This window comes from Malus sylvestris, chromosome 15 (assembly GCF_916048215.2).
Source record: "Malus sylvestris chromosome 15, drMalSylv7.2, whole genome shotgun sequence".
Taxonomy (NCBI): Eukaryota; Viridiplantae; Streptophyta; class Magnoliopsida; order Rosales; family Rosaceae; genus Malus; species Malus sylvestris.
Genome location: NC_062274.1, coordinates 45,877,958 through 45,999,853, shown reverse-complemented (window position 1 = coordinate 45,999,853; position 121,896 = coordinate 45,877,958). Strand labels below are relative to the sequence as shown.

Genomic DNA, 121,896 nt, shown 5'->3' with positions numbered 1-121,896 from the left:
ATCTCACAAACAAACTTGTATCAGAGAGAGAAGTTTTGAAACCCAGAGATGGCAAATAACTTGTGAATTTAGAATTACAAGCTCTTGGAGCTTGTTTGAGACCATATAAAGACTTGACTAATTTGCAAACGTAGTTTGGATACTTTGAATCAACAAACCCTTGAGGTTGTTTCATATAGAACTCTTCTTCCAAATCACCATGCAGAAAAGCGTTTTTAACATCCAATTGTCGTAGTGACCATCCAAATTGAGCAGCTAGAGTTAGAATTAATCTGACAGTTGTATGTCGAACCACGGGACTAAAGGTCTTTGAGTAATCCAAACTCAGTTCTTGAGTAAAGCCTTGTGCTACTAACCGAGCTTTTTATCTTGAAATAGTCCCATCAGGATTCTTCTTAACCTTATACACCCATTTGCTACCAATAACACGTCTGTCATTTGGTGGAGGCACCAGATTCCAAGTGCCTTGTGCTGTCAAAGCATCGAACACCTCTTGCATGGCTAACTGCCATCGTTGATGAGAAGATGCTTGCTTAAAAGTTTTAGGTTCCTCAGAATCTATTATATCAACTAGGAATGAAAAACCTCCAGAGAAATCATTGTCAATATTCAGATACTGTAATTCAGGCAAATCAGCATAATATGCAGCATAATTCTTCCTAGAAATTGCTCCAGTTTGAAGCCTAGTTTGTATACTAGTGTTTGTAGGTAATACATGTACACCAGAGTGATGTGATGTTGGAGAAATAGGTAAAATTACCTGAAGTTGTGTAGGATCTAGGACAGGGAGCAAAAAAGTTATATCAGTTGAAGAAGAAAGAGTAGGACTTGAAGATGTTGAATGAACTGACAAGCCTTCACTATCCAATCCTTGTATGCTTCCATCATTATGATGCAATTTGTCATTACTGTACTCTTTCACAAAAGATAGCTGTGTAAATTCCAATGGAGATACCTCAGATGAACTCATAAATTGTTGACCAGATGATTAAGACATAGGTGCAAAAATAGGTACTAGTATAAGAACATAAGAAGTTTGCACTTGATTTGAATTATCTTGAAGTATAGGCATATTTTGAAGAACTAGTTTATATGGAAAAGTACTCTCATCATGAAACACATGCCTGGAGATAATGCATTTCCTTGAATTTAAATGAAAACATATAGCCCCCTTATATCCCCCTGAGTATCCTAAGAAAACACACATCACAGATCGTGGTTGAAGTTTATTTGCAGTGTAGGGTCTAATCCATGGATAAACTGAACTGCATTGCTAAAGATTTTTAAACCCTGTAAGTCTGGAAGTTTCTTGTATAATAGGTAAAATGGAGATACCATATTCAAAGTCTTGCATGGCATCCTATTTATGAGAAACACTGAGTGAGCACATGAAAAATACCAAAACTCAGATGGTAATCCAGCTTGTGTAAGCAAAGTAATTCCAGTCTCTACAATATGTCTATGTTTCCTCTCAGCAATCCCATTTTGCTGAGGTGTATAAGGACATGACACCATATGCATTATACCTTTTTTAGCAAGAAAATTCTTGAACCGTGTACTTACATATTCTCCTCCTCCATCAGTTTGCAAACATTTAACAGATATTCCAAACTGATTTAGTACAAATGCATAAAATTTGATAAAGACAGAGAACACATCTGACTTATTCACCAAAGGAAATATCCAAACATATCTTGTATATTCATCAACAAACAATACATAATACCTGTAACCATCTAGAGACTTTACAAGTGAAGGACCCCACACATCACTATGTATATTTTCAAATAGTGAGGTACATTTATTAGTTCTAGATGGAAATGGTAATTTGGACATCTTTCCATGAGTACAATGCACACATATACTTTGACTATAGTCTATACTAACTGGAACCTGAGACTGTTTCAGCATAGAAAACAATATGTCATTGGCGGGATGACCTAGCTTTTGGTGCCAAAGCTGAGACTTCACTACTTGACCCACTAAAGCTACTGGAAATGAAACTGCAGATTGTAAACCCTTGCTCTTTTGAAAAACTGGAATCTGGAACAATTTTCTTGGCCTACTCTTTTCTTGATACAGTATCTCCTTTGTCCGCTTGTCCTGCACAAAGAAATTAGTTTCATCACAAATAAACCAAGATTTATTATCAGCACATAGTTGCTTGACAGATAATAAACTTCGAGCAATATGAGGCACATGTAAAACATGTTTGAGGACAAGAGAACGATTATCAGTCTCTATAGTAGTATGACCAACACTCTGAATTGATAAATTAGCACCATTTCCTATTGTAATCTTTTCAAATCCCTCAAATGGCATGACTTGTGACAATCCAGTCATATCTGCCGTCATATGATGAGATGCTCCAGAATCAACAATCCAAGAGTCTGCAGGTCCATATTGAGTTGTTTGTTGTGCACTCATAGCATTGAAAGATGGTGATGGAGGATGGCCCTGAAATGAATAGTTTCTTCTATGAAAGCACTCAAGAGCTGAATGACCCCGCTTACCACAAATTTGACATTCAACCTGAAATCTAGTTGTAGAAACATTGTTGTTATTTCTGTGATAGCAGTTTGTAGCTGTATGCCCTCTTTTATTGCAAATGTGACACTCAATGATCACATTAGTTCTTGTATATGTGTTCCCAGACCAGGTAGAGTTGCCATTATGTCTGACATTCTTTCCCTTGAACCCACCATTATTTCTATAATTGTACTGTCCTTTTGAACCCTGAAAGGTTTTAGAACCATACTGACCTCCATTGATGTTAGACTGCTGAGAGTTAGATCCAGAAGGTGGAAAACCTCCCATATTACCAGCAAGACCATAACCAAACTATGGTGGATAAAACGGAACCTGTTGTTGAGGCAAAGGATAAAACGGAGGTGGGACAGGATATTCTAGTTGCTGTGGAGCTAGGTATGGAACTTGAGTAATGACACCTACTGTAGTTGTTGGAATATGACTATGATTATGAGGATTTGAAGTAGAACCAGATATAGTAGATCCAAAAGTCCCAGAATTAGAACTATAACCAGAACCATTCATATACAAGGCAGACAAATTTTGAGACAAGATAGTAGTGTCCCCTTCAATTTCTTTATCAGCACCAAGCAATTGAGCACGAAAATCTTTTAGTGTAATGGAAGATTCCCTAGCCAAGATGATTGTTCGAATAATAGCATACACTTTAGGTAGACCAGCTAATCCATGGATAATAACATCATTATCTGAAATGAATTCCCCTGCTGCATTAAGCTGATCTCTAATATTCTTTAACCTCAATAGGAACTTATCAATCATATCTATCCCTTTTTGGATTGTATGCAACTCAGTTTTTAGGTGATTCACCCTTGACTTAGACACCGAAGCAAATCTATCTACTAGATTGGTCCAAGCATCAGCAGCAGTCTTACAACCAAGAACATATTCCATAGCTTCATCAGAAAATGTAGCCAAAAGAAGACTAAGTAAAGCTATATCTGTAGATTCCCAATCTATAAATGCCTGTGTAACCTCCTTAGTTATGCCTAAATCTGTATGAGTGACAAATTTAGGAGGACATACATATGTGCCATCGAAATGACCAAAGAGCTTGTAACCTTTAATCACTGACACAAATTGAAAGGACCATTTTGCAAAATTGTCATCTTTCAACTTAATGGTAAGCATACCAAGAAGACTATCCACTTTCGGTGGAGCCATGATTGACTACAGACCAACTAAGTCACACTGCTTTCTATACAAAAATAATTATGCCTTTCACCAAGTGATTGACACTCTTCGATTTCTTCCGTTTACCAAGAAATTGACACTCTTCGAATTTTATCAACAAGAAAGAAAGACTGATACTTTCTGTTTGAACAAGAAAGACTGATACTTTCTTGAATTCACCCAACACCAAAGAAAGATTGATACTTTCTTGAAATCACACAAACTCTACCAAGAAAGACTGATACTTTCTGGAACACACAAGATTCAACAAAATTATTGAACACAAGTACAATTTAGAACACATAACAAATCCCCAAACTTCATCACGAATACAATCATCATCAAACACATCATATTTCTTCAACAAATCAATTACTCATAGATCAATCATAGAAATCGCAACAGAAATTTATCTCAAGAACCAATTAGATATCACCTGAGAGTAGCAGATTCACCAAGAACGCTTCGCAAAACCCAGATCGAAAACAAATCGTCGAGCAACCCTATGAGGCAATGATGAACCCAGATCTTTCAATGATTGCAGCGGAAGAACCTTTAGGACCGACTACGGCAGCAAGCCAAATACGGCGATGATACCATATTAATCTCTGAGGAAACAGAATGCTAGCAACAATGGAAGAACTATGGAACTGAGAGATGATATCGAAGAAAGGAAGAACAGAGAGAAAGACTTATTATATTTCTTTATCAACAACATACTAAAGCTTAGAGCAATACATTTCAAGTTATATAGTATTCTCATCTTCTATACTATTACAAAATTACCCTTCAACTACCTCTACTTATCACAACAATACTAACTAACTCATTATCTCTAAGCTTGACAATTGTCAGCTATTAGCTATGTGACATGTGTACAAGGGAAGAAAAAAAAAGTAAAGCATTAGTTTGTGTAAAATTATATTACTGTCAATGATTGAAGACCAAATTATTTTTTCATCTTTTTTTATTGATAAACAGAATTTTGAAGAGCTAGAACCTTACTTTGGGGTAAAAAAGCTTTCCCAAAATAGTTGGACATAAAAGCCCCTGAAAAAGAATTCAAAACTGGCTTGAAATTGATGATAAATAGTTTAAAAGGATATTTCGTAAGCAAAACGCAAAATAGAAGTAAAATGGAGAAAGAGAAATCAATTAGAACTTGGAAACTGAAGAAAACTCCCCACTACCATGTTCGACACAAAAGAATTCTCTCAAACAAAACTGTCGTACGATTTCTAAAAAATCCTATTTCAGTACAAAAGTTATTCAATTTGAGAATCAAACTTCCTTTCTCAACCCCCTCCAAGCAAAAAGGTAATTCTTGTTTTCTTAATGAAATTCTTTAGTTTCTGCAATGAGTTTTGTGCGTTTCTTTTGAAATTATTCAATTGCTTATGAATGTCAGTCTTGCATACAATTGGTGATTTTGTTTCCCATTTATTTTGCCTTATTAGTATGTGATTTTTTAGGAAGTCTACTACTATATTTTCTTTGTGTGCAGGGCTACATGTAGAGTTCCATTCAAGCAACCAAGTTTTTATCATCCTTCTTTGATCTATTTTTGAGTAAAATTCTTCACTTAATTGCTTGAATTTGACTGCAGTTTGAATATTTATTTCGCGTCTTCCTTTTCTTTTTTACCTCCGTTTTATTGTCAATTGCATTGCTCAAATTTCATGCAGGGTTATGGTTAGAGTCCCCATCACGCGAAACTCCATGGATATGGTCTTCCGAAGAAGCAGAGTTGGTCATAATGCAGTCAAGGAAGCATTTTTGGTTCTTAGTAATCTGTTATTTGCTATTGCATTTTAAGTTGATATCGTTGTTTTTATTTCAAATTTGATAATGTTCGTTTTGTAATTTTTTATGTATGAACCAATTTTTTCCTTTCAGTGACATATAGTAATTAGGTTTTGATTAGCTCCATCTTCACCATGACCAAAGGCAGTGTTCAATCAACATAAGCATAAAAAATGATGTTTGTCAATTAATAATCTCAACCAGATATATTCTCATTGTGTTCTGTCTTTATTGAGTTTCTCATAACCTTAAAATAAGGTGACTAATTGCTTTGAAGGCGATAAGCCTTTTTCTCTTCTTTGATTCTACTCATCAAGCAATTTGTCTTGCATGTTTGTAAACTTAGCACAGACTTGCCAACCTTAAATTTGTTGCAAACTCAAGATACTACCACAAATAAATTTTATCCTTTTCATTTCTGTTTCACTTTTTGTTTCTTTTTTTTTCCTCTATTTGTGTTCAATTAGTCATCATATTGTAGAGTGTAGGAGGCATTGATAGATTGTGAAAAAAAAAAAAAAAGGTGATATTGAAACATCAAATTGTTTTATGGTGTTTTTGTTGATTTCGAATGGGTTTAAAGCAATTTGATCTATAAGATATTTTATTTTGGAAAAACCAACACAAATCATTTTCCTTTTTTCGGCTAACTAAACAAGCAGTTTTTGTGGTTCCACTTCTATAATCTCTAAAGCAGCAAGATTCGAAAATCAATACAAGATGTTGGCTGCTAGTGCACGCTGAATGTGAGTGTTAAAAGGATGAGGCTTCTATAATTGTCTAGGCAAAAGGTACGTGCTAAAAGTAAGATTGGCCAATGTATTTGAGCGTGATTTTGTTATGCAATGTATTGCACATGCCTCTCTCTCTCTCTCTCTCTCTCTCTCTCTCTCTCTCTCTCTCTCTCTCTCTCTCTCTCTATATATATATATATATATATATATATATATATATATTTATAAAATACTATGAGATGGTTGAGTTTAGATTTCATCATGATATATCCATATGCGTATTACTATAAATGATTATTGTGAACTACGAATGTCTTAATCCCTATTTAGGGTACGTAGGCAGTCTAACAAGACGTTAGATGCAGCCATATAATAAATGAGACTAAATAATCGGGACAATAGCCTTGTTTGGGGAATTGAACAATGTGAGTGACATTGGTGGGAAATGTGAGAATTAACCTTATGATTTGGTAGTAATTGTTGTTCATAAATCAATGTGTGAAGAATCAAGGAATTGAAGTAAGAAAAGGTAAGTAATGTTGATTAATTAAACTAGTGTCTAATTGGGCTTATCACCGATAATTATTCCCAAAAGTAAATGGTTCGAGAGTGGGGCGTTACAGTTATTACATTTTAAGCCATTTGTTATGTGTTTATATATCTGGAAATATTATGATATGGTTGAAATTTAGATTTACATCCTGATATATCCATATGTATATTCCTTGCACATAATTATTGTGAACGCTCTGGAGTGCAAGAATGAACGCAGAGCACATCAGGTAAGTTCAGGTAAGTATACGGTATTAGTTGAATTGATGGGGTTATAGTATGACTACATTTATGTTTAAGTAACTCCGACACGGTCGTACAGGTTGCAATAGTAGGCAACTCCAGCATTGTCGTATAGGTTGCTTAGGAGTCGTACATGTGGTAATAGATGTATTTAAAGCTCATAAACCTGCACTCCGGTGTTAGTGCTCCCGCCTGTGGCCAGGGCACAATCCTTCACGTAATATTCACCTCCTGTACCATACGCTCACCTTGAATTCAAGGTAGGTGCACAGGCCTGTCGTACAGACTACTATAGGTGGTTTCGACTCGTAGGTGACTCTTCACGTGATCGTAGCACTTGAGCGTATTCATTTACACCTAGTCCTGTCGTACAGACCACTACAGTCGTTCTGACTCGTGTGCAGGCGTTATGCCGTATAGGTCATTATATGTGACTCCGGCTAGATTGATTGATAAGATATGAATATGCCGTATAGGTCACTATATGTGACTCCGGCTAGATTGATTGATGAGATATGAATATGTCGTACAGGTCACTACAGGTGACTCCGACTTATATGCTAGCAATGATTGATGAGATATGGATAAGTCGTACAGGTCACTGGAGGTGACTCCCCGACTTATGAGCTAGCATATGTGATGAGCTAGCATATGTGATGAGCTAGGTAATGAACTAGTATATGTGATGAGATATGGGTAAGTCGTACAGGTCACCCTAGGTGACTCCGACTTGCGTACTAGTATGAGTTATTAATCGTCTGATTATTTGATATTACTTATGAGATGCTGTGTTGTGGTATATTATGATTTTCTATAAATTATACAGGTGTTGCAGCGATGGGTTATAATGTTCTATATGGTTTTTATTAAAATCTTATTTACAGGGCCACTCACCCTTGTCTTGTCTTCACCCTCCAAGTGTTATCAGCTGAGCTTTCTTATCGTCGAAGATTGGTGGTGATTCTTAGTATTGAAGATTATTTCGAAGGTACGATTCTTAATTCACTCTTCTGTACTTACTTATGCTCTAACGTCATGTGTGAAGTGGGTTTATTCTCGCTCACCAGTGCACTCTGGTATTTAGGCACTCCTAGGTTTAAATTTATTCACAATTTTTCCACATTACCACACTTTATGGCTTCATCACCTTCCAAGTGTCGGCCAACACAGCTCGATTTGGAGTCCTAGTGGATATTCCGGGTCGGAGTGTGTCAGTTTAACTCTTGATGGGTACCAGGTCTTGTTTGAAATTAGTGACACGAACATATTTAGTTAAGAACAAATCACACTTACAAACGAAATTTAAATGATACAAGAGTAAATTATACAATTTGCATAAACTAAAAAATATAAGAAAACCGACATGATGAACGTGATAGAGGCTTGTCGTTTCGCAGTTACCTTATAGACGAATTTAGCCTATACTTTCGTTCTTTGTAGTTTTTGTAGGTGTCGTCTGTCAAGATACAACCATCAATATTCAAAGTCCTAGCACAAAGGCTTTTAATTTGAAGAACTCAAGTGTATCCTTATTTCCAAAATATTACAGTAGAATAAGTTCTTTATCAGAGCAAAATTCAATGGTTTGCAAAGATCACGTTGAGGGAGTTTTAAGTGTTAAGTGTCCATTCAGATGAGGCATACCTTCGTAGCAAAGTTGCAACCACTGAATTTCAAATTTCGTAAGTCGTTATAATCCAAAAAATCATCCAAATTTAAAAATAAAAACCACACATTAATAAAGAAAATAAAAAAATTTCAAAGGAGCCCAAGAGCCCTAAGGCTGAAGGCCCAATTTCTCATAACTCCAAGTCCACAATCCACTCAACAATACATAAACTAGCTTGGTTTTGTAAATTGACACTTAAAACTGTGGTAAGACTTATGTTAACTATGATTTTGCTCCACCTTATCCGTTTTAGATCCTGTAGATTTGGAAAGAGAATGATAGACGGTTAGACGAGTTGAGATTGTGTTAGATGAGAAAGATAATAGTTAAATACTTTGTTTTTTTTTTTTTTTTCTACAAGAGCCTGTGTGGTTCAAGGCGGTTTAAGGTGATTATACCACAATTCCATTGAAAACGTAAATATGGACAAGCAAGTTTTAGGAAAAACTGGCATTTGGCTTGCGGATATTAGGGAATATTTAATCCCATTGGTTTATTTGCGCATGGTGGTAAAAATCAAATTTTTTTTTTAACAAACGATAGCGTTAGCTGATTAAATAGTTAGTTATTACTTGTTAGAGGGGAAGGGAATCGATGGGGATCAAACATGCATCATGATGCATAGACATGACTGTTACTTGTTAGAGGGGAGGGGAATTGATGGGGATCAAACCTGCACCATGGTGCGTAGACGTTATTGTTTTCCATCATTGCGGTAAAACATCATTTGCAAAGAGAAATTCATTTATTTAGAAGGTTTATGTCATCGACCACTCCAGCTAGTTAATTTTTTTTTTGAACAATCTATATAATCTACACTAAGAGGGAATGATGAACTTAGCCTTACAATGAACTTTCAATATTGTGGTTCAAATTTGCTTTTGATCAGAATCAAACCTAAGATTTCTCACTTACAAATAAAGATGAATATCACTAGATCGTAATACTAAGTGACAATATTTTTTTTATTTCCTCATATACAATATTATAGAAGATAAACTTATCAAACAATTCCACCAAATCGAGTAGTACATATATGCTGATTGCAGGCCTACTGAGTTAGAAATGTTGACGGATTAAGTTCGTTCCATATGTAACCTGACAAATGTTCGAGCCTCTTCCAAATGGGTCATTCCCTTTAGGTATGTCATTTAAGAAACGGGTCAAGAAAAAATAACGTTGAATGTTAACTGGGTTTTTGTCAACAATCCTATATATGTTAGGTTTGTTGGATAAATATCAACAATTAATGATAAATTTATATACGCTAATAAATAATAAATGCAAATAGATAAATTAACAGAGTATGAACAAAACAAAAATACTAAAAACAACTTGAAGATCGAGGTTTGCCCGCAATGTCCTTGAAACAGAAATTTCGTCCCTACTCAGTGCTTGTAATTCTAGGGACGTCTACTTCACCAGGATTCAACGATCTAAGTCAAAATTTCAGAACCACAAAATTGTGATCTATATATAGTAGGTTTATACTTGTTCGCAACAGGTATGAGAATGGGGTGCGTTTGTTGGAAGACATTTTTTTCAAAGTGGTGCTTTGCTCTGCTTTCTTTTATCAGTTCAGACTTCATCTGAAAAGATGAGTCTGTTGATAAAAAATAATTAATTAATTAAATTCGAAATTAATTAAAAATAATTAATTAAATTTTTTAATTTTTAGAGCCAAAGAGTCCCAAGGCCCAAATTGCATTCTTTTATTCTTCTGTAATTGTTGTTGGAGCAAATGATTAATGGACAAATAGCATGCATTTATCCTAAACCATTTTCAATGAGGAGTGATCCCCGTAAATGGGAATCAAACTTGGACCAGACATTTTTATCGTTTTCCTCAAGTTTCTTCTGCAAAAGAAGGATTCGAAATTCCACCCAAATAGTTTCGAATTTCTGTAGAAATTAAACCGAAAGTTCCATCATAATCTCTAAAATTTTGAAGATATTCCGCCGAAGCATCGATAGCAAACCGCTGAGGTTTGGCTGAAATGTTGTGAAAATGTTGGTTCAAATAATCAAATATACATTGACACCCCCCTTCGATTAGACCTGGCATTCGTGTTGTGTTTTTCGTGTTCGTGTTGTTTTCATGTCATACCCGATATCATAATGGGTCGTGTCGTGTAACACCCGTTAAAATAAACAGATAAAATGAGCCGACCCGATAATATTAACAGGTTGAAAGATCCCACATCGCCCATGGGTGAGGATCCTGTAAGCTTTATATGTATATTCCTATCTCTACCTAGCACGAGGCCTTTTGGGAGCTCACTTGCTTATGGTTTCATCGGAACTTCGAAGTTAAGCGAGTTTGCGCGAGAGCAATCCCATGATGGGTGATCCACTGGGAAGTTCTCGTATGAGTTCCTAGAAACAAAACCATGAGGGCGTGGTTGAGGCCCAAAACGGACAATATCGTGCTACAGCGAAGTCGAGCCCGAGATGTGGTAGGTGTCTGAGCTGGGATGTGACAATTTGGTATCAGAGCCAATCTCTGGCCGGAAGTGTGCCGACGAGGACGTCGGGCCCCTAAGGGGGGTGGATTGTAAGATCCCACATCGTCAGGGGTGAGAATCATGTAAGCCTTATATGTATATTCTCATCTCTACCTAGCACAAGGCTTTTTGGGAGCTCACTAGCTTCAAGTTCCATCGGAATTCCAAAGTTAAGCGAGTTCTCGCGAGAGCAATCCCATGATGGGTGGCCCACTGAGAAATTCTCGTGTGAGTTCCTAGAAACAAAACTGTGAGGGCGTGGTTGAGATCCAAAGCGGACAATATCATGTTATGGCGGAGTCAAGCCCGAGATGTGGTGAGGGCCTGGGCCGGGATGTGACACAGGTAATATGACTCGACCCGTTACCCGTTAAGAAAAATATATTTTAAACCAATAAATAATCAAATGAAAAACATAATACTAAGTATGTACATACCATATTGTCACATTCAAAACATAAAAACGTATTTTTCTTTTAAGTATATATTTACATACCCAAAATAAGAAAATAATAATAAAATAAAATAAACATTAGAATATTACAAAATATCAAATGTTCAAAAGATTTTCAAAATTAAGGACATTGGAACATTAGAACATTGGAACCTTGCACATTTTCTTTAATAGTTTCTTAATTAATGTAGAAGTGTAAAAAATATAGAAAAAAATATATAAACGCTCGTAATCACAAGCTTTACAACTTTCGTGAAGAGCTTAACTTCGAAATTCGCCACTATAATCATATAAATTATAGATCAAAATTTAACCGTTGATTGTTGTTTACATGTACACTTTATTTTTCTCATCAAATTTTGTTATTTCGGATTTTCCTTTTTTGAAAACATGATCCATTAGAGGATGCAGGAAGATGAACAGTTTGGATCGTTGATATTATGTTCAAAGTTTTACGTTAGTAAAAATATTGCTTGATGTTTATAAAGTTTCTACAAACTATATGACATCGACTCATATTTCAGTTAACCGTAAATATCGAAACGTGATATCAAAGATCTGAACCGTTCATCTTCTTACATCCGCTAGATGATCATGTTTTCAAAAAAGAGATTCAGTAAGAAGAATAAAGCGTAAATGACAATCGACGGTTAAATATAAATTTAAGGTTTATGGATTATAGTGTTGGATTTCAAAGCTAACCCCTTCATGAAAGTTGTAAAGTTTGTCATTATTAATTTTGCACTCAAATAAAAAACATTATTCATTAGGGTTTGGAGGATTTTAAAAATCTAAATAATGTAAGTGTAATCATTATCTACTCGTGGATGAATAATGATGAATCACGAGTGATACACCTTAACTAGGAATGTCTGTTAGGACTTCAAATCGAGCTGTGATGGCCGACACCTGGAAGGTGACGAAGCCATAAAGTATAGTGATGTGGAAAATATGAATAAATTTAAACCTAAAAGTGCCTAAGTATAAGAGTGCGCTGTGAGCGGTAATGAACCCATTTCACACGTGATTACAGAGCATAAGTAAAGTACAACAAGGTTAGATAAGGATTATACCATCAGAGGTAGCCACCTACACTGGGATATGCCAAGAATCGTCATCGATATGAAAGCTCAGCTACAAAAACATGGAGGGGCGAAAAACAGAAGGGTGAGTGGGTAAAAACAAAGCTTTAGAAAACGCATTTCTCTTTTTTGAAAGTACTAACCCCTCTCTGTAAAACCCGTATAGTTTCAAAAAAAATAAAAAAAATACTACATAAGTACGAAAACGAATGTATGAGTGCAGTGAAAATAGAAGTATGACATGCCACGATATCTTAGCAATAATAAATGTAAGCAGGTGAAATAAATCAATGTAAACTGATATATCAGCTGGAGTCACCTAACGTGACATGTACAGCTGAGCCTATAGCTCATCTACCAATTCCTGCACACAAGTTGGAACCACCTAATGTGGTCTGTACGACAGGTTGGATGTAAATAGATACACTTAAGTACTACGATCACGTGAAGGTTATGCGAAGTATCGCAAGTCACCTACGAATCGAAACTACCTAATGTGTTATGTACGACAGGCTGGCATCTGCCTTTGATCCAAGGTGAGCATGGGGTGCGGGAGGTGAACGATCACGTGAAGGCTAGGCCATGGCCTCGGACAGAGCACTAACACCGGGGTGCAGGATAATGAGCACTAAATGCATCTAAACATAACCATACACACTTCAATCACTATCATCAATATGCACTCACCTAAAGCTTACCTGGGCATCCGCATCGTCATGCAATAATATGCATATCTATACTAATGCACATGCAATTGACATGGCATTTAAAAACGTAAATCCATTTAAAACAATTTCTAGGGAAATGGAAAACATATATACATATATATAGAAAACCAAAAGCCCACTCACAGAACATGACGTCGGGTCGAACCCGCCTCGTAGCCTTCGAAGATCCTTGCAATGCGTTTCACCTAGAAACGAAACCATTATGTATTAACGTATTAACGTATAAATGAGTTTTCCAGATTTCTTTCCGTGTTTTTTCCCTAACTTTAGGAGCTCATTTCAAGCTCAATTTTCAATCAAATTCAATGATTCAAAAGCCAACTAGAAGCTAGGAATGTGGGAAACATGTTTGTACCAGCTTGAAGTCGAATAGTAGCCAGAGTTGACCGGGGAAATGGTCAGAAAGTGGCCAAATGGCCATGGGTCCAAGTTTTCCAGAATCTGGGAAATTTCATCCCAACTTTCAGAGCTAATTTCTAGCTCGATTATCAATCAAATTCGATGATTCAAGAGCCATATTAAAGCTAGAAGTGTAGAGAACAAGTCCATACTAAATTGGAGCCGATTTTATGTCGGTGTTGGCTGGAAAAATGACCTAAAAATGGTCAAATGGTCACGGCCAAAATTTCTAGAAATCTGGAAATTTCTTCCCAACTTTCATAACTAATTTCTAGTTCGATACTTAACCAAACTTGATGATTCAAAGGCCATTTTGAAGTTACAAATATAGAGAACAAGATCATACCAAAGTGGGGCCGAGATATAGTCCAAGTTGGCCGGAAAAATGTTTTGAAAGTGGCCGGATGGCCACTGTTCCTTGCTCAAAATCTGGGGATACTTTCCCGAGAGGTTTTTCTGCATTAACTCTACCAAATCGCATTTTGAAGGTTAAAGACTGTATCAGGAGTTCAAAAACGATAAGATTTGAGATTGAGGGCTCCTGAGGCTTACCTCTCCCAACCGAGATAGGTTGATGAGAGCTGGGAGGGTGGTTTTACGTGTTTGTTTTGGTTGCACAGAGAAGGAGGAATGAAAATTGGAGTGAGGGGATGGTCACGGCAGAAAAGAAGATGATGAGGGAGATTGAGGGTGAGGTGATGTCGGCTAAGAAGGGAAAAAGGGTGATGTGTGTGTTTGAATGACAGAAAAATGGAGTAAATAATACAGAGAAGGGAAGTCACGGTTCAACCAAAGAAACCTCCAGAAAATGGGGGAGAAATCTACCACGTGGCAGCCCGTGAGTGGTCCAAGGGTGGGATAAAAAAATCTCCACTTGTGAAATTACTACAATGCCCTTACATTCAAAAATTTGTAAAAGCTTCGTAATAACTCTGAATTCGATTCCAATTGCATCTACGCATCCATACCATCAAGTACTTCAAGAATACGTTAAAAAAATATTTCATACGTCTCACTATACGTTGTTCAACGAAAGTCAATACCCTCGCCTCTAGGGCATTTTTGTAAATTCACATTTTTTAAATTTTATAAAATCGTAGAACTAGGGACAGGTTGTCATAACGAGTGTTTATATATTCTTTCACATTTTTCATACTTATATGTATGTCTTCTTAGTTATTGCCTAAACAAATACTATACTAGTTTATTTTAATTTTAGACAACAACATGTTAAGTAAAATTTATCCTAGTAATGATTATAAGGAACTCTCATAATAAAAATAAATAATGACTAAAACTTTTGTTTTTTAAACTTATATAGAATAATAATACAAAACTATATATTTAATATAGAATATATTGTATATATTAATATGGCTATTGTATTTTATAATAAATCTTTTAGTAATTAAACTTTAAAATTATCCAAATATTTTTTTTCTTAATGGGTCGAAACGGGTTATCCGCGTGTTACCCGCATGTATACCTGTTAAGAACCTGTTATTAACGGATTCTTAACGGGTAACCCGATAATGACCCGATTAGTTATCATGTTGACCCGAAACTCGTTATTTTCGTGTTGTTTTCTTATTGTGTCAAAAATTGCCGGGCCTACTTTCGATTGTCCATTACATTATTTTTTCGAAATATTGAAAAAATCAGTAACATTTTAATCCTTGTGTACACTCATATTCATTTCCTAGTCATTGGGTTGAAAAGTTAAAGTAGAATCAAGCAACTATTGAAAAATATTAGTATTTTATTATTTGAGTTTTACTTGTTCATTCAGGATTTGGACCTAATCCATTCGAATTAAGGTTTTTAAGTCTTGCTCTCTATAAATATAGTTTATGGTGTGATATGAATAACAAGTTAATCACGATGTAGCATTTTGGAATTCTATAGGCTTTCGGCATTCTTTGTTTAATAATATTCTTATTATTTTGTAATCTTATCTATCTCGTACTTTGATATTCAACTTGGTATTAGAGTAGGTTTGATCCTTCGGGATTTAATCTGCTTCTGCTCTGTTCATGTCAGTTTGTTGGTCTCCGTTTGTACGTCTCTGTTCCTCGTTAGTTTATAGTTAGAAGAAAAAGAAAAAAAAACCCTTTGAAACCGAAGCCGGTTCGCGCGATACCCATACCAGTTTCTGATTGCCGTTGCCATCCCCGACTCCAGATGCTTCATTCCCTGACTTGCTGCTGCACATTTGTCGCTATGCCCACTAGGCTCGCCTGACTAGATTTGCTGAACCCACCAACCCGTATTGCATCTGCATCAGACCCGCACCACTCATAGCTGCCGCATCAGGTCACTACTGCATCATGCCGCATTCGTTTTGTCTGCCCCACTGTTGCTGCCTAACCACCCTACTAACAGAACCACAACTGCGATATGATAAACCCACGATTTCACTCGCAATGTGACGATCGATTGCTGCATTCATGCAATCTGGAAAGGACCCAAGGAAGAAGGAGGAGAATGAAAAAAAATAAAAGAAAATAAAAAGGGAAATTGGGCCACTGTTTTTTAGGCCTTTGTTTTTATTTGGTTCCGGTTTATATTCATCTGCCATCTGTCTGTCTGTCCGCCTAACGGAGCAAGTCTGCATTTTCTTGTTTGGAAACTCATGTTGTTTACCACCATGAGTTTGATGAGGGTGTTGGAAAATATTAGTATTTTATTATTTGGATTTTACTTGTTAGTTTAGGATTTGGGTCTAACCCATTCGAATTAGGGTTTCTAGGTCTTACTATCTATAAATATAGTTTATGGTGTAGTATGAATAACAAGTTAGCCACGATATGGCCTCTTGAGATTCTGTAGTCATTTCGGCATTCTATTTGATAATATTCTTATTGTAACAACCAGTCCCTAATTTTACGATTTTATTAATTTTAAAAGAGTGAATTGACGAAAATGCCCCAAGAGGCAAGGATTTTGACTTCCGTTGACCATCGTATAGAGAGACGTATGACCTATTCCTTTAGTATATTTGTGTAGTACTCGACGAGATGAACGCGTGGGCACAAGCATAATCGAATTTGGAGCTACGATGGAGATTTTATGGACTTGCGAACGCATCTCGAAAGATATTTTTATGTTTCGTACTTTTGTGTCTTTGGGATGTGTGCCATGTGGGGCCCACACCCTATTTCTCCCTCTCTCCCATGTCTCCCACCTTCCCGTCCCTTCTCTCATTTGTCACACACACTCTCTCTCTCTCTCTCTCTCTCTTCCTCTCTCTCTCTCTCTCTCTCTCTCTCACTTTGACTCTCAAACTCTACACCTTCCCTTTCCTTTCATCTCTCCCAGCCCTCCAACCTGTCTTAACTGCAAACACAGGAACGATCAACGGCGAAGCCTCTGTTCCCATTGAAGTTAACCATACCAGAGCACCACCACCGATCCCTTTTTGGTTTTCTAAACCCCCTCATTCTCACACTCTCAACTATGTGCCCACTGTACATAAACATGAATGGTGATCACCTGCCATCGCCAACTCCGACGAGGTTGATATACCACGAGGCCACCATCACTTCTCTTCTGTGAAAACCCAAGAATCAGAGGCCACACCCTAGACTCTTTGTCTCAGCTCTTTGTCTTCCCCATTACACAGAACGGCTGAGTCGAGACTAGCATCACCATTTTCTGAGGTGACTTAACATAGAACCCAACGAAACCAAGGTGACTTGACTAAATAGGATTTACCTCAGCTTTTGGTGACATTTTCTAGTTATATAAGTGGATTTTGGGTTGATGATTGAGGGTTTTAACCCTGTTCGTGTCTGTCATTTGTTTTCCACTTTTTCAACAAATGAGGTACTATAGTTCCAGGCTATTTTCCAACCTTCTCCGCCACTCCTGGGTCTCATCTTAGGTATAAACCAATCCCTAACATTCCTAGCTTCAAGTACATATTTAGAACATTGAAAATGACTGAGATTTGAGCTTGTTTGGAGCTTTAGAAGTCGGACCAAAAACCTACAAAACTGCAGGAACTTGCGAGGAAGGTGAGTACAGTCGTACTTGCAAGCACGTGGGCGTGCATGGACATGTGAGGGTGGTCGGCGCATGCGGCACATGGCTGCCAGTGCAGCCACTTTGTGGCAGCATGTGGAGGAGCCTAAGGTCCCTCCTTAGGTTTCTCGACGTGCCGAACCCGAATCCGCCCTTCGTTTTTTGAAATTCGACCATTTTAAAATAGCTCGTTTATTAACCGTACTTTGTACGAATAGGCAAATTTTCATTAGTACGTTATATATTTACGTAAATGGTTTCATTTCTAGGTGAAACATATCACAAGGATTTTCGATGCTTGGGTGGTGATCATGACCCGGCGACATGATCTGTGAGTGGGTCTTTGGTTTTAAATATTATATATTTATTTAGTTTCCATTTATATATTTGATAAAGAATTTTCTACATTACGCTTAGATTAGACTAACGTTTTTAAGAATTAGCGGTAGTATGATCATATATATAAATATGATCATACTACGGAAAATTATTTATGAGAATTTCATAAATATATTTTGACGTGATGCCATGAATATATTTACGGTCACAAATATTATTATTTTATTGTGGTGAATTACAAAGTTTCCGTAGTATGATCATATTTATATTACTACTCATCATGCATGCTACACTAGTGTTTGTACTCGCCCAGGCCAGGGCTAGGCTTCACGTGTATGTTCACATTGGACCGTACACTCATTTTGGATCCATTGTAGGTGCCAATCCTGTCCTAGATTGCTATAGGCAATTAGGACTCATATATGACTCGCATAGTGCCAGTCTGCACGTGATTGTAGTACTAGAGCGTAAATCATTATTACACCCAGTCTTGTTCATGTCAGAATACCTTTGCATGAACTCATGCATCAGCATACGTCGATGAACACCTGGTAGTATATGTTGTTTATTCGATACCGGTTGTAATGTGTTATTTACGAAGTATTATGAAGTATTGCATTCTCGACGATTTTATTGTTTACAGTAAGTATTTCATTCTATACGTAATATGTTATATTTGGAAACTGTACTTGTTTTACGGCGATGAGTTATTACGTTTTAAAAAGATTTTACAAAGCTTTACTTTTAGGCCCACTGACCCTTGGTTTTTGCCCCTCCAAGTTTTAGTAGCAGAGTTTTCGTATTGACGAGGATTCTTGGCAAATCTTGGTATTGGAGATTACCTTCGATGGTATAATTCTCATTCTACTTTTAATGTACTTTACTTATGCTCTGACATCATGTGTGAAATGGATTCATTCCCGCTCACATGTGCACTCTTCCATTTAGGCACTTTTAGGTTTAAATTTACTCACATGTTCCACACCACTACACTTTATGGCTTCGTCACCCTATGGGTGTCGGCCAGCGTAGCACAATTCGGAGTCCAGGGGGACATTCCGAGTCGGGGTGTGTCACTTATTATTTTGTAGTCTTGTTTGTTACGCACTCTGATCTTCAATTGGAACATAATCAAGAGAGGATGCATATAGGTAAAACAGGAGTTTAGAAAACACTAGCGAAAGTGCCCCCGCGTGATGTTGCGGGTTTTAGAACCGTATAAAACATATAGAAAGTTATAAATATATATACACCCAACTCCTAATTGAAATATGCACGCAACATTAAGAAAGTTTGAAAGAGTATTATTTGTATTCTTGTCAATCTTCTCATAGTAAACCTTCATTTTGAACACATAAATTATTAAGAAGCACAACCCAAGAATGGTAAATGGATTTAAGTTTATTTGTATTCTTGTCAATCTTCTCATAGTAAACTTTTAGGCCAAAATCAGCTTCTCATAGTAAACTTTTAGGCCAAAATTAGCTCTAATTATATAAGTTAGAGTTTCTATGTGAGTTAGGAATATGCTGGTGTGTAGATGATGAAGGCAAAGCACAATCCAATTAACATCAAAACAAAGGGAATTAATATTTAAAAAGTAGAACCAACAGATGAGTGAAAACTTGTGAATTTACAATGGTATGGTAGGCGAGTGAAAACTTGTGCAGCAAGTCTACATGGTTGGAGGGCAGTGAAAACTTGATCTAAAATGCAGCTATGGATGATGACTCTTCGAAACTGGACGACGCACAGAACGCAGATAATTGGAGTGACTCGGTGAGTTTGGAAACTTCACTTCTTAAATGAAGTGACTATTATGCAAAATTTAATTAATCTAACAATGATTGCCAAAAGAATCAGCGAAAAACACTTGAGAATAAGCAAAGATCTACTGAATAATAACAGAAGTTGTCTCTACAAAAACCAACAATTTGGTAAGCAAAAACACATTCTTTAACCCTAACTCTTCTTTTGACAGTAGTGTTCACAAACCACAATCAGTGTCACTATCTCCACGTGATGTTACATTCAATGGGATAATCAAACACTCACGTAAACCCATTTCTTTGACTCACACAGTGTATCGTTTGTTATCGACATACACAATTTGACCTCACTGCGAACTGTACAAACTTCTGCAATATTCTTTTCCCCTTCGTCCTGGAAAATATGGGTGCGAAATATATGCATCTTTTAAACAAAAACTCTAAATTGCAACTAATTAGAGACTTGAAGGCTAATATGCCATTGCAGGTGGAATTGTGATTAAGGAGAAAAGCTGCACCAAAATGCATGGACTGTTCTTGGAATTGTGCCCAACGTACTGGATCAAACCAAAAGTTGATAATACTAACAATTATTTCGATTTATCTTATGATAGTACAGTTAGGTATGAATTTTAATTAGTAATATTAATTTCATATTTATTACAGCAGATGTAAACTCCAGTAAAACTCTCTTAAACCCCTCGGAGACTGACTCTGACATCATTTATAGAGCAAAATTCGATGAATCAAATCAAGATTGTCAAAAGTTTATAATTTTAACATCAATTACAACATGCAGACCCAAAAATGATCCAAATATAAGCTGAAGAATCTATTAACCCCAAATTCCGACATCAATCACAATATACAGACCCAAAATCACCTATAAGACTCAGATGGTCAAATAAACCCCAAGAGCTATAGAATCGAAATATACTTATGATTTGGTGATTGGATGACTGTGAGGCCTTCAAAAAGACGGAAGCTAGCGGATTCGCCGGAAAATCTCGCCGGAATCTGGGTTACAGATTGAGCTTCAGCCTTCTTCAAACCTTCACCAAATCGTACATGCAAGCCATGAAATCTTGCCCTAGAAAGTAAGACTGGGCTCAAACTTGAGTTCATGAGGTCGAAAGGATGAGAATGGTGATTGTTTTAGGTTATCGCAGTGTTAGAGAAAAAATGATGTTCAGCAGAGAGTGGACAAGAAGATAAAAAAGGACGGACTGATTTCTTACGACATGGCCGAAAAATAATGAACGGTCCATATTCAATCAGATTTAAATTGGAATAACATCGAATTACACAATTAAGGTAGGAGCATTTTCGAAAGTATAGATTAAACTAGCAAGCTTGCCCGCGCGGTGCTGCGGGCTTTGAAACTGTATAAAACATGTAGAAAGAGGCAAAGAGGCAAGTGTAATTCATTTGATCTCACAAAGACTGATATTATTGCAACACATTCCAACTGGAATTTAAAAAATACATAAACCTTCACTTCCTATGAAACATCACCAGAATTCTTCTCTGAACAATCATCAAAGGAACATCCTTTCTACTTTTTTCATAACTTCCTAACCATGCTCAGAAAGATTAGGATTCAACTAATTATTAAAATCCCATATTAAAATGGTTCATCCTATAGTGCAAGTCCTTCAGATGATACAAATATTTAAGCATGAGCACACACCTCATCTTCATATTCATAGCTCTTTTTAGATCCAGAGCTGCTAGTGTCTGCCTTCTTAACAGCCACTGATGAGCCTTTCTTTGCAACTGAGCAGACTTTTTACGCAGTAACCTTTGCAGGGGTTTCCTGTGGACACAAAAGTTGAGGATCATTATCGACCAAAATGTATCTTTCCCAATCTAACAAAGAATAGGGAAGGTAAATTCCTTACCCCAATACGATTGCAACTCTAATAGGATAATATCTAAGCTAAGAGATATGGTAGAATCTCATAAGGATATCGCAGATATGATAGAATTTACAAGATCACATTCCTAATCTAATAGGATTGTAAGAAAACCGAAATTAATAAAAATAAAAAATTTCCAAAGGAGCCTAATAGCCCCAAGGCTGAAGGCCCAAAATCTCACAACTCCAAGTCCACAATCCACTCAACAAGCACAATCACACATGCATAATGTTCGGGGCGGGAATTTCCGTGGGGAATGCTTCCTGGCCGACGAGCACACAGCTCCCCGAGAGGTTGGCGTCGGTTGATGCTTTCTGTCGGGCTTCTGCTTTACTGGTGGGCTTGTCGGGCAAAGCCTGTCGGGTAAGGCTCGTCGGGCAAGGATGAAAGAGAAGGACAGAGTTAACTTTGAAAGGTGCCTTTGTGAGGCCTTAGGTGTAGGCCTTGAGGCTCACGATCAAGATTAACTTTGAATTGCTCAGGCGTGCCACTACCATCTTCAGCATTGCAGATGTAGAACAGATGTTTGAGTTATTATTATATATATTCGAGAGACTATGTTAGTTATTGACAGGTGCCTTTGTGGGGCCTTAGGTGTAGGCCTTGAGGTTTCCCATAAATAACTAACTTAGTACTCAAACACATAAGGTTCCTTTTGTTGGTTATATGGGTCTTATAACCATCATACTTCTGATTACCTGAGCTCAAAGAGCAGAATGAATCCAAATAGGTGCCTTTGTGGGGCCTTGAATAGGCCTTGAGGCTTCCCATCAGAACCCCTTCTGTACTCAATGTTCTTGCCCAAAAAATAGGATGAATCCAAATAGGTGCCTTTGTGGGGCCTTGAATAGGCCTTGAGGCTTCCCATCAGAATTCATCCCGTACTCGAACGTTATATGGTCATCATAATATAACAGAAATAAAACTAAGTGGCAGGTCGATTACTTGCGCCCCAAGTAACTTCGGACTTCTTGTTTATCAAAGCTTGTGGTGGATGGGTTAAGTCCACATCAGGTTCTTTTTTATGCCTTGAGGCCAAGGACTTTTTAGGGTGATCAAATCTTATATGCCCGAAGGCTTAGAGCTTAGATCTGGCTTGAACTATGAAGACATATTCAAATCAGGTTCAAGCGCTGAGAGAGTCTTTTAATAGCCATTTTACTAGAAATAACTTGGATACAACTTGAAGTATACAACATATTGCTAGGCTAATGAATGAAAAGACAAAAAAAAAAAAGGTCGGGCAAGGCTGATCGTCTTGCAACTTCCTATCTTTGTGGGTTAACAGAAGGTTTGAAAGCTTAGAAAAGGGTTTAGGAGGTGATTTTGTAGAAAGAAAATTGATACTACAGCAGGCGTTGAACAGGGTAGCAGAGCTATTACAAAGGGTTTGTCCCGAAAGGGATGAAGGCTTGGGCTGACTACAGCTTCGTTTTGAAGGCAAATCTGGCTTTGAGCAGAGTTTGTGCTTTTGTTTGTTTGTTTGTTTGAGTGTCCTTGATTCTGACTTCTCTTTCTCCTTTTATAGCCACCTTGACTTGGCCTCCTGTAGCAATAATCTTGCCGGAATGCAGTTTGAAGAATAGTGACTAATTAGCTATTTACTTGTACTGCCATCATAAAGTACTTTTGGGTTGATTAGCTGGCTGGTCTATACCACTTGGCCCTTGGGTAGGTGAGCAAGTGGTGCAAATGATCTGCACCTAGTCAGGAAAGGCCCTTTCTGCTTTCTAGGTCTTGGCTGAGCTTCGGGCTTTTCCTTCTCTTTTTGGGCTAACTCCCTTCTAAGCCCAAAGTTTAAGTTTCAACCCAAACACATAAACTAGATTGGTTTTGTAAGTTGACACTAAAAACTGTAGTAAGACTTATGTTAATTGTGATTTTGCTCTACCTTTTCCATTTTAGATCGTGTAGATTTGGAAAGAGAACGACAGACGGTTATACCAGTTGAGATTGTGTTACATGAGAAAGATAATAGTTATATAATTTTTATTTTTTGTACAGGAGCCTGTGTGGTTCAAGGCAGTTTAAGATGATTATACCACAATTCCATTGAAAACGTAAATATCGACAAGCAAGTTTTAGGAAAAACTGGCATTTGGCTTGCGGATGCTAGGGACAATGTTTAATCCCAATGGTTTATTTGCGCATGGTGGTAAAAATCAAAGGAACTCTTTTTTTTTTTTTTGACAAACGATAGTGTTAGTGGGTTAAATAGTTAGCTATTACTTGTTAGAGGAGAGGGGAATTGATGGGGATTGAACCTGCACTATGGTGCATAGACGTGATTATTTTCCATCAGTGCGGTAAAACGTCATCTGCAAAGAGAAATTCATTTATTCAGAAGGTTTAAGTTAACGACCAATCTTAGCTAGTTAATATTCTCCTTTTTTTTTATTATTGAGCAATCTATCTTATCTACACTAAGAATGAGGGGGTAGACGTAGTTTCACAATGTGCTAGCAATAATGTGGTTCAAATTCGCTTTTGGCGAAAATCGAATATAAGACCTCTCACTTACAAGTGAAGAGAAATATCATTATACCGTAATACTAAGTGACAATATTCTTTTTATTTCCTCACTTACAATATTATAGAAGATTGTTATAAATAGGCAAAAGTAGAGAAATAACCTTTGCTAAGAGCGAGGACGAAGTGGTGCAAAATATCACACTAACAAAAGTATTGCAGATATTAAAAAATGAGTGATACTGAGAGTATTATATTTCTTCCTTTTCTCTTCTTGATGTTCTCTCTTATTTGAACAATCTAAGTGCTCTATTTATAGAGCCACTTCAATGGAAAATTACAAAATGATTACTATTTAGCTTGTGAGTTTATACTATACACATGTGATACTTTACTATACACATTACTATACACATGTGGGCAAACATACCCACTATTTACAACACTCCCCCTTGGATGCCCACATATCAGTATCAGTTGCCTCATTAAAACCTTGCTTGGAAAAACCCATTGGGAAAAAACCATAGCGAAGGAAAAAGAGTATAACTTTACCTGGATGGTGTTGAGCATGCTTATGTTGCCTCATTAAAACCTTGATAGGAGAAATCCAGTGGGAAAAATCCTAATCGAAGGAAAAAAAGTACAACATACATGTATCATGGATGCTCCCCCTAAATTGTATCTCCTTCTGATTCCGCATTCTTCAAATTTGTAAGCCGACGTAATCCAATTCCCTGCACCAACTTCTGAAATGTGAACTTTGGTACAAATTTGGTGAACAAGTCTGCTAAATTTTCATTGGAATGCATTTGTCTAACTTTAATAACTTTACCCTTCTGAAGTTCATGTGCACTGAAAAATCTTGGAGATATGTGTTTAGTCTTATCACCTTTGATGAATCCTTCCTTCATCTGGGCGACACAGGCTGCATTATCTTCATGGATGATAGTTGGAGTGTTTGTCTTTGAAGGTAGACCACATGAATTTCGGATGTGATGGATCATTGATCTTAACCAAGAACATTCACGACTTGCTTCATGTAAAACAATTATTTCCGAGTGATTGGAAGATGTAGCAACTAGTGTTTGCTTCGTTAATCGCCATGAAATTGCAGTATCTCCATAAGTGAACACATATCCATTTTGTGAGCGGGCTTTATGCGGATCGAAGAAAAAACCAACATCTGCGTATCCAACAAGGATCTGATCATTTTTTAGCTTGTCTGAGTAGAAGTGACCCATATCTATTGTCCCACGAAGGTATCGTAGAACATCTTTCACTCATTTCCAATGACGAATTGTTGGAGCAGAGCTGTACCTGGCTAACAAGTTAATTGAAAAAGCTATATCTGGTCTAGTACATTGTGCTAAATACAATAAAGCACCTATTGCGCTCAAATATGGTACTTCTAGACCAAGGACCAGTTCATCATCTTCTTTTGGACGGAATGGATCTTTCTTAATGTCCAAAGAACGAACGACCATTGGGGTGCTAAGTGGATAAGCCTTGTCCATGCCAAATCACTTCAGTATCTTTTCAATGTAAGCTGATTGATGGACCAAAATTCCATTAGCACAATGCTTGATCTGCAGGCCGCAATATTTTGTTTTCCTAAGGTCTTTCATTTCAAATTCGCTTTTCAGATATTCAGCAGTTTTATTGAGCTCTTCAGGGGTTCCAACTAGGTTCATATCATCGACGTATACTGCCACTATAGCAAATCCAGTATTTGATTTCTTAATGAACACACAAGGGCAGATGACTTTATTGGCATATCCTTCTTTAATCAAATACTCGCTGAGACGATTATACCACATTCGCCCAGATTGTTTCAGCCCATATAGTGATCGCCTTAATTTGATTGAGAACATACCTCGTGGTTTGTTAGTTGCTTCAGGCAACTTAAGTCTTTATGGGACTTTCATATATATGTCATTATCTAATTCTCCATATAGATACGCGGTGATGACATCCATAAGTCGCATGTCAAGTTTTTTTGAAATCACCAAACTTATTAAGTAATGGAATGTAATTGCGTCCATTATAGGAGAGTATGTCTCTTCTTAATCAATTCCAGGTCTTTGTGAAAAACCTTGTGCAACGAGTCTTGCTTTATATCTTGCAATCTCGTGTTTCTCGTTGTGTTTCCTTGTGAATACCCATTTGTAACCCACAGGGTTTACACCAAACGGGGTTTAGACTACTGGTCCAAAAACATTTCGCCTTTCCAAGGAATTTAATTCTGCCTGGATTGCATCTTTCCACTTAGGCCAATCTTGTCTCTGTTTGCATTCTTCAACTATGCCCTCATCTTTCTCTTTCAAGGGGCTGAATCTTTTGAACCTAGGGTTCTACCACGCTTCAGGCGTGCACTAGAGGAATCATTCGCTGCCATTTTATTTTGTCCAACAGGGACATCAATTCTTGCAGGTGCATTTGTAGCTGGTATATGTGACTTTGTCACTTTCGAAGCATCATTAAATGCATTTGGCATTTGATTAGCAATACCTTGAAGATGAACGATCATTTTCACTTCATTTTCACATTGAGTGCTTCGTGGATCAAAATGAGATAAGGTGGGAACAATCCATGCTAGCTCTTGCCGTTCTTCTGGAACGGTCTTTTCTCCCCCTAACGACGGGAAGACTGTCTCATCAAAATGACAATCCGCAAAACGAGCTGTAAATATATCACCTGTCAAGGGTTCCAAATATCTAATGATAGATTGTGAATCAAAACCCACATAAATTCCCAGTCTGCGCTGAGGTCCCATTTTAGTTCGTTGTGGCGGTGCAATAGGCACATAAACAGCACAACCAAAAACTCGTAAATGTGAAATGTTTGGCTGATGTCCAAACACGAGTTGTATTGATGAGTATTGGTGGTTGGCTATGGGTCTTAGTCGAACCAATGATGCTACATGTAAGATGGCATGTCCCCATGTAGAGACTGGCAATTTCGTTTTCATGAGCAGAGTGCGGGCTATTAATTAAAGTCGCTTGATGAATGTCTCTACTAAACCATTTTGAATATGGACATGAGGAACATGATATTCAACATCAATGCCCAGTGTCATGTAGTAATTATCAAAGGTTTAAGACGTAAATTCACCAGCGTTATCAAGTCGAATTGACTTAATAGGATGATCTAGGAACTGTGCTCGCAACTTAATTATCTGAGCAAGAAGTCTCGCAAAAGCTGCATTTCGAGTAGACAATAGGCAAACATGTGACCATCGGGTAGATGCATAACCAAAACCATAAAATATCGAAATGGTCCACAAGGTGGTTGAATAGGTCCACAAATATCCCCTTGAATTCTTTGCAAAAATGATGGGGATTCATCATCAACCTTTAGTTGTGAGGGTCTAATTACAAACTTCCCTTGGGAACAAGCCTTGTAAGGGTTATCATTTGAGACAGCAATGTGTCTACTCAATAATGGATGTCCATTAGAGTTGGTAATGATTATACACATCATGGTAGATCCTGGATGACCCAAACGGTCATGCCAAAGCATGTAAACCTTTGAATTAATGAACTTCTGGTTCATGACAGTATATGTCTCAACTGTATTTATGTATGTATAATACAATCCACTCGATAAACCATGCAACTTCTCCAATATACGCTTCTGGGTATCATTGGAGGTAATGCATAAATATTACACATTTTCTACACTTTTCGTTTCAATGTGGTATCCATTTAGACGTATGTCTTTAAAACTCAACAAATTTCGAATGGATCGAGTAGCATATAATGCATTCTTTATGGATAATATTGTTCCATTTGGTAACATAATCTGGGCTTTTCCTAAGCCATCAATTACATCTGATTACCCTGATATTGTTGTTACCTTTACTTTTGCAAGTACCAATTTTGAGAAATACTTCCGATCTCGAAGTATTGAATGCGTGGTTACGCTGTCTGCAAGACAAAAGTCTTCGCCATTGCTCTTGTTTTGAGAATAACCATAATTTTTATCCATGTTCTCTGAGTAAAGAAAAAGCAGTTTATTCATACTGGAATACTACTTTTATTGAATTGAAAATGCGAGCATTAAACCACAAGTACAAATAACAAGAGTACATTATACATAAATAATTCAATCGGACCCATATACTTCATTCCCTCTTTCATTAATAAAGTCTGTAGCATCCAAATGGGTTGTGTTTAACTGTCCTGATAAATTGGTCACTGGATCAAGGGTTTCCATTGGTTGAGTCTGGTTGAAGAAATTGATCTCGATGCCCTTCTCCTTGAAGGAGGCTTGATACAGCTCCACCAGATGCTTTGGGGTGCGACAAGTACGCGCCCAATGTCCGTTGCGACCACACCTATGGCAAACTCCTTCAGGATTTCTAGGAGCGTTTGTATGAGCTTTTCCTTTCTGACGATTTGCATTTTTAAAGCTCGTGCCTGGATTATACCTTGGAACCTGGTTGTGAAACTGGACACCATGGTTCTTGCTTTTCCCGTTCCACCGACCTCGCTTGTGGCCACGTCCTCATTTGAAATTATTGCCACGGGAGTATATGGTATTCCTTTCAAGGGAAGCAGCATTCACTTCTAGGAACAATGTTGATCCAGTAGGTCGGGAATTATGGTTTTTCATCAGGAGCTCATTGTTCTGTTCAGCTACCAGGAGCACAGATATCAGCTGGTTGTATTCAGTGAAGCCTCGCGCTCTATACTGCTGTTGCAGGACCATGTTAGAGCCATGGAATGTGCTGAAAGTCTTTTCCAATAACATCTCCTCAGTAATAGTATCCCCACAGAGCTTCATCTAAGAGGTAATTCTGAACAACGCCGAATTGTACTCAGCCACTGACTTGAAATCCTGGATCCTTAGGTGAGTCCAATCATAACGAGCTCTTGGAAGAATCACCGTTGTCTAGTGATTGTATCTGCTTCTCAAGGCATTCCAAAGGGCTAACGGATCTTCAACCGTTAAGTATTCGCTCTTTAGTGCCTCATCAAGATGGCGACGAATAAAAATCATGGCCTTCACCCGATCTTGAGATGATGAGCTGCTCTCTTCCCTGATGGTATCTCCAAGATTCGCTGCTTCCAGATGGATCTTGGTATCCAGTACCCAGGTAAGGTAATTCTTTCCAGTAATGTCCTGGGCAGCGAAATCAAGTTTTGCCAAGTTTGCCATTTTCTTTTCTGAAAGAAAAATGAGGTGTGTAAGAACTTGCAATAATATGTATTTTGGAGGAATATATTGTTAGAACTTTTGGTTCTTACAAATTTTGATCTTCAGGCCAAAATGATAAGTACTCGAAACTTCAGGCTCGAGATTTTCATGATTAATGAGAAGGGCGATTTTTCCACACCACTTTAAACAACAGGAAAATTTAAATATACATAGCAGGGTGGACGATTATACCGCACCACCTAAAAATTGCGATAAAATTTAAATATACAGAGCATGGTGGACGATTATACCGCACCACCTAAAATTGCGATAAAATTTAAATATACAGAGCAGAGTGGGTGATTATTCCACACCACCTAAAAATTGTGATAAAATTAAATATGCAGAGCAGAGTGGGTGATTATTCCACACCACCTAAAATTGCAATAAAATTAAATAGCAGGTAAATTTAAATATGCAGGTTAGGGTGGGCGATTATACCGCTCCACTTAAAATTTGCAGTAAAATTAGATCTGCAGTCCAAGATAGGCGATAGAACCGCACAATCTTGGATTGCATAAATAATTAGTGGGTTAGTAGTCAATATCTACACCAAACAAGAAATCAAAGATATAAGTAACTGTTAGTTTGAGAACTAGAAGTAAACATGGTGCAAACAGTTCTTCGCGAGGGTATATCCAGCAATTGAGGCAGAGGAAGAAGAAGAACATTAAAAACCTTAGAGGAAACATTTTTTTTTCTTTCGGTGAAGGGAAAAGAGAAATGATTAGAGAGTCGTGTTGATAAAGTGTTATAAATAGGCAAAAGTAAAGAAATAACCTTTGCTAACAACGAGGACGAAGTGGTGTAAAATATCATACTGACAAAAGTATTGCAGATATTAGAAAATCAGTGATACCGAGAGTATTATATTTCTTCCTTTTCTCTTCTTAATGTTCTCTCTTATTTGAACAATCTAAGTGCTCTATTTATAGAGTCACTTCAATGGAAAATTACAAAATGATTACTATTTAGCTTGTGAGTTTATACTATACACATGTAATACTTTACTATACACATGTGGGCAAACATACCCACTATTTACAACAAAGATAAACTTATCAAACAATTCTACCAAATTGAGTAGTATATATATGCTGATTGCAGGCCTGTTGACTTAGGAATATTGACGGATTAAGTTCGTTCCATATGTAACCTGACAAATGTTCGAGCTTCCAAATGGGTCATTCCCTTTGGGTATGTTATTTAAGGAACGGGTCAAGAAAAATAGCGTTGAATGTTAGCTGGGCTTTTGTCAACAATCCTATATATGTTAGGTTTGCATTCTTTTATTCTTCTGTAATTGTTGTTGAAGCAAATGATTAATGGACAAATAGCATGCCTTTAGAGCACTTCCAGTATGAGAGCCATCTTCCCAGGCTATTCACTATTTAATTCACCCAGTGAACAGTAAGTGCCCTTAATGAACAGTAATCGTCTTTTGCATCTCCACCGTTGCACTTAAATATCCCTGACAATTAACAACAAAATATTACTATTTCTGTCTCCTCAATCACCCACCCAAACCTCTCTCTCTCTAAAAACCACAACTTTTTTCTTCCTCTCTCTCTCTAGAAAACCACAACCTCCAAATTTCTTCCTTTCCATCCATCTATATCTCTGAAAAAAAAACAGAAAAAAAGAGAGAAGATGACAGAGATCCATCTCTCGATTGTTCAAAATTTGAATGAAAAAAATGGCACAGAGAGCGGAGAAGGAAGAGACGGAGTTCAAGGTCCCCAAAACGCTAACGCATTGCGTCAACAACTGTGGCATCACCGGCAATCCTTCCAACAACAACATGTGCCAGAAGTGCTTCAACACCGCATCGGCCGCCGCCACCGCCACTTCATCGTCGTCGTCAACGGCGATTGTTTGAGACAAAATAAAGGAGGATGGAGAAGCAAACGGAGACAAAGAAAGAGGAGATGGAGGGATGCCAACGTCGGTGAGAAGATCGGAAGTGGTGGTGTCAAGGCTGGTGGGTGCCTTAATAACGTGGTTGACGTCGTCCTGACGTCAGCCCACGTCAGACAGCCTTCGGGCGCTCGGTCCGGCACAAATTCACGGGCCTGCTCAGGCTCGCTCGCCAGCCAATGCTGAACTTCCTCCCTCGGGCAATCAGGCCCTGTTCCGCAGCTTGTCCCTGGAGCAATTGCTCCCGTTGGAGCTGCTCTTATCCCAATCTATTTCAATGAAGAGTGATCCCCGTAAATGGGATTCCAACTTGGACCAGACATTTCTATCGTTTTCCTCAAGTTTCTTCTGCAAAAAGAGTCGAAATTCCACCCAAATAGTTTCGAAATTCTGTAGAAATTAAACCGATATTTCCATCATAATCTCTAAAATTTTGAAGTTATTCCGCCGAACATTATTTTTCACATAATGTTGAAATTAAACCAAAATTATGGTGGTTTTTCAATGTTGAAATTAAACCGATATTTCCATCATAATCTCTAAACATTGAAAAACCACCATAATTTCAACATTATTGTTTTGCCAATTTGCACATAACTATAACCAACCTTGTATTTGGTTGGTAATTTTCACCATGTAACTGTTTTTAAATGTCTTTTTCTTTGTTGATAAATTTAGTAATAAGTTGTATATGGGATCCTAGTTTTTTTCCACGAAGAAAAACAATTACCCAAAGAAGAGAGAATGCTAAAACTAAATTTATAGGAGTGTTCACAAAAGCAAAAATGCTATTCTTATTACATTTTTTATGTCATTAGCATCCATATTTACGTATTGGGACCAATCGTTGTCACTAGCAATCATATTTACGTTTTCAAGCTATTTAGTATTATGGTCTAGTGATATTCTCTTTCACTTGTAAGTAAGAGGTCTTATATTCGATTCTCACGCAAGAGCAAATTTAAACCACATTATTACTAACCCTTAATATAAATAATATCATTTGTTAAAAAAAAATATTTACGTTTTCAAGGCAAGTATTCAAAGGAATTGCCACTCTTTAATTTTTATTTTTATCTGCTGTCACTTACCAGTAAAAAAAACCTCCATTATATAAAAAGTCGAAAAAGCAGTGACGTCAACCGCCTTAAGGCCCTCAAGAGAAATGTGAAACGTAGAAGGCTCTGGAGTCATTCAGATTTTCCAGCACACCAACTTTTTCAAACAAGAATCCAATTTGGCAACAACTTCTTTGAGAAAGAATTGGTCAATCCTACTCTTTTGGTAACAGTACACCACCTAGCTATACCATTATCTAATAGGATACTACTTGCATTCGGTTTGGAGTTCAAATTTCATAGTCGTACATGTGTCTTCATTTATTTCTACATAAAAATCATCTGAATTGGATATTGTTTAGTTATTCAAATGGTAAGTAATAATTAATAGTGAATCTTCCATTGTTTTGAATGATTTTTTATAAAGATAATATTTAAAAGAAGGTTAAGACATTAAAAGATTCCAATTATGAAATTTTTATAGTATCTAGGGAGGCAGATTCTCTGCCCTCCTGTTTTGTGTGATCACGGTTAAGTCACGTCAATATTTTATATTATTATTTTTTTTATAGAGATAATAAAACAAAAAAAAAATAGTAATAAAATGTTAACGTGATTTAACCTTGACCACACAATGAAGCGGGCACAGGAAATGGAACCTCCCTCTTCTAGACGTCTTTAATGTTTCTGATAGACAACTAAGCGCCGTACGACATTAAAAAACTACCTTATTTCTCTAAAATGGATGGCAGCAACAACAGAGATGAAAACAATGATCTTGCTCTATCCCTATTGCCAGAATCGGTACTGCCCCGGAATGGTGCGGAGGACAAAGATGAGAAACAAGACCTTTCAATAAGAGTCTGGATAGAGACCAAGAAGCTATGGCAAATAGTTGGTCCTGCAATCTTCAGCCGTCTCGCTTCTTACACCATGAACGTCATTACCCAAGCCTTCGCCGGCCACCTCGGCGAGGTTGAACTAGCTGCCATTTCTATTGCCAACACTGTGATTGTCGGCTTCATTTTCGGACTTTTGGTACGGAACACTCACTCTCTGTTTCAGTGGATTGAATATGTCATCAGACTATTAATCTAAAAACAATTGATAATTAAATTCAAAACCCTAATTTGAGTTTGTGATCTCTGACTGTTTCATAATTTAATTATGTGCCTATTAGTTAGGCATGGCAAGCGCACTAGAAACGCTTTGTGGGCAGGCCTTTGGAGCCAAAAGGTACCACATGCTTGGGATATACTTGCAGAGGTCATGGATCGTGTTGTTTCTATGCTGCTTAGCCCTTTTACCTGTTTACATATTCACCACTCCAATACTTAAACTGCTCGGGCAGACCGACGAGGTGGCGGAGCGGTCAGGAGTGGTGGCGCTGTGGCTCATACCCCTCCACTTCAGCTTTGCTTTTCAGTTCCCATTGCAGAGGTTTTTGCAATGCCAGCTCCAGAACATGGTTATTGCTTGGGTTTCTTTTGTGGGGTTGTTGATTAATGCATTCACAAGCTGGCTTTTAATCTATGCGTTGGACTTTGGGGTTGTCGGTGCGGCCATTGCTTTGGATATTTCTTGGTGGTTTTTGGCTTTGGGGCTCTACGTGTATGCTGCTTGTGGTTGGTGTCCTCAGACTTGGACTGGTTTCTCTATGCAAGCATTTTCTGGGCTTTGGGAATTTATCAAGCTTTCTGCTGCCTCTGGTGTTATGCTCTGGTACTTTTTTTTAGCACTTTATGTACATTTTTTCAATTGTAATCTTTTCATAGTTCGGGTTTTTATTGATGCTTTGCAGGTTTTGTTATGTATGATTTATATGTGCAGTTTGGAGAACTGGTACTACAGAATATTGATATTGATGACTGGTTACTTGAAGGATGCCACTATTGCTGTGGATGCCTTGTCAGTTTGGTATGAGATTCTATTTTGTACTATTGCAACTCTCTTATTAATTTGTTTAAACCAACTTTAATTACTCAAATTTAGCTTTCAAAAATTACAATTTAAGTTAATACGTATGATCTGCTCTAATTATGCAGCATGACTATAAATGGGTGGGAGCTCATGATTCCTCTAGCCTTCTTTGCTGGAACAGGGTACCATATTCTTTAAACTCCTCCTATTTTTATTCTTTATTTTTTTTAACAGAAAAATTAAGTTAGAAAATAGTTTTGTGGAATGATTTCGAACCATACATATCAAAATTGATTATAGATACAACTTCTTTAGGAAAATTCCCAAAAAACCAATAAAAAAGTTATTACAAAAATATTCTGAGTTCACAAAAGGGTCAGCTGCCCCTAACCTCTTTCAATACGTACCTTTCACACTTTTACAAAAACAATTATAAAAAAATAAGTAGAGAGGATAAAAAACTGTAATTTTAATTTCTTAAACACTGCATGAATTTGAGTGATACGAAAAATATATGATTAATTGAAAATAAAAAATCAAATAATTGTGGAAATCTAATATCATGTAAAGTTTTGAGTTGAGGAAGCTCATCTTCATGTTGTGGATAATTAATGACCATCACTTCACAGTCATAAATGCCTTTTGGTGTATTAGAAAAAATTGTCGGGACCCTTGTTTGTCCTTTTCATAAAACCACTTGTCAATCGAACTTTGCCAAGATATAAAACCATGTTGACCGTTAGGTTGCAGAAAACCTTGTTTTCAGCCAAGTTACCATTTGCATACTTTAACACGTCCTGCCAAAAAGGACAAATAATGCAACTATAAAGCATCGCAAACAATTAAGTTTTTCATTTGTCACGAAAAATCAACGTTTGCGGCCCGAGAAATGTTAGCAATTTTTGTATTGACTTTGCGTATGAATAATATGAATTTCAAGAAGAATAATCATCAAAAAATCACAACACTAATTATGTCCTGCCAAAAAGGATAAATAATGCAACCAAAAAGCATGGAAAACAATTAAGTGTTTCATTTGTCACGTAAAATCATCGTTTACAGCACGAGAAATGTTAATCTTATTCTCATTTTAAAAAAAAATTACGAATATGCTTCAACATGAATTCGATTCTGGCTTCTCTCTGTTTCACTTCCTCCCTAATTCAATTTGTCTCATTCTACCTATGGATTAGCAAATCAACCATAAATGGGTACAAGACGCTAAATTAAGAATGGATTCTCCCAGCATAATCCAAACCCTATCACAAAGACTCCTTCAAAAGTTAAGGGCATGTGTTGGTATCGTATTAAAAAAAATTCATAATTTTTCATAACATTTCTTAAGATCCAAAAACTTGTATGGTAAGAGATTCAAAATTGTTTTTGAATTTTAATAGTTAAACGAAAGCAAAATATCTTACAACAATTGACACGTCCCAACCCAGATATCCAAATGACACCTAGATGGCACGTGATGGTCGACACCTAAGGGTGACGAAAGCCATGAGTATGTGAAACGGTGGGGATATAAAGGAATAAACAATTCAAAAACTATGCAAGCAATAACATTCACAAGCAGATGCAACACAAAACAAAACAGAAGTAACTGTAATCCCATTTAAACAATAAAAGAAACAGAGTATTCAACGTTCACAAATCTGAATAAAGATGTACAAATATGTCCAGAGCATACCACTACACGGAGGTGCTAGAGAAAGTAAGACATCAAGTAACAAATGATAAAAAAAAATAAAAAAAAATAAAAGAAAAAAAAGCCATACTCAAAAGGAAGGATGCAAGTCACTGGTAGGGAAACGCCTCGATGCTCGGGTCGTACTTTTCATCACTATGTCCTGAGGGGGTGCAAAACAAAAAAAGGTGAGTAGACCATAATTTATATTAATACTAATATTATGAAAAACCGATTTCTTACTGAACATACTAATCCCCTGTTTTGAAAACATATATAATTCTACATATAAGTTTTCTGAAACGCTAACATGCCATAAAATCATTCGTAAAACAAGTACGAGTAAAACCATGCTCAATAATTGTGCTACCATCGCCTAAAGGCAAATCCATAAACCTCATCAATATTGTACTCTCTAGGGGAATCATAGTCGCCTGAAGGCAGTACAGGTCCATCACCAAAGGTGAAGTTGTACGACACTGGGTTATGCCAATGAAGAAACATGGTAGGCCCCATCACCCGAAGGTGAAGTTGTACGACTCTAAGTTACGCCGGAGAAGAAATGCATAACATCACACACACCGACACTAGCCCCGAGCTAGTGAAGCTAGGGGTATATCATCAATATCATCAACTCCTCATTCGCCTAAAGGCAATACATGTCCATCACTCGAAGGTGAAGCTATACAACACTAGGTTACGCCAGTGAAGAAACATGGCAGGCCCCATCACCCGAAGGTGAAGTTATACAACTCCGGGTTACACCGAAGAAGAAATATATACATAAATATCCTCAACTGTGTCTTATGGCCATAGACATCTACATACCTGTGTTGTGTGGATGTGTTGTATGATAACCAGCTAGATAAGCACTGAAAACATACCTCAAAAGCTCATATCAAATCCGGAGTTCACAAGCTCAAAACCTTATTTCATAAATCGAAGATAATTCACATTCATAAATCCAAATAAATCACAATCGTAAATCCATAGAATTTCATAAGCGAAAACCCAATATTTCATAACCTTTAGTAAAATGTAAATTTGATAAATCATGATTATCTCATAAACTATAAATGTAGAAATCCAGAAAATATAATATAAAACATATTTGATGCATGAAATATGAAATGCATGCAAGCCTAACATTTTATAAACACATGCAAGTTTAGAAGGGGTCCACTTATAAGTATTCCACTACTAGAGAGCCACTGGAACTAGAGAGGAATGGATCGCTTCCAATCGATGCACCTAAATACAAAGAGAGTACATTTAATAAAACTCTACTAAAACGATGGAATTTCAGAATATGGACAGCGGATTCGGATTCGGCACGTCGAAAAACATAAGTGAAGATCTCGGGTTCCCCCACACTTTGCCACGCATCGAGTTGAGTTGCCGAAAAGTTTGCCGGAAAAGTCGTCGGCGCCACCATGGACGGCGGCGGAGCACAGTACATTCGACGGAGGTGCATGTGCTCCACACACCGGTCATAATGCGCACCCACGCTCAGGCCACGTGCTGACCCAATAGACTGGGTTAGATTCGAGTCGGATCTGGGTTTGGGCATGGGTTCTAGGTAACTGGATTAAACCGGTTATCAATTTGGGTTTTAGGCTTGGGTTATTAGGTTTGGGCTTGGGTTTAAGCCTAATGGATTGGGCCTGGTTCTGGTTTGGGCTGGGTTTAGAGTTGGGTTGTGGGTCACGGGTCGGGTTGACCCAATTTCAGGTAGTGGGTTCAACCACAATCTGGGCAGACTTTCCGAGCTCTGTTTGAGCTCGATTATACATCATTTGCATTGATTCAAAAGTAGAAAAAAAAGATACAAAGATAAGGAACAAGAGTATACCAAGATGAGATCAAGTTGAGGTCAGGATCGGCTGGAAAATGGCCTACAACTTATGATCCTTCGTCGAAAAACTGGGAAAATGATTCCTGAGTTGGTTTCTGCGTCAAATGTCACCAAAATGTTTCAAAAACTACGTAAACTTACTCCTAAACACGATCTAAGAATATTTAGAGTTGTTATCAAGCTCACCTCATCGAAAAATGAGAAGAACTCGCCGAATTTACTTTTTGCACAGTGAAGGTAATGTGCAACAAATGAGAGAGAGAAGTGAGGGTTTCTCCTAGTTATGGGCTCATAGAATTCGTAAGGGAAGAAATGGTGGTGGTGTGAAGGTCGCCGGAGGGAGAAAGGCCGGTGAGGGTGTTCTCTAAGAGGGTTTAGGGTGTAAGTGAAAGAGAGACATGGAGAGAGTGAGAGTGTTCTAAAGAGAGAGGGTTCATGGGTGGGGAAGAAAACACCCAGAAATGGGGTGGGAAAATGCCACGTGTCAGCCATGTAGAGGCCTAAAATGGAGAAATATCTCCACTGGTAAAATTATCAAAATGCCCTTGTCGTTCAAAAATCATAAAAGTTTCATTTTAACTCCAAATTCGATTCTAGTCACGCCTACATGCTTATATCGATGAGAACTACAAAAATAAAATAAACAAAAAAAATTAATACATCAACGGACGAAAGTCAATGAAGGTCAACCTTTCCGTCATTAAGGGTATTTTCATAATTTTAACTAAGAATATTAAACTTTCAAAACGAGTTGTTACAACAACTCCCCATTGATTCAAGAAGTACTATATCATAAGGCAGACATAAATATTAAATAGAAGATCAGATGAGAGAGAGATTAGATAGAAAGAAGAGAGAAAATGAGAGATGATAGAAAGAACAAAGAGATTCAGGGGGAGGAGGGGAAGAAAGACAAATGTGAGAGAAAAAGCAAATAGAGGAGAGAGAAATATAAGAGAGATTCGAGGGATGGGGGAGGAGAGAAAAAGAAAGGAGAGAGGAAGAGAGAAAGGAAAGCAAGAGCATCGATGAGTTTCGTCAGATGTGGGGAGAAGATAGAGAAATGAGAGAAAATTAGGAGACAGGAGAGAGAAATAGGAGGGAGATATGGAGAGGAGGAAATAGTAAGAATAAGATAGGATAGAGAGAAAAATCAGAAGAGGAGATGAGAGAGAAAAATAGTGGGCTTAGAGTTTAAAAACTCTAAAACTCACTTTTTGTGTTTTTTAGTAATAGACTAATTTTCAAGTTAGTTTTTGAGTTTAATTTTTTGAAAACAATCATACCAAACAAGTATTTAAGTTGTAAAACTTAAAAAGTGTTATTGAGTCTAAAAAGTTGAATTCAAGTAAAATACTAAACATACCCTAAAGTTTTTGTTGCCTAAATCCTGAGAGACAGAAGTTGAATCCTCTCACCCTTTTTTTGTTTATTCATCTACGAATAATATGTAAGAGACTTGAATCTAAAAAACTAGATAAAACTAGTTTGGTATTGCTATGTTAAAAAAATAAAAATAAAAAAAAACCCTACTTCTTCTGTGTTAAGAGAATAAACAACTGTAAAATAAAGTTGATGAGTGTTTGGTAAACTTTTTTTGTAAAAGTACTTTAACAAAAAAAATAGTGTTAAGAGTATTGGTATTTAATGTGATATAATAATTGCCAAAGAGAAAAATGTAGGGGCAAAGATTGTAATTTTGTAAAATATGCATGGGTATTCTTTTCATCAGTGGCGAAGCCAAGAATTGGCGGGGGGAGGGGCGGGTTTAAATGGGTGCAAGGTTAAAAAAATGTAGACAATCAAATCCTTTTAAATAGTAGACAATAATAATGACGTTCATAATTTATTAATGTTAATTACAAACTACCACACTATGACGAACTTAGTGAAAATAAAAGAAATTCTTGTACTCTATGACGAATTTAATAATTGGGTACATACATGTGGTTTGGTCGATTGTACATATGTAATGGGTGCATAAGTACGTCGAATGTGTTAGTATAAACATATTGATGATGCGCAATTGTTTAAAATTGAGACACATAATGAATTGAAAAAAAAAAAAAAAAAAACTTTATCTACTAAAGCATGAACCAATATTTATCTAGCTAGCATACATAGTTCCAATTCCATATCGAAATTATTTGGAAAAATCTAGCCTTGAAATCATTCAAAAATTCCACGAGAAAGAAGAATAGAAGGATGTTAACACTAAGGCTTCGACGATCACGTGCTACTAAACGACAAAACAACGCATGGTCCCTGCTATCACACCTTTTATTAGAAACCAAAACGCACCGTTCTACTAAATTGTTTTTTCTTTACCCAGGTCTAAATGACGGCGTTTTGGCCTAGATTTTGAAAAATAGAAAACAGAAATGCAACAACGCTGTTGTTGTTGCAGAGCACCAAAAACCAGAGAACCAGATGGGATTGCTCACTTCCGACAGGACCAGAGGGGCGGAACCACCACTCCTGGGCTTGATTTCAATCGAGGGGAGAGGCGGCCGCCCCTCTTTGCTTCTCTGTAGCTTCGCCACTATTTGTCATTTGAAAATTTCACTAAATGGGCAATGATCACTATGCTTTGAAATAAATAAATAAAACACTTTTATCAGAAGCAATACTTTACTTCTACTTTTCTATGTTTTTCTGCTATCATTGACAGCAGTTTTTTAAAAAAGCATTTTTTTCTTGGCTTTTTATATTAGCACCCCACAAAATGTTGAATGCTCCCCACATTAAAATTTAATATTAATGACTTATTTACTCTACTATGCAATGACAATTTTGACCTTATTAGGTTTAAAATAATAATAAAATTAACTTTTAACATATTATTTATCTCCTTCAACTATCAAAACTCATCACACCGTCCATTGTTGAATAAAACTCTAAGCAATGAAACTACAAAAATGTTGATTAAGAAAAATTATTTTTGACGAATGAAACACGAAATTGGTGTTTCGAAACTTTGAAATCATTATTATTGTTATTGACAAACATTCAAATGAACCTAAACATTTTTTCAAATTATTTAGTTTGAAATCATTCGGCAAACTAAAGTTTAGATGGTTTGAAATCATTCGGAAAAATTAAAAAAGATTGTTATAAGATTTGAGAAATGTGGGGTGTATAAAAAATGTGGGGTGTGTATAGAAAATGTAAGGTGTATATTAAGAATGTCGGGTGTGAGGATATTATGGGCAAGGAAGTGTGGTGTATTAAGTATGTGAGGTTTATTCAATAATTTGTGGGGTGCTAATATAATAAACCTTTTTTTTTTTACCAAATACATTTGATGTTCTAAATTTTTTTTAAAACTACTTTTTATAATACATCACAATCTCAAACTAACCCATAATTAGAAAAATGAAAAGTCGTCAAATGTAATCGGACGTGAAACGTCAATGATAGCTCATTAATTCTTTTGGGTCTCCTTCACCAAGAGATTCAGCTCATTTATTTTTACTCCCACTTTTATCTTCACCTTTATTGCATGTCTCTCAGTCTTTAATTTTCTCCGTTCTTTTTTATTTATTTATATTTTTTTAATATAAAAACAGCATTATTATTGGAGACCCATTCAAATACAATGGATGTAAACGGAAGGATTAGGCAAGTTGAACTCCACATATGTTTGTGTTTGGGATAAAATCTGAACTTTGGGCCAGAGAGAAAGTCGGCCCAAACCCAAGGCCCAGAGGAAAACTTAGGAGGCAGGAAAGAGGCTTTCGGCTAGGCACAAGTTACAAAGGCCACCTGCTTACCTGCTCAAAGACCACAGGGGGTAGGCTATTCAGTCACTACACAGCCCAATAAAGTACTTTATTGGTGGCATTCATGTAAAAAAGCTAGTGAGTCATCACCAAACCGCATTCGGGCACCGCTATTGCTACAGGAACCCAAGCTGAAGTCGTCTATAAAAGGAGGAAGAGAAGACAGAATTAGGGACACTCAAACAAACAAACAAAAGCCAAAACTCTGCTCAAGCCAGATTTGCCTTCAACGAAGCTGTAGTCAGCACAAGCCTTCATCCCATTCGGGATAAACCTTCCCAAACCCCTGTAATAGCTCTGCTACCTTGTTCATGGTGGTATCGATTCATTTTGTATCCTCTTCTCCCCCGTCAACCCCTCTAAAAGCTTTCAGACCTCTGACAAAGCCACAAAGATAGATTTTGTAAGAAGTTCAGCCTTGGCCGATAAGGTTCAAACTTACCCGACTATCTTTGCTCTGTCTTTGTCTTTTCTTTCTTTTAAAAGCACAATAACATGTTATATATTCCCAGTTATATACAAGTTATTTCTAGCAAAGTCATAATGAAAATGAGTCTTCAGCACTTGAATCCGATCTGAATCGCGTCAGAGTTCAAATCAGATCTAAGTCTTAAGCCCGGCGGGCATGTAATTTAAAGATCAGTTTAAAAGTCCTTGGCCTCAAGGCATAAAAAAGAACTCTATGTGGACTCAACCTATCCACGACAATCCTTGATAAGCGAGAAGTCCGAAGTTACTTGGGGCGCAAGTAATCAATCTATTTCTCCGTTTTGTTGCTATTATATCTTGATTCGTAGAAAAGGCTTAAGCATGGAGTGAATTCTGATAGAAAGCCTCAAGGCCTACACCTAAGGCCCCACGAAGACATCTATTTAGCTTCATTTCATGTTGCGGTCTAGTTGGTCCGAGTATAAGGATTAACTCTGATGGGAAGCCTCAAGGCCTATACCTAAGGCCCTACAAAGGCACTCATTTGGGTTCGTCCTACCTCTTGGATTCAGATAATCAAAGGTATAATAGTGATAAGACTTTGGCAACCATAAAAGACCAAATATGATACATCCAAGCGCTGGTTTAGTTTGACAGGAAGCCTCAAGGCCTATACCTAAGGCCCCACAAAGGCACCTGTTATATCTAACTTGGTTTCTCGGGCGTATACATATTCAATCAAAGCTTAACACCCATTCAACATCTGCCATACTGAAGATGGCAGTGGCACGCCTTAGCACGACAAAGTTAATCTTGATTGTGAGCCTTAAGGCCTACACCTAAGGCCCCACAAAGGCACCCTTTCAAATTAACTCTGTCCTTCTCTTTCAGAACTGCCCGACGAGCCTTGCCCGAAGTGTGTCTTGCCCGACCAAGATCTGCCCAACAAAGGCTTGCCCGAGCGAGCCCGAGAAGAAAGCGGAAGTACGACAGATACCCTCAACCGACGCCATTCTCCCAGGGGAGCTGTGTGCTCGTCCGCCAGGAGATTCCTGCGACGAACATAGTTTTGGCACGCCCGGTGGGATCCTCTGATCTGAAGATAAAGATAAACATACCAGAAGATTTACAGAATACATTGTTTCAAATGCTACAGAGACTGAATGAAGCCTCCCTAGGCTCTAGAAATGAGACAGGTTTGGCTCCTCCCAAAGGAGAAAGACACAGGACTACCCAACCAGATGAGGTAGTCATAGTCAACCCTGTGTTGCCCTTTTCTGAAGCCCCGGTAAACATGCTCAACATGACCTGGGCAGAGAAAGGAAAAGGGAAAATTATAAGGGAAGAAGAAGAAGGGAAACTAGCCAAACGACCTACGGAAGGGATAGGCAAACCATCCGAGTACCCAAAGGCTGCCATAATCAAAGGGCTGGTTATGTGTAGTAAATGCCAGTGTGAATGTGAACTCGAGATTCCCCCAGCTGGAGTCCTTATTGATCACGAGTTAATTAAAAGAGAAGCCCGCGAAAAGCTTAAGCAGGCAACAAGAAAAAATACTTCCCGAAGCGTTTTTCAACGTTTAGGAGGTGATTCCCAACCCAAGGCGTTGTCAGAAGTATTTCGAAACTATGAAGTTTCTGACGAGTTTCGAAACTATAAAGTTTCTGACGAGGCAGAGGACATGGAAGCCAAACTCCAAAGAAGTACAGAGCAGCTTCAAAATGGCCAAAAGGGGAAGGAAGTCAGAAGAACTGATGGGATAGCTAATCCTGTTAAGAAAGCAACTCCTGCATATCGTGGGCGGAAATGGTATGTAGTTGGAAAAGATGGGCAGCCCACCAGACCAATGGGAGCATCCATGGTCAGAAGGGTTCAAAGGCAGCACAAAGCCTACATGAATTCCCTGATGACCCCCATCACCTCTGAAGCCTCAAAAAATCAAAAGCCAGAGAGGGCAACATCTGGAAGTAGTAGTCAGCTTCGTTGGCGAAGTAAGAAGGAAGTAGAAAGGGCCAACGGCAAGACGGAGGGTATGGGGAATCATGTGCCACAAAGCCAACATCCTGGCAAGTATAGGATCTTAAGAAGGGCTCAGGAAGATCTGACTATGATGCCAACACCTGGTTGGAGGCCAGGGCCCACCCATGAGGAAACTGTTGCATCTGAGAGGAGACCAACCTTTTTGCCTTTGGATCCGTTTGGTGAAGTTCCAAAGCAAGCGCTGTACGGAGACATGAATCAACCACAACAGGAAGGGATACCAGAGCCCTTACTACCAGCCGATGCAATGGCCTGGTTAGACGAGTTCATGGATCACATTGGGAGCAAGAAGGAGGACTTGCTCGAACCCAGCAACTTCCACATCAACATGACGTATGTATTATCCGCCATGTTTGGCGCCAGGCCTGACCAGCCCGCTACCATGGAAGGTGATTATTTAACAACTAAGCCGATGATGGCTCACGTCAATGTGGAGGTAGTTACAGAGGAAGAGTCAGGCAAGGTTGAATCCTCAAAAGTACCTAAAGGTGGTCCCCTACGGATTTACACAGATAAAATGGTGTTCAGCCGCCCAAGTATTTCGTTGGCCAACCACCTGAAGCCTATATATGTTTCAGCTCATCTGGAAGGTGTACCTTTCAAAAGAATTTTGATTGATGGAGGAGCGGCTGTTAACATATTGCCAGCCAAGCAGATGAAGAGGATGGGGAGAAGCACTGAAGATCTTATTCCCACAGACCTTACAGTCTCGAGCTTTTCAGGTGCCATCACCAGGACTCATGGGATATTACCTTTGGAGGTAAATCTGGGGTCCAAGAAAATAATGTTGGCGTTCTTTGTAGTAGACTGCACTTCCACTTACGGGGCCCTACTTGGAAGAGATTGGATTCATCAAAGTTTAGCCATACCTTCTACTCTTCATCAACAAGTGGCTGTATACCACGAGGCAAGTACTGAAGGATCAAGCTTTTGGGAGTTGGTAGAGGCCGAATCACGGCCGTTCCTACCCTCAGCTAATGTTGCAGAAGCAAATTTCTACAATCCCAACGTGGGAATTTGGAAATGTTTAGGAGCTGATGAGAACGGCCCCCTACCAAGGTGACGGCCCGAAAGCTTCTAGAACAAGGGATGCTCCTTACCAAGGAGGAGTGGGAGAGACCCTGTCTTATACCAAACTCTCTATACCATCAATGATCGAACAAAAGAAGAAAGATCAGGTCATGGCAGTCAGATCCCTGATTAAAAGACTGTTGGTGTATGGAAAGGGAAGAAGACAGGAAGAAAAGCTCTTGGATAAAGAAGAGCAGGAGTGGCAGGGGAAAGTTTCTACCAGCCAGCAGGAAAATGAGGAAGAATCTTGCACAGAGGAGTTAGATAAGGCCATTCAAATGGCCGAATGCGTCTACGATATAGACGAGCCAGACGGTCTGCCCGAGAACCCGGAGTTAGTTGAATTTTTTTGTGCAGAACCTGATAAGCCACCTCCAGAAGTCCAAGATCCATTGGAAGTTATTGATCTAGGCACAGAAGAGGATCCGAGACCAATTCAAATCAGCGGTTTATTAAGGATTGAGGATCGGGCCAAGATTATCTCTCTTTTGCAAGAATTCAAAGATTGTTTTGCTTGGCATTACACCGAGATGCCAGGATTAGACCCAGCCTTAGTGGAACATAGAATGCCCATCAAGGAAGGATATAAACCTGTCAAGCAGGCACCACGAAGGATGTCAAAGGAGATAGAAGAAAAAGTCAAAGAAGAAATTGAAAGGCTGGTGAAAGCTGGCTTTATTAGACCAGCTAAATATGTAGAGTGGCTAGCCAACATTGTACCCGTTTTAAAAGCTATAACAAAAGCAGTACGGTGTTGTGTTGATTATAGGAATATTAATAGCGCCACACCAAAGGATGAATATCCCATGCCCATGGCTGACTTATCCATAGATGCTGTAGCAAAGCATAAAGTTTTATCGTTTATGGATGGAAATGCCGGTTACAATCAAATAAAGATGGCGCCAGAGGATATTCATAAGACAGCTTTTAGATGTCCTGGTCATGTGGGGGCATATGAATATCTGGTCATGCCATTCGGGCTCAAAAATGCAGGCGCCACGTATCAAAGGGCAATGAATGCCATTTTTCATGATTTAATTGGCCAAAGCATGGAGGTGTATATCGATGACATTGTGGTGAAATCTAAGACAGAAGAGCAGCATCTCGTGGACCTCAAGCAAGCATTGATGAGGATGCGGATCCACAAGTTGAAGATGAATCCAAAGAAATGCGCTTTTGGAGTAAGAGCGGGCAATTTTTTGGGATTCTTGGTGCATCAGAGAGGTGTGGAGGTGGACAAAAATAAGTCTCGAGCAATATTAGAGTCACTTCCACCTACCAACAAAGTACAGCTTCAGAGATTGCTAGGTAAAATCAACTTCTTAAGGAGATTCATTGCCAATTTGGCGGGCAAAATCCAGCCACTAACTCCGCTACTGAGATTGAAGGATAGGGAGAATTTTGAGTGGGGGCCAACCCACCAGCAGGCATTTGATAGCATCAAGGCTTACTTAACTTCCCCACCAGTACTGGTGCCACCTCAAAGGGGAAAGCCATTGAAACTATATATTTCTGCATCGGAAAGATCAATTGGGAGTCTACTAGCCCAGAATAATGAAGGAGGAAAAGAGCAGGCTGTGTATTACCTCAGCAGAATTCTGACCGAGGTAGAAACAAGATATTCTCCGGTGGAAAAACTGTGTTTGGCTCTATATTTTACTGCCAGCAAGCTAAGGCATTACATGCTACCTTGTCATGTGCACATTATCGCCAAAACAGATGTGATAAAGTATATGTTGTCAAGACCTATGCTAGCAGGGAGGATTGGGAAGTGGATTCTAGCATTATCAGAATTCAGTTTTTAGTACATACCCCAGAGGGCAGTCAAAGGCCAGGCAATTGCTGACTTCCTGACCGAACATCAGGAGTCTCAAAGCGAGGAAATCAATATCCCGGGAAGTTTAGAAGTTGCTAATGTATGGATCCCACCAAGAAGTGATGTTTCGGGCAAAGAAGATTGGATCCAGCAAGAGATAAGGAGAGTAGCAGGTCTTTGGATTACACCTTGGAAGCTATATTTCGATGGATCCTACACTCAGAAGGCAGCAGGAGCTGGAATTGTGATTATAAACCCTCAAGGGGTTTATCATTACTATTCCTTCCTACTTGATTATCAAGAAAATACCAATAATCGGGCGGAGTATGAGGCATTGATTATCGGCCTGGAAATCCTGATGGACTTGGGGGCAACTGAAGTAGAGATCTTTGGTGATTCAGAGTTAGTGATAAATCAACTAAATGGCGAGTTCAAATGCAGACATATCACTATGGCAGGGTACTATATGGCAGCAACACAACTGCTGAGTTTGTGGGAGTCTGAGATATCAGTCAATCACATTCCTAGGGGATCTAACTTGGCAGCCAATGAAATGGCGCAACTAGCTTCAGGAGTGCCAATGCAAGAAAGGAAGTATGGTGTTGATGTTGAGATCCAAACAAGAAACCTTCCCTCTATCTTAGATCGGAGGTTCAGTCTGGATGTAATGGTTCTAGTGACCGAGGTGGAAGATTGGAGGACACCTATTACTCAGTATCTGAAAGATCCTTCTTCACCCACAAGTAAGAAGAACAGGCAGCAAGCAACCAAGTATGTCTTGTGGACAAAAAATCTGTTGAGAAAGACCCCAGATGGGTTGCTATTAAAATGCTTAGGCCTAGAGGAATCCATGAGAGTAATGGCCGAAGTACATGAGGGAATATGTGGAGCACATCAAGCGGGAACAAAGATGAGATGGCTACTCAGAAGGTATGGTTATTTCTGGCCCGACATGGAAAAAGATTGTAAGTCCTATGCCCGCGGATGTGAAGAATGTCAGAGACATGGACCTCTCCAGCACGTACCATCAGTACCTCTCAATCCAGTGGTCAAGCCTTGGCCGTTCCGAGGATGGGCAATGGACTTCATCGGGCAGATTTATCCAGCCTCTAGTAAGGGACATACTTTCATGATTGTGGCAACGGATTACTTCACCAAATGGGTAGAAGCATCGGCAGTAAAATCCATAACTTCAGCCGTGGTCAAGAATTTTATTGAGACCAAGATCCTGCACAGGTATGGGGTGCCTGAAACTATAGTAACGGATCGTGGGCCATCTTTTATTTCAAAGGAGGTTGAAGAGTTTGCAAGCAAGTACAAAATAAAGATGATCCAATCCAGTCCATACTACCCTCAGTCAAATGGGCAAGCAGAGGCTAGCAACAAGATCTTGGTCAACATTATTAAAAGGATGGTGATTGATAGTCCAGAAAGGTGGCATGAGATGCTAGGGAACACGTTGTGGGCATACCGGACTTCTAAAAGAGCGGGGACAGGCACGACTCCTTATGCCTTGACTTTCGGGCAAGATGCAGTGCTTCCTATGGAAATCAACGTCAGTTCCGTAAGAATTCAAAACCAATTTGGGTTGCATAGTGCAGAATATATCGAAGCCATGTGTCAAGGTATTGAAGATCTGGATGCAGCCCGAATTGAAGCCTTGAACCAGATTCAAGAAGGAAAGATTGTTGTTGCCCGAGCTTATAACAAAAGGGTGAAGTTAAAGTCTTTCAAGGAAGGAGATTTAGCGTGGAAAGCGGTCCTCCCGCTAGGCGCTCAGCTGCGTGGCTTCGGGAAATGGAGCCCGACATGGGAAGGTCCTTTTATTATTAGTCGGGTTTTGAACAAAGGAGGATATTATCTAGCAGACCTCGAAGGCAATGAGCAGAAACACCCTATTAATGCAAAATTCTTGAAGAAATATTGTCCTACATTATGGGATGTTAGGGATTGCTATATCGAAGAGGGAGCAGAGTGAGACGGACCTTAGAAATTCACATACGGTATTTTGTTCATCCAAACATTTAAAGAAGGCAGAGATGCAGAAATAGATAAAAATACTTATTTCATGTCGACAAATTGATGAGATTACAAGATACCAAATCTTATGTATTACATTTGATCCTCTCTGAAAGTGTTGGTGTCTTCAACTGGTTTCCCGCTATCTTCTTGGTTGAAACCCAATCAGGTGATCGGGTTGTGCGGCCAACATGAGCTTGGTAGAAGACCCTCCCACAAGATCTTCACCATGTATGATGATGAAGCCCGACTTATCACCACAAGTTGTGGGAAGATCAGTCATCAAGAGGAGACCGCCTGACCAAGGGTGTTGGAGGTAGAGGGGTGATCGACCAAAGGTGTTGGAGGTAGCAATCATCAGGTCAAAACTTTCTTTTTTCTCACGAAAGGGGAGTTTCAGGAAACTCCACTCAAAACCTGAGGAACCCATTTCTCAGTGGGGAGACGGAAGGATTCAAGGTGGATGAAGGGTGAAGACCAAAATGAAGAAGAGGTGATGATTTGAAAAGGGTTTCAAAAGCCAGAATTTATAGAGAACCAGAAGGCAGTTTAAAGGTCGCAAGAAGCTCAAAGGGCACGCATGCTGTTATTCATTTAATGTTGGCGCTTGGGATCCCAACCTTAACATCAATTGAAGGGGGCACTGTTTGGGATAAAATTTGAACTTTGGGCCAGAGAGAAAGTCGGCCCAAACCCAAGGCCCAGAGGAAAACTTAGGAGGCAGGAAAGAGGCTTTCGGCTGGGCACAAGTTACAAAGGCCACCTGCTTACCTGCTCAAAGACCACAGGGGGTAGGCTATTCAGTCACTACATAGCCCAATAAAGTACTTTATTGGTGGCATTCATGTAAAAAAGCTAGTGAGTCATCACCAAACCGCATTCGGGCACCGCTATTGCTACAGGAACCCAAGCTGAAGTCGTCTATAAAAGGAGGAAGAGAAGACAGAATTAGGGACACTCAAACAAACAAACAAAAGCCAAAACTCTGCTCAAGCCAGATTTGCCTTCAACGAAGCTGTAGTCAGCACAAGCCTTCATCCCATTCGGGATAAACCTTCCCAAACCCCTGTAATAGCTCTGCTACCTTGTTCATGGTGGTATCGATTCATTTTGTATCCTCTTCTCCCCCGTCAACCCCTCTAAAAGCTTTCAGACCTCTGACAAAGCCACAAAGATAGATTTTGTAAGAAGTTCAGCCTTGGCCGATAAGGTTCAAACTTACCCGACTATCTTTGCTCTGTCTTTGTCTTTTCTTTCTTTTAAAAGCACAATAACATGTTATATATTCCCAGTTATATACAAGTTATTTCTAGCAAAGTCATAATGAAAATGAGTCTTCAGCACTTGAATCCGATCTGAATCGCGTCAGAGTTCAAATCAGATCTAAGTCTTAAGCCCGGCGGGCATGTAATTTAAAGATCAGTTTAAAAGTCCTTGGCCTCAAGGCATAAAAAAGAACTCTATGTGGACTCAACCCATCCACGACAATCCTTGATAAGCGAGAAGTCCGAAGTTACTTGGGGCGCAAGTAATCAATCTATTTCTCCGTTTTGTTGCTATTATATCTTGATTCGTAGAAAAGGCTTAAGCATGGAGTGAATTCTGATAGAAAGCCTCAAGGCCTACACCTAAGGCCCCACGAAGGCATCTATTTAGCTTCATTTCATGTTGCGGTCTAGTTGGTCCGAGTATAAGGATTAACTCTGATGGGAAGCCTCAAGGCCTATACCTAAGGCCCTACAAAGGCACTCATTTGGGTTCGTCCTACCTCTTGGATTCAGATAATCAAAGGTATAATAGTGATAAGACTTTGGCAACCATAAAAGACCAAATATGATACATCCAAGCGCTGGTTTAGTTTGACAGGAAGCCTCAAGGCCTATACCTAAGGCCCCACAAAGGCACCTGTTATATCTAACTTGGTTTCTCGGGCGTATACATATTCAATCAAAGCTTAACACCCATTCAACATCTGCCATACTGAAGATGGCAGTGGCACGCCTTAGCACGACAAAGTTAATCTTGATTGTGAGCCTTAAGGCCTACACCTAAGGCCCCACAAAGGCACCCTTTCAAATTAACTTTGTCCTTCTCTTTCAGAACTGCCCGACGAGCCTTGCCCGAAGTGTGTCTTGCCCGACAAAGGCTTGCCCGAGCGAGCCCGAGAAGAAAGCGGAAGTACAACAGATACCCTCAACCGACGCCATTCTCCCAGGGGAGCTGTGTGCTCGTCCGCCAGGAGATTCCTGCGACGAACAGTTTGGTCGTCAAACTACTCTTGTAGCCTTATTCTCTTAATTGCACAAAATGATAAGAAAGAACCAAGACCTAGAACTTAGTCATCAACTACAAATTTAGCCTACTTCATACTTGCTTAGAGCGATTAGAATAGAGTAATTTGTATATTAACTTTCTGACAAAATTAAAGCATTCCCAACTATATTCTTCTCTATGCCACTTTCAAATATGTAATGGTTTCTATGGCAGTGTTGTGAAATTCTTTTGATGAAACTCACAGGGTAAGAGTGGCAAATGAGTTGGGAGCTGGAAACTGGAAGGGAGCAAAATTTGCAACTAAGGTTTCTGTGGCAGAATCCGCTATTATTGGTGTCTTTTTCTGCATACTTATCATTGCACTCCACAACAAAATTGCGTACATATTCACCTCAAGTAGTGATGTACTCGAAGCAGTTGATCAGATGTCTTATCTCTTGGCCATCACAATTCTACTTAATAGCGTTCAGCCTGTTTTGTCAGGTTCGTTTTTATGTTAATTATTTGAATAACATGTATGGACGGTCTTATTGACCACATCTTATAAAATAAGTGAACTCGGACCTCAATTAGAAAGATAATCGTACACATATTGAATGCAGTCAAGCATATTATTGTAGCAATGAATTTCAATGTTAATTGGTTAGGTCTAATGTAAATTTTCTGATTATATTTCACACTTGGGCTCATAATCGACAGGAGTAGCTGTGGGTTCAGGATGGCAAGCATGGGTGGCTTATATAAATCTTTTCTGCTACTACATTGTTGGGCTTCCTCTTGGATTTGTAATGGAATGGATCTTCAACTTGAGCATTGGGGTATGTTATTTCATTTATTTCCCTCCATATAAAATTTTCTTATAATGTTCTCTCATTATATGATTTATCACATGATGACACTCGGGACACATGAAAGTGTAGCCCTTATAGCCAGTGAACCAATCATGGGTTCTTTGGTTTTTGGTACCAACATCTACTGATGGCACCAATGTTGCAGTTTTGCTTCTTGATTTTCAATTCATCGAGTGACTACCAAAGCAAAGAAATCTTTCTCAGTTGTCTGAAAGACCCTTCCATATTAATTATTATTTCATTTGGGCAATACTAGGGTCAATACAATTTGGTTTTCGTAATCTAATTTCCATCAACCACTGGAAGGAATAATGACAATATCTTTGCAATTTTATTCAAATATAATTGATGTAAAAACAGGGCATTTGGGGTGGAATGATATTTGGAGGAACTGGACTTCAAACATTGATATTGGCCATCATCACAATACGACGTGATTGGGAAAATGAGGTAATGATTGATTGAACTTAATTGAATATTCGACTTTTATCTCTTCGTTTAAACTCGTTCTCATACAAAATTGATTGAAAATTGCAGGCTGAAAAAGCCAACCAGCGTGTATTGAAGTGGTCAACCCCTACGCCAGACGGGCAATCAGAGGAACAAGTACATTAGCTGCAATTGCATTCACCATTTGTTAGGCTAGATTTTATTTTTTGAACTCTGAGGCCGACTTTCAACCATTGAAAATGAAAACAAAAACAAGAGAGGTGATGTGTTGTAATTAATGTTTAAAATATCAATATACGTAAAAATATTGATATTGTTGTAGGCCTATTTGGCATTGATATTGTTGTAGGTCAATTTGACTGAAGAATTGTGGAGAGATTGAGAGAGAGGGTGTGGCAAACATAGAGAGAATTGGGTGAATTATGCAGTGTGTTTTCTCACCCCATTATGCCTCTATTTATAGTAGTAGGAAGCTAAATTCTTTATCCCAATATGATTACAACTCTAATAGGATAATATATAATCTAAGAGATATATTAGAATCCCACGAGGATATCCAAGATAAATACACAATCACATTCCTAAACTATTAAGACTGCAACACACATTTTGAGCATGTAAATACTCAAGTAAATGATGCATCAGGTCTTCAACGATGAAGTAAGTTCAGTTGATGAAGTCGTCCGCACAATGAGCGAATGCATGTCTCAAATTAACAGAAGAATGCATAAAAGGTAAAACTCATAAAACGTCACTATGGGAAACCCCAAGGTGGGATAAAAACCCATAGACCAAGGAGAACCATGAGAAGCTGCATTAAGTCAAAACTATACATCTTCTGAATGCAAATAGCAAGCTCATAAGGGTATGACCAGCTCATGATTGGTGCCTCATCAAAACTTACTTAGGTAGAAAAAAACCTAGTGGGAATGCTCCTAATTGTAAGGAAAATGAGTACATTAAGATCACGTGAGTATACTTCTAAATACACCCCTTGAGTTTGACAAAATTTCCAAATAAGAACTATAAGCATTGCATATGAGATAGTTAGGCATACGAATTTCTCGGAAAAGCTTCTAGAAGATAGACTTTGGCAGTGACATCGTCTAGAGATTGGCAAGGTTATCGGGGATCAAATTGGTTGACTTCAATCTCCTGATGCTTTGCTAATGTGATGTAGACGTAATATTCCTTGGCGTTGACTTCGTTGATGTATCATGTCTTGGTCTGTTTGATACTGCGACATAGTCTTCATAGATCGTCATCGGGACTCAACAATAGATGAAAACATCAAGTACTTCATATATGCTCAACAAGAGTTCTTAACCATAACTGACTTGTGGCATAGTGAAGTAAGGTGAGTATTTGAACTATTCGAACATTTGGCAACTAAGGTCATATTGTGGACCTCCAAGATATTGCGGTATTTGTAACAGTAAAGACTTAATCATTTGGGGATTGTGCCTTGTGAGAGTTTGATAAGTAACCAGCGTCAGCATAACAAACAAGGCAAGCATCATTCCAAGGATCAGGGGGTTGGATTTGCTTGGGATGTGAAGGGATAAGCCTAATTCCATAGTACCTTTAGGGAAGCGAACATACGTCTTTAATACCAATTCAATGACTGAGGTGTAGGCACGGTGTTGCATCTTTACTGATAGATCAATAGCGAAAGAGATTGCCTATCAATAGCGAAGGAGATTGCCTATCTAATGAAATGAGCTAAGTACAACAAAAGCGCAAAGTTTAACTCAGATATGAAATTTCAGATTCCATAACCTTTTCAAAGGTTTTATTTACATATAATGTATGGGTATACTCAAAGGTAACACCTACTAAGTGTAGTTCAACTGTTAGACCAAAATGTCATCTAAACAACGCTTGGATGTCAAGTCAAGGCATAAACACGTTTTCTGAAGATCCATCATCTCAAACTTCATTTTCAGGTGCGAGGCAGTTTTCTCAAGCTCTTCCAGAGTCTTAGTGACATTCATGTCATCGACGCAAACTCTACAAATTCGGAATAAGACTTCTTAATTTAACACGTAAAGCATAAAATTCCATATCCCTAACTGATCAAATAATCACTTAGACTAGTATATTATATCTGCTGGATTGTTTCAATCATTAAAGTGAATGCCTCAAACGAGTTTAGAGAGTGTTCCGTGGTTTGGAACTATTTGAACCAGTCTATGTAATTCTTCAGGAACTTACATGTAAGCCTCTGTATTAATATCTTCATGAAGAAAAACTAACCATATTCATAATGCTGTTATTAATCATCAAGCGTAAGACGTGCATTACATCGCACTATTTCATTCATCTCATTACGCTTCATTTCCCACTTGTAACACAACAGGGTTACCTTGGGTAGTGTAGGAATGACAGGTCCAAACACAATTTGGTAAGGAATTTAACTTGGATTGTGATTTTGGTTGTCTAATCAATTCTATGATTTCACTAACCAACATAATACGGTTCGATATCATTGCTTTTCATTTATGTTGATAACTACCAAATAAGTCAAAACATCACCAATGATAATCTCGTTCCAATTCCATATCTCATCCAAGCTACTATACTAGACCAAGACTTCAAATCTCGGGAATAATAAGGATTAATCTCATAAGATGGAAATGATTGAGATAGCGATCAAGTATGGATTCATTTTGTGCCGTGTTCTTCCTCTTCTAGGTCGGGCCTCGAATATGATGAAACCTTTATCTCGGTTGTCAATCACTCTACTTCATTTAATTTTGGCCTTATCAATTCAATTTCAATGACACTTCTGCCAGTTGGATGTTCAGAATGCATTTCTTCATGGATTTTTATTTGAGGATGTTTATATGTAACAACCTTGTGTTTTTGTTGATCCTCAATTTTCTCACCATGTTTGCAAACTCTGTTGCTCTCTTTATGGCCTTAAGCAGGCACCTAAAACATGGTTTCAATGTTTTTCTACTTATTTGGAGGACCTAAGGTTTCATCCGTCTCATGTAGTTACATCTCTATTTGATGGGAACACTAGCCAAATGTGGGATTATTAGTTGTAGCCAAAAAGTTGCAAAAGAGGTATTAAGACAGTCTAAGGGTTTTGCTCCACATCAAAATGAATCTTGATGTTGAAAATAGGAGGTACGAGAAAAGATTAAGGTTGAGAAGGAATGTTGTAAAGCATTTACAAGGATAGAACTAATGAATACCTTAAGATGTATAAGATAGCAAAGAAGGAAGTAAAGAACACTGTGACAGAAGCGAAGCTAGTGGCTTTTGACGACATGTATAAGCGATTAGATACCAAAGAATGAGAGTTAGATATCTTAATATTTCTAGAGCAAGTGGAAGGAGGATGAGAGACTTAAACCAAGTAAGGTGTATCAAAGATGTGAATGAAAATGTTCTAACTGCGGAGAACGCGGTTCAAGACAGATAGAAAGCTTATTTTCATAATCTATTCAATGAAGGACACAACATGAGTACTTATTTGGGTGAGTTGAGTTACTCGGAAGAGTGTAGAAAGTTACTCATTTTACTGTTGAAGCGGGAAAGAAGAAGTGGTTGTAGCTTTAAAAAATATGAAGCAAAGAGAAGTAATGGGTCTTGACAATATACTGATTGAAGTGTGGAAGGTCTTGGGAGAGACAGGTATCGCATGTCTCATAAACCATTTTCAATAAGAATGAAAAAATAAAAAAGATGCCCAATAAGTGGCAAGAAAGCACTTTGGTGCCTATCTACAATAGTCAGGGCAACATACAAAATTGCATGAACTATATGAGTATTAAGTTAATGAGTTATATAATGAAGCTCTGGAGAAAGTAATTGAGCATAAACTAAGATAAGAGACACAAATCTTAAATAATCAATTCATGTTCATGCCAGGGCCCTCAACAATGGAGAAAATCTATCTCTCGTGAAGATTGGTGGAACTATATAGAGATTTGAAAAAAGGATTTGCACATGGTCTTTATAGATTTGAAAAAAAAACGTATTATAGTGGTCCCAAAAGAAATTCTTTGGAAGAATCTAGAGGAGAAAGGAGTACAAGTAGCATATATCCAAGCAATAAGGTGTGTATATATATATATATATATATATATATATATATATATATGATGGAGTAAAGCTGCATCAAGAACCCATGAAGGGCAGACTGAAAGCTTTCCCATAATCATAGGGTTACGCTAAGATTAAGCTTTAAGTCATTACCTTTTTGCATTGGTAATGGACGAGTTAATGAGACATATTCAAGATGATATCCCTTGGTGGCTTTTCGCAGATGATATGGTGCTGAAAGATAAAACACATGAGGGAGTAAATGCGAAACTTAATCTTTGGCGAGAAGTGTTGGAAGATAAAGGTATTCACCTAAGTAGGTCAAAGACGAAATTTCACTTGGATCTATCTTGCAAAATAATAGAAAATTTGATGGAGATCTCAATCATAGAATACAATCTAGATGGATAAAGTGGAATAGTGCATCGGGTGTGTTGTGCGATCGTCGTATGCCACTAAAGTTCAAGGATGAATTCTATAGGATAGCAATCAGGCCATCAATGCTTTTTGCACGGAATGTTACGTGATAAAAAAGCAACACGTGAAAAAAATGAGTGCAACAAAGATATGAATGATTCGCTGAATGTGTGGGCACACGAGAAATGATAGAATTAAGAACAAGCATATCCAAGGTAAAGTAGAAGTGACGACAATTTAGGATAAGATGAGAGAAAATTGTTTAAGATGGTTTGAACATGTGAATCGAAGAATTACAGATGCTCTAGTTAGAAGAGATCTAGGTAGACTTGGAGAAAGATTATAGAAAATATATGGAATACTTGAAACTAACATAAGACTTTAGCATAAAACCGAGCACAATAGCATTCTAGGATTCATGTAGCGAACTCCACTTAGTGGTATAAGGCTTGAATATCGTAGCGTTGGTGCTCTTTAATATCTTATTCTCACATGCCCAAATATCACTTTTGTCGTTAATCAAGTTTGCCAATTTGTTCACCTACCAACCACTCATTGTTGGCTTCCGTTAAATGCATTCTTCGTTATCTTATGGGAACTACTCACCATGACATACAATACAAGCCTGACTCTCTTCGTCTCACTGCGTTTTTCGACGCCGATTATGTTGGGGATCTTGATGATCGTCTCTGTATAGGTGGATATTGTTTGTATCTTGGTTCTAATCTTGTTTCTTGGAGTGCAAAGAGGCAAAATTGTGCATCTCAGTCCAGCATTAAGGTCGAGTATCGACAACTTGCTATGAAAGCTGCTACTATATCATTGTTTCGAATGTTGTTTCGTGATCTTCACCACCCCCACACTCTTCTGCGATAGTATTAATGTTATTTCATTGGCTTCAAATCCAGTGTTTCATGCCCGAACTCATCATGTTGAGGTGGATTATCACTATGTTCATGAGAAAGTAGTTTGAAAAGAAGTTGTTAACTATGTCTCTATCCATGATCAGATCTCAGATATTTTCACTATGGGATTTTCCATCAATCGCTTTCGTTTTCTAGTCTCCAGGCTTCTTGTTCTAGCTCTTCTCGTCAGTTTGCGGGGGTGTGATAGACAATAATTATATATTTCTTGATTTGTAGAGATCTTTCGTTATCTCTGATTGATTCTCAAATCATTTAGATTAGCCTTTCTTTTATGTATTTTTGTAATAATATATTAAATGAGAATTAAACCCCCAAACCTGTAGAAGGATTTGACAAACCTTCTATGTTCTTCTCTGCTACTTAGTCTTTTACTGCGAACAACCAATGTCAACATTTTATTGTTCCTAACATAGTTAGCAACACACAGAAAGATAGAGAAAAGAAAACAAATGAGAAATTGTTCTAACAATCCCCGTCTAGTGCTGCTTAGGCCTCTCCTAGGCGCTAGGCAGCTGGTCATTGCCTTGATCAGTCATTAGGTGTTTGAAAATTAAGAAAGTGTTCCTAGACTCTCTTAGGCATCTTCCTAGCCCGCCTAGGCGCCCGTCTAAATCTGCCTAGGGTGCGACTCACTTAGACAGAAAATCAATAACTTTCATTTTGTATTTTATATTTTTAATAAAATGTAAGAGACTTGTTGAATACTTGGATGAACATTCATTATATGCTTGTTTCCCATGTTTTTAACGTGTTCTAATACTTTATAATCTTTAAGTCATTTTATTTTACAATTTATGTATATAGTTATGTTTTTTTTAAGTATGAATATGCACTTATTTATACAATATATAATAAATTTACTTAAATCCGCCTAGTTTGCCTAGGCCCCTGCTTAGCCGCCTAAGCATTAAATCCCAGCTATCGCCGAACTAGTGCCTAGCGCATTTTAGAACTTTATCCTAAATTATAAGTTAGAAAGAGATAGTTATTTAAAAATAAGTTTATCTGAAGATCCTTCAAGAAAGGGGACTATATATATTCGTCCAAAATTAATAACAAATTCCTTGCAAAAGCTTATAGCCCAACACATAAACCATTGCCGCCCTGTGGTTTTTGAGCTCCAAACACATCACTACAAACGTACTAAGATAAGGACAGAATCAACATCAGTTTTATCTTATTGTCATTTCGTCAAAGATGTCATATAAAGCACCCATCAACATCTAATATATAAACTACTAAAAATATATATGCAAAAGCCACCATGAGAAAAATCAAATTTTAAATTTTTATTAAAAAAAATCAAATTACCTAGCTAGAATTTCATTTTCATTTTTGTACAAGTTTCTATCCAAAGAAAAACAAATCCCAAAAAATAAAAAATTCTTTTAACCATTCTCTTTGGCATGTCAAAATACATTCACACTGTTACATACACATTGTTAGAACTGTGACAACAAATATTGGGTTGTCAACAACTTTAGCTGTTCACACTTCACACCAATGAACAATGTTTGAGAGATCAAAGAAAAAATATAAATCACTTTTTTTATTACAAAACATAAATCTTTTGTTAATTTATCTAGAAACATGTACAGCTAGAGTGCTTGTAGTTGATGATGCATGGTGGTATGAGTGTTTATAAGTTGTTGATGCACGTGAATACAACGTATCAATTGCTTTAATCGCTCATGCGCATTGTTATGTATAAAATTAAGGGTCTCCCACTATACAAAAACCCAACCCGACACGACGATCTACTGTTCAAACGGCTATTGGTGTCGGTCCGAAGCCCAACCACCCACCACCAGATGGTAACAGCAACAACTGTCCTGGTTCAAGAAATGGGTTCCAACATTGAGTCGACTCGGCCAACTCGTTCGTCCCTGGAAAAACCACCAGCCTCTCCTCTCGCTGCTCCTTCATCTCCACAAGCCTAGCCTTGGTCTCTCTCACCAAATCCCATAACCCATCATTCCTCTTCCTGTTCACAAACAACAGCATTAACTTCCCCTTGCAACCCTCCAGTCTCTCAAACGCGTCAATTAACCGAGTCAACTCAGCCGAACGCGAACCCTCGACTGAGTCGATTCTGTCTCCAACTTCCTTGACTCGGACAACAATTTCATGCTGAACCGACCTGTAATCTTCGCCCGTGGCTCTCACCACTTCGTACACCAAATTGTTCTTCTGAAGTTCTAATGAATCAGGGGCGTCACAAATTCGCACCACAAATTCCACAAGCACTTCAATCTCCATTGCCAAATCTGAGTCCAAAAGAGCAAGTGCCTTCTCTTCCTTGTCTCTTTTGTTACCTTCGTTTTTCGACGAATTGAGATAATATCCAATTGCTCTAGACACCATCAGATTCTGCTCGACCACACCGGCGTACCATCTGACCCAAGACGAATATTCCAACATACAAAAATCGGAATTGTCACAAAACATGGAGAGGTTCAAGAAATTGTATCCCCCAAAACAAGGGTAGTACGCAAGCTGGTCTCTGAGAATAAAAGAACCTTTTGATATGATGTTGTGAATCGTGAGGAGGCATTTTAGGGCAACAAAGGCGCTCCGAGTGACGTGGAGCCGGTCCATGAGAGCATTAATGCATGCGCATGCAGTGAGGCGGGAGGAAAGGCCTACGGCGAGCACGGAGGCGATTCGTGTCTCCGATGGCGGCCTTGATGGGTCGTGTGTGGTGGCGCGGAGGACAGCGAGGTGTACGGAGGAGACTCGACGGTTGATGGTCAGAGTCGCTTTGAGGATTGAGGCTCTGTCTTTCAGAATGCCGATGAATTTGAATCGAGCCATTGCGAATGAAGGAAGAATGGGAAAGGTTGAGGAAGATGGAGGTGGGAGCGCGGAGGAAGATATAAATTGACAGTTAGACGCGGTTTTACTATTTCATGGTGTCCGTGTGAGTGCGCAAACTGTACATGGCTCTTACCGTTTCAGAAGAGAGCTTTTGACGCTTTTGACGCTTTTTAAGTGTATTCTTACACTTATGTGTAAGTTGGAGCTCGAATATCGGTTTACTAATAAAACAAAGGGTAAATTATACAAAACTACTTCAATTATGTGTCGAATTATAATCTTATACCTCATGTTTTAAAATTACAATGTCATATCTCATCTTTCAAATTTGTTGAAATGTCTTACCTCTGTTAATTTTCCTGTCAATTTTTCTGTTAAATGATGACGTGACTTAAAGTGGGGCCCACTCCTTACCTAACTAAATTAAAAAATTAATTATAAATAAAATAAATAAAATAAAATTTAAATTTTTTATTTTAAGATGTGGGACCCACCCTTTACAATTAAAAATAAAATCACCCTTTTTCCCCATTCGGCCTGACGACATCGACCTCGCCCATCTCTGACCACCTGAACCTCACCCATCTACTATGCAACTCCAAAACGCCCTTCACCACCATCCCCATGACCTCCACCCGCCTCACTACCACAACCCTAAAGTTAACCTTGCCAAGCCCATCTCTATCAAATGCAACCAACACTACCCACATCCAAGATCACTCGACGGGCCAGTCCGAATCCTAAGACCGGGTGTTTGGGTTAATATTTGAATATTGGGCTTAATTGAAAGGAAGCCCAAAGGCGCCAAAACGAGATGAACTTGCCCAAAGCCCAGCTACGAAGCCTGAAGTAAATTGAAGTCTTCTCAGCCAAGGCATAGGTCATATGCCTATGATTGAAGTGGCAAGTGACAGAGGCCATCTCACTACCAATCAAAAAGCACTTTTGATGGCATAAAGCTGTAAATACAAGATGACTCACTACCACTGAAAGACCTTGGCCAAGAATGAGACTAAAGCAGTCGGGCCAAGATGCCTATAAAAGCCAAAAAAGAGACAACAACGATTATGGACACTCAACCAATCAAACAAACAACATACAAACTTTGCTTCCAAGCCAGTTCGTACCCAGACAAGTTGAAATCAACCCGGATTCAGTCATTTTAGTAACTGTTTCCTTAGAAAAGCCATCTTTTGTCTAGTGTAAAAGCTTTGTTATCTTATCTAGTGTGGTAGTATCGATTCCCTCATGTAAAACCTGTTTATTATCCATCCCTTTTAGTGTACAACCTTTGTAAACTCAAAGAGAAGTGGCTGCAAGAAATTCAACCTTGCCAGACAAGGTGAAATCTTGCCTGAATCTCTTTGTTTGTCTTATAATTAGTAGATATGTCCTCTAAATGTATGTATTCAAGTTATTTCCAATTATTTTCTACCGAAAAGTCCCATTTGCATCCAGATCTGGTTAACTTAATAAACCTATTTTCATTAAGAACAACCTGGAATCAAGCAAATGGTTTAAAGGGCTATGAACTCTCTTCATTCGAACTTACAAGATCATAAACTAAAAGTCCTTGTTTACAAGGCAAGAAAAGGAACTTAATGCAGACATAACCTATATGCGATAATCCTTTGATGACAAGAAGTTTGAGTAACTTAGGGTGCAAGTAATCGATTTAAACCAAATATGTTCTACATTTGTTATACTGAGATAACAGTGGCACCCCAAACTCTTTGTTAGATTTGATTGCAAGCCTTAAGGCCTACATCTAAGGCCCCACAAAGGCACCTCTCGAAACTAATTTTATATTCTTCTTGTAATACACCAAGCAGCAAGAAGCCAGCAGACACCAACACATTCACCCAAAGTGCCAACCTCGCAAGGGAGCTGTGCCAGGGCCAAAATCTCGCCTGAACACTGGGTCTTCAACTTCGCATGCAAATGGTGACTCTTGCTTCCTAGTTAAGAGTTGTAGAGAAAATGGCTTAAATTTTTTAAGCTGTAACGACATAATAATAATAATTACAACAACAACAAGAAAATCCCACTATCCTTTCCACCGTTAGCCAATAGCCCACCCATTACTCATTTTCTATTAAATCCCAGTTAGCCATGATAGCCCATTATCCTTGGATGTGGGTGGTGGTGGTTGAGCATTTGACAAAGATGGGTTTTGCGGTGTTAACTTTAGGGTGGTGGTGGTGAGGAGGGTGGAGGTCATGGGATGGTGACGAAGGGCGTTTTGGAGTTGCAGAGTAGATGGGTGAGGTTGGGGTGCCCGGAGATGGGCGAGGTCGAGGTGCCTGGAGATGGGCGAGGTCGTTGTCGTTGGGTAGAATGGGGAAGAAGGGTGATTTTAATTTTAATTGTAGAGGGTGGGTCCCACATTTTAAAATAAAAATATTTAAATATTTTTATTTTTAATTAATTTTTTAATCTAGTTGGGCCAAGAAGTAAGCCTGCTTTAAGCACCTCAGCATTTAACAGAAAAATTGATAGAAAACCTGACGGAGATATGACATTACAACAAATTCGTAAAATGAGGTATGTCATTGTACTTTTTAAAATATGAAATGTGAGATTGTGATTTGACTCATAATTAAGGTAGTTTTGTGTAATCTACCCTAACAGAAATATATATTTTTCTTAATTTTTTTTTTGGAGTAAATATAAAAGAATTAGATGTATAAGATCTGTATTTTCCATGCTTCCTCTGTGTTGGTTCTTTTCGCCTGTTATGAATGAAATCCTTTATTACCTTGAAAAAAAGATATGTATTTTTCAAAGAAGTTAAATTGTTTACAACACATAAAAAATGAAAAAAAATGGTAAACTTGATATAATTTCAATTTTGTGAACAATTATTAGGTATAATTCAGTAGTTTAGGTTAGGCCCGATAACTCAATGTCCACATCAGCTTTTTTTTTCCCTAACAAATTTATCCCTTAATTCTAAAATTAATAATTATTGAATATCTAAATTATATATTGATGAAATCCTCTTTGTCAACCAAAAAACGCTGAAAAGATATTTTCGTCTTCGGTCATGACAGTAATGTAATTTCACAAACAGAATTTTACTATTTTTGTTTAAACCTCATTTTACAGGTGATTTTATCTCTCTCTAATTAAAAAAATGGAGACTTTGGATGCGAATATTCTTTGATTGAAATCTTGTTGGTTTTCAATTTTTGATTGAAGTCCCTGAAATTAATGTGATAATTTATTTCTATGCATGTTACTATATTTTTAAATTAAAAATTAAAAATTTTAGTTGTTTATATAAATGAGATTTTAAATAAAAAAAACCAAAATTTGTGGGATTAAAAATATTAAAATATAAATATACTATTCTCTGTGTGTGTGTATAAACATGGGTACATTCATCAAAATTAACCAAAAAATTATTGTATCAAAATATGGGTACATTCTTCAAAATCAATAAAAAAAAAAGATATTATGCTTAATAACATTAGTAAATTTCTTTGATTAAACTTGACATGGATACATTTTAAAATCAAAGAAAAAAGAATGTACCCATATAAGTTTAAAAATGGATTAGAAAAAAATTGAATAGATTTTGTAAAAAATGGTACATTTTACATATAACAAATTGGTATATTTAAGAATGAGTACATTTTAGATTAAAAATTTGAAAAAATTACATGAATGGGTACATTTGGCAAAATAAAAAATGGGTACAAATAAAATTTAAAAAAAATATGGGTATAAATACAAATAAAACTTTACAAAATATGGGCACAAAAAGAAATTAATATATGGATACAAATTAAAACTGAAAAGAAAATTGGTACAAATTAAAAAAGGGTACAAACTAAAACTAAAAATATATTATAAAAAATTTAGTCGTAAATATAAATATACTAATTATAACATTTTTAACATTAAATGAATATATTTAGAAATAAAAAATATTTTATTATTGAAATAATTAATGATGTTATTAATACCCAAGGACCTTGATCAAAAATTGAAAAGGAATAGGATTTTAATCAATGGAGTAGCAAAATGAAGGATGAGAACCTAATTTCTCCTAAAAAAAAAATCTCTCCCTTTCTCCCCCACTCCCATGTTCTTTCTCACTCTCCTTTTCTCTCATTCAATTTTAAAAACAAAAGTAAAAATTTTGACACGCACTTATCTTTAAAGTAATCCCTTATTTGTAGAATTAGTTTTAAAATTGATATTATGTCTTCTTCCTCATAACTCCCGTACAAAATCTTTTTTCTTTCTTGTTTTTGCTCCAGGCTTGGCCGCGTGGTCGTCTTCTTTCTTGTTCCACCTGTTTTTTTCCTCATACGGCTTAATTCACAAATCTTCTTCTTTCCTCTTCCATAGATTGCATGCTCCATATTATGTTGTCGTTGCTATGATGTATATTTCATCATATCTTTTTTCAAAATACTTTTGTGTTTTTTTTACCTAGTTGTTATGAAGGGAAACATTTGGAGCCATATTTTCGTTATCATTCTCTGATGTGGGAATAATATTAATTTTTTAATTGTTCATTGTTGTTCCTCTAATGGAAGCATTAGTTGGGAAGTGCAGATACACTATTCGATCATTCCGTCCTCATGTTTTTTTTTTGAACTTTGATTATATAGATTTTTCTTTTTTACAAGTAAAATCATTAAATGCACTTTCTTTGTTTATTTTGTCTATCTAACTATATTATATATAAGGTTCTAAAAAACACTAGGCGCTAGTCGGGCGGCGGGCTGATGCATAGCGCCTAGGCAGCTAGGCGGGGTCTAGACGGGTGCCTAGGCGACCTAGACAGATTTAGATAAATTTCTTGTATATCTTGTAAATAAGTGCATATTGACGCTTACAAAAAAAATAATATATATAGGTAAATTTCTTATTATTTTTTTAAAAAGAATAATATATATATATATATATTTTTTTTTTGTAACTTAAGATTTTTAGTATATAATATGGTTTGGTGTTTAAAAAAACAATACAACATAAAAAATAAAAATAAAAAAGAAAGAAAAAAAAAACCCACGAGCCCTCCACCTCTACCACATCACTCCAATTGGTGGAACCCAAATGGAAAGATTTACTCTACCTCTCTCACATTGCCCAAGGTCTCAATCCCAATTCAAAGATTTAATAGTGCCAAAAATAATTTTAAAAAAACAATTATAATATTTAATGATAAAGTTAGTGGTGGACAATGGCAGTAAATACAGAAAAATGGTGCACATGACAACACCTTTTGACACTTTGGAAAACGAAAAGCCCTTTATTTTGATTATGTTTCCTCTTCCTCCTCTCTCACATCTTCTCTCCTATTTGTTATTTTTCTGTTTCGCCTTCCTCCCCTTTCCTCTGTAAATTTCGTTATTCTTCAAGTCTGGCTTTGCGAGAGCTTGATTTGCATATGCAAGTCTGCTTAAACCAAATAGCATGATTTAGATTAGTCTAGAAGACGATGATAAGAACTATGCATAGAGTCGAAGAAGAGAGTTTGAAACAAAAGTTGCAGAACCAGTGGCTGAAAACGAGATTCAATCCGCCTAGACATGCCGCCTAGCACCATTTAGAGTGTCTAGACTGCCTAGGGATAGTCTAGACGGCTGCCTAGCTCCCTCTCGATTTATGGAAACGATTTGCCCCAAATCGCATCGGGACTCCACCGCCAGCGCCTAGGCGGCCGCCTAGAGCGATTTTTAGAACATTGATTATATATATATATATATATATATATATATATATATATATATATATATATCTACCTCTATATATTTTTTTTATTCTACATGTATTATAGACAACATGTATACTATCTACCTACATATAATCAATGTTCTAAAAATTGGCCTAGGTGGCCCCTAGGCGGTAGGTGTTGTTGTGCTTATGCAACTAGGTCCAAAATGTTAGGCAAAATCGAGGAGCTATTAGGTGCCCGTCCAGGCGCACCTTGGTGGTTATGTAGGCGATGGTCTATGTAACATCCCACATCGTCCAAAGGAGTAGATCCTCTAAGCCTTATATGTATATTCTCATCTTTACCTAGCACGAGGCCTTTTGGGAGCTCACTGGCTTTGGGTTCCATCGGAACTCCGAAGTTAAGCAAGTTCGCACAAGAGTAATCCCATGATGGGTGACCTTCTAGGAAGTTCTTGTGAAAGTTCCCAGAAATAAAACCGTGAGGGTGTGGTCGGGGTCCAAATCTGACAATATCGTGCTATGTCGAAGTCGAGTCGGGAATGTGGTGAGGGTCCGGGCTGGGATGTGACAATCTAGGCGAAGTGAAAAGGTTTTGGGGAAGAAAATCCAAAACCCAAAATTGCAAAAACTCTCTCATAGCTTCAACTCCCTCCCTCCCCACCCCCTCTCTGCACCCAAGGAAGAAAAAATCGATAATATCTGCGATATTATCGTTTTTTTAAAGATCCGATATTTTTTTAACTATCCTAATAATTTTCGTCAAAATATCGCAATATTATCAATATTATCGATAATATCACAATATTTTTAAAATTATCGATAATATCGCAATAAAATATTCAAAAATACTTAATATGTTGAGAAATCTCAACATACTACCCTTGATCAAAGCCCAAAGGCCAAACAAGACATGAAGACAAGCTTTCTTAGGAGGTGAATGTGCCTTTTATAGGCATTTTTGGCTTGCTCACTGCCCTCGCTGGGCGATGTGGGACTCAGTCACTCAAGGAAGAAAATCAGAATTTCGGCCGAAAATTTACACCCACTTTAAACGGCCATAACTTTGTCAAAACTCAACGAAATCAAGCAAGACAAAAACGAAAGTTTCAGTCCTCGAAGAGACGAAGAGAATGGTACCTCACACGACATCTGAATCGTCGTGGTTTGGCCGGAAAATGCCTCGAAAGTCACTGAGATCGCCAGAAACTGGGTAAGATTCAAATGAGTATAACTTTTTTAATACTCAACGAAATTGAGTGAAACAAAAAGAACAGTTGTACTACTCGACGAGAAAAAGAGATTGATACCTTGCACGCCGGCCAACTCGCCGTGGTTTGGCCGTAAATTTCCTCGAAAGCCACTGAGGTCGCCGGAAATTGGGTAAGATTCAAATGAGTATAACTTTTTCAATACGCAACGAAATTGAGTGAAACGAAAAGGAAAGTTGTAGCCCTCGAAGAGACGAAGAGAATGGTATCTTACACGACGTCTGACTCATTGTGGTTTGGCCGGAAATTGCCTCGAAAGCCACTGAGGTCGCCGGAAACTGGGTAAGATTCAAATGAGTATAACTTTTTCAATACTCAACGAAATTGAGTGAAACAAAAAGGAAAGTTGTACTACTCGACGAGACGAAGAGATTGATACCTTACACGCCGGCCAAAATTCAATTGACACACTCCTGGTTTCCAAAATTCAATTCTTTTACTTTATATAAACTTGAAAAAACATAATCGGCATCCAAATTAAAGTTTAGTCTTATTCTTATGTGTAAGAAATTTAAAGTGTCAAATTCGGCACATTATTCTTCATCATTTTATTCACTTCCTTTTTTTTTTTTAATATCCTAAATAAAACCTCCAAATATTGTACTAATTAATTATATATAAATGATTATGGTGTGTTTAAACTTATTTCATTAATTACTACATATTTTCTACACTCACAATGTTTGCCAACTCGCTATATAATCAACTTAAATCAGTTAAATCCATCATGCAATGCATTTCCTTCCAATTTTTTGTGATAAACTAATAGATAATTGACTAAATAAACATCCTACAAAGTTTCATTAAAAATTTCCAAGTTTTTCTTACAATTTCCGTGGTTTCCATGTAATTTTTATCGATATCGATATTTTACCGATATTTCCATCGATATTTCCGTGTTTTCGGACTACCGATATTTCCGATATTACTGATATTTTCTTCCTTGTCTGCACCTCGACTTTCTCTCTCTCTTGCCATCGTGACTCCCTCTCTCTGCACTCGATCGAACTGTTTGCAAAAACTCTTTGCCTGCCGCCTGCTAGGCCCTGCCTACGTGCCCAATTAGCTATATGATTAATTATGCATTTTTCTTTATTGTTTGCAGAATGCGATTTTTCGAAAAAAAAAAAATTACAAGTTTGATGTCTTGCTAATTGGTGTACTTTAATTTTCGGAAATTTTGTTCGTCTTGTTGTTTAGTGCATAGAAAGTGTTTGATGTTAGTCTATCTATCTTAGTGAAAACTGAAATTTACTTTATCTTTACTCTACTCCACGAGATTAAACTATCTACGTTTTAGGAAAATGTACAAAGCAAACATATATGCAATAAGCATCCATGTGATTGAAATTTAAACAACTTAGGAAAATCAAATTTATATGAAAATTATACTCTTTCACTACGCCTATTACCTAACATGGAGGAAAGTGTAACACGTCAAAATGAAATTTACATACTCCTTGGGACGACATTAAACTACCTAACATGGAGGAAAGCTTATAAAATAAATCTATATAAGCATTCATGTGGTAAATATTTACGTAACCTACCCTTGTAGAAAAAAATTAACATGACAATTATTCTTCACTTTACTCATTATAGGGATAACTTTAAACTACGTAACATGGTGGAAAAATTGTACAAATCAAACCGATGCACACACAAGACACTAGTACAAAAAAGGCTTTGGGCGACGTAGGACCTTCGTCGCGCAAAGTCAAAAAAACGTCGCGCAAAACGTAGGACAACGAACCCGCGTCGCGCACCGACCGTCGCGTCAAGGCAGTGAAGGAAGGGTTTGCGCGACGCAGAAGTGACCTACGTCGCGCAAAACCACTTAGCGCGACGTAGGTCTTCGTCGCGCAAAACCACTTAGCGCGACGTAAACCTTCGTCGCGCAAAACCGCTTAGCGCGACGTAGGTCTTCGTCGTGCAAAACCACTTAGCGCGAAATAAACCTTCGTCGCGCAAAACCGCTTAGCGCGACGTAGGTCTTCGTCGTGCAAAACCACTTAGCGCGACGTAGGTCTTCGATCGTCAATTTAAAACATTTACACAAATGGATACCACAAATCTTATGTTATAGTTAATGAAAATATAAATAAACTCTAAGTGTTAGTGAATCTATTGTTTTGATGGGATACACATTGTACAAAACTAGTTTCAACGATCCAACCGTCAAACTTGTTTGTATATGCTTCGAGATCGCATACGCCAAAAATCACAAAAAAAAAACATTCAAAGATCAAGTAACGGGACAAAACTTTTCGACGGTTATAAACGAAAAATCACGATTTAACGGTAGTTTTAACTCCGATTTTGATGATTTTTTTACAGCTACACTCCTTGATCCTATATGAATACAATGAACTAATCCGATCGTCAATTTAAAACATTTACACAAGTGGATACCACAAATCTTATGTTATAGTTAATGAAAATATAAATAAACTTTAAGTGTTAGTGAATCTATTGTTTTGATGGGATACACATTGTACGAAACTAGATTCACTAACACTTGAATTTTATTTTATACTTTCATTAAGTATAACATAAGATTTTGTGGTATCCATTGGTGTAAAATTTTAAATTGAAGATCGAATTCATTCATTGTATTCATCTAGGGTCAAGGAGTGTAGCTGTAAAAAAATCATCAAAATCGGAGTTAAAGTAACCATTAAATCGTGATTTTTCGTTTATAACCATCGAAAAGTTTTGTTCCGTTACTTAATCTCTATATGTTTGTTTTTTAGGATTTTTTGTGTATGCGATCTCGAAGTATATACAAACAAGTTTGACGGTTGGATAGTTGAAACTAGTTTTGTAGAATGCGTATCCCATCAAAACAATAGATTCACTAACACTTGGAGTTTATTTTATATTTTGATTAAGTATAACATAAGATTTTGTGGTATCCACTAGTGTAAATATTTTAAATTGAAGATCGAATTCATTCATTGTATTCATCTAGGGTCAAGGAGTGTAGCTATATAAAGTCATCTAAATCGGAATTAAAATAACCGTTAAATCGTGATTTTTCGTTTATAACCATCGAAAAGTTTTGTCATGTTACTTGATCTCTGAATGTTTGTTTTTTGTGATTTTTGGCGTATGCAATCTCGAAGTATATGCAAACAAGTTTGACGGTTGGACTGTTGAAAGTAGTTTTGTATAATGCGTATCCCATCAAGTTGAATGATATATATATATATATATATATATATATATATATTAAGTAGCTTTAAATTTATTTATTTTGTATGTATAACACTTAAGAAATTGAATGGTATGTATATTTATTAAGTAGCTTTAAATTTATTATAGTTCGGATCAGGTTTTTATTAGAAAATATATTATTGTGAGTTTTATGTTAAAAAAAAAATTGAACTTGAAGGAAGTAAAGCACATTTTTAGTAAATTTTATAATAATTTTTTTTAAAAATATACCTTGCGTGACGCCAAGATAGGTTAGTTACGCAACTCGGATTGTACTGACTATTTCTGTCGGATAAGATAAATAACCACTGGATAGTACTGACTAAATTAGTCGGGCGTTTGGTGCAGCATCAGACTAATGACCGTATTATTTATATTGTGTTTGATATTATACCGGATATGAGGAATCAAACTTAGAATAAAATTAAACTTAAAAAAAAATTAAAAAAAAAAGCTGAAATCATCTCTTTTTCCCCCGATCTCTCCGCCGCACCCACCAAACTCCCTCCCTCTCTCTCCCTTCTTCTTCTTCCCCGACTGATTTTCGACTCCGAAGCTCTGCAATTTACACCCACAGACTCAGTTTTCCTTCACTGCAATTTTAGTCAAGAACCTCTCTGCAAATACACCATGTTTCTTTGCAAGACCCAGTTGCAGAAGAAGCCCAGAAACATATTAACTAAACCAAAATCCACAAACTACCAGAATAATCATTGCCATCGATTCCCTCTCGCTCATCTCGCCCTCTCTCTCACTCCGTCTCGCTCTTTTCTCCCACTCTGTTAAACGAAGACAATGACGAAGGAAGACAGCAGCCACAACCCATTTCTTTAATTTTTGTTTTTTCATGGCGATTTTTTGCTTAATTTTGGGTATTTATCTTGATTTTGCATAATTTTCTTGTTTTTTGAATGGTTTGGATATGTGGGTTTTTTTGCAGACGATTAACCTGGCGGCGATCTGTACTCTGGTGGACTACAACACCCGCCCGCTCGACACCATCTACAGCAACTTCATTATCCCCATTTAAATGGTTTGATTGCGTAATTATAATTGGGATCTACAATTATGTGTCGATCTTACGGCATTATCCCCATTTGCTTAAACGTGTAGCATGGGATCTAATACTAATTAAACTATGTAAATTGTAGATCCAGAACATTATTTAACGGTTTTTCTTTGGATATGATGCATTTCTTTGTTTTCATTGTGTAATGTGACTTCTTCAGATTGAGTCACTGATCGATGCAATAAGTTGCATTGAAGTTTGTTGATTTTGTTAACTGGAAACTTTACTTCTTGCGTGCTATGTTTTCATAGGATCCTGCTTACTATGTGCTTAAAGAAGATGAATCCCCTTGCATTTTTGGATCTATTGAGAAGCAGAGATGGTCCTATGCATGTGCAAAGCAATTGATCGAGAGGCTAATCTACGGTCAGTCATCTCTTTGTTCTACTTTTATGTGGTTGTTCATAAATTGGTATTGTAGTATAGGTTTCTGATTCTGGCATGATTTCTTCTTGTTTACAGCTGAGGGTGCGGAAAATGGTCTTGAATTTACCATTGTGAGACCCTTTAACTGGATTGGACCTAGGATGGATTTCATTCCTGGCATTGATGGCCCAAGTGAGGGTGTTCCAAGAGTACTTGCATGCTTCAGTAACTTATGTCAGATAATAATTGTAGCATTCCCTATTTATTTGGTTTTTCAGCATTTGTGTTGTGATCGTGCTCTGCTTTCATCTGTTACAGAATCTTCTTCGCCGTGAGCCTCTCAAGCTCGTAGATGGCGGCCAATCTCATATAACTTTTGTCTACATAAAGGATGCTATTAAAGCTGTTATGTAGATGATCGTAAGTGAAAATAAAAATCTCTTTTGCTTAAATTTTTATTTAGATGCAAAAGTTGCTCAGTAATGTGATCTGTTTTCCTCAGGAAATCCTGCTAGGGCCAATGGTCACATCTTCAATGTAGGCAACCCTCACAATGAAGTTACTGTAAGGCATCTTGGTGAAATGATGACTGAGGTGAAGAATTCTCTTTGATACCATCTTCTTTTTAGTTAATGTACTATGTCTCCTTTGCTTCCATAAGTTTTCAGTCAATTTTTTTAATGTTATGTTTTTATGGTTCAAAAAGTGTATAGATGTCGCAGTTGATCACTCGTCATCGGAGTGTGACCAATGCACCTCCTGTATTTTCAGCACCTACTGCTTTAGCTATGAGTACTCCATTGATTGGGGAGCCTACACCCCTTACTGAGGCTACTCCTAGAGCGTTCCAAGTGCCTGCATCATTGACGTCATCAGTGTCGGTTCAGTCGCTTAGTGCACGACAGCCTCACTGGTGCCGCTGCGATCCAGAGCCTTCTGATCACACTTTGGACCTCCCAACCTTCTAATCACCGATGCCTAGGACGAGAAGATGAGTATGATCTTACAAGCCTTACAAATGTCTGGCCTCCAAATCACAATGCCAACACTTGATCTTGCTCCACCTTTGACCTTCCAGCCACTTTGCCCAACCGATACCCAGTAACCTGATGCATCAAACCTAGACGATTACTTGTTGTAGTTTTTTCTTTTATGTTTGGACATCTTGTATGTACATTTTCATATATTTTATAATTAAATACTTTTTTTCTTGGTTTATTAATTATTGTTTATAATTTAAATTAAATATTTATAAAAAATTAAATAAAAAATATTTTGTCAAAAAAAAGAAGGAAAAAAGGGTTTGTGCAACGAAGGCGTAACCTATGTCGTGCAAAATACCTATTGTGCAATGAAGGTATTGTCGTCGCGCAAAAGGCTTTTGCGTGACGCGATGTAGTTACTATCGTTGCTCAAAGACCGTTTGTGTGACGTAGGTTACTTCTTCGTCACACAAACCCAGCTTTCACGACTTTTGCGCGACTGTTTTTTGTACTAGTGGAAGAGGAGAAGACTGATAGATAGAGAAAGTAGAGAGAGAATTTGAATCCATCATTGTTGGCCATTCATAGTCCAATGTAGAACTTAGGAGAGAGAGGGGTGTTTCCATTGAGTGAAGCTGCGAACATGTCCTTCTGAAGTTGTCGTGTCAGTTAAGTGGATACAGATACTGGCTTCTTTGAGTATTCCTTCAATTTTTGTTTTATTTTATTTGTTAAAAAATACATCAATAAGGTTATTTTAGGAATCAGGGTGGGTGAGAAAAGAGGATTTTCATTTTTTTTTCAACTTTTAGTCGTGGGTGAGAATAAATAAGGTGGGGGTGAAGAAATACAAATGTTGGGTGACATTAGCAACACTATTAATTTTCCTTATCTCCAAATTTAATTGTATTGAAAAACAAAACAAAAAAAACAGAAAAGGAAATAGGAACAAGTCATTAACATTTTACGAGCAAATGAATGTGATGAATTAAAATTGGGTACTTTATACGCACCCCACAAACTACTAAAACCACCCACTATTTGATGGAAAATTTAGAAAAGTAACCAAAATTGGGATCTCATATAGAAATATAGCTATTATTTAAAGTTTATGATAATTATAATAAAAAAATAATAATTATAACAAAAAAAAATGACATGCAAGTAGTTATATTCCCTAATCCTTACAAACTTCCTCATTTACCCTTAACCATAAAAAAACCGCACCTGACATTAGAATCCCCCTTGTCCCATATTCTGGGACATTCTATAAATAGAATGTCATAATTACCGCAATATCCCTGCTTTCTTTGTTTATTTCTCCCTCGTCACAACTCTGTTCGCGAAGGCTTTCGCCTATGCGTTTCTTAGATCAAGCTCTATCTGAAAATACTAAGTTTGATCCTGAAAGGTCCTATGGATTTTAAATGACCAATGGCGAAAATTCAAACTTTGTAACTAGTTAACTAAAAATCTAAAATTAACAAAATTAAAATATATCACAACAACAATATAAAATATCATGAACACATAATTCGTAAATTACAATAGTGAAATCTAGGAACGAGATTTGATAGCATGGAATTCATAAGGTTCTTTGACTTTCTCCTTGTGCTTTTCAAGTTAAAATTAAATGTAACAGTGCAGCTCGTGATTCTCCGGGCATGGTTGATTTATGTGGTAATTTATGTGCCCACTTAGATCATTGTCTTGGATGCTTTGCAGGATGTTTTGGCATTGCTACTACCTTGGAGGCGGAACTTAAAGCTACTATTCATGTTGTTTATATGGCTTTGGAGAGGAGGTTGCATTCGCTTTGGATTGAGGGTGATTCTTGTTTGCCAATGCATTTCCTTTCTAATGGATCTTCTCAAGTGCCTTGGCGTTTATTGGTTGATTGGGCAAATTGTTGTACCATTCTATCTCCCTTGCATATTTGATTTTCTCACATTTATCACAAAGGAAATCAGGTGGTAGATTGTTTGACAAACTATGGTATTGATCATGTTGGGGTTCATTGGTGAGATTCTTGTTCGCCGTGTGCCTTTGCCGCTTTTGTTCATAATCTTTCGGGGCTTCCAAATTTCGTTTCTCTTAGGAGTTGTCTTAATTGATTTTTGTTTTTAATAGGATTTGGCTTTATGTCCCTTCTAACTTATTATATTTTTATTCTTTTTCTTCTTTAATATATTCACAATAATATCTTCTAACATGATAACAATGATGGAGCAAAAGTGACATTATTGTTTTCAACAAAACATAAGTTAGCAAGGCATCTGTATTCAATTTTTTGTCACAACAAATGGACAATTATATCCATTTCATCATTTTCTTACACGTATTCTCTTTCACTCTTTTGAAATGAATAAACACAAAGACAATCAATTCAATATTAAAAGGATATGTACACAAAATTTCAATATACTCAAACTACCTAAAAATATTCCTTTGTTTAGACTTGATCCTTTGGCCGTAAGGTATCAGTTGACCGTTCATCGCCGCCAATATGGTCCAACGGTGCACTAATCAATTCCGATGGCTCGGCTGCCGACTGGGTTGCAACGTCGTTATCACCACTTTGGTTCCTAACAGACCCGTTTCTAGACACGAAAGGCGGCAACATTGAGAAAGCCCAACGGCCTGATCTCCCCGACAGGTTGGACCGCGAACTTGGGTCAAACCGCTCAAACAAACCGGGGCTTTTTCCACGCCCACTCTCACTTCTTATATCTTTTCTCACAATGCCGGCCCTTGGAAATGCCACGTTGTTACTCCTGCTACGAATCAAGGCTGAATTCACAAGTTGAGCCCGTACCTCGTCCGGTAACCTTAGTGTAAACTTTTCGACGTTCTCACCCGGTTTAACCAGCGAGTGTCCGGTCGAATGTGATCGTGGAAATAATACTCTGGTAAATCGCATCCCGGTTGATCTCGACCGAGGCGGTCCAAAACCCGTTGACCTAGACCGAGGTGGGCCTCTTTGATTGTAGGCTTCACTTCCATTCACCAGATTAATAAACACTGGAGGTGCTGGAGATGGAGATTCCTCCTCTTTGATTTGATCTTCCACTATCCGAACTGACACTTGGCGGGGTGGCATATGCGACGGTAGCGAAGGTGGTGATGCTTCTGCCCTACACGGCGCAGTGTCAGATTGACCCGACTCGATATCCTCTTCATTCGGATCAACCCAAGTGTACGGTTCTTCTCCGGGTTTAGGAACCAGGTAAGCCCGGCAAACAGGGCAAGTCGAGTGAGAGAGAAGCCACGTGTCAATACAATCGGGGTGGAATACGTGATCACACTTGGGGATCAAACGCAGCGTTTCATGGTCTTGAAACTCCTGTAAACATACGGCACATTCCAGAGCGCCCTGGCCGAGCTTGAGCGCCTTGACGTCGGAGTATATGAAAGCAGGGAAGGTTTCGATGACAGCGGGGTCAAGGCCACGCGCCATGAGGGAGCCGTTTCGAAGGGCGAGGTCAACGCGCCCCTGGAGGCGGGTCTGGGCGCACTGACGGGTGTAGACGGAGAGGAAGCCCAAGATAAAGAATGCAACTACGAGAACCACCATTACCACCGCCATCTTGAGGTTGAATTTCGGCGAGCTTGAGCCGTTGGTTTTCGGCTGAGGAGGCGGTGTGGTTTGCGCAGTGATCAGCTGCGACAACAGGAGGAAGCTGAGCGTCCATAGCAAGACTGCATGAATGGTGTATTTCATGACTCGTGAGTTATTTGGATTTGCTGCTCGAAAGAGAAGAAAAAATAGGAAGGCGAGAAAAAAAAAGGCTTGGCGCTACTCCATGAGGTTTGTGCAGAGGAAAGGCAAAGTGGGAATGAAATGAAGGATTTGAATGAGTCGTGTGGACTTGTACAGCAAGGAGTTTTGAAGGTTGACTAACGACGAGGGTGGAAGCCCACTAGGAAAGTAAAAAATTTCTATTGAGGATTAGATAAGGATTTTATTTAGGCGGATTTGTCTCAAATAAAATTGGTTAGAGTAGTGTACTTTTTTCAAAACGTCTGTATTCGAATCACAGATCTTGTAATTTAAATATAATGTAATAATCTTATCATTCATCAAACAATAATTATTTAAGATTTTTTTTCAATAAAAATGATTATTTGTCGATTATTTGGTGTTTAATAAGATGATTAATGGTGATGTAGGGTTTTGGGATAGCAATGATTCCCATGTGTGTACGGGAGTTTGATTCTTTTTGTTGGCTGTACATGTTTAGTGTGGATTTTAGGCTTGTAGGATGGTCCATGCGATGAAAACGAGAATCTATTAGCTAGTTAAGTCGGGTTGTTTAGCTGGAGCTGGATATATGTGAGTAATTTTATCCTACACCTATGATATATGATCTTCTTCTAGAACATTTGACTTGTTTAGAAAAAAAATATTAGGTTGTTTTCTCATTCCGGCAAAATTCTACCTTTAGGACAACAATAATGCCTTCATACGTCATATGTAATAATATAAACCCTTTTTATTTATTTATTTATTTTTTTTGTCTTCCAACTGCACCAGAGTACCTGGCAGTATTACAGGAACAAATATTTGAAGTGAAAAGTACCAACCATGTGGGATCACAAATTTTTTAGGACCGGAGTAAGGCGGATCTTAATATGTATATTTCAGAAGTTCGGTCATGGACTTAATAACTTTGATTGGATTAAGCTGCTCAAAAAGACCCATGATACCACCACATCCTGTACCTCAGAAAGGTAGGCGATGTCCGTGGACTTAACTGAAAATGACCATTCTTGTTGTTCAAGACACATAAACTTGATCCCTTACTTAAAGCCTTTAAAATGAGCTTGTGCAAGAAAATGAGCTTCTGGATTGGAAAAATTAGTAGATTTGTTGCGTCAAAATGGGACTAGGCAAGGTTATGAACTTATAATCAATAATTTGATGATTGAGTTGACTTCACAATTATACGTTCATCTCACATTGGACCAGACCGGGATAAGGTTATTGTTCGTGGCAGGAATTCCTGTCGGGGATGTTTCCTGGCCGACGAGCACACAGCTCCCCTGGAGGTTCGGCGCCAGTTGAGGGCTGCTGTCGGACTTCTGCTTTCCTGTCGGGCTTTGTCGGGCAAGTCTCGTCGGGCAAGACTCTTCGGGCAAGACTTTTCGGGCAAGGCTGAAAGAGAAGGACAACGTTAACTTTGAGAGGTGCCTTTGTGGGGCCTTAGGTATAGGCCTTGAGGCTCACAATCAAGGTTAACATTTTAGTGCTCAGGCGTGCCACTGCCATCTTCAGCATGGCAGATGTCGAATGGATGTCACGTTTTAGTTGTGAATATGCATATGCCCGAGAAACCGTGTTAGATATAACAGGTGCCTTTGTGGGGCCTTAGGTGTAGGCCTTGAGGCTTCCTGTTAAACTAAACTAGTATTTGAGCATATTATATTTGGTCTTTATGGTTGTCGGAGTCTTATAACTATTATATTTCTGATTATCCGAGTCTTAGAGGTAGAGCGAACCCAAATAGGTGCCTTTGTGGGGCCTTAGGTATAGGCCTTGAGGTTTCCTATAAGAATCCATTCCATACTTAAGCGTTCTATGATAATCATGATATAATAGAAATAAAACCAAGAGGTAGGTCGATTACTTGCGCCCCAAGTAACTTCGGACTTCTCATTTATCAAGGATTGTCGTGGATGGGTTAAGTCCACATAAAGTTCTTTTTTATGCCTTGAGGCCAATGACTTTTAAACTAATCAGATTTACATGCCTGAGGGCTTAGGACTTGGATCTGATTTAAACACTGAAGATATATTCAAATCGGATCCAAGTACTGAGAAAGCTTTGTCATCGTGATTTTGCTAGAAACAACTTGCATATAATTGGAAATATACAACATATTGCTAGACTTTAAAGAAAGAGAAGACAAAGACAGAGCAAAGCAGGTCGGGCAAGATTAAACCTTATCAATTAAGGCTGATCGTCTTGCAGGTCCCTATCTTTGTAGTTCTGTCAAAGGTCTGAAAGCTTAGAGGGGGAGAGGGGAGAGGAGAATACAAAAGGTGAATCGATACTACAACAAGTTCGAACAAGGTAGCAGAGCTATTACAGAGGTTGGGAGAAAAGATTATCCCGCGGGGGATGAAGGCTTGGGCTGATTACAGCTTTGTTTTGAAAGGCAAATCTGGCTTTTTAAGCAGAGTTTGTGCTTTTGTTTGTTTGATTGAGTGTCCTTATTCCTGTCTTCTCTTCCTCCTTTTATAGATGACTCGGTTTGGCTCCTGTAGCGACAGCTTTGCCCGAATGCGGTCTAAGGGTGATGACTCATCAGCTTTATTACATGTAATGCCACCATAAAGTACTTTATGGGCTGTGCAGTCTGATCAGTCTATACCACTTGGTCCTTGGGTAGGTAGGCAAGTGGCCCTTATGAATTGTATCAAGTCAGAAAAGGCCCTTTCCTGCTTTCCCAAGTTTCGGCTGGGCCTTGATCTTCTATTCCTCTAGGCCTCCTTTTGGGCCGACTCCATCCTTGGGCCAAAAAATCAAGTTTTAATCCAAACAGTGCCCCCTTCAATTAATGTGAAGGTTGGAATCCCAGGCGTCGACATTGATTGAATACCCGCATGCATGCATATCCGTTCTTGGGAATTTGTGCTTCCGGTGCCTCTTGCTCTTCTCACGACTCTTGAACTGTCCTTTGGGCCCTATAAAATCTAGCTCGGGACTTCTCCTATCAAACTACCAAAGCCCCTTTGGCTCTGGCCTTCAACTTCCATCCATCTTGAGCGTTCTTGTCTCCTCTTAGAAACTGAGAAATGGGTTCCTCAGGTTTTGAGTGGAGTTTCCTAAAACTCCCCTTTCGCGAGAAAATGAGGTTTCACCTGATGACTGCTATTTCCAACACCCTTGGTCAACCGCCCCTCTATCTCCAACTCCCTTGGTCAGGCGGCTTCCTCTTGATGGTTTGTCTTCCCGCAAGCTGCGGCGATAAATCAGGCTTCACCATCACATATGGTGACAGCCCCGTCGGAGGATCCTCTACCAGGCCCATGTTGGCCGCACAACCCGATCACTCGATTGGATTCCATCCCTGAAGACATCGGGAAACCAGCTGAAGACACCACCATATTCAGAGAGAATTAAATGTAATACGTAGGATTGGAATTCTGTAAATTTCATCAATTTGTCGACATGAAATAAATACTATTTTAGCAATTTCTATCTTTCTGCCTTCCTTGAATGTTAAAAACACTGCACATGAGACTCCCGAATCCTGTTTCACTCTGCCCCCTCTTCAATGTAACAATCCCTAACATCCCATAATGTAGGACAATATTTTTTTAAGAATCTAACATTAATGGGATGTTTCTGCCCATTTCCTTCGAGGTCCGCTAGGTAGTATCCTCCTTTATTCAAGACTCGACTAATAATGAAAGGACCTTCCCATGTTGGGTTCCACTTTCCAAAACCCCGAAGCTGAGCTCCCAGCGGGATGACTTTTTCCATACTAAATCTCCCTCTTTGAAAGACTTTACCTTCACCTTCTTGTTATAAGCTCGGGCAACAGCTATCTTTCCTTCTTGAATCTGGTTCAAGGCTTCAATTCGGGCTGCATCCAGGTCTTCAATACCTTGACACATGGCTTCGATATATTCTGCACTATGTAACCCAAATTGGTTCTGAATTCTTACGGAACTAACGTTGATCTCCATGGGGAGCACTGCATCTTGCCCGAACGTCAAGGCATAAGGAGTTGTGCCTGTTCCTGCTCTTTTAGAAGTCCTGTATGCCCACAACGTATTCCCCAGCATCTCGTGCCACTTTTCTGGATTATCCATCACCATTCTTTTAATAATGTTGACCAGGATCTTGTTACTAGCTTCAGCCTGCCCATTTGACTGAGAGTAGTACGGACTGGATTGGATCATCTTTATCTTGTACTTGCTCGCAAACTCCTCGACTTCTTTTGAAATAAAAGATGGCCCACGGTCCGTTACTATAGTCTCGGGCACCCCATATATGTGCAGGATCTTGGTCTCGATAAAATTCTTGACTACGGCGGAAGTTATGGATTTTACTGCTGATGCTTCCACCCACTTGGTGAAGTAATCCGTTGCTACAATTATAAAAGTATGCCCTTTACTAGAAGCTGGATAAATTTGCCCGATGAAGTCCATCGCCCATCCTCGGAACGGCCAAGGCTTGACCACTGGATTCAAAGACACTGAAGGCACGTGTTGGAGAGGTCTATGCCTCTGACATTCTTCACAACCGCGGGCATAAGACTTGCAGTCTTTTTCCATGTCGGGCCAGAAATAACCGTACCTTCTGAGTAGCTATCTCATCTTTGTCCCTGCTTGATGTGCTCCACATATTCCCTCATGTACTTCAGCCATCACTCTCATGGATTCTTCCTGGCCTAAGCATTTTAACAGTAATCCATCTGGGGTTTTTCTTAGCAGGTTCTTCGCCCATAAGACATATTTGGTTGCTTGCTGCCTATTCTTCTTACTTGTAGGTGAAGAGAGATCCTTCAAATGATGAATGATAGGTGCCCTCCAATCTTCCATCTTGGTTTCTAGAACCATTACATCCAAACTAAATCCCCTGTCTAAGATGGAAGGAAGGTTTCTTGTTTGGATCTCGACATCTATTCCATACTTTCTTTCCTGTATTGGCACTCATGAGGCTAGTTGCGCCATTTCATTGGCTGCTAAGTTAGACCCCCTAAGAATATGATTGACTGATATCTCAGACTCCCAGAAACTCAACAATTGTGTTGCTGCCATATAGTACCCCGCCATAGTGATATGTCTGCACTTGAACTCGCCATTTAGCTGGTTTATTACCAACTCTGAATCACCAAAGACTTCTACTTCTGCTGCCCCCAAATCCAACAGGATTTCTGGACCAATAATCAATGCCTCATACTCTGCCCGATTATTAGTATTTTCTTGGTAATCGAGCAGGAATGAGTAATAATGATAAACCCCTTGAGGATTTATAATCACGATCCCAGCCCCTGCAGCATTCTGAGTGTGGGATCCATCGAAATACAGCTTCCAAGGAGTAATCCAGAGGCCCGTTACTCTTCTTATCTCTTGCTGGATCCAATCTTCTTTGCCCGAAACATCACTTCTTGGTGGGATCCAAACGCTAGTAACCTCCAAACTTCCCGGGATATTGATTACCTCACTTTGAGGTTCCTGATGCTCGGTCAAGAAGTCAGCAATTGCCTGGCCTTTGACTGCCCTTTGGGGTACATATTGAAAGCTGAATTCTGACAGTGCTAGAATCCACTTCCCAATCCTTCCTGCTAGCATAGGTTTTGACAACATGTACTTTATCACATCTGTTTTGGCAATAATGTGCACGTGACAAAGGTAACATATAATGCCTTAGCTTGCTGGCAGTAAAATATAGAGCCAAACACAATCTCTCCACCGGAGAATATCTCGTTTCTACCTCGGTCAAAATCCTGCTGAGGTAGTATACAGCCTGCTCCTTTCCACCCTCATTATTTTGGGCTAGCAAACTCCCAATTGATTTTTCCGAAGCAGAAATATACAGCTTCAAGGGCTTTCCCCTTTGAGGTGGTACCAGCACTGGTGGAGAAGTTAGGTAGGCCTTGATGCTGTCAAATGCCTGCTGGTGGGTCGGCCCCCACTCGAAATTCTCTTTATCTTTCAATCTTAGTAGAGGAGTTAGCGACTGGATTTTGCCCGCTAAATTGGCAATGAATCTCCTCAAGAAGTTGATCTTGCCTAGTAGCCTTTGAAGCTGCACTTTGTTGGTGGGTGGAGGTGACTCCAATATTGCCCGAGACTTGTTCTTGTCTACTTCCACACCTCTCTGATGCACCAAGAATCCTAAGAAGTTGCCTGCTCTTACTCCAAATGCGCACTTCTTTGGATTCATCTTCAATTTGTGGATCCGCATCCTTATCAATGCTTGCCTGAGATCTACTAGATGCTGCTCTTCTGTTTTAGACTTTACCACGATGTCGTCGATATATACCTCCATGCTCTGGCCAATGAGATCATGAAAAATGGCATTCATTGCCCTTTGATATGTTGCGCCAGCATTCTTGAGCCCGAATGGCATGACCAGATACTCATATGCCCCCATATGACCAGGGCACCTAAAAGCTGTTTTATGAATATCATCTGGAGCCATCTTTATCTGATTATATCCGGCATTTCCATCCATAAAAGATAAAACTTTATGCTTTGCTACTGCATCTATGGATAAATCAGCCATGGGCATGGGGTACTCATCCTTTGGTGTAGCACCATTAATATTTCTGTAATCGACACAACATCGTACTACTTTTGTTACAGCTTTTAAAACGGGTACAATGTTGGCCAACCACTCTACATATTTAGCTGGTCTGATAAAACCAGCTTTCACTAGCCTCTTAATCTCTTCCTTGACATTTTCTTCTATTTCCTTTGACATCCTTCGTGGGGCTTGCTTGACCGGTTTATATCCTTCCTTGATGGGCATTCTATGTTCCACCAAGGTTGGATCTAACCCTGGCATCTCGGTATAATGCCAAGCAAAACAGTCTTTGAATTCTTGCAAAAGACAAATAATTTTTGCCCGATCATCAACCCCTAACAAACCACTGATCTGTATTGGTCTTGGATCCTCCTTCGTGCCTAGATCAATAGCTTCTAAAGGATCCTGAACTTCGGGTGATGGCTTATCAGGTTCTGCACATAAAAATTCGACCAACTCTGGGCTTTCGGGCAAGTCGTCTGGCCCATCTAGATCATATATGCACTCGGCCATTTGAATGGCCCTATCCAGTTCTTTACTGCAAGATTCCTCTTCATTTCCATGCTGGCTGGTTGAAGCTTCTTCCTGCCATTCTTGCTCTTCTTGCTCCTTTTCTTGTCTTATTCCCTTCCCATATACCAACAGTCTTTTAATCAGGGATCTGACTGCCATGACCTGATCTTTCTTCTTTTGTTCAGTCATTGATGGTGTAGGGAATTTGGTATGAGACAGGGTCTATCTCACTCCTCCTTAGTAAGGAGCATTCCTTGTTCCAGAAGCTTTTGGGCCGTCACCTTGGTAGGGCGGCCGTTCTCTTCAGCTCCTGAACACTTCAAGATTCCTACATTGGGGTTGTAGAAACTTGCTTCCGCCACATTGGCTGTGGGGAGAAATGGCCGTGATTCGGCCTCTACTATCTCCCAAAAACCTGGTCCTTCAGTACCTGCCTCATGATATACAGCCACTTGTTGATGAAGAGTGGAAGGTATGGCTAAACTTTGGTGGATCCAATCTCTTCCGAGTAAGGCTCCGTAGGTGGAGGTGCAGTCCACCACAAAGAATGCCAGCATTATCTTTTTGGATCCTAAGTCCACCTCCAAAGGTAATATCCCATGAGTCTTAGTGATAGCACCTGAGAAGCTAGAGACCGTAAGGTCCGTGGGAATAAGATCTTCCGTACCTCTCCCCATCTTCCTCATCTGCTTGGCCGGTAACACGTTAACAGCTGCTCCTCCATCAATTAAAATTCTTTTGAAGGGCACACCTTCCAAGTGAGCTGAAACATATATAGGCTTCAGATGGTTGGCCAACGAAATACTCGGGCGGCTGAACACCATATCGTCTGTGTAAATCCTTAGAGGACCACCTTTGGATGCTTCTGAGGGCTCAGCCTTGCCCGAGTCTTCTTCTTCCGCTATTTCCACATTGACTTGTGCCATCATTGGCTCCGTTGTTAAGTAATCACCCTCCATAGTAGCAGGCTGATCAGGTCTGGCACCAAACGTGGCAGATAATACATATGCCATGTTGATGTGGAAATTACTGGGCTCGAGTACATCCTCCTTTTTGCTCCCAATTTGGTCCATGAATTCATCTAACCAGGCCATCGCATCGGCTGGAAGTAGTGGTTCTGGTATCCCTTCCTGTTGTGGTTGACCCATGCCCTCGTACATCGTTTGTTTTGGAACTTCACCAAAGGGATCCATCAATGGCAGAGAAAGTGGTCTTGCAACAGTTCCCATGTGAATAGGTTCTGGCTTCCACCCAGGAGTTGGTACCATGATCAGATCTTCTTGAGCTCTTCTCAAGATCCTATACTTCCCAGGATGTTGGCTCTGCAGCACATGATCCCCCACCCCCTCTGCTTTGCTATTGGCTTTCTCTACCTCCTGCTTACTTCGCCAACGGAGCTGGCTACTACCTCCAAATGTTGCTCTTTCCAACTTTTGATTTTTTGAGGCTTCGGAGGTAGTGGGGGTCTTCAAAGAGTTCATGTAGGCCTTGTGCTGCCTTTGAACCCTCCTGATCATAGAGGCTCCCATCGGTTTGGTAGGCTGTCCGTTCTTCCCGACTACATACCATTTTCGCCCGAGGTGGGCAGGATTCCCTTTTCTGCCGGGATTAACTATCCCATCAGTTCTCTTGACTTCCCCCTCCATCTAGCCATTCTGAAGATGATCTGCACCTCTCTGGATTTTGGCCTCCATTTCTGCCTCGTCAGAAGCTTCATGGTTTCGAAACACTTCTGACAAAGCCTTGGGTTGGGAATCACCTCCTAAGCGTTGAAAAACATTTCGGGAAGTATCCTTCTTTGTTGCCTGCTTACTCTTTTCGCGGGCTTCTCTTCTTGTATCTTCTTCCTTCCTCCTGATTAACTCGTGATCAATGAGGACTCCAGCCGAGGGAACCTCGAGCTCGCATTCACACTGGAATTTACTACACATAACCATCCCCTTGATTATGGCAGCCTTTGGATACTCGGGCAGTTTGATTATTCTCTCTGTAGGTTTTTCGGCCAGTCTTTCTTCTTCTTCCCTTGTAACCTTCCCTTTTCCTTTCTCCGCCCATCTCATATTGAGCATATTTATAGGGGCCTCTGAGAAGGGAAATGCAGGGTTGATTATGACCATCTCGTCTGGCTGGCTGTTTCTATGTCTTTTGCCTTTGGGAGGAACCACATCTATATTACTTCTAGAGCCTGTGGAGGCTTTCTCCAATCTTTGCAGCATTTGAAACAACGTGGTCTGTAAGTCTTCTGGCATATTTGTTTCTCTATCTTCTGATCAGAGGTCCCACCGAGCGTGCCAAAACTATGTTCGTGGCAGGAATTCCCGTCAGGGATGTTTCCTGGCCGACGAGCACACAGCTCCCCTGGAGGTTCGGCGCCGGTTGAGGGCTGCTGTCGGACTTCTGCTTTCCTGTCGGGCTTTGTCGGGCAAGTCTCGTCGGCCAAGACTCTTCGGGCAAGGCTGAAAGAGAAGGACAACGTTAACTTAGAGAGGTGCCTTTGTGGGGCCTTAGGTGTAGGCCTTGAGGCTCACAATCAAGGTTAACATTTTAGTGCTCAGGCGTGCCACTGCCATCTTCAGCATGGCAGATGTCGAATGGATGTCACGTTTTAGTTGTGAATATGCATATGCCCGAGAAACCGTGTTAGATATAACAGGTGCCTTTGTGGGGCCTTAGGTCTAGGCCTTGAGGCTTCCTGTTAAACTAAACCAGTATTTGAGCATATTATATTTGGTCTTTATGGTTGTCGGAGTCTTATAACTATTATATTTTTGATTATCCGAGTCTGAGAGGTAGAGCGAACCCAAATAGGTGCCTTTGTGGGGCCTTAGGTGTAGGCCTTGAGGCTTCCCATTAGAGTCCGTTCTTATACTCAAACCACCTAGACCGCAGGATAGAATGAATCCAAATAAGTGCCCTTGTGGGGCCTTAGGTATAGGCCTTGAGGCTTCCTATCAGAATCCATTCCATAATTAAGCGTTCTATGATAATCATGATATAATAGAAATAAAACCAAGAGGTAGGTCGATTACTTGCGCCCCAAGTAACTTCGGACTTCTCGTTTATCAAGGATTGTCGTGGATGGGTTAAGTCCACATAAAGTTCTTTTTTATGCCTTGAGGCCAATGACTTTTAAACTAATCAGATTTACATGCCTAAGGGCTTAGGACTTGGATCTGATTTAAACACTGAAGATATATTCAAATCGGATCCAAGTACTGAGAAAGCTTTGTCATCGTGATTTTGCTAGAAACAACTTGCATATAATTGGAAATATACAACATATTGCTAGACTTTAAAGAAAGAGAAGACAAAGACAGAGCAAAGCAAGTCGGGCAAGATTAAACCTTATCAATTAAGGCTGATCGTCTTGCAGGTCCCTATCTTTGTAGTTCTGTCAAAGGTCTGAAAGCTTAGAGGGGGAGAGGGGAGAGGAGAATACAAAAGGTGAATCGATACTACAACAAGTTCGAACAAGGTAGCAGAGCTATTACAGAGGTTGGGAGAAAAGATTATCCCGCGAGGGATGAAGGCTTGGGCTGATTACAGCTTTGTTTTGAAAGGCAAATCTGGCTTTTTGAGCAGAGTTTGTGCTTTTGTTTGTTTGATTGAGTGTCCTTATTCCTGTCTTCTCTTCCTCCTTTTATAGACGACTCGGTTTGGCTCCTGTAGCGACAGCTTTGCCCGAATGCGGTCTGAGGGTGATGACTCATCAGCTTTATTACATGTAATGCCACCATAAAGTACTTTATGGGCTGTGCAGTCTGATCAGTCTACACCACTTGGTCCTTGGGTAGGTAGGCAAGTGGCCCTTATGAATTGTATCAAGTCAGAAAAGGCCCTTTCCTGCTTTCCCAAGTTTCGGCTGGGCCTTGATCTTCTATTCCTCCAGGCCTCCTTTTGGGCCGACTCCATCCTTGGGCCAAAAAATCAAGTTTTAATCCAAACAGTTATATAGATGCTAATTATGTCATTTGAGCATATCTCAGTAGGTATTATATATGTTTACTAATAAATCCCTACGTCGTCATATTCTATTTAGGATTAGGCAACGAGTTAAAAAAAAAAAGGAAGAAGCGTCGGAAGGCAAGCAGATGCGGTCATCTTCTTTTTTGTATGTGCCTTCTTTTGCTTGTAATAGTGTGGATTATATTTTTTGTTGGAAGGGGAAAATAATTAAAAAGTGAAAATAAAAAACAAGAACTAGAAAGAAAATGTTATCAAACGGCCCGTAAGAGGTGCTGCCCGTCTAGTTGCTCTTCATGCCTCCATGTGTGATGCAAGTTGCCTGCGGGATGTAATCGTGTCTCATTGGTTCTTCTACTTTTAAATTAGATACATGTAAAGTTGTAAACATTTGCTCTTCATTGCTTCGCTGCAATTAGAAAAAGACTTAATTTAAAAGGGCATGTGTTGTAGGCGGCAAAAAAGAAAACTGGACAAAGAAATGATCGGATCAGTAAACTTATACGCCTCTTTCTCCACTTGGATCAATTATTATTTGTCTATTTCTTTTTTGTCATATCACTTACAAAAATGAATATATATATATATATATGTATATATTTTAACAGACGATATTATCTGCATTAAGAATGTAGGGAAGTGGGTTAAGCCCCACAATGATTTAGTACTAATGTGGTCTAAATTTGCTTTTGACGAGAATCGAACCTAAAACTCCTCACTTACAAATGAAGAGAAATATCACTAAACCATAATATTAACTGGCCACTTACAAAATGAATTAAATTCAAACTTTCCTCAGTCCACCAAAGTAGACCTGAAAATGTACTGTACGCCTGTACGGTTGCCAATGCTGGTCAGACGTCCTTTGCACATGTGAATTAGGATTCTCATAATAAACGTTTAAGTTAAGAACAGGATTTGGTGATTAATCCATTAATTCAATATGCGCAGCCTCCAAACTAGATTAGTATATTTGACGCTAGAATGGAAGGCAGACGAAAGAGACTAGTCAATTTACTTGTCCAATATTTTCTTCATTTATTTGGTCATACACATGGACATTTAAAAATTCATGTTTGTGATGTATATAATATAAAATTCAGTGATAGAGAAAGCTCGCTTGTTCATCAAGCTTTTTTCATGGAAGAATTTCATTGGTTCAATCGCATACTTAATCAGAACACAAATTTAACTAGAAGAAACTCAAATTCTGAAACTATTAAAGTCATGGGCTTATAAAAAGTAAAGTTAAATACATTCTGAACATTTAATCTTGGTACTCCCTTGGTTTAACAAAGTCTTAATTTTGTTTGGATGACGAATTTGTTATTATCATGAAATATTGGTACAAATTAAGAAGGACTTGCAACTTTGTTTTTAATTAAATGGATTAGACTAGATTACCTCTTCGTCAATAGTCGTGTGAGAGGCACCAACCCTCTCTCGAAGGAGAAAGGACCGTTGCACCTAGAAACCCTCTCCCATTCCCCCTCTACTAGATTTTATTAATAATAAAAATGATAAGTTAAATAAGCTGGGGGGACAGGCCAATACCTGTTAAAAACAATTAATAAAACGATAAGTTCTAGTTTAAGAATTCATCAGCTTCAGTCACCTGAAATTGTTTTTCCATAGTTATGTTGCTCATATTTCATTGCCCTTAACCACCTTCTCATTAATAATTTGCTCCTCATGACCTTAAATGGAAGATTGGAAGCTCAACACTGTCTCTTCTATAAGACGCTGCATCAAAATCAGGTGCCAAGTCCCACCATGTAAAACTACTATTCACTACACCAATTAGCAAATGCATCCGCTAAACAATTACCTTCCCTGAAAATATGCAAAAAACACAATCGCAAGCAAGCAATATGCCATAAAAAAATAGCCCAAGAAACTTTGAGAAGCCATCGAACATTCATGGAGTGAGCTGATAGAAGGCTGATGACATGCATAAAATCTATCTCTAACCAAATGTTATGCCCTTCTTTATCCCATGCAACCCGAATTTCCTTGAGCATAGCCACAATCTTAGCAACAACTGCAATTGGATAAGAAGATGAGGATGCAAACGCTCCTAAAAGAAGATTACTAGAGTCATGAAAAACACCACTACTAGCCACCTGACCATTCTGCTTACAAGATCATTATGTGTTAATCTTAATCCACCCAACGGGAGGCGGACGCCAAAACACAAGCATAAAACTAAGAGCATCCAAAGAAATTGGTGAAATTCTTAACATGGAGAGTATAGGAACGATAAGCAACCAGTGAAAGAAGAAAAAGCAATAGAAGCCGATTCCCTCGAATGTCATAAAACACAACGTTGGGATGCGACAATACCAAAACTTTTGTTCCCAAACCTGATCCGGTTCCTTTCAGGCCAAAGCCACCAAAAGAAATTGCAAATAACCAAGAACTAAAGTTTCACAACAGACTTGGAGAAAGATGAGACCAAAGAACCAAAAAAAATATCTTCAATGAATTGCCAAAGAGTATAATGCTTGCCAAAAAGAATGAAAATCAATTTCCATAAAGCAACAGTTTGAGGACAATGCAGAAGAAGATGGTCACAAGATTCCCTAGCATTGTGACAAAGTGTAAAGAAGACAAGGTCACACCTCGGCGTTGAAATAAATCATCAATCAACAATCTCCCATGACAAGTTTTCCAAACTACTAAGCTCTTGCGTGGCTGAATAGATAGATGTTAAACCATTTTAGCCCATTTTCTACGCGGAGCATGAGATGAGAAATAATGAAAAGCCCACTTAGCTGAAACAGTACCACAAGAGGAACTTGTCCAAAATAAAGCATCATCCATGTGCGTAATCGGCAATGGAGTCTTCATAATCTTCTCCAAAAGATGAGGAAAAGAAGAATTAAAGGTAATGGGAAGAGATCATTTTGCATCCTGAATAAAATCATTTGCCTTAGAATTCAAAGGAATTGTGTCCACCTCATCAATATTAGAGAGCAAAGGTATTCCAAGCCAGTTATCATACGAAAAAGAAATCTTACGACCATCACCAATACTCCATTGAAGAGAACTATAGAAAGAGGACCACACTTGTTTAAACCCTAACCAAACGGAAGACCTCTTATAATATTTTAGCAATTGAAAGTTATCTTTAAGAAATCTGTTACGTAACCAATTCAAAGCCGGAGAGGAAGAAGAAATTACAACCCAGCATCTGTTAAGAAGGAGAGAACGGTTAAATTCAAAAAGGTCACGGATACCTAAACCACCCTCCTCTTTCAACTTACAAAAAAAGTTCAAGCTATTAGAGGCACACCTCGTTTTAACTGACCACCAGACCAAAAGAAATTTCTAATCCACCCCTGATCCTATGTAACAAATTAGTAGGCCAAGCATAAATTTGAAAACTATAAACCAAGAGCTCTTGAATGATTGAATTAATAAGTTGGAGTCTCCCCACTTGCGAAAGCAAAGAAGCTTTCCAAGCCGTCAACTTGCAACGAATCTTATCAGCAATGGCTTGAAAATAGAGCCTTTTCAGACGACCCTACCTGGATAAGTAAAAGGCAGATTTCCCCGACTTACACCAAGAACCTTTTAGAGTATGCCAACTGCTAGCATATTTCCAAGAAAAACTTAAGATTTTAATTTATTTATGCACTACCTATAATTCAAGCTATACTCCTCCACTAAACTCATTAGGTTACGCAAAGATCGCTTAGTTCCACACATGAAAACCATAATATCATCTGCAAAAAGCATAGGAGATGGTGGAGCAATACCTATAGGAACTGAAAAAGCGTCAATTAGATCATCTTCCACCATCTTTGATAAACCTTTGCTGAAAACCTCCTCAGATAGACAAAAAAAGAATAGGAGACAAGGGATCCCCTTGACGAATACCATGAGAATAAGTGAAAAAACCGTCAACCAAACCATAATAAGGATAGAAAGATGAGCTGAAGCTAGAATAGAATGAATCAATCCATGAAACCTACTAAAAAAAACAAAAGCATCCAAAATCCGGAGAAGAAAACCCTAATCCAAAGTGTCAAATGCTTGTCGAATATCAAACTTGATTGCAGTATTCCTACCTTTACAACATCCATCAAGGAGGTTCATGCATTTAGAAGTGAGATGATGGGATCCACAATAGATCATCCTTTTGTGAAAACATTGGGGGGAGACAATACGAGCAGAAGTAGGGCTTAGACAATCTGCTAAAATCTTAGTGATAATTTTAAATGAAAAATTGGCCAATGAAATAGGGCAAAGATGATTCACCAAATTTGCTCCATCAACCTTTGGAATTAAAATCATTAAGTTTGAGTTAAAGTAAGGTAGAATATTCTCTTGAGAGAAAAAACTTTGCACTACTTGAACCACATCATTACCCACAATAGACCAACACAGAAAATAGTAAGAACCGCCAAATCCATTTGGACCTGAGGAACTAAAATGGTCCATAGATTTCAAAATTTCAAAAATTTCATCAGGAGTTGGAATCGTTAACGATGACTCATTTTTTGTTGTAGTGACTATATTAGGAATAGTGTGAGCAACCAAACTAGTGTATGTCGCATAACTACTTAAAATGAGTTATTTATAAAAAAAATAAAAATACAGTATTGGTACATTTTTTTTCTTTTTTAAACCAAGTTAGGAAAGCTGAAAACACAAAAAGAGAGCAATTTTTCGTGACTTGGTATTGGGGAAAAAATGAATATCATCACTTGTTCTGTTTTTTATTTAGTTACAAAGGGGGCTTAAGGCCTAAGCAAAACCTAAACAAAGAGATAACAACTAATTGACAATTTTCTATTGCCAGTACCAACAATATTTAGAATATATATACGACATATCAAATACACAGACAATTTATATCTTTGAATAACATCCACCACATTATTGACATTGTACCAATAAATGTACACAGGGGTTGTCTACACATTTCCCTTGATCTGTCCCCAGTCGATCCTGCCACTGATATCAATCTTTCGATTTCATCAACACAAATTTGTTTTCTTACTAAAACGGTCAATTACTCCAAATATATAGCATGTCAAATGTGAAAAGAGTTAGGTGTTCTTAAGCCCAAGGCACTGATCCAAGAAAAAGGCCCAAGGCTCAAACAAAAACAAAATTGAATGCAATATTTTAGGCCCTAGGTACACTAGTGGACCGGTGGAAGAAAGTACAACCCAAGTTTCACATGGTTGTGGGCCAAAACTCTTAAAGTTGTAGAGAAAACTCAATAATTTAAGCTGCTCCACTTGTAAGTTGTAACTTGATGATTTTATTGTACAACTGAGATAGGTTTAAAATTTGATCTTATTAAGTACCAAGTAATGCTACATTTGTCACATAATTTATATATTATATTTGTATTACCTCTCTAATAGAGATAGAGCCTAACAATACAAGTGTGTCCCACTTTTATTAAAGAGGTGGTACAAATATTGTTGAAAAATGTGGTAAAAGTAGAACTTTTGTTAAATACTTGTATTTTTTTTTTTTTTTGCATTACTAAATTTATATCCTTTAAATTTGAGGTGGTTTTGTAAATGGATCATGAGTATTTAATTTTCTCATATTGCATTCTGAAGTTTTAAAATTGAATCAATTTATACTCCGTTTAAATGTCTAATATATCATTGTATTGATGACGTGTCATATGTAGTAGTGGGACATGTTTTTTATTTGTTGTAGAAGCCACGCTTGCACATTTGGACCAAATTGTGCGATTGGTTACCATTTTAGGTTACAAAGCATCAATTTAGGAGATACTGAAGCTCTATGATGATTTATTTTTTTATTTTTTTCATGTGGTTCAAGTGTGGCTAACATGTTAGCTTATAAGTGGATCTCACACTTGCCATGTTACCCATTCAATTAATGACTAGACAGTTAAACAACTCAAAAACATATATGTAGCAGAAGGACATGTTTTTAATTTGTTGTATAAGCTAAGCTTGCACTTATGGACCATATTGTGCAATTGGTTATCGTTTTACGGTACAAAACATTGATAGGAGACACCGAAGTTCTATGATGTGTTTTTTTTTTTCATGTGGCACAAGTGTGGCTAACGTGTTAAACTCATAATGGATCTCATACTCACCACGTTACCCATTTAATAATGACTAGATATAGTTAAACAACTCAAAGACATAAATTGGTATGTTTCCAAAATATTATAGTGTAATATGGGAAAAGCAAATCACGCAACTCATTTGATGATCTCAAAACTTGACTATTGGAAAAATGTAAGGACCGTTTGATAACCATTTCATTTTCAATTTCCCTTTTTAGAAACTGAAAAATCAAATCTTGTTTGATAACTACTTTTAGTTTTCTATTTTTTAAAAATTAAAAACTAAAAACCAAAAGGTGAAAACTCAAGGCCAAAGTTTGAAACTAAAAACCAATGGCTGATGCACCTCCTAGATTTTGATCAGATGTGGCGTGCTTAGCTACATCCTTTTTAAATCCAATGGCTTAAATTCAATTTAATGAATTCTAACAGTAAAAATAATAAATAAATAAATAAAATCAAAAGGCTCAAACTAAATGCAACGGTCAAAATAATATTATTAATTAATCCAAATCAGATTCGACACCAAAACTCTTGTAAAATTACACACATCCTGACACACCCCGTCCCGAAGGAGGGCATGCTGGCCGTCACGTGAGAGTGACGTAACCATTTACACAGTTCGGAAGCTTTTAAAGAATACGATTACTAAGGTATAACACCCGAGGGTGAATCCTACTTTTGTGAATTCTGCCAGAACACCGTTGGATTCCTCGTGGCCACCAAAGCTCTGCTAACTTGAACCTGGAGGGGCGCAAAACAAAATTGAGTGGGTTAGCAAAACAAAGCTTTTCGAAAATCTTTCATTTAAAACATTTCTAACCCCTCGCTGTAAAACCTGTATACTTTCCCAGAAAATAGCATAATAGCATAATACTTTTCATAAATCTCAAATCATCAATTTTTCTTAAAATCAGGATTTATGCCATGATAAAACTTTCGAAAACAGAATGAATGATGCATCAATGTAACAGGTGAAATGGTGAATTAACCGGAGACCGCACCACCACCGTAGTACGATATTGTCCGCTTTGGGCCCCGACCACGCCCTCACGGTTTTGTTTCTGGGAACTCACGAGCAACTTCCCAGTGGGTCACCCATCCTGGGAGTGCTCTAGCCCCCTTCTCGCTTAACTTCGGAGTTCCTACGGAACCCAAAGCCAGTGAGCTCCCAAAAGGCCTCGTGCTAGGTAAGGATGAGAATATACATTTAAGGATCACTCCCCTGGGCGATGTGGGATGTGATCCACCCCGGGCCGGGTTGTGACACATCCACTAATCTGTTAAAAAAAATTCACAACAATTTTTTTCCTTTGAATTAGAATTTTTCTGCATCAAAATGTTCGTAAATATAAAACAAGCTAGATTATAGAACTGGCAATTTCTTACATGACACGAAAATAACGGGTTTTGGATTGGCACGATAACTAATCGGGTCGTTATCGGGTAAGAACCCGTTAATAAGGGGTCCTTAATAGGTTTACATGAGGGTGACACCCAGGTAACCTGTTTCTACACGTTAAGAAAAATGTTATTTTGATGATATTAATTTTTTAAACTAATAGAAAAACTTAATATGAAATACAATAGCCATAGTGTGTGTGTATATATATATTGTATATCAAATATGTATTATTGTATTATTATCCTATATAAATTTTAAAAAATTAAGTTTATTTTTTATAGTATACTATAGGCAAAGAGTCAGATTAAAAAACTATAAAACACATTCAAAATGAAAATATCACGTAATTTAAAAACACCAAACAAGTTCAAAAATTATAATAATTAATTTACAAGTGCGAAAAAATGTGAAAAAATAGGCAAATGCTCATGATCGCATCCTTTATGATTCGAGGATGGGTACATCGTGGTTTGAAAGTTTTAGAACCATACAAACCCTCATGAATAGTATTTTAAGGGAGTTCAAAATAAATAAATAAAATTCATAATCATTAGTGTACAAGTTTGAAAATTTTGAAAGCATATATAAACGCTTGTGATTGCATCCTTAATCTTGAAACGCAACTCCTTTCATTTTGCATATCTTGAACATTTGGTATTTTGTAGTAATGTAATAATGTGCTTTCATTAGGCTCTTATTTTGGGGTATGTAACACTTGAAAGACAAATGTTTTTTTTTTTTGTTTGTTTGTTTGTATTTTTTTTTTTTTTTTAATGTTTTGAAGTAATATTTATGTTAGACCATCTCCAACCCTTGGGCTAAAAGCCAAATTTTTTAGTCTGGAAAATTTAGCTTTTAGCCCAGAAACAGCTTTTCTACTCAAACTCTTTTGGCCTAAAATTTTAGCCAGAGATTACTAAAGAATGAATTTAGGCTAATTTTTTTCTTAAATTAACTTTTAAAAAAAAATTATGTAGACTACGTAAATTAATTTTATGAACATTTTAATCTAAAAATATTTAAATTCCAATAAATATTGAAAAATCACTAAATCCTTCCACAAAGCAAGCTTTCAACTTTCACCAATCTTTCAACTCTCACTAAACTTTTAACTTTCACCAATCGTTCAACTTTCACCAAATTTTCAACTTTCACCAACCGTTCAACTTTCACCAAACTTTCAACTTTCACCAATCGTCAACTTTCATCCTTTATATAAACACAGGTCCAATATCAGTTGATCACACAATCTTTCAACTTTCAAAGCGTTTTTGTTTCCTAAAAATCCTCAATATCTCACCAATGGGTGATAAAAGAAGGCGTAGTAAGGCAATGCAGATGGCGCAATACCAAGCAAGGCTTGACATTGAGGATGCTGAAATGATCAACATCGAAGCTGAATAGAAACAATAATTAGTACAATAATTATTGAAGGCATCTAGATTAATAGAAACAATAATTAACACACACGACAATTAATAAAGTAGGAGAAAATTGAGTTTTGTATGGATGTTTGAACAAATACATAGGTATTTATAGAGTTTTTTGGTGAATTTTGAGTTAAATAAACTTTTTTTAATTATTTTAGCCGTTGGATTTAAATTTGGGCCATTAGATCTTTTTTTTACCATTAGATTTAATTATATTCAATCTCAGCCGTTGGATTTAATGTATTTTAAAATTACATTTAAAAAAAAATTGAATCTGGACTGTTGGATCAACCAATGGTCCAAAAAGCCTAGCCGTTGGGTTTGGTTTGGTGGCCGACACACGCGCTGACAATGGGGCCCACCCTGTCGGGCACTGAAGGGCTCAACTCGCGTGGGGTGAGTTGGGCGGGTGATCGGTCCGAGAGTGGGCTGGGAAAGGGAGAGTCAACTCGTTTCTGGGCTATTTCTTGGGGGGAATTTAACCCTTAATTGGCATTTGGCTTGGGTTGGGTTGGGTTTGGAGTGGGAATATGGGGGAAATTTGGCATTTAGCCCAGGGTTAGAGAGATTCTTACAATGTGATATGCATATACTAATTTAGTATTATATTTTCTATTTTTTGGGGGTCAAATTATATTTTCTTTAACAGGTAACGGGTCGGGTCATAATACCTGATAATATTAATGGGTCAATTTCAGGTCGGGTCATATTAGCTGTATACTTTAACGAGTATTACACGACACGACCCGTTAAGATATCAGGTATGTCATGAAAACAACATGAATACGGGAAACACGACATGAATACCAGGTCTAATAGATTATATAAAAATTAGTTCCAAAATTATTAGAAAAAAAAATCAATGAAATACAAAAGTTAACAAATTATAAAGTGGTTGGGAATTATAGGTCCCTTACCATTGGAGGGAAAAACTATTTAACCTCATACGTATAGGTGAATAGTTAAAAATAAGGGGCTAATTTTGAGATTTTAGCCCATTGGGTTGGAGATAGCTTAAAGACCAACAACAAAGGCTAGCCCACATGAAGACCAGCCCATGAAGGCCCTGTGCGAGTCAGCAACCTAGGGTGGAGGGATTGGCTGCAGGCGAGCGCACTAGCAACAGGGTTTCTACGGCCTAGATTGGTGCGTCATTGGCATCTAATGGTTGTTGCGCCTCCTGGATTTTGATATAGGGTGGCATGACCAGCTACATACTTTTTAAAAACTGCTCAAATTCGATTTAATGAATTTTATTGGTAATAAAAAGATTCAATGACTCAAATTTAAATCAAACGGTCAAAATAATAATATTATTAACCCAAATCATATCCACACCAAAACTCCTCCAAAACTCTATAAATACACATCCAATTGTCAACTAATCTATAAAAAAAAATCAATTTTCTCAACAATTTTTCTTTGAAATTTAAATTTTTTACATCAAATGTTCGTAAAAATAAAACAAGGTATTATACAAAAACTAAGTCCAAAATTCAAAAGTTTAACAAATTATAAAGTTGGAGGTGGGAATTCTACGGCCCTTACTATTGGAGAAAAAAACTGCATAATCTCATATGCAAAGGTGAATAGTTGAAAATACGAGACTAAATTTTAGGATTTTAGTAGAGATATCCTTAGGGTAACAAAGATTAACGACAAGCAAGCAACGAGCCAATGATGGTGTTGGAAATTTGCAAAGAGAAAGCGAACATTATTATTGTTTTTGTTGCGACTGAAAGAAGCCTCTGGTTTTCCTGGTTTTGGCTGTGCCGCGGTTTCATTGCGCTACACCACTTCTGAAAGAATCCTGTGAGGAGCAGGATGCCAAGTGTACGGCTGCTAATGTCCAACTTGTTCTTTGTCCAATCCGAAGCAGACGAATTTGCTACCATGGATATTGCCTAATTTTGATGTACTATATCTATATTATGTATCTGAATTTGTTCTCATGCAAAATGCATTTTATATACATTGCTCCTCTAGGCCTCTGGCTTGATTTCTTTTTCTTTATTTATTTATATTGGTCTGGATTATTATTATTATTTTTTGGTTGGACAACTACATCAACTGCTGAATGATTATTATTTTTTCACTGTTTCTATGGTGTTCTCGGCATTCTTACTTGGTTGATTCCACAATGGGAGCTCTGCCGGTCAGGGATTTCATGTCTTATTGGACAAATACAAAAGGAAATTAAAATGGCGAGCTAACTATGTTTGATTCAGTTAATTATAACTAGAATTAATCTCTCCTTCAATCATTTTACAATATCATCATTACATATAATTATGCATACAATTCCTAGGAATAAAAATTGGATTGCTAGTTTGCGCTTTCCTTCAATCATCTTATATATTATTGGACAATATCAATCCTGCTATTAAGAGAATTTTTAAGGGATAGTTTTCATGCTACAATACTTATGTATGTACAATACACTCATTATTTTGTGTGTCTACAACTTCGTCATGAGCTGTATATATGTGACAACTTTAGATTTCGTTGTCACTTAAGATTCTGGTGAATCGAATGAAATTGGTGTCTATATTTGTATATTAGATTATTAAGATGAGGACTCATGTATACTTTTGACCAAAATTTAAGATATGTAGTATCCTTAATGAGTTAGACCACAAGTAGGATTTATACTTCTTAATGCTTTCCAGTTATAATTGAATGGTATTCAATTCAGAAATTCAAATCACATTTGAGAGTGTCGAATAAAATCTAGGTGATGAAGAAATTCTACAACCATGGTTAAGATTTAGGTTACCACAATCGTTGGTCACAAGAAAATTATACGTTGGATATAATGAAGCAATATTTAATATGTAATTTCCAGAACAAATTGTCAACTTGAATACGAGATGTTTTTGCTAGAATATTTGATCAAACCTCAACTTGTTGCTAACCTAACAAGAACGTATCAACTAGTTATGAAATGTTCTTTGACTGTATCCTGTCGTGTATAGGATGGGGCTCGTGATAATATAGGAGATCGTGGAATATCTATAGTGTGAAATATAGCTCAAAAAACCAATTATGCTGGCCATCTAATTAATTTATTTGATCAAACCCTTAATTTATTTGTCTTTTGTCGTATACAATAGTTCATAGTTGGACATACATAAATTCGCAATTTGATATATATGTGGTGACAGAATATTTGTAGCTGTCGTTCTAAGACTTCAAATCACGCAGATGGATTTTATCTTAAACACGACCGATAACCACATGACATTATCCACCTGCATTAGTTGTTCTCCATACTTTTGGGATATTAACTATAGGGATACTTTGGATGCGGTCCCTAATCCTTAACATTCTTTAATTAAAACCTTAATAGTATTCAAAGTTTGATCAAAGTCCCTTTGTGGATGCAAATTTCTTCCTCCTTGATCTTGGACAATTTTGCACCTACAAAACAATTAACACCTTAGGTTAAGGCCAAGAGCCTCACACGCCCACGATGAATGGGGGGGGGCTTTGGCCGAAGAACCTCCGATGCCAAAGTTAGAATTTAGAGAGAAAGAGTGTTTAGAGAATTTTGGGATTTTTGCCAAAATGTTGGAATTGATTTTTTTGGTGAGAATAGGTGCCTATTTATAGAGTTAGGCCTTGCCCAATTTTGAATAAAAGTAACCAGCCACTAAAGGTTTTTTGTGGGGTTCAATTTCATGTTTAATTAGCCAATTTATTGGCTAATTAAATATGAAAAGAATAAATGGGTGGTTATAAAAATGAATGACTATTTTAATAAGGAAAATGGGAAAGGTGAGGATGGGAATGGTGGTGGCCGGTTTTGACTATCAATTTGGGTGATTTTATTGACTATTAAGGATGATTTTAGGAGATATGGTAGGTATATATTATTTAGCTAATTGATTAGCTAAATAATGAAATAGAAAATACTAGGTTTTGGGAAATACCTTATAGAAAAGATTTGATGAAAGAGGTTTTTAATTGTTACATTTTTTGGGCACTTTTGACTTGATTGAAAGATAATTTCCCGCTGCTTGCGCGTAGGAATCCCGGTATGCCTCAAGGGTATTTTTGTCCTCTTTTGTCCAAAAGTCCACGTGTCGCCTAGTGAATATTTTTGGCTCCACAAATGCCCCCACACCTGTTGGGCTGCTCGTAAGAAAGGGCAACAGGTGTAGAGATCTTCTTGCTGCAGGAAACATAGGATTGCTTCCTATTTTGATGTTGATTCTCTCTTTAATTGGAAATTAGGTCCTTCTAGGAAAGGGACATAAACTTCTCTCAAAGCCTATTTAAGTCCACCTTAAGTGGGTTATTAAATCAACTTTGGAGAGCCATTTATTATACCCCACAAGAGAGAGAAAGTTAGAGGATATTTGTTCCCCTTCCTCTAGCAATCTTTTACATCTTGCCCGTGCAAAGGACCGTCTTTCGTTGATTTCTTCGTTTTCTTCGTGCCGCACCGATGTAAGAAAAATTTAATTTTTCTTGCCTTCTTCTTGGATAGTGCTATTGCGGGGCAGCCGTCGGGGTGGTGTAGCACGTCGGCTGGCAGGGGCTAGGAGTTGGCTCGGCATGGGCCGAGGAGATGTCGTGGCAGGGACCACTACTTGGGCAGCTTGGCTTGGCTTGAGCTAAGGGCAGCTTGTGCGGTTAGGGTCGCGGATTGTGGCACTTGGGCGCAGTGCTAGGCGAGTCGCATGGCTCATGTCCTTTGGGCTCTTGGACCTGACTCGAGCCAAGCTGGCGATTAAGAGAAATGAGGAGATTATGGGTCTCATGGGCTGCTGGAATGTTGGGTTGAGCTCCCCTGCTGAGTACCATGAATGTCGTTGGCTACTTAGTCCTATTCGCTGAGAGAAAAGTAGGCTGCTCCTGAAAGATGAGGTGAATAAGATCAAGGCGGATGCATTGGCTCGTCCAATCACGGTTGTGGATCTTGCTGCAAGTGTAGGTGGGAAAATGGATCTTCCCTGCCTGCTCAAGAGATGCCGGTTGAGAAAAAAACCAAAGACTTCTTTCGCTCGCGTGGGTTCGCCGACTGCCTCCAGGCTTGTGATTGACTTGACTTTTTCCAAGGGGACGAAAAATGAGGCTGCTAGGTCTGAGCATGTGGCGCATGCCATGTCAAGAATGGCTAGTACGATTGCTGATAGGATTGTTCGGCATAAAGGTCCTGTCATGCCCCTAGTGCTGAATGTTGTACCAAGACGTCTGTTGGGAGCAAAGTCCGGTTCACCTTTGGAGATGCTTGCTATTATGAAGAGCGATAAGGTGGACTCTGCTGCTAAAGTGGCGCCAAGGCCTATTCTTTATGCTGCTGAGACTGATTCGCTTGCTGGGAATGAGGAGACTGCTCGCGTAGGCAGCTGTGAGAAATCCACTAAGCCTGCTTCTGGGGAGGCTGCTGAGATATATGTGCTTTTGAAACCAGATCTCTTGAAAACATGGACGCTTGTGCCAAGTTTGTTGATGGCGTCAGAAAAGTGTTTACCCAAGCTCGTTTGCGAAGCATACGACCCAATTATAGAAGGACTGCTCTGCTTGCTATGATGCAGATATAGCAAGGCTGCTAAGGAGACGGCAAATACTATGGCAGATTATGAGCTTGTTGCTTTGAAGGGGTCTCATATGTCTGCCCCCACTCCTTTGCAACTTGAGACTGTTCGCCAAAAGATCGTTGACTTGAAGACTAGGCTTGATGCGATCCAAGTTAAGCATGAAAGTGCAGAGAATGAGATTGGATGTTACATATCTCAGATTCAAGATCTCGAGTTTGCAGTTTCTGAGTTTCGTTTCGCTGCTTATGCTAAGAAGGGAGTGGATGAGCTGCAGCGCGTCCGTGTTAGTCTGCTTAAGAAGAATGAGCAGCTGAAGGGTGAGAAGGATGGGCTTGAGGTTTTAAGACTTTCTCTATTTCTCCAGAAGACTTGCTTGCTTTTACTTTTAAGGCTTCCATTGGTGAAGTAGTTGGAGAAGTTAGTGCCCAGGCTGGGGCAGCCGGGGGTGAAGCGCCGGATGATGCCACTGCTAAGAGCGTTACGGCTATTGAAGGTGTGGCGACCGAGTAGTCGTGGGATGTCCAAGATGCTGTAGTGTAGTATTTTAGGTAACCTTTAGGATTTTCTTTGTTTTTCCTTGTAGCTCTTGTTTTGCTTGAACTCCTTCGGCCTTTGCTAGTTGTTTATAAACATGTTTTCCTTCGTTTTTCTTCATCTTCACTTCTTTTGTTCATGCCCTAACCTTTAGACTTGATAGACCAGTGGCAGGCATGCTACTTTTTTATAAGCAGACAAGCTCGCGTAGCCTATGCAGCCGTATGTGTTGGTGTAGAACTTTGCAAAGTTGTTAGCCATAGGGTTGGCAGCCAGATGCCTTACTTACGGAAGCAGACAAGTCCGCGTAACCACTAGGTTGTTAACCTTGACTTTCTTCAATTCCGTAGGTTGCGTAACAAGTATCACAACACTTTAGGACTTGGTGTAGGTTGTTCCGCGCTTGGCAGAGCTGAAGCTTATCGACTACGTAGCATGTCGGCAGTGGATAAAACTTCGTATATGTGCGCTAGCTTGTTTAACCTTTCACAAGAATGTGCGGTTGTATAAGTCTAGCGCGGCTTTATTGCTCGAAGGGCAAGCCGTAGGCAGTCTTCCAGAATCCGTAGGCTACCTTAATGCACTCGGTAGCAGCTTTAGGATTCCAGGGCAGCCGTCCATCGGATGTACTGCGTAATGTGCCCTCTCCGTCTCTAGGGCCCGGTTCCCCACGGATTAGGCCAAGAGACCCAAAATCCTTCAGTTAGCTAAGCCTTGAAAAAGACCATTACGGCTACTTCTAGGAATCCCGGCGCAAGCCATCGTGCATCTAGTTATATTAGGGCAGCTAGGCTCATCCACGTCTGGATATTCGGAGTGTAAAGTTTATCCTCCCGTCTTGGAGAGCTGACCCATATGGGTGTCGGGGAATTGGTTTACCCTCTTGCACTGGAGAGCAATTAGTTTACCCTCTCGCACTAGAGAGCATGGTTGGTCCCTCGGGGGCGCAATTCCTGTGATTGGTCCCTAAGAAGAGCGCAATCTTCTTTTGAAGTGCCGGAGTGATTAGTTGTTGTAAGCATGCAGCCGAGCCAAGTTGTGATTACTTGTGAATTCCTCATTGAAAAACAAGTGAAACGAACGAGAACTTAGCTGTAAGGTAGGAACTGCATAACAACTGGATAGTCCTCGACTTGTGAGGTGGTGCCCGTCGAGCTTCTTGAGTCTTCGGGGTTTGATGTAGTGGGAGGTCACACATGGTACTTCTTCAGATTGTAGGCGCTCCACTACTTTTCGATCTTTTTATTGTTTCATGGTAGAGGGGGTATAATTACTCTTGCCGCCTATTCTGTTGAGCTTGTACGGACCTTCCCAGATGAGATCCATCTTTTTGGATGTTTCGGCCTGCTTATTGCCTTGAGGATATCTCGGCATGGACATATGCTGCTTGATGCCATATTTTTTGAAGAACTTCACCAAATCTTTGCCCACGAATTGCAGGCCGTTGTTGGTGACGATGGATTAAGGGATGCCAAATCGGTAAATAATGTTCCTCCATATGAAGCGCTCTATGTCCGTCTGAATTGTGGTCGTCATGGGCTCTGCTTCCACCTATTTGGTGAAGTAGTCGGTTGCCACCAACCACGGCTGCTCGCGAGCCTTTGTAGTTGGATGCGCCGTTGACATGCAAATGCCAGAAATCTCCATTGAGGGAATAGGTGCGGCTAAAGTGTGCTCGATTGCTTTCGGGGCATCGTTGGGCTACTCTGTTGCGTTGTCAAGGCTAGACGTGAAGGCGCGGTAGGAGGTAGTGCTCAACTGCTGGTACATGTTGCTCTTATGTAGAATCTTCTAGGACGACGAGGACAAAATTTGCTTCTGAGTGTTCCTTCCAATATTCTTCTGCCATTGGTGTGTCTTTTAGGCTGAGTTGTTATGTTCGTTAGAAAACTTTGCATCCGCTAAAGTCTCCTCCTTTATCGTCGTACGTTTGGATTCGGCAGAATGGTGCATCATGATGATGACTGCGTGCGTTTGAAGGTAAAACTTGAGCTTTTAGGTTACAACAACTATCACCAAGATTAGCTGTTGAATTTCTGATAACATCAATGATAGCTTTTAAACTGTGGAATACAACTGATAGCATCGAGGAAAGCTTTTAAACTGTGGAATATAGGTAGTCGGGCCCCCAGCTATTCTCGTATGAGGGTAGAGCTTATTGCTACTTTAGATACCGTCAAACATGCGAATAAGTCCTCCGCTGCTTCTAGGGAGGTGATGTCGGGTACTTCTTCAAATCCTTGAATGTGCATTGGCGAGCCTCATCCCAAAGTGCATGCTTCTCTGCCAAAGCACTATTTTTGCCTTCTCTACTTTGAATCTCCTCACATAGTCGCGAAGCGACTCCTTTGGGTTCTTCTTGACGTCGAACAAATGGTCAGAATTCTTTTTGATCGAGCGATATGATGAATATTCTTTGGTGAAAACCAAAGAAAGTTCGTAGAAATTTCGGATGGATTGTGGCGGCAGGGTGTAGAACCAATCTTGCACCTCGCCTTGTAGAGTAATGGCGAATATCTTGCACATGAGATCATCGTTGTTTTGATAAAGGATCATTGCGCTTCGGTAGCGCTTTATGTGTCTCTCCGGGTCTTCATCCCTTTTGAAAGATGTGAAATGTGGCATGCTGAACTCGCGTGAAGGCTCTGCCTGCTCGATCTCGTCCGTGAAGGGTGACCTGCTTATGTTGGTCATGTTCCGTCGAAGTGCCTCGTCGGTGACCTCGTTGCGTTGGAAATCATGCAATCGCTTGGTCAAGAGTCTCTCTACTTATTCCTGAATTTACCTTTGTTGGGGTAGCTAAGCTCTCGGCTGCCACCAGCCATGACTTGCTGGTCTAGGCTGCTCTTCCATGTGTTTAACTCGTCTATGCCGCGGATGCAGTGCATGTGGTGCGTTCTTAGCTGGCGAGCGAGTTCTTCGCAGGCTGCTGGTTGAACTTGAGCAGGATTGAGTGACTGCTTCTCTCCGTCCGTCGTGTTGCCTACTCTGATGTGAGGTGGATGATGCTCCTTGTGGGCTTAACCGCGAATGGACACTTTGTCCGGAAGGTTGCTCATGTTGACTATCTGAGTATGACCCCAACCGTGAATGTATGATCATCTGTGGGCCTAGTCGAGAGTGCATGCTCCTCCGCTCACTAAGACGAGAATGTACACTGCCCAAACGTTCGGCTCGTGGCTGGTCGAGTGGCTGCTTACCGGGACGCTGCTGGAAAGGTCTGTCTGCCCTTGTCTTACTTCGGGATACCTCGTCCGGGGCACGTTGGATCCCAATGCGTTGCAAAAGTTGATTCACCAAGGTTTTCTGTTGTGCAAGGGCGTTCGTCAACTCTATGACTTGTCGAGACAAGTGTTGTTCGCCATTTGGATTGGAAGAGCTTGGAAGGAATGCGCCTCCTTGGGCAGTGGAAGGGTGGTAAACTCCGGGCGCGAGATTTGAGTTGGGAAATGTCAAATCCGTGAAAAAATGTGGTGAGAATACCCTCGGCTCGATGGTAGGTCCGAATGGTTGAGATAGTCTTGGGCTGCTTGGAAAGCCACGGGAGCAAGCTGGGCCGTGAGAGTGGGCTGCTTGACTGGAGCTGGCTGGGCCACGGGAGTGGGCTGCTCATCGGGAGCAGGCTGGGTCACGAGAGTAGGCTGCTCGGCAAGAGCAGGTTGGGCCGTGAGAGTGGGCTGCTCGACGGGAGCAGGCTGAGCCACGAGAGTGGGCTGCTCGACGAAAGCAGGTTGGACCACGGGAGTAGGCTGCTCGTCGGGAGCAGGCTGGGTCACGAGAGCAGGCTGCTTAGCAGGAACAGGCTGGGCCACGGGAGTGGGCTGCTCGACGGAAGCAGGCTGGACCACGGTAGTGGGCTGCTCGTCGGGAGCAGGCTGGGTCACTAAAGCAGGCTGCTTGGCAGGAGCAGGCTGGGCCGCGAGAGCAGGTTGCTTGGCGGGAACAGGCTGGGCCACTATAGCAGGTTGCTTGGCGGGAACAGGCTGCTTAGTATGTGATGCATGCAAATGCGAGGCTTGGGCTCGGACGCGTGCAAGCTTGGATGGCACGGCTTGGGCTGTGGCCTTGGTGCCGTGAACCTTGGATGGCACAGTTCGGGCCCTGGTGAAGGCACCACGGACCTCGCCACGGGTGGCTACTGAGGTAGCCATCGTGGTGGTTCCCGTGGTGGAAACTCGTGGTGGTGGCACTATTCCACTTATTGTCGCATTTAGCCTCACGGATCTCCGCAATCCCATTTCTTGAACATTAGAATTTTCACTTGTGGAATTTTCTAAATTTCTAGCCATTATATTTTGCTTATACGTTTTATCAAAGAACCTTTGCAAGTAAAAAATTCTAATAATAAGAACGTATGAAAAATATTCAAATGGACTAGAAAATAAAGAAAAAACCTTTTTGTGCGAGAGTCTTCTACGAGTATGGATTTCAACTCTCAATGAAAGCACCAATTTGTGGATGCAAATTTCTTCCTCCTTGATCTTGGACAATTTTGCACCTACAAAACAATTAACACCTTAGGTTAAGGCCAAGAGCCTCACACGCCCACGATGAATGGGGGGGGGTTTTGGCCGAAGAACCTCCGATGCCAAAGTTAGAATTTAGAGAGAAAGAGTGTTTAGAGAATTTTGGGATTTTTGCCAAAATGTTGGAATTGATTTTTTTGGTGAGAATAGGTGCCTATTTATAGAGTTAGGCCTTGCCCAATTTTGAATAAAGGTAACCAGCCACTAAAGGTTTTTTGTGGGGTTCAATTTCATGTTTAATTAGCCAATTTATTGGCTAATTAAATATGAAAAGAATAAATGGGTGGTTATAAAAATGAATGACTATTTTAATAAGGAAAATGGGAAAGGTGAGGATGGGAATGGTGGTGGCCGGTTTTGACTATCAATTTGGGTGATTTTATTGACTATTAAGGATGATTTTAGGAGATATGGTAGGTATATATTATTTAGCTAATTGATTAGCTAAATAATGAAATAGAAAATATTAGGTTTTGGGAAATACCTTATAGAAAAGATTTGATGAAAGAGGTTTTTAATTGTTACCTTTTTTGGGCACTTTTGACTTGATTGAAAGATAATTTCCCGCTGCTTGCGCGTAGGAATCCCGGTATGCCTCAAGGGTATTTTTGTCCTTTTTTGTCCAAAAGTCCATGTGTCGCCAAGTGAATATTTTTGGCTCCACACCCTTGACTTTGTACACCTCATTATATTACTATTAATATTTATATTTTTATAGTTTTGACATTAATTGTTTGATATTTTATGAGATTTATAATCCTATAAATTTAAAATCCCTCATTATAATAATATTAGAAACTGTTACAATAAAAAAATTCAAATATTTTGATTTAATAAATGGATAAAAACTATGTAAAAATAAGAAATAATAAATGGCAAAAGAATGTATCCATAGTGTTAAAAAAATTGGTACATTTTACAAAAAAATAGATACATTTCACATATAACAAAGTGGTACATTAATAAAGAAGAATGTGTACATTATAAATAAATTAGGGTACAGATAAAAGATTAAAAAATTATGAGTACAAATGAATATTTAAAAAATATAGGTGCTAAAAGAAATTAATACATGGGTACAAAATAAAACTAAAAAGAAAATACTACAAATTTTAAAAAAAGTGTTGCAAATTAAAAGTGGGTACAAACTAAAAATACAAATATATGATACAAAGTTTAGGCATAAAACATAAATATACCATATGTAATTTTTCTATCATTGATTAAATATACAATGTCACGTGACGATATACACATGGGTATAAACACAAATAAAACTTTAAAAAATTGGGCACAAAAAGAAAGGAAAACTAATATATGGGTACAAATTAAAAATGAAAAGAAAATTGGTACAAATTAAAAATAGGTACAAACTAAAAATAAAAATATATGATAAAAAATTTAGCCATAAATAAAAATATACTAATTGTAGCATTTTTAACACTACATGAATATATTTAAAAATAAAAATATTTTATTATTCAAATAATTAATGATGTTATTAATACCCAATGACCTTGATCAAAAATTGAAAATGAATAGGATTTTAATCAATGGAGTAACAAAAAGAAGGATGTGAACCTAATTTTCCCTTTAACTATATGTAGTTGTAAGGTGCGGAAAAATTTGGGTTCAATTTTTCACCAACAAATAATCACTGTAATCTTGTAACCCATATTGGGAAGCTATATATAAACACCATCTTCACTTGCCATTAGTAAGAGAGCGTGTGAAATCTGTAAAAAAAAAAAAAAAACAATCTGACACTCAAGTTAGTGAGTACTTGATATGGTTGCAGGAGAATCTTAGAATAACTCCATACCGCCTCCTCCTCCTTTCCATGGGTGAGTCAATTGCCTTTATACAGGTATATTAAAATCTTGGGCTCTAAGTCTTACTTCCCTTGATTGTCTCCATGATATGCACCCCATTACGGGCATGATGTGTTTTTTTTATTCTTTATTATTATTAAGGGAAGGTGAATGATTCGAAACTTTTGCAATACTTTAAAGAAGACGAATCAAGATGAGTGAAAACTCAACATTTTATCCATTAGGATATTAGACAATGGATTACGAGCAGAATAATGCGCAAATTGCTAGCATAATTGTAGCTTCACTTCCTCACGTTTAGGGTGGTACAGTGGTCCATACTCTTGCAAGCGTAGGAAACACAATCTCTGGTATGTCGACCTAACAACATAATTAATTTCACTAATAGCCAGTAAGCTTTTTTGTTTGATGTGATAAATGATGCATATATCAAAAGAAAGATTCTTGTACCGGCCGCGAGGTTCCTGAAAAAATAAAGCAATATATAAATGAATTTCTTGTGTTTGAACATAAAAAATAAAATAAAAAAAAACGTAAGTTATCTTCAGCTGTAGAAGGCTATAAAAGCTTTTCATTTTTTATGGTATTAAACATTACACGTACTTTCTATAACAAGAGGCCCAAGACAAACAGCCTAATTTCACGAATTGACATGATCGCTTTCTTTCTGCGTCTGTTTGTTGGCATAAGGTCTTAAACTGATTTTTATAGCTTGCTTAAATAAGACTATTCATTTATGTTGAAGGTATTTTGAAAAATGAAATGTATAACATCTTCCTTATTTTGTCCAAGTTGTCTTTTTTAATCCTATCGTTTTTGTGAAGATTAATAGGGGTATCTTTTATTCTCGAATAACTTTCAACTTGGACAAAATATAAAAATTCTCATTCATTTCGTCATTCAAAATGACTTCAATATAGTAAATAGTATTATATAAGTTGACCATTGACACACCGCGACCTAAATCGAGGCATGTTGGCCGTCACGTGAGGATGACATAGCCATGTACGCAGTGCGGAAGTGATAGTGATATGAAAATGTGAGTAAATAAAAACCAAACTAGCTAACTTACACTAGACAAGTATATAAGTGCGAGTGAAGGTGTTTAGAGTGTAGATACACATATTTAGAGCATAGGTAACTTAGATGCAGTCCAACCAGCTAGGTAAGAATTATACAAGGCACGAAAGAAATCCCTACATTGGTTGAAGTATGTCAGAACCGCCGTAAAGTCCTCAGAAGCCACCAACACGAACTTCTAACTAGAACCTGGAGGGGTGCAAAACAGAAAACATAAGTGGGCAAAAACAAAGCTTTTTAAAACCATTTCACTTTCCAAAAATAATAATCCCTCACCGTAAAACCCGTATAATTTCCCAAAAAATAGTAATACATACGTATGTAGAAATCATGCTCGCAAGTAATGAAAACCGAGTATATGCCATGTCAAGTATCTCAGCAATGAAATAAGTAAGTCAGGTGAAATAAATCAATATGAATGATATGCCAGCCAGAGCACCTAACGTGACCTGTATGGCTGAACCTATAGCTCGTCAAATATTCCTGCACACGAGTTGGAACCACCTATTATGGTCTGTATGACAGGGCTAGGTGTAAATAAGTACGCTCAAGTGCTAGGATCACGTGAAGGCTGTGTGAATAATCGCGGGTCACCTATGAGTCGGAACCACCTAATGTGGTATGTACGACAGGGCTATGCACCAAAATTGGATTCAAGGTGAGCGTACAGTGCAGGAGGTGAACATCACGTGAAGGACTGTACCCTGGCCATGGGCGGGAGCACTAACACCGGGGTGCAGGATAATGAGCTCTACATGCCTCTACGTATAACCATAACCAATGCAACCACTAACATCATACAATACTCACGTGAAACTTTCATGGCGTCCGCAGCGTCATACAATAGTTTGCATATACATACCAATGAATATAATAAAATGAAATGCAAGCATGACATGGCATTTAAAAGAATGCGCTCGTTTCAAAACAGTTTCTAGGAAAATGTAAAGCATATATACGTGTATATATATATATATATAGAAAACCAAAAGCCCACTCACTGGTATGTAGCAAGGTCATAACCCCCGAGTCTCGCCTGGCTATGCTCGTCCTTCGGAAACGTCTCACCTATATGTGAAACAACTGATTTAACGTTAATTTTAAGCACATAACCAAAACCATGTAATAACTTCTCATACGTTTCTCAATTGGGGTATTTGAATATACCCATATTTTTAGAATAATTTTCTGATAACTCATGCGCCCTCACGCGCGGCCAAGGCACGACCACACGCGCCGGCCAGGCGCAGGCACTTGCGTGGCACACTGACAGATTCCCTAAAGGCGTTAGGGAATATTTCGTTAAATTCCTAGAATATTTCGTTAAAGTTACCTGACGCCGTCCATATATTCTCTCGAAGTTGACGGAATATTCTCCTTCCTTTTCCTATGGTTCGCTGGATTCCAGCGCCGATTGCCATTGTGTTGCTGGTTTGTGGAAAAATTTAAAGCTTTAATATCTCCTTCAATTCCACACCAAACTTCACAAATCTTATATGAATTTGAAGCTGTCAGCCAGGGGAACAAATCCTTACCTCTTAGAGGTCTTAAAATTGACGGAAAGTGGTTGGAAAATCCTTCGAGATTTCGGCCTAACCTACAACTCAGTGAACCCGTGTGTCCCGACATCCAAAACACTCCAAAGTATTAGGAAAGCTAGAAAAGTACCTTCTTAAGTCTCAAAACCACATAAATCCTTCACGATCGCGTCAGAGGAAATTGGACCCCTTGCCGGAGTTCAGGCTTCTCGAGTTCTATACGTCCTCCCTTCCAACTAATGGTACGGCTAGACTCGTGAAGTCAAGAGGAGTACGAAGGTGTTATCCTTAAGCTCGATCTGTGTGTGTTTGATAGTGTTTGAAGGTTGGAGGGATCGGTCGTACGGACGAGAAAGAGAGTTCAAGAAAGAAGGAGAGAGAAGGTGGGGTTGCATGTGTGTGTGTGTAATTGGTCACGAGTTGGCCAGAAATAAAAGGATCTCAAGCCCTAATTGGGCTACAATGTTTAGGGCTTAAGAAAATGAGTCCAAATAAGAATAAAACCAACCCAAACTCACCTATTCATTCGTAACATTTTCGTTACTATCCCGATTCGCCCCTAATTCGCGTCAACACTCTCGTAACAACGAGTACGATTTAATTACGTCCGTGAGAAAAATAATTTAAAACTATATACGTACATCCACGTCACTAAGCCTCAAGGGCATTATCATCACTTTACATACTCGGGAATAAAATATATACAATAAATTGGGATGGGTCGTTACAACCATCCTAACAAAGGAGACCTAAAAATTCCATGGCTCAAAATTGTGCATTAGTAAATGAATATATATATACATACTCGGGAATAAAATATATACAATAAATTGGGATGGGTCGTTACAACCATCCTAACAAAGGAGACCTAAAAATTCCATGGCTCAAAATTGTGCATTAGTAAATGAATATATATATATATATATATATATATAGATATATATATATATGTGCATATCTACATACATAATGATACAAATTATGTCTGTTGTGCATGAAACCAGAAGTAATATTGAAAATATAAACACAGTGGTCATTTTATTTTGTTTATTATTGTAGAATTGTATATAGACTGTTTAGTCAAAATGGTCATGAGATTTGCCTAACTTTTCACTTTGATCTTTGAGATTTGAAATCAATAGAAGTGGTCCTTGAGATTATCCACCATCAATTATTTTGATCATTTGGTGAAAAATAAGGATCCAAATGACAAAATTACCCTCAATATAATGAACAATAGGCCAAAATTATTTGACAAAAATTAAGGGTATTTTTGTCATTTTATCCTTATTTTATGGAATTTTTTTTACAGAATGACTAAAATAATTGATTGTAGACAAACTCATAGACCAATTCTATCGATTTCAAATCTCAGAGACCAAAGTGAAGAATTATGCATATCTCAGAGACTATTTTGACTAAAAAGTCTTATATATAGGTGTGTAAATAGCCGATGATTCTTGTTTCTGTCCCCTTTTGTTGTTTCTCACAAGGCCAATATTCGTTGGGGATAAGCTCCTCGTATGCTTGGCTTTAATTAATTGGCTATGCGAGATAAATAAACCACTTTACTTGGAATGAATTTCAAGATAAAAAAAGAAAAGAAAAACTCTTGAAATTAGAATGAATTACCTTGCTGTGCTAGTACCAGTAAATTATAAAGCAGCTGCAGCATGACCTAAAAACAGACCCCGGGACAACATATATCAATCAGATTCATTCTTCTGCAATATTGCTAGCTAGTACCGGCCTGTCAGCCTACAAACACGGTACACTATCATCACTATATAGCACCAAAATTAATTACCTGGAGAATAGATGATTAATTAGCTACTAAATATTTTAGGAAATGTTGTATGGCAGTTTGTCAATATTTAGTGGATATGTTGGAAATATCGACGAAATTTGTTGATTTTAGCCGAAATTTAAGAATTTCTACAATATATACTTCACCCTCCTATATTTCTCTGATTTTTTCTCTCAATATTTTCGTGGAATTATCAACCTTATCAAAACAATTTCAAAATTTTCCTTTATTTTATTTATTTTCGGCCAGTTGATTCGTTTTTAATTTAGTATTTGTTTTCACTTTTTTTAAATCTAAAAAATTGAAATCTTGTTTAGTAACTACTTTCAGTTTTCATTTAGTTTCAAAAGTAAAAAGTTGAAAACTAATTTCTTAAGTTTTCAAAATGTGGCCCTGAGTTTTCACTTTTTGGTTTTTAGTTGTCATTTATTTGAAAACTTAAAAGTATTTACAAAACAAGATTTCAGTTTCAAAAATGTCATTTTAGTTCCGGTTCCTATTCAACCTAATTGTTATAGATAGAAGCCATGTTTGTTTAATATTTTGATCGAAGTTCTTAGCATCATTGTAACTCTTGCATTATGAATTCAATATTTCACAAATTGTGATATTTAAAAAAATTCAAATAAGAGTAAATAATATTTTAAAATAAAATAATTACTTAAAAATCAACAATAGAACAATATTGTTCTTCACATAGTTCTTGTAAGAAAATAATGTACCCGCGCAATTATTAGTAAAAAGATAACTATTAATATATTTTAAAACATAAAATAATTAAATATATGTAATTAGCATGGCTACATTCATCAAAAAATATATATGGGTACAAATTAATTTTAAAATATGGGTACACATTAAAATTTAAAGTTATGGGGTACAAATTAACGGGCTAAATTAAAGTTTCAAGAAAAATGGGCACAAGAAGAAATTAAAATATATAATATTGGCACAAAATTAAAAAACAGGTACAAATTAAAAATAGAAATATATAAAAAAATAACTAAAAGCATATATTTAAAAATGATTAAATAAGTTTTTAATTTTAAAACTAACATATGTTGACATGTAAATTATTTATTTATTTAAATAATGACTCGAATAAAAGTGACAAACTCCACCCCGGATATCCAAGTGGACATCGAAATTGAGACATGTTGGCAGAGACCTAAAGAGTGACGAAGCCATGACATGCAAGTGATATGTGTGAAAGTACGAGCAAACTAAAACCGAGGTCTAAAACTAATTTAAGCTTATAGCGAGAGTGCATAGTGCCGGAATAACCCTTATTACAAATGCATGCAATGTCAGAGCACACTTAAAAGTGCAGTAAAAAGAAGAATATTTTTATCCTAGGTAGGATAAATATTACACGGTTAACAGAAAATAATTTCCTACATTATCAGTAGAGTGGATGTCAAAATCCGCCAATGATCCCTCCCCACCACAGAATTCAACTACTAAGTCCTTGATGGGTGCAAAACAGAAAGTGTGCATGACAAAAATAAACTTTTAACAAAATCTTATATTTTGGTAATATAGTAACCCTTCGCTGTAAAACCGGTATATTTTACAAAATCATACTACAATTAAGCATAAAACTAAGTATCAGTATAAAACAAATATTTCAAGGGTACGGGTAAACCATAGTACCTTAGCAACAATATGTAATACGCTTATTAAACTTATGCAAACACACGAGTCCATGTAGAAAGCACCTACATGAACAGGCTGAGTGTAAATAATTTACGCTCGAATACTATATACACGTAAAGTTGGCACTAAGCGTGTCACATACAAGTTTTAGATGCAAAAGTAACTTGTACATGTTGACCCTTATAATGGATCAAGGGTAAGCGTCACGGTACAATGTGAACATGCAGGTTAAGTTGGTCTTGGGCCGGACAAGTACTATAGAAATCGATGCAAGTGTGCATGATGAACATATAAATTATGTATGATCATGGCATCATAATTCCATAAATCTTGTTGATGCACAAAATCAGCGAGGACTTTGGTACAACAGAAAATGTTAAGTTTGTGACATTCGCTAGATTACTTCGGTCACTAGTGTGGATAAGTATGTAAATGGATAGGGATAGGGAAGCAAACACAAGATGTACGTGGTTCACCCAGATTGGCTACGTCCACGGAGTAGATGAGTTCTCATTAATTGTGAAGGGTTTACACAAGTACATAGGTTCAAGCTCTCCTTTAGTGAGTACTAGTGAATGATTTAGTACAAATGACATTAGGAAATATTGTGAAAGAATGATCTCTATTTATAGAAGAGAGTTTCTAGTTTCATTCTGACATTGACACGTGTCGTGTTATGATTGGCTTATGATGTTGACACATGTCGCGCTATGATTGGCTTCTGATGTAGACATGTGTCGCGCTGTGATTGACCTCCTGGTTGGAGGGAAACTCTTCTGGGTCATTGATAGTATAACGTTGATCGGTGCTCAGTAGTTTCGGGATTGGTCAAGTATGGTACAAACAGTGCTTCCCTAAGTTCCCGAGTGAGGGAAGCTCCTCGGTTGGGGACTTGCAAGATCCAAGCTATTGAGTAATCACGAAACTTCTAAGTACTGAAGTGTGGTATCATTTTCACTTGCCTTATCTGTCTCATATGTTGATGTGACATCTTCTCTGGAAGTACTTTTCCACCATCCAGGGGTGGTATCTTTAACCGATGAAGATGCACAAGGTAATATATCAATTTTCCTTGAAGCTTACTTGTAATTTTGGGCTTGGTCAAGTGCAATACAAACCCTATAGTAGGAGTTCCCCAAGTCGCCGAGTTAGGAGATTTGTCGAAGGAGGTAACGTACAAGGTAAACAATCAAACTTCCAAGCAAGTAACCTGGATCGGAGGTTCGACTTCGGCTTCTGGTTGATTGTTCTCATTCTCCTTGTGTCGTAAATAGCACCAAGGATAAGGAGAAGCAAATGAAGAAGAGATGACATGAGATACTTTTGCTTTTGAAGAAGTAACTTTCCACAGGCCTATTCTTGAACTGGGCTGGAGGGTTTTCTGGTTTCCTCCAGAGTATAAAGCCGACTCAAGAATTTGAGGGTCAAAACAAGTCCATCAAATCTAGAGTACGTTTGATCTTGATGATATGGGATACTTTTGCTTTTGACAAAGTAGTGGATGTATCGGCACGTGTTCTATTACGCTTGTCTCCATATGCTTCCTTGTATCCTTCTCACTTGCCCTATTTGTTCCTCAGGCAGATGTGGTATCTTCTCTGGAAGCATAAGATTTTGAAGATGAGTACTTGAGAGCAATGCTAGGTAAGTAATCAGGCAAAGGGTTCCAAGCAGTCAGTTCCTGACTGGAAGCTTGATTCCAAGTGCTGATTGATTGCTCTCTTTCTCCTTATCTTGCAGGTAAGAACAAGGCCAAAGGAAAAGATAGGGAAAAAGCTTGATATGGGATACTCTTGCTTTTAACCCTGATGATATGAGATACTCTTGCTCTGGTGTGGCTTGTTTGTAGAGGTATTATCGGGAGGAAAAGAAGCTGAGTATTTCGATAGACTTTGCTGAGAGTGCCCTCTCAGATGTGAAGAAAAGTTGAGCATTTTTTTTTATTTGCAGGTTTTGCCTGGCTGTGGATGATGGATGTCGACATATATAGGAGTCTCCCTAACAACAAGTAGTAATGATATTCCTTTACCCTTCTTGGTAGCAATGTAGTGGGAGCTGCAAGCTTCATGTGTTTTAACTTTGTTAGAGCACTTTGAAAAATTGGTCTGTGGTATCTGGAAAGCTGATGTTGCATGTGAAGATTGCAAATAAGCTTTATCCAAGGAAATCTAGCTCTCGAAGTTCGGAAAGCGGTGCCCCTTTGGTTTTCGAACAAGCAATCCTGTCGGGGATTTGGCTCTCGAGATTCAGAGAACTATGCATCTTCGATTTTTGAGAAAGCAATCTTGTTGGGAGTCTGGCTCTCGAGATTCGGAGAGCAGTGTCTCTTCGATTTTTGAGAAAGTAATCCTGTTGGAAGTCTAGCTTTCGAGATTCGGAGGGCGGTGCCTCTTCGATTTTTGAGCACGTAATCTTGTTGGGAGTCTGGCTCTCGAGATTCGGAGAGTGGTGCCTCTTCGATTTTTGAGAAAGCAATCCTGTTGGGAGTCAGATTCTTGAGATTCGGATAGCAGTGTCTCTTCGATTTTTGATAAAGTAATCCTGTTAGGAGTCTGGCTCTCGAGATTCGGAGGGCGATGCCTCTTCGATTTTTTAGCAAGCAATCTTGTTGGGAGTGTTTTCTCGAATGTGAGTAAAGGTTGGGCATTTTTGCCACACTGTCTTGCCACGGAGCACGGAGGTTAACACACATTGGGACTTTCTAGTTATCAAGCAGTGTTGTTATTCCTTTACCCCTGTGGGTAATAGTAGGGTAGCTGGACCTTCAAAATTTATGTGTCTAAACTTTGTCAGAGATTTTTGGCAAAGTTATATGTGGTACCCGAAAAGCTGATGTTGCGTGTGGAAAATGGTGCCTCTTCGAAATCCGGAGAGTGGTGCCTCTTCGATTTTTAAACCAACGACCATGTTGCCCTTTCTTTGATAAGGGCACCAATTATGTGCAAGAAGTACATTTAGAGAGTTATTGCTTGTAGGAATTTTCCCTTTACTTCAGAGATTTATTGCACCTCATTTTTCCTTCATCATTTCTGAGAATGTCTGGCCCATCCCACCGTCGTTTTGACATGAACTTTGGTGAAGATGCAGCCATGCCTTCTCAAGACAACATATGGCGCCCATCCTTCTTATCCTCTACTGGTCCTCTTACTGTTGGGGACTTTGTGATGAAGAATGATATGACCGCTGCGGTGGTGGCCAGGAACCTTCTCACTTCCAAAGATAACAGACTACTTTCTAAACAGTCTGATGAGTTGGCTGTTAAGGATTTTCTGGCTCTCAGTGTTCAGTGTGCAGGTTATGTGTCTAATATGGCCCAACGCCTATTTGCTCGAACCCGTCGAGTTGAATCATTGGTGGCTGAAGTGATAAGTCTCAAACAGGAAATCAGAGGGCTCAAGCATGAGAACAAACAGTTGCACAGGCTCGCACATGACTATGCTACAAACATGAAGATGAAGCTTGACCAGCTGCAGGAATCTGATGGTCAGATTTTGCTTGATCATCAGAGGTTTGTGGGTTTGTTCCAAAGGCATTTATTGCCTTCGCCTTCTGAGGCTGTACCGCATAATAAAGCTCTGAATGATCAACCTTCGGTGCCTCCTCCTTCTGGGGTTCTGCGCAGTACTGAGGCTCCGAATGATCACCCTCCGGTGCCTACTCTTTCTGGGGCTCTATCGACTGCTGAGACTTCTCATGAGCAACCTTTATGAACGCTCCCTCTTGTTTGTTTATTTTGATTCATGTATATCTACATATTTGTAACTTATCAGAGATATCAATAAACAAGCTTTGCTTCATTTCAACGTATTGTGTTAAATACACCAAGGCCTTCTTCACTAAGTTCTTTGAATTTTTTCTTTTGTTGAAGCTTGTATGTTGAACCTTTGAGAGTGAAGCATGTATGTTGAGGTAGTGTTCCCTTAATTTCCTGAGTGAGGAAAACTTCTCGGTTGGAGACTTAAAAAATCCAAGTCACTGAGTGGTCTTGAGACTTCTGAGTATGAAGGTGCAATAGCATATGGTAGGTGTCCCTCAAGTCTCCGGTCGAGGGAGTTGACGAATGAGGCATTTTCTTTCTAAGTGGTAGCCCAAAACTCCTCATTCATATATATTTGTTATGAAAGTTGTTAGGCCCAAAGAAGATGAGGCCTAGGCAATTTTTTTTTTTTTTGAATTTTCGAAATTTTTTTTATTTTATTTTTTTGAATTTTTGAATTTTTGAATTTTCAAATTTCCGAAAATATATATATATATATATATATATATATATATATATATATATATATTTTTTTTTTTAAGTTTTGTAGGTGAAGCTTTGTAGGTGAAGCTTTGAGGTTGAAGCTTTGTTGGGCACCATGAATTGATTTTGCTTCACACTATCTTGATCAAGATAGTGTGAAGTTTTTGTAGATGAAGCTTTTGTGTTGAAGCTTTGTAGGTGAAGCTTTTGTGGGTCAAGTTTTTGTGGGTCAAGTTTTTGTGGGTCAAGCTTTTGTGGGTCAAGCTTTTGTAGGTGAAGCTTTTGTGGGTCAAACTTTTGTGGGTCAAGCTTTTGTAGGTGAAGCTTTTGTGGGTGAAGCTTTTGTAAGTCAAGCTTTTGTGGGTCAAGTTTTTTGTAGGTGAAACATTCGAGTTGAAGCTTTTGTGTTGAAGCTTTTATGGGTGAAGCTTTTGTGTTGAAACTTTTGTAGGTGAAGCTTTGGAGTTGAAGCTTTGCAGGTGAAACTTTGGAGTTAAAACTTTTGTTGGGTACCATGAATTGATTTGCTTCACACTATCTTGATCAAGATAGTGTGAAGCTTTTGAGAATTTGTAGTTATCTTCCATTGATGAAGTTTTTGTTGGGTACCATGAATTGATTTTGCTTCATACTATCTTGATCAAGATAGTGTGAAGCTTTTGAGATTTTGTAGTTGTCCTCCATTGATGAAGCTTTTGTGGGTGAAGCTTTTGTATTGAAGCTTTTGTAGGTGAAGCTTTGGAGTTGAAGCTTTTGTTGGGTACCATGAATTGATTTTGCTTCACACTATCTTAGTGTGAAGCTTTTGAGAATTTGTAGTTGTCCTCCATTGATGAAGCTTAGTTGAATTTCCCTTCTTTTTTTTTTGTTGGGAAACTAGAAATTTGAAAATGTGGGAGAGACAACATATACAAATTTTGCTTCCACACTGTTGAGCAAGAGATTGTGATGCAAGCCACACTTTGTAGTAGTCGAAGGTTTGGATGAACCATATAAATTGAATTTGCTTCGAACAGTCTTGAATTTGCTTCGAAGGTTTGGGAATTATAGTTGCCCTCCATTGATGAAGCTTTTGTTGGCACCATAAATTGGTTTTGTTTCACACTGTCTTGATCAAGAGTGTGTGAAGCTTTTGAGAATTGTGGTTGAACTCCTTTGATGAAGCTTTTGTTGGCACCATAAATTGGTTTTGCTTCACACTGTCTTGATCAAGGGTGTGTAAAGCTTTCGAGAATTGTGGTTGAACTCCTTTGATAAAGCTCTTGTTGGCACCATAAATTGGTTTTGCTTCACACTGTCTTGATCAAGAGTGTGTGAAGCTTTTGAGAATTGTGGTTGAACGCATTTGATGAAGCTCTTGTTGGCACTATAAATTGGTTTTGCTTCACACTGTCTTGATCAAGAGTGTGTGAAGCTTTCTACGAGTTGTAGTGTTTGCATTGTTACAGAGGGGAAATGTTTGAAGTAGATGCAAGAGGGATGAATAGCTTGATCTTCGTATGCAATACACTGAAGTTGTTGTTGGCTTGCAATAAGACTTTGTTGGTGACTATAACTCTTGTTGGGCATAAGTGCTCCCCTAGTTGAGTTGTCAAGCTTGAGGGTTTTTTTTATTATTTGTGAATGCTAGGAGTTCATATGTACAAGTTGTACCACTCGTCTTCTGGTAGGTAGAATGAATGTTGAGTTGCTTTCATCACTTGGTTGGTGGTACGAAGGTGGGTTCCTTTATCACCTTTCATCACATTTCATCACCTGGTTGGTGGCACGAGGATGAGTTCCTTCTTCCTCTGGTTGGTGGCATGAATGGCAAGTTGCCAAATGATATTAGAGTACGGGTTGTACATTTTATCACCTGGTTGGTGGCATGAAGAAGAGTTCATTCTTCACCTGGTT

At 38.4% G+C, this 121,896-nt stretch overlaps 4 protein-coding genes and 2 long non-coding RNA genes across 17 annotated transcripts; 3 read left to right on the top strand and 3 right to left on the bottom strand.

The window, feature by feature from the left end:
• Positions 1–1,676: 1,676 nt before the first annotated feature.
• On the bottom strand, positions 1,677–14,746 carry LOC126602198 (uncharacterized). 8 transcript variants are annotated; one of them, XM_050269032.1, is made up of 5 exons: positions 14,235–14,746; positions 13,613–13,674; positions 12,753–12,813; positions 8,454–8,718; positions 2,113–4,770 (listed from the first exon to the last, which is right to left on the bottom strand). In XM_050269032.1, exon 5 carries the CDS (start codon positions 3,709–3,711, stop codon positions 2,842–2,844), a length of 870 nt encoding a protein of 289 aa, XP_050124989.1. In that variant the 5' UTR covers positions 3,712–4,770; positions 8,454–8,718; positions 12,753–12,813; positions 13,613–13,674; positions 14,235–14,746; the 3' UTR covers positions 2,113–2,841. The 8 variants fall into 8 exon arrangements, 3 of the variants coding, with proteins under 3 accessions (XP_050124991.1, XP_050124989.1, XP_050124990.1); XR_007616012.1 differs by lacking the exons at positions 2,113–4,770; positions 8,454–8,718 and adding an exon at positions 12,512–12,588 and having other exon boundaries at positions 14,235–14,649; XM_050269034.1 differs by lacking the exons at positions 2,113–4,770; positions 8,454–8,718; positions 12,753–12,813 and adding an exon at positions 1,677–2,103 and having other exon boundaries at positions 14,235–14,651.
• On the top strand, positions 4,779–6,474 carry LOC126602201 (uncharacterized). Its single transcript, XR_007616022.1, has 3 exons — positions 4,779–5,037; positions 5,225–5,288; positions 5,406–6,474. It is a non-coding gene; the product is annotated as an uncharacterized LOC126602201 (long non-coding RNA).
• Positions 14,747–33,233: 18,487 nt separating the features above from the next.
• Positions 33,234–53,218, top strand: LOC126602194 (protein DETOXIFICATION 27-like). Its single transcript, XM_050269028.1, has 8 exons — positions 33,234–33,619; positions 33,762–34,303; positions 34,412–34,498; positions 34,627–34,683; positions 51,722–51,960; positions 52,177–52,295; positions 52,689–52,778; positions 52,866–53,218. Exons 1-8 carry the CDS (start codon positions 33,323–33,325, stop codon positions 52,941–52,943), a joined length of 1,509 nt encoding a protein of 502 aa, XP_050124985.1. The 5' UTR covers positions 33,234–33,322; the 3' UTR covers positions 52,944–53,218.
• Positions 53,219–59,708: 6,490 nt separating this feature from the next.
• On the bottom strand, positions 59,709–61,121 carry LOC126602197 (putative clathrin assembly protein At4g40080). The gene has a single exon (XM_050269031.1). The coding sequence runs from the start codon at positions 60,989–60,991 to the stop codon at positions 59,942–59,944; it is 1,050 nt and encodes a 349-aa protein (XP_050124988.1). The 5' UTR covers positions 60,992–61,121; the 3' UTR covers positions 59,709–59,941.
• Positions 61,122–71,626: 10,505 nt separating this feature from the next.
• Positions 71,627–73,828, top strand: LOC126602199 (uncharacterized). Of its 5 annotated transcripts, XR_007616018.1 has the most exons (6): positions 71,627–72,208; positions 72,496–72,610; positions 72,707–72,844; positions 72,929–73,030; positions 73,113–73,204; positions 73,317–73,828. It is a non-coding gene; the product is annotated as an uncharacterized LOC126602199 (long non-coding RNA). The 5 variants fall into 5 exon arrangements; XR_007616019.1 differs by having other exon boundaries at positions 71,628–72,610; positions 72,707–72,835; XR_007616020.1 differs by having other exon boundaries at positions 71,629–72,610; positions 72,707–72,802.
• Positions 73,829–75,955: 2,127 nt separating this feature from the next.
• LOC126602196 (RING-H2 finger protein ATL38-like) lies at positions 75,956–77,404 on the bottom strand. The gene has a single exon (XM_050269030.1). It carries the CDS (start codon positions 77,312–77,314, stop codon positions 76,046–76,048), a length of 1,269 nt encoding a protein of 422 aa, XP_050124987.1. The 5' UTR covers positions 77,315–77,404; the 3' UTR covers positions 75,956–76,045.
• Positions 77,405–121,896: the final 44,492 nt, after the last annotated feature.

What these genes read in the sequence shown, in the direction of transcription:
- LOC126602196 (XM_050269030.1), bottom strand. Translation starts at nt 77,314, where the DNA reads ATGAAATACACCATTCATGCAGTCTTGCTATGGACGCTCAGCTTCCTC.
- LOC126602194 (XM_050269028.1), top strand. Translation starts at nt 33,323, where the DNA reads ATGGATGGCAGCAACAACAGAGATGAAAACAATGATCTTGCTCTATCC. An exon ending in GCTTCATTTTCGGACTTTTG is followed by an intron (nt 33,620 to 33,761) that starts GTACGGAACACT and finishes TGTGCCTATTAG; the next exon opens with TTAGGCATGGCAAGCGCACT. An exon ending in TCTTCAACTTGAGCATTGGG is followed by an intron (nt 52,296 to 52,688) that starts GTATGTTATTTC and finishes ATGTAAAAACAG; the next exon opens with GGCATTTGGGGTGGAATGAT.
- LOC126602197 (XM_050269031.1), bottom strand. Translation starts at nt 60,991, where the DNA reads ATGGCTCGATTCAAATTCATCGGCATTCTGAAAGACAGAGCCTCAATC.
- LOC126602198 (XM_050269032.1), bottom strand. Translation starts at nt 3,711, where the DNA reads ATGGCTCCACCGAAAGTGGATAGTCTTCTTGGTATGCTTACCATTAAG.